Below are 121896 nucleotides of genomic sequence, written 5' to 3'. Positions count from 1 at the left end.
GAGGAAGTGTGGCAAAATATTAACAATCGAGGCATCTGGGCAAAAGGGGTGTGAGAGGTCTGTACACTGTTCTTGCAACTACCCTGTAGGTTTATAACTATTTAAAAAACAAAAAAACCATCAGCAAGGTATCTTCTTTTTGGCCATGCTGTGTGGCTTGTGGGATCTTAGTTCTTCGACCAGGGGTCGAACTCTGGGCTCATGACATGCAGCGATGAAAGTGCTGAGCCTAACCACTGAGCTGCCAGGTAATTCCTGCAGTTCAATTCAGTCGCTCAGTCGTGTACTGCCACCCAATGAACCGCAGCACGCCAGGTGTCTTCTTTATGAAGCAGAATGCTAAGTATGGCCTCTGGGATAAGATAAAATGGAAACTCAAGTCCCTATTTTAATACTAACTAGATGTGTGATTGCCAACATCCGTTGGATTATGGAAAAAGCAAGAGAGTTGCAGAAAAACATCTATTTCTGCTGTTTTGACTATGTCAAAGCCTTTCAAAGCCTTCACAATAAACTGTGGAAAATTCTGAAAGAGATAGGAATACCAGACCACCTGACCTGCCTCCTGAGAAATCTGTATGCAGGTCAGGAAGCAACAGTTAGAGCTGGACATGGAACAACAGACTGGTTCCAAATAGGAAAAAGAATACGTCAAGGCTGTATATTGTCACCCTGCTTATTTAACTTATATGCAGAGTACATCATGAGAAACGCTGGACTGGAAGAAGCACAAGCTGGAATCAAGATTGCCAGGAGAAATATCAATAACCTCAGATATGCAGATGACACCACCCTTACAGCAGAAAGTGAAGAACTAAAGAGCCTCTTGATGAAAGTGAAAGAGGAGAGTGCAAAAGTTGGTTTAAAGCTCAACATTCAGAAAACAAAGATCATGGCATCTGGTTCCATCACTTCATGGGAAATAGATAGGGAAACAGTAGAAACAGTGTCAGACTTTATTTTGGGGGGGGGCTCCAAAATCACTGCAGATGGTGATTGCAGCCAAGAAATTAAAGGACGCTTGTTCCTTGGAAGAAAAGTTATGATCAATCTAGATAGCATATTAAAAAGCAGAGACATTACTTTGCTGACAAAGGTCTATCTAGTCAAGGCTATGGTTTTTCCAGTAGTCATGTATGGATGTGAGTTGGAGTATAAAGAAAACTGATCGCTGAAGACTTGATGCTTTTGAACTGTGGTATTGGAAAAGACTCTTGAAAGTTCCTTGGACTGCAAGGAGATCCAACCAGTCCATCCTAAAGGAAATCAGTACTGAATATTCATTGGAAGGACTGATGTTGAAGCTGAAACTCCAAAAACTTTGGCCACCTGATGCAAAGAACTGACTCATTTGAAAAGACCCTGATGCTGGGAAGGATCGAAGGCAGGAGGAGAAGGGGATGACAGAGAATAAGATGGTTGGATGGCCTCACTGACTCCATGCACATGAGTTTGAATAAACTCCAGGAGTTGGTGATGGACAGGGAGGTCTGGTGTGCTGCAGTCCATGGGGTGGCAAAGAGTTGGACGCGACTGAACTGAACTGAAATCTCAGAAATGGAAGTCGGAAAACTGAAATCAACAAAGACAGATTTGCCTAGATCACAGTCTGAACCTGTAGGGTTCACTAAATTTTCCGAAGACTCTCAGGCCTGCCGATGAGGCTGTTCTGTCCGCTGGCCAAGGGAACAGGGAAAGCAAACTGAGCGACGTAGTTCCCCAGCAAGCCGTCTCCCAAGGTAACTGGGAGGAGGCGTGGCCAGGACATCGGCCCCACCCTCCTCCAACTCGAATAACGATTGGTCTGGAGGCGCGGCGGGGGTGGGGTGGGGGCGGAACCAGGACGCCCCGCCCCGGCGGGGGGTCAGGCCGCCATTTTGGGTTGTGTGGGTTTCCGGGACGTTCCGCGTGCCTCCTCGCTTCCGGGCAGTTCCGCACGTCAGAGGCCCCCGGGGCCCGCGTCCGAGCGTCAGGTTGGAGCCGGGAAGCGTCCCTGGGGGTAGCGGCGGCGGGGGCAGGATGAGCGCGGAGGCGGCGGACCGGGAGGCGGCCACCTCCAGCCGCCCCTGCACCCCGCCGCAGACCTCCTGGTTCGAGTTCCTGCTGCAGGAGTCGCTGTTGGAGAAACACCTGCGCAAGCCCTGCCCGGGTAAGCGCGGCGCCCGCGGCCCAAGGATTGCCCTCGGGGCTCCCGCCGCCCCGCGCCTTCTGTCGCTACCCCGCGGCCCGGGGAGGCGGGCCTCGGGGCTGAGCCCTGGCGCCGCCCCGTCTCTGACTGGGCATCAAACCTGCCGGCGCGGGGCGCCGCTCCAGGAGGCCTAAGAAAAGCGGGAAACAGAGCCCCTCCCGCTCCCGCCCCCTATTAGTGTTTGCCGTCTTGTCGCCTCTCAGGTGGCCTTGTGACCGTACTCGGGTTCGGGGGGGGGGGGGCCTCAGCCCTCCCCTGGGGCTGAACCCCGGACAGTTTGGGCGGGGGGTGCGGTCTGTGGAGACATCAGCTGTTCAGAGGCTGGTCCTGACGCTGAATATCTTAGGTCCGTATTTTAACTGTTTGATTCCTCAACAAACGGATTCTGCTGACTCAATTATTCCAAAGTTGGGTTGTAAATCAAAGCGAAAACTTCTGAAAGCAGAAAATGCTATCACAGTTGCACGATGGTTATTGTATAATGATGTTTATGATTGATACTGCGGTTCAGGAGTGCTGTTCAGGGAGGGTGGGAAATAACAGGTATTTCTGGAAAGAGGTGCTGGCATGAAAAGGTAAGTTCCTTGGATGATAAATTGCTGACGAGAGTTCGAATCCAGATGTGCTTGTTCAGTCTAATCCACTGGTAATTAGACTAATCCACCACTAATGAGCTGGTGGAGACTCCTGTGCGAGAAGTTGGTGTACTTCACGTGGGCGGTTTTACCACTATATTGTATTAATGTGCTTTTAATTCAGTTTGTTGAGTGTTTCTGGGTGCCAAGCTCTGTGCTTCATGCTTCACAGCTGCATTCTCGTTTAATTCCGTCTTCATGATAATCCTGTGAGGTAGGTGGTCCTCTATTTTGCATTGACAGAAACAGGTGCAGAGGTAACTTGATGCAAGTCCCACTAATTAAGCCTTAAAGCAATAATTTTAAACATGGCATTTCTTTCCCCTAATTTGACAGTTGTTTGCCGAACTGAAATCTGTAACCATTATGTTCTGTCGTCTAAAGTGCTTTTGTCTGCAAGGATCTGTTATCGTCCCTTCTTACATCCTTCCTGATCTTTCGTTTATAATAGCCAGGCTCACTTCTTGTGAATCATAATCCTTATTCATTGTAACTACACAACTGTTTGGATCCCCCTTTTTATCCCTTAACTTTCAAAAAAAATTGAATAGTTGATTTATAATGTTTTAGGTATACAATGAGGTGATTCAGTTATATGTATACACCTGTTCCTTTTCAGATTGTTTATGTGCTTTTTTGTGTGGATTTCCAAAAAAATTGAATAGTTGATTTATAATGTTTTAGGTATACAGTGAGGTGATTCAGTTATATGTATACACCTGTTCCTTTTCAGATTGTTTATGTGCTTTTTTATGTGCTTTTCCATTGTTTATGTGCTTATTTGCTCAGTCCATGAGATTCTCCAGGCAAGAATACTGGAGTGGGTTGTTATAGGTTATTAAAATAACCTATTGGAGTATAGTTCAATATCCAGTAGAGTTCCCTGTGCTATGTAGTCGTGATATATTGACATTGAATGTAGTTCAATATATTGATACTGGATATAGTTCCCTGTGCTATAGAGTAGGTCCTTGTTGTCTACCTTATGTATATTCGTGTGTATCTGTTAGTCCCAAGTTCCTGATTTATCCCTGCCCCCCAGCCCCTTTGGTAACCATAAATTTGTTTTCTTTCTGACTCTATTTTGTAAGTAAGTTCATTTGTATTTTTTTTGGTTCCACGTGAAAGTGATGTCATACGACATTTGTGTTTCTCTGACTTGACTTGACTTAGTCTGATAATCTCTAGATCCATCCACATTGCTGCAGATGGTATAATCTCATTCTTTTTTATGGCCAGGTAGTGTTTGACTGTGTATATGTACTGCACATTCTTTATCCATTCATCTGTCAGTGGACATTTAGGTTTCTTCAACGTATTGGCTATTGTAAGCAGTGCCACTGTGAACACTGGTGTGCATGGATCTTTTTGAGTTAGAGTTTCCATCTTTTCTTGACATATGCCCAGGAGTGAGATTGCTGGATAATATCAATTAAAATTATTTGCCATTATAGGTTATAATTTCCATTCCAATAATAAAATTAATTAATACAAATTAATTTTTAAACTAACCTCTGTATTTTTTTCATATTTGTAGACTTTTAGACGATGGCCATTCTCACCATTGTGAGATGATTGATTACTCTGTGTAGTTTGATTTGCATTTCTCAAATAGTGATACGGAGCATCTTTTCATGTGCCTGTTGGCCTATTTGGGTTCCTTTTGTGGCCAGAAACCAATACGGTGAATCTTTTTGCATCTTTGTAATTAGACCTTAAGTTCAGGAATTGCTTTCTTTTAAATCCTAGATCCTGCACCAGTTCAGCTTATAGTCCAGTTTTTGGAACAGGCTTCCAAACCTTCAGTTAATGAGCAAAACCAAGTTCAACCTCCACCTGATAACAAGAGAAATCGTGTTTTAAAGCTCCTTGCTCTTAAAGTTGCTGCACATTTGAAATGGGACTTAGACATATTAGAGAAAAGGTATACAAGATTTAAATGAATTAAAAAAAAAAGATTTAAGTGAATTTATTTTGAGAACTGTTAGATATTTTGGTTTATTTCAGTATGTGTTCTTATAATATGGGTCTTTAAAGTGAAAACTATTTTTCTGTGTATTCTTGGTAAAATATGCAAGTATTTTCCAACAAGTGTGAGAAAATATTTTACTGTTGAATGAATTTAAATCACCTTTTAAAGTATAAACTTGGTGTTATCAATAATGAACCAGTTTATTATTATTCTCATTTTTTTGACATGATAAGTAGAGAAAATCCATGACTGAACAGTTTTAAATCTTCATTTTACTTTTACATATCTGAAGAAAATAAAAATTAATGATGAATCGTACATAATATTATGGTACATATTATCTTTGTTGAATAATTCATTTAATTTTACTGGTCATAAATCAGTCACTGTCTCTTAAACTTTTAAACAATCTTATTAGAATCAGTGGTTATTTGTTTATAAATAAGTGTTTCAAATGCATCGTTATATAATGATTTGTTTTCACCCCCTTCTCACAATTTAAAGAGAAATACCTTATAGAATATTTGGAGAAATTCAGAAAATAAGAAATAATAGGGAGGGGAAAGAAGTGTTTTTAACATTTTTGCGTAATTTTTGTTGTTTTCCTCCCTATATTTTTAAACAAAGTTGTGAACATACCTTGTATACTCTTTTGATTTTTGTTTTGTTTCATATAGCAGGATATCATGAGCATTTCCCCAGTTTGGTTTTTGGAGATTATCCATTGTATAGATAATTTATTAATTGTTCCTCTATTGACAGGTTTTTAGTTTTTCTCTAGTTTTTCACTTTTATAGATCATAGAGCTTTAAAATGTCTTTGTCCATAAGCTTTATATGAATTGCGAGTTGTGTCCTTGGTATAGATTGTTAAATTGCCAGGTCAAGTGGTGTAAACGTTGTTAAAGCTCATTATGCATATACTGGATTGCGTTTCCAGAGAGTTACATTCGTTTATACTTACACTACTAGTACTTGAACACTTTTTTCACCATATATTTTCCAGCATTAAATATTAGGATTAAAAAAAAGGTTTGTTCTTTAAGGGGGAGCTTATCTGTTAATAGACTCAAGGCTTATCACCAGATAGCAATGTGTGCAAAACAGTATGATGTATATGATAGAGTTGGAAAATTGAACACTTGACTGGATATTTGATGATAAACAATAATTTTTAGATGTGAAATTTATACTCTCCTTATGTTAGGAGGTAATTTTTTGGAGATATGTTCTGAAATACTTGGGAAGAAATGATTTACTATTGGGAATTTGCTTTACAGTAATATGGAAAGGAGGGAAGTGGGTGAGAGTAGAGATGAAACAAGATTGGCTATCAGATGATAACTGTTGAAGCTGGATGATGGGCACATTGGTGTGTATTATATTATTCTGTCTACTTTTGTATAGATTTAAATTGTTTTTGTTAGAAAAGCTTAAAAGATCTTTTGATAAATTTTCATTTACGTTGTTGAGACAGGTTAATAGAATGGCTCTGTGGATTTACTACTAAAATAATTATTTTTAGCAAAGTACTGAATCGTGCATTGTGTACTTGCACAACTTATGTGTCGTTTGATTCTTCCTTTTTAAGTTTGTCTGTTCCAGTATTGAATATGTTGTTGAATGAACTGTTGTGCATCAGTAAAGTTCCTCCCGGGACAAAGCACATAGATATGGATCTGGCCACTTTACCTCCAACCACTGCCATGGCCATACTTCTCTACAATAGATGGTAAATTTTTCATAAACCTAAAATATGTTGGGCAGCCTTTCTTTAATTGCATTATGACTTCAGGGATGTGCTTTTAAGTCATCGGGGATCTCTCAGAGGATCTTGGGAATAGTGAATCTGATGGTGGAGAAAATTATGACTGCATGGACGAAAAGCATTCTGATAGAGAAGTGGATGACTTATACAGTTTTTATTATATGTCAGAATTTTGGATAGTTTATAAGTCTTCTAGGAAGTACTAAAAAAATACTTGAAGTGACATTTATAATGTATTAAATTTTGTTTTTATTTGTCTTTTTTTTTTAAGGGCAATTAGGACAATTGTTCAAAGTAGTTTTCCTGTTAAACAGGCAAAACCTGGACCTCCTCAGTTAAGTGTGTAAGTTGGCCAATAAAGACCTTTACTTGGCACTTTTTTGTCAGTTTGTGTTTTTTTTTTAAATTTTGCAAGTTTTTAAGAACTCTTGGTACAGAAGGAATAAAGCAGAAATCAGAGGGCAGAAGGCCTGCATGCAGGTAGGTTTGGAGGGGGTGGAAGGGTGAGAGACTCAGACAGGCTTTTGGATAACTAGAGTAGAGAGCTCCGAAAAAGGAGGAAGCACTTTGTAAAGTGTGCCTTTCGTCTTAATGTTAACTGCCCTGGTTCCAGGAATTAAGATTGTTTTCATTTAATTAAATTTACTTGAAATAGATGTTTGTTCTGTATGTGGGAAATTTTAATTTAGAGTGCAAAAGTTAAGTACAATAGTTTGATCAGGTCTGGAGTTTTAAACCTTGTTCTTAAATTCCAAGTAGTAGCAACTTACCCAACTTTGGAGCTAGAGTGTAGTTTCTAACTTGATGTAAATAAGTTTTTGCTGCCAGAAAGTTTTATTTTTAAATTGAGGGTTGTTTTTTTTTTAATGCAAAGCAAATGAAAAAATAATGGTAGATAAAGGAGCATCATCATAATTGAGTTTATTTTTTAAGCATGAACAGAAATAGCATTAAAAGCATTTTTATTTATTTAAATTCAGCCTCACTGTCAAGAATGATCTTTAAGTTTTGAATTTTCAGTCTTTCAAGTAATATTTGGTACTCTTCTGTCATTTCTCTTTTAGTATGAATCAGATGCAACAGGAGAAAGAGCTAACGGAAAATATTTTGAAAGTGGTGAGTATTGGTATCGATTACACTGTAACCTTTCTGGGATGTATTATATTTAGAGCATGTATAGGTGCTTCTTCTAATCTTATATATATTAAGAGTTAGTTGGCTTGGTTTAGATGTGATGACATTTAGACTTTGGAGAAGGCAATGGCACCCCACTCCAGTACTCTTGCCTGAAAAATCCCATGGACGGAGGAGCCTGGTGGGCTGAAGTCCATGGGGTCTCTAAGAGTCGGACACGACTGAGTGACTTCACTTTCACTTTTCACTTTCATGCATTGGAGAAGGAAATGGCAACCCACTCCAGTGTTCTTGCCTGGAGGATCCCAGGGACGGGGGAGCCTGGTGGGCTGCCGTCTCTGGGGTTGCACAGAGTTGGACACGACTGAAGCGACTTAGCAGCAGCAGCAGCAGAACATAATTTGATAATATTCTAAATTGACACTTTTTAATGTTAATGAGAGTACTTTGCCACTAGGTTTGTTGTCAGATATTTCATAGTGCTTTAGCAGATGTGAGAAGTCACTCTTATAGGTGTTTTCTTTATATTATTTTGTATCCTCCCTAAATTCTATAGTAAACATGTATTTTAAAATTATTTTTATTTTAAAAATGATTTTTACAAATTTCAGTTTATTTTTACTTTTTCTTTGGCCATGCTGTGCGGGGTTTGGGATCTCAGTTTCCCAATCAGATTGAATCCAGGCCGCTGCAGTGAAAGTGCCAAGTGCTAACTACTGGACTGCCAGAAATTCCCTAAAACTACTTTGTATTCAGTTATACATACATACATTTATATACAGTTACTTTAAAATTTAAATTAGATTTAAATTCTTTAGTCAACATAAAAGTAGAAACCATAATTTAAAATGATCTCTTTAGTTCTTTATTTAATATGCAATGTATCAGAGATACCACCCAAAGTGCAGAGGCTAGGAAAGGAGAAGGAAGGTAACCATCTGTATCTATATACAACAGATAGTGTATTTTGAATGTGGAAGCAAAAAATGTGTCATTTTATTATTATTATCTGAGCAACTGATCTGATCTGAATGCCTAGAAAAATGACTGGCACATCAAAGCATGCAAAAAGTTTCTTGAGTACATCAGTGGGACGGTGCAGATCTTAAACATTTTTCATCAGTAACTTTTATATAAAAGAAAGGTGTCAGTCTTTTCCAATTTGTGTTTTCAGTTTCACAATAGGAACCTTGTGAATTTTAAAATCTTAAAGTAACTTTGGCAAATATAATTTCACTCTTGCTGTGTTAGGCGCATTTCTAAAGTAGACTAGTACGTTAAGCTGCTGAGTACCCTGCAGATATTTTTTGGTTGATACAGTCCACTATTGCCATTTTTGTATTTTAAAAATTTGCTTATTGAACTTTTGTAGCTAAAAGAACAAGCTTCTGATTCTATCCTGGTACTAGAGGCAGCCCTTAAGTTAAACAAGGATCTTTATGTCCACACGATGAGAACACTGGACTTACTGGCCGTGGAGCCAGGCATGGTCAACGGAGAAACTGAGAGTTCCACTGCTGGATTGAAGATCAAAACCGAGGAGATGCAGTGCCAGGTATTTATTTCAGTGTTTAATCAATGCATGGCACATTTTTGGAAAATCTTACATAAAATCATCCTTGTATTTTTAATTAGAGCTTATTTCTAATGATTTTACTTCCTATGTTTACTTTGATTTTACTTCCTATGTTTATTAAAACTTTGCATTATAGTTAATTGTGAATTTTATAAGACCCCGTTGAAATTTTTCTGAAAGAAATGGAAGGAAAATTTCATATGCTCTTTTGTTTCCAAACTAGTTAACAGACTGACAATGCAGGGAGTAATAATATGAATGAACTGACTAGCAGTTCATTCACATTATAAGAAATCTAATCAGACCAAGAAAACAAAACAAAACTGATATTGTGCTAGATTTTGAAAAATGTAGGCTCCTAGAGAAATACCTAGTTTTTCAAGGATCTTAAGCTGCCTGCTCTCCGTAACTCTGTACCCTAGTTCCTTTGTTGCTTTCAGTTGTTTTTTGTTGTTAGGCACTTTATGTGTTGATAGCTTCTTTTTCCCTGCTTGATTGTAAACTCTTTGAGGTCTCTTTTTTAAAATATATTTGTATTTTGCATTTTCTGTACATATTAGCACAGAATCTTGAGTATAATAGAAATTTTAAAAGAATTAATGATTGCCTATGGAGGGCCACTACGATAGAGCCTTTTATGTTCTATATTTTCTCCATTGTGTGAATTGGCATAACATTTTAAAAAAATTAATCTTTTTGGCTGTGCTGGTTCATTGTAGCTGCTTGCGGGCCTTCTCTAGTTATGCTGAGTGGAGGCTACTCTCTACTTACGGTGGCTTCTCTTCTTTCGGAGCGTGGGTTCTTGGGCTTTGGTGGTTGTGGCTCATAGCCTCTAGAGCACAGGCTCAGTAGTTGTGGTGCATGGGCTTAGTTGCCCCAAGGCATGTGGAATCTTCCTGAACCGGGGATCCAACCCACATCCCCTGCATTGGCAGATGGGTTCTTAACCACTGGGCCACCAGGGATGTCTGGCATGACTTCTTTCATCACTGTTTCCCAATCTTGAAAGAGCAGAAATACCTCTGACTTTAAAAAGGGTTGAGAGGTACCTTTTCAGATTAGCTGGTTCTGGAGTTAAAGATAATCCCTTTTCAAGACTTGCTGAGATGGAGTCTCATAGACTAGGAGTAGGAGTCATGAGGCATTGGCAGTTGGTAACCACTTCAAGGGCTCCCCCAGTGGCTCAGCAGTAAAGAATCTATCTGCCAATGCAGAAGATGCAGATTCGGTCTCTGGGTCAGGAAGATCCGCTGGAGAAGGAAATGGCAACCCACTCCAGTATTCTTACCTGGAGAATCCCATGGACAAAGGAGCTTGGTGGGCTACAGTCCATGGGGTTGCGAAAGAGTTGGACACAACTTAGCGACTATACAACAACAACAACTCTGTCTTTGCCTGGAAAAGGGAATTATATGTATCTATAATATGTGTGCATATATAGGTGTGCTTGTGTGTATATAAATCTTTATTATATACATACACGTACTTTAAACTTTAGCACTCCTTTATCCTAGATGGAAGGAAGCACTTTAGAATGAAAATCTGCCCAACATTAAATATGGATTAAATAGTGTAAAGCAGTGTTCTAGAGGCTGAGGAAGAATTAATCTTTATTGTTGAACAGAACAGAATAGTATCTGTAGTCTGGTATCAGTGAAGAGTAGTTTGGTCAGGAATATCAGAGACTTAGGAATTTGGAAGAGGAATGAGTATCTGTTGGCTCAGGTTGGTTTGGTGCAAATGGAAATAAACAGTGTGAAATGAAATTTATTTCTACATCTGATGTGAATGGGGAGTTGAGAAGATTGGTGGGTTTGAAATAGAGAAGAATAGAGAGGTTTGGAGAGAGAAGGTAGTCCAGATTCTGAGATCTTGAAAATCAGCCCGTGGGGTTTGAACTTTCTCCTCCTTGGGGGAATAAGTTGAAGGCTTTTTTAAAAAGTCAGATCGAGAAGACAGAGCAGTCAGCCTTGTGAGGAGTAAATTTGAGATAGAATATTAGGAACCTAAGGGTCTGGCTTCAAGTCTGGTCTCTGCCAGTGCTTGGTTATATGCTTTCAAGTAGAAATGTCGCTTTCTGGGCCTTAGTATTCTTGTTCATAAAATGGCCAAGTTCAACTCAGTCTTTGAATTCTGCATTAGGTAAATCTAGGTGTCTGTTTAAGAATGCTCCTGGAAAAATATGCAGATTCTGTTAGAAAAAGACAAGTGGAAATGAGCTGTCATTTTATACTCATTCGTTCAGATTTCTCAATATTTTATTCTGGCCAGTTCTTTATTCATTAGCCCCTCATACCCTTTTGGAGACACCCCCGTGGCTGTCCCCTTTTTCGTTGTTAGAAGAATCCCCTACCTTCTAAGACTTGATGGGAGGGAGACCCTGTTTCCTATAATAAAACTGACAACTCAAAATATTTGTGTTCTCTAGCCTTATCCTGCTGGAGGACAGGCACGTCACATCGGTGTGACAGAGACATTTAGACTGAATTAGGAGCTGGCTGGGCTTGCCTGGTGGCTCAGCAGCAAAGAATCTGCCTGCAAATGCAGAAGCCACAGGAGATGTGAATTTGATCCCTGGGTTGGGAAGCTCCCCTGGAGAAGGGCATGGCTACCCACTCCAGTACTCTTGCCTGGAGAATCCCAGGGACAGAGGAGCCTGGCGGGCTACAGTCCATGGGGTCGCAAAGAGTCAGACACGACTGAAGCGACGTAGCACACACGCAGGAGCTTGCTAGTGAGTCAGCGAAGTGGGATGATGGAGCATCCATTGTGATGGTGAGTAACTCCAGCAATGACAGGAAAGTCTAGTTCCCCGGCAGCCCTGGCAGGAGCGGAGCTGCTGCTTTCAGCGTCTGGTTCTGTTGGCTGCAGTTGCCAGGATCTGTGGCGTTGGCTGTTGAGATGGCTGTGCGGTGTTTCACTGCATCAGTTGCGGCTCTTGTTCTGGCTGCTTGCCTCCTATCCCCCTTTGTTTTCCAGGCCTGATTCTTTGGCTTTCCCAATAATTCTGTAGGCCGCCTGACGTCTTACCAGTAAGTCCCCTTAAGTCAGTCAGAGTTGATTTCTGTTGCTTGTGACTAAGAAATTTGACTGTTTCACTGCTCATTAAAATGTTTTTCTTTTTGCTACATGTGTAACTATGTTGCTGAGATAAAGGTGATTTTGAGTTTTGTTAGCTCTTAAGTTCATGAAAAATCACTGAGCAAATTGGTATTCATTACCATTTTAGGTGTGTTACGATTTGGGTGCAGCATACTTCCAGCAAGGCTCTACAAATCCAGCTGTCTATGAAAATGCCAGAGAAAAATTTTTTAGAACCAAAGAACTAATTGCAGAGGTAAATACAGTCATAACAGTAACATGATTTTCAGTCCTTTAAAACATATATATATTTTTTGGCTTTCATTTTCCTGATGATTAAAAAACTATTAATCGTAGTAAATTTGATAGTTCAAAAAACTAATGGAAATATTTTTAAAAATCTGTAATACTACTGCCTAGAAATAATCCCTTTTGCAGTTTTAGCTTTTTTTTTTTTCAGTTTTTGTTCTTTATGTTTTTATACAGTTAAGCTCATGCTATTTTGTATCTTGCTAAAATGTTAGAATAGATATTTTAAATATATCTATCCTATTCTGTTATGTATAGATGTGCTATGATTTTATTTTTCTAGTGGTTGAGCATTTAGATAGTTTGCTGTTCTTATTTATTATAAAGTTGCAAAATGTATATCTCCAAGCATAAATTTTTGTTTAGACTTTAGATAGAGTTAAATTCCTGCAAGTAGAATTACAATGTCAGTGGTCATTAATTTTTTTAAAGGCTGTAATATACAAATTGATTTCTAGGTACATTTCTAGGTACAAATTGATTTCTGAGGGCTCTGCTATTAGTGAAGTTTTTTTAGTTGCTAATTTGATATTTATCTAGAATATCTTTTAAAAAGTTGTGTTCCCGCCCCCAAAAAAAGTTGTGTTCCCTTAATTCCTAGGAGGGTAAACATTTTCATGTGTTTATTGTTTGCATTTTTCTTTTTATGATTCACAAAACTGAATTTTAAAGTATATAACTAGGTTTTTATATGCCTGGTGGCCAGAAAAATTCCCACTTCAATCTTGCCTTTCTTCACCAGAAACACTGAATAAATACACTAGAGATATCTTTTATTGGGAATTCTCATTTTAATTTGCCTGGGGAACTCATCAGATTTCTAATTTTATGGCATTTTGGATATAGTAATTTAAAACTTTAATTTTTTTAAAAAGTATGTCTTAAAAATTTTTTTTTCTGTTTTGGTAGAAGCATTTCTATTTTTTCTGGTTGAGTGAAGATTGAGTTTTCTTTGTTGTCCCCCTTTAAATCTCTGCCAAGTATATGTATCAATATTTTAAAGTATTTTAATCTTTTTTTTTTTTAACAGTTTTCATTCTTTGTTAGTATCTTAATTGTTGTTATACCCACAGAGAGTGATAATAATGTCTACATTTTTATGTTGGCCTGAGAACTCTAAACCAGCGGTCAGCAAACTTTTTTGTAAAAAGCTATATCATAAATATTTTAGGCTTTGTGGCCATATACAGTTTCTGTGGCATAGTCTAATTTGTTGGTTTTTTGTTTGTTTTTTTTTTCTGCCCTTTACAACATTAAGGATTATTCTTTGGTCATGGAATCTATAAAAACAGGACATGGGCTGGTTTTGGCCTGTGAGCAATAGTTTGCTGACCCCTGCTCTAAACCTTTAACTTTTTCATTTTTTATGGTTCCTATTTTCCATTGGCATTTTCTTATGCTGTTAAAGTGCAATAAACGGGTGCTAGACTCTTGTTTCTATTACACTGATGGATAATGATATATACCTCTTACTTTACAGATAGGTTCATTATCTCTTCATTGTACCATAGATGAGAAGCGCTTAGCTGGCTATTGTCAAGCATGTGATGTTCTCGTACCGTCCTCTGATAGTACATCTCAGCAATTGACTCCATATAGTCAGGTCCATATTTGTCTGAGATCTGGCAACTATCAGGTAAGATGTATGACGGGGATACAGTAGTGTCATTGGAAAGCCCTGGAAGCCAGACAGCAGAGTTCAAATCCTGACATCACCATTTACAGTTGTGCCATTTGGGGCACGTCAGACAGATTGGCCTATAAATAGTTGTAATAATTAAGCTTTTTATGAGAATCAAATGAAAAGTTATAGTTTATAAACTCTTAAGGCAGAGCACTGGATAGATGTGGACTCATATGACTGATAATTATCCTTTCTTGAAGGTATAAAATTTGCCCATTTTAAGTACATTCTATAAGAAACTCTGTAGGCAGAACTTTTAACTTTTAAAATTACAGGTAGAGAACTCTTGGTTTTATGGAGGCTAAAGATCTGAAAGTACGGTCTTCAGCCTGACCTTATTAGCCTCTGCGAAAGTAAGACTGAAGGAGAGGGTGAGCAGAGCAGTTCTGGTCGGTTTGGATGGTTTGTTACATAGCCCACTTTTCCAGGGAGGCTGGGCGTCATCTCAGTTTTACTCATGAAAAGAGCTTAAATTAGTCTGTTGACATTTTTTTGTTGCCCCCTCTGAGTATATATCTGTAGCTTTGTAATGAAAATCACTGGGAGTTAGAATTTGTACTTTTTAAAAAAGCCTTCATTCTAGAAAGTGAACAGTGCCTTCATCTTATTAAATTCAAAACAAATTATGGAATGACAGTGCTATAACATACCTTTAGTTTTGTGTCTCCACAGTGGACTTTTAGCCTAGGTTTTTAGTTCACTTTTCTCAACTAGAGTTTTGGGGTTTTTTTTTTCTTCAGAGAAAATAGAAGAGAGGGGACAGTGCTCCCTCCCCTGCCCTCTGGCCCCTTTTTTGTCAATTCTGATTTGCCCTAGGGAAGAAAAGTAAACTTTCTTGAAGGTGGATTTCAGATATAGATGAAGTTATCAAACACAAGAGATCTTTCAGTTACATATCCCTAGTACAGGCTTATGGGGAGTGGTAATCAATTATGATAAGATGTAGAATCTTTAAGACGGTTCCTGGCATAGTAAGACCCATGCAGGCGAGAATGTTAGTCACAGATTGGCACCTGTTACCATGTGTGCCATGCTTAGTCACTCAGTCGTGTCTGACTCTTTGCGACCCCATGGACTGTAGCCCTCCAGGCTCTTCTGTCCATGGGGATTCTCCAGGCAAGGATACTGGAGTAGGTTGCCATGCCCTTATCCAGGGGATCTTCCTAACCCAGGGATTGAACCCAGGTCTCCTGCCTTGCAGGTGGATTCTTTACCACCTGAGCCACAGGGAAGCCTGCATGTTCCGTAGATATAATGAAGGGCCAGATGTATAACTCAGGAAGTAGTGTAATGGACAGCTAGGAGAGGGGAAAGAGCGATTTTGTTGCAACACTCCAATTTTATAATTTTAGCTATATATGCGGGAGTGTCTTAGAAATCATATTTAGCTTTTTTGGGGGTGGGGGGATAGGATTCTCTCTGTAGCTGATGAGTTATTGAATAGCTGTAACAAATCAGTGTTCTAACATTTGGGAAGTGACTTGCTTGCTCCCATGAGCTCATGTTTTGCTATGAAAGTGAAATAGTGGTCACTCTGTGGTTTTGAAACCATTTTTGTCAGTGCTCTTGTTGTAGAGCTGGTTCAGCTGTTTCCAGAAATCCCCTCACTGTCACCCCTACTTTCTTCCATTGCTTGATAAAGAGCTGATAAACAACTGAGAAAAAAGACTGTAAAAAGACTATGATAATATCGTGTATTAGAATGATAAATTTTGTACAGTTCACTAATACATTTTAAACCATTTAACTTGATTGGACTAGTTTCTTAGCACGCTTTTTTTAGCTGAAATATTTCTCTGTTTTAGCGTTTTAAAAGTTTGTTGTATGAAATCACGTTTAAAGTGGAGGAGAGGAATTTTAAAAGTCTCTAATAACATAGCTGAATTACTACTTAATGATTCTTTTCTCGCCTCTCACTTTTGGCCCATGATCTCCAATTTTAAAGAAGGGTAGTGGGGTGCTTTTGCCATTTCATACTGTTCATGGGGTTCTCAAGGCAAAAATACTGAAGTGGTTTGCCATTCCCTTCCCCAGTGGACCACGTTTTGTCAGAACTCTCCACCATGACCCATCTATCTTAGGTGGCCCTACACGGCGTGGTCCATAGTTTCACTGAGTTAGACGAGGCTGTGGTCCATGTGATCAGTTTGGTTAGTTTTCTGTGATTGTGATTTTCATTCTGTCTGCCCTCTGATGAATAAGGATAAGAGGCGTATGGAAGCTTCCTGATGGGAGAGACTGACTGAGGGGGAACCTGGGTCTTATTCTGATGGGCAGGGCCATGCTCAGTAAATCTTTAATCCGATTTTCTGTTGATGGGCGGGGCTGTGTTCCCTCCCTGTTGTTTGGCCTGAGGCCAGACTGTTGACCCACGCCTCCACCAGAGACTCCTGTACACTCACAGGCAAGTCTAGATCAGTCTCTTGTGGGGACACTGCTCCTCACATAGGCATGTATATGTGTGAGAGTTGGACCATAAAGAAAGCTGAGTGCCGAAGATTTGATGCTTTTGAACTATGGTGTTGGAGAAGACTCTTGAGAGTCCCTTGGACTGCAAGGAGATTAAACCTGTCAATCCTAAAGGAAATCAACCCTGAATATTCATTGGAAGGATTGATGATGAAGCTGAAACTCTTCCTTTGGCCACCTGATGCGAAGAACTGACTCATTGGAAGAGACCCTGATGCTGGGAAAGATTGAGGGCTGGAGGAGAAGGGGTCAGCAGATTGGTTGGATGGAATTACAGGTTGGATGGCATCACCAACTCAATGGACATGAATTTGAGCAAGCTCCGGGAGTTGGTGATGGACAGGGAGGCCTGGCATGCTGCAGTCCATGGGGTTGCAAAGAGTAGGACATGACTTGAGCCACTGAATTGAACTGGGGTGGTGCTATTTTTACCCTTAATGTAATTTTAAAATTTTAGGAAGCGATTTTCCTAGCAAGATATTTTAATGATTTTCTTCACTGTGTAATTTCTATTACAGAAAGACTTAAAATTTTATTTAAAAAACTTTTTTTTTTAAGAGACTTTCAAGATTTTTGAAATAGTTGCAATTTTTTGTCTGTGTTTCAGGAGGTAATAAAGATCTTTGTTGAAGACAACTTAACCTTCAGTTTACCTATCCAGTTCCGGCAGTCGGTCCTAAGGGAACTCTTTCAGAAAGCTCAACAGGGGTAAGTAAGTGAATTACTTTTTGATTTTTATGTAAGAGTAAGTGTGCATTTCCGACTTATCAAAAATGTCCCTCCAGATTACTTGTATGTCTGTCACGATGCTTTCACTTTATTTTTACTGTATGGAGAATTAACATGGTTAGAGGAGCCACTTTAATTTTCATCTAATTCTTTTTTTTAAAAGTGCTTGGGTAAAAAAATGTACACAGCAGAGTTTGATTCTGTTAGTTTGATTCAGATTAATCTGCGTACCTAAATTATCCCTTGGTAAATTTAAAACTTTCCTGTTTATTTTTTTTCCCCATTGACTTAAGTAATTATTAATGTGCCGGAATATTGTAAAAATCTTACCTCTCAAGAATAAATGGCCCATTCTTGTGATTTAGTTTTATAATATATGCTTTTCTGTTAAAAAATAAATGAGTGTATCTACTTTTGTATTTGACAGAAATGAAGCCCTGGATGAAATCTGTTTTAAAGTCTGTGCCTGTAACACAGTCCGTGATGTATTAGAAGGTAGAACGATTAGTGTTCAATTTAACCAGCTATTTCTTAGACCTAATAAAGAGAAAATAGACTTTCTTCTTGAGGTAAGACATTTTCCCCCCTTTGGTTTATAATTTCGCTTTGGGTTTTCCAGTGGCCTCCTAGCTGCCACGTCTGGAGCCCTCTTCACTGTCTTCGTCCCACTGCCTCTCCGGCTCAGGCAGTGCGGCCGACAGAGCATGCTTGCCCGCCGTGTCTGCTGCTGGAGCTCGCTTCTGCTTCTCCGCCATCACCGGGTTTTCCTTAGTCCTCCATTGACTTCTCCTTTGATCCCCCTTTAATATTTTTCTTTACTAAAGTTTTGTCCTTGGCTCACTCAGCTTCTTTTATTCTTCACCACTTTTATTCTCTTCCAAAACTTCAGTCACCTGCTCACTAAAAACGCTCAGATCATACCTCTTGCCTCTCATGTGAGCTCCATAATTTGTGTTTCTACCGGACCTCTCTCTCTCTGTAATAGTCTTAATGTAATAGACCTTGAGAGAAGTACATAGAATAGAGATAATACCATTTTGTTCCAAAAATACGATATTGCCAATGCTCTTAAAGTCCTTAAGGTGTCTTCCCACAGCCTCTCTGCTCCTCCTTGAGGACATCACTACCCTGCTTTTTTTGTGACAGTATTTCCGCATTTCTCATTACAGTTGTATCCCCTCTGTATGTACCCTTAAAGAATATTCTTAAATTTGCCTGTTTTCACCTCCATATAAATGAAATCATACAAAATAAGTTGTCTTTCAGGGAACATATTTGTGAGATGTTTTATCAAGTTGTATACAGATATAGTTGTTTTTTTTTCCCCGTTGCTGTAAGATGTTACAACATTATATAACCATGCCACAATTTATTTATTCTTATGGTTATGGACATTTGTGTTATTTACAGGTTGGGGTTATTCTGCTGCTTGAACATTCTTGTGCTTATATCCTGGTACACCCACATACCATTTATGTAACATTCCTGGAGAAAGTATATCTGCAATTTTACCATAAAGTTTCAAAGTGTTTCTGCCACTGCATGTATGAGAGTTTTTGTTGGTCGGGATCTTGCTGTCAGATTTCCTGTCTGGGTCATTGTATAACGGTATCTCGTTGAGGTGATTTTATTTACTTACTTGTTGGCTGCATCGGGTCTTTGTTGCTGCGTGGGCTTTCTCTGGTTGTGGCCAGTGGGGTCTACTCTTGATTGCAGTGTGTTCATTGCAGTTCAGCTGCAGTGCAGTTCTAGCCCTGCATTGCGGGGCTTCTCACGGTGGCTTCTCTTTTTGCAGAGCGCAGGCTCTAGATGCACAGGCTCAGTAGTTGTGGGGTGGGAACTTAGCTGCTCTGCAACATGTGGGATCTTCCTGAACCAGGGATTGAACCGCTGGATCACCAGGAAGGCCCCCATTGAGGTTTTAATGTCCTTTTCCTTTCCCTTTATTTTTTGTTTCTTTATTTTATTTTCCTTCCTTTTCCTTTTTTACTGATGAGTTTAACAGCTTTTCATTTATTTTTTTTTGCATATACAGATTTCATCTTTTGAGGTGCCTGTTCCAAGTGATATGCCTCAGTTTTCTGTAGAATTGTCTTTTATTTTTTTTTTTGGCAGGAGTTTTTAATATATCCTGTCCTTTACTAGTTTTAAGTATTGCAAGTATGTTTTCTGAGGTTCACTTTTAACTTTTATTATTTTAAAATTTCTTAATTTTAATATAATAAAATTTATCAGTCTTTCTCATAAAAGAACAGATTAGTGAATTTCTGTGTCTTGCTTAGGAAAGCTTTTCATATCCTGTAGTTGTGAAATTGTCCTGTATTTTATCTTCTAAAACCTCTAGAACTTAGCCTTTTCACATTTCGGTATTTAATCCACCTATGATTGAATTTTGTGTATCATGGGAAGCAGGGGATCTGGTGTCATTTTTTCCCTCACTTGTTTCAGTACCAGTTGTTGAAAGTTTCCTCTTTTTCCTACTGGTGTGTAGTGCTGCCTCCGTTGAGTTCCGAGTGTCATATATACATGCGTGTGTGGGCCTGTCTCTGGGCTATTCTGTAACAGCTTTTCTGTTTGTTTACCCATCCATCACACCCATACCCTGGCTTGGTATCATCTGAAGCACAAACCTTGTTTTCCAAAGTTGTATTGGTTCTGCTTATCTTTTTACATTTTCTTGTAGACAGTAGACTCAGATTGTCAAGTTTCAGAAGTAAGCCTGTTGTATTTTTGTTTGAAATTACATTACACTTAAAAGCCAGTTTGTGAAAAATTAGTAGCATTACCATATTGAGTATCCTAATCCATGAGCTTCTATAGCTCTTGATTTATTTTGGCGCCCTTTAATGTCCTTTTAAAGCTTTATAATTTTTCCATAGAAGTCTTTTTTTTTATGAACTATAATTGAATTTGTATAATTGACTTTGTTTCCAGCTAGTAATATACAATTCACTCATTTAAAGTGTACAATTCAGTGATTTTTAGTATGTTCGTAGAGTTGTGCAGCCATCACCTCAGCCAGTTTGCCAACATTTCATTCCTCTGCCCCTGTAAGAAAACTTCTTAACCATTAGCAATCATTTCTCATTTTCCTCTCAATCCCTGCAACCCCAGGCAACTATTGATCTATTTTTTGTCCCTGTAGATTTGCCTATTCTGGACATGTCATATAAATGAACTCATAACACACACGGTCTTCTGTAACTGACTTCTTTCACTTGGTATTGAAGACATTTCATCCATGTTGGAGTGTCCGTCAGCACTTCATTCCTTTTTATAGGTGAATAGTGTCCTACTGAATGGATACACTTACTCTTCAGTGTCTGTTTTGAGTGTCCATTCATCACTTGATGGACGTTAGTGTTGTTTCTACTTTTTGGCTCTTGTGAATAGTACTGCTGTACACATTATATAATTTAGCTTTTGTGTCAGCATATTAGAGAATATTGACAATTTGTTGAGGTTAGGATCTTTTATACTAATAATTTTTTGACTTCTTGTAAATAATATGTGGGTCGCCTAACCTAATAAATTCACAATGATATTTAAATAATAATATTTTTAGATGACTAATATTTTCATAGCTAAGTTGCTCTTTGTTTTCATTATTTTTTAAACTTTGGTTACCTCCTTAACCATTGGTTCTGTGTTCTTTAGCTATTATCGATCCTTCTTTTCAGCTATCCAAGATGAGTCTTCTCACTTTTCTGACAGGAACTACTGATTCTTAACTTTATCACTCCATTTAATTTGGGTCCATACTTTGTAAATTTCAGCAGGACTTGTTCATATGCTAAATAGATTATTCTTTACTGCATAATTCATAAGGTTATTCTTTACCTGCAGTTCTTGAAATGGTCACATTCCACTCCCTCTTCCCATAATGCATTCTTATTCTTTGGTCTCATTTCTTAAATTTCTTAACCAAATCTGTGACTGATCCATGTCTGAAAGGACAATTTGATTGTTTTTAAATCTAAACTTTAAAACTGTAGTATAATTATTTTGAAGTACCCATATTCAAATAAAAATTGTTCAAATTCCTAGGTTTGTTCAAGATCAATAAATTTAGAAAAAGCTTCAGATACTTTGAAAGGAAACATGGCTGCTTTTTTGAAGTAAGTACCTTTCTTTTCTTCTTTTTCTTAATTTTGAGCTTAGGTCTGTGAGAAGAATATCTTTTATTCCGTATCATTTTACATTTACCTTGCCTGTCTTTGTATAACCAGGTAGTAATTGGTAGTTGAGAACACTTACAGTTTAAATTTGTGTAGCCACGTAAAACTTAGGATTCTTGCTCTTACCCTCTTTGTATGTTGTAGCAGTGAAATTATAACTTAGATGAGGACCAAAGAGAAATTTTAAAAACTGTTCAAATTATTGTTGTGCAGTTACTGAATAGTGGCTTTTAAACAGCTTATTAATAAAAATTGGTTATATGATTTTTTTCCCCAAACTAAAATTATACACTTCTTTGTTTTATAATATTTCTTACTGATCTAGGAATGTGTGTCTGGGTTTGGAAGACCTGCAGTATGTTTTCATGATTTCTTCACACGAGCTTTTCATCACATTACTGAAAGATGAAGAACGAAAGCTACTTGTTGATCAGATGAGGAAGAGGTCCCCTAGAATCAATCTGTGCATTAAACCCGTAACTTCATTTTATGATATCCCAGGTTAGATTTCCGAGCTCAAATTTTGGCATATTTTGTTCCTCAGGATATTTGAGGCTATCTTCTTAATTTTTTTTCTATTTACACTAGAGCTGGTAACTAATAGCAAACCTGTCTTTTGAGGTCATATATTTCTGTAAGCAGTTAAGTTTTGGGAGTCTGCTGAGTATGGTTAATGGAGATGTAGGCCTGGATACATAAAAGAGTTTAGCTGTGGAAATAGATCTGCTGCTGTGTTCTTGAAGGTATAAACCAAGAGGGAAGAGGAGGGGTTACAAGCAAAAAACGGGGCAGGCTTGCATGCATTTCAGCCTTTATATCACTGTCTGCTGGCTAAACATTCAGCTTTGGCAACATGCCATTTTTGCCTTATTTATTTGATTATTTCTTCCATTGTTTTCTCTTATTTTATAAATGTAATAAAATATAGTGCTGCTTATTAATAAATACAAGCTTCAACACTTCAATATGCAGGGGAGACAGAATTCAGTTGACTGAACTTGTAGCTACTTTGGACCTCACTAGATTTAAGCTGCTTTGACTCAGTCGTAAAGGAAAAGAGTAATATTACCACAGATAAAATGCTGGCAATGCATTATTGAAGACTGTATCTGAAAGTTGAATTGTAATGAGGAATTTTAGTGATCAATTCTTGGCTCTCTGGGAAGGCAATGCCTCCAACCTTCTTATTCTCTCCCTTCGAAAAACATTCTTAATGTTTACTACTCAGAACATTTTAGAAGTGCTTTTAACACAGGATGTTCAAAAATAAATCAGATTTTTACATATATCCCACATAATTCTTTCCATGTAAAGTTACTGATTTTTATTGGTTTATATTTTCATTACCTTTATTTGATAAATGAAAACATAATACAAGTTGTGTTAGGCTTTTTATATGAGAGTAAAGTTAAAATATAGTTTGCATTAAGTTGGATAAATCAGTTTTCAAGATGAGAGAGACTTTTAACTTCTAATATTTATAAACAGGCACAGTTTCTGTCAGTAAATTACCATTCTCATGTTTTTATGATTATGAATGAGTAACGAATGAATAACGTATCAAATAGTTATTAAATGAAAATCTCTTCTTCCTTTCTTAGCCTCAGCAAGTGTCAACATTGGCCAGTTGGAACATCAGCTGATACTGTCAGTGGATCCATGGAGGATTCGACAGATTTTAATTGAATTACATGGTATGACTTCAGAGCGTGAATTCTGGACAGTGTCTAATAAGGTAAGAAACTTCTGTTGAGAACAGATAAGAAAATTACCCTTGTTTTCTGATGTAATGTAATAGAAGAGCTGTTCCTTGAGCTTTTTGGGAATAAGAAGCCCTTTTATTTGTTAATAATTCATCAGTAACGTGAAAGACCTTCACACGACATTGTATTTTGAACATCTGTTGACAGAGAAAATGTGAAATAGGTTAAAAAAGATATTAAATCAATAACAACTAAAAATGAGTTAAAAAAATAAAAATGAGTTTATATTTCATTTGTTATGGCATCTACATGCATTTTCAGTATAGCTGTAAATATGTGTATTAGGTATGATATTTGTGCAGTCTGTAGCTAACACTTGCCCTACAGAGTATTTTTGGTTTAGTTTTTTCATGTCCTCTCTAAGTCTGAAGCCTGCAGGTTAGAATCACCTCATTAAAACTTCTTTATAGAACATTTTTAGCTTTAGATATTTTTAAAAATTCCCCCCTCACCCCCCAAAAAATGCCAAGATAATGTTTCTGAAGTTGTCTAAGTTTTCCTGCATGGAAACTGCAAATGAAATAGCTTTTTAAACATTCAGTGGAATGTAACTAGAGATACAAGGGAACTAGTTCACAGATGCAGGTAAAGTATAATAATACGGGGAATTTGCCTTTAGCACGTGCATCTTATTTGTTAGGTGTGGTCGTAGTGCATCCATGCTGTTGTGTCCCAGCTCTTTGCAACCCCATGGACTACAGCCCGCCAGGCTCTTATGTCCATGGGATTTTCCGGGCAAGAATATTGGAGTGGGTTGCCATTTCCTTCTCCAGGGGATCTTCCTGACCCAGGGATTGAACCCAGGTCTCCACCATTGCAGGAGGATTCTTTACTTGCTGAGCCACTAGGGAAGCCCCTATAATAATATGAATGTGTTTCTAATATAGCTAGCTGCACACTCCCTCACTACTGAATGTGATAAAAAGCAGCTAGAAATTGATGTATATTCTGTGGGATTTGAACTTACAAGTGACGTGAAATGAAAAATTGGTCTCAATCTTAGTTGGGCTTCTGTAGCATTGAAATCATTATTTGTGTTCATTTGTATGGATAAGGAAGTGTACAGCATAAAAGTTATGAGCCAGAGTTCTGGTACTAAGTACCCGAGTGTGAATCCCAGTGCTATACTTAAGTAGCTGTATAGTCTTCAGCAAGTTATTAACTTCTGTGTGCCTCCATTTTCTCATCTGTGAAATGGAGATATAATACCTATTTAATAATAACTTGTGAGTTATTGTGAGGATTGTATGGATTAATAGATATTAAACTCCTAGATTTTTTTCTTTATTTCTGTAGGCTATCCTTCAGAAAGTTCCAATCCATTTAACTATTTATTACTAGGTTATTATAGTGAATATGTTCATCTTGATTAGCAGTTCGTTGCGGCTATCATTGTCCTTTCTCTTTAAAAATGACCTTTGAATACTTTTATTAAATGGGGTTGACTGTTACTGAAGGATTGTTATCTAGATTTGGCTTTGTGTGTGTGTGTTTATGTATTTTTATTTCTTCTAGTGGGAATTACCTCTTGTCTATAGTAGTGTCATCCTGGGAATTAAAGACAATTTAACAAGAGATTTGGTTTACATTCTAATGGCCAAAGGTCTACACTGCAGTACTGTTAAGGTGAGTAAATGTATACATTGACCTCTGGTTAAGAATATGCTTTATTAATTTAGGATGAAACCAGGAATCAGGATCAGTTTTATTTTTCTGATCTTAAAATCGTCATTGTAGGTGTGAAAGGATATCTGAAAAGGCATTTTGGTTTATTCTTTTCCCTTTATCCTCATAACTGTACAAAAATGGTCTTGGACATATGGCTTCTTCTCTATTTCTTTTAAAAAATTAGACAACATGAATAGTTCTTATTTGTATTTAGTATTACGTTAGTGGAGAAGGCAATGGCACCCCAATCCAGTACTCTTGCCTGGAAAATACCATAGACAGAGGAGCCTGGTAGGCTGCAGTCCATGGGGTCGCTAAGAGTCGGACACGACTGAGCGACTTCACTCTCACTTTTCAGTTTCATGCATTGGAGAAGGAAATGGCAACCCACTCCAGTGTTCTTGCCTGGAGAATCCCAGGGACAGGGGAGCCTGGTGGGCTGCCGTCTCTGGGGTTGCACAGAGTCGGACACAACTGAAGTGACTTAGCTGAAGCAGCAGTAGCATTACGTTAGTAAAAGATTGTATTTCAAGCTAAAAACAAAGATCCTTAATATCACTTCTGTAGATTTTACATAAGGAATTTGTAATCTATTGGGAAGTAGTCTGGGCTGGAAATACAGATTTGGGAATCATCATAGATCACGCTAGGAGGATACACTAGGATGTCTAGCATTGCGTCCAAGAAACAGTGGCATGGAAGAGTATAGTATGCGAACCAGACTCGTGGAGTCATGATAGCTAAAGGGGATAGAGGATGTCAGGTAGAGGGAATGGACAGTACTAGGCTGTAGCCCCGAAGTCCAGTTAGGTAACTGGAAGGTACTCAGTAGAGTGTGCCATTAGAAGTTCTTTATTTAGTAAGAGCCATTTCTTCTTCATGACATGAGGGATAGAAGCCAGATGATAAGAGCATGTGGAAAGAGAGAGAATAAGCGATGGCTGTGTTTTGGAAAAATTAGAAGGAGATGTGTAGGAAAGGGCTTAGATCATATCCTATTTGTTTTATTTATTAGTCAGTTATATAGGCTAATAGGGTTGTGTGCAGAATTTTAGAATGTGGAACCTTGTGGAAGGGGGTAAGATCTAATTCTGACTGTCTTAGGTGAAGGGTATTTAATCATGGAATTTTATACCTGTATAATACGTTTATTGTATGTAACATTTATATAAACCTTTTAGTTTTGTTATAGTTTATGTAAAACTTCTCTAGTAATACAGCATGCATATTATACTGATTGTTTATTGAATGTTTTTTAAAAATTACAGGGAATTCCCTGGAGGTCCAGTGGTTTGGACTTATGCTTCCATTGTAGGAGGCATGCGTTTGATGCCTGGTCAGGAAGATCCCCTGGAGAAGGAAATGGCAACCCACTCCAGAATTCTTGACTGGCAAATCCCATGGACAGAGGAGCCTGGTGGGCTATAGTCCACAGGGTCGAAAGAGTTGGATATGACTTAGTAACTAAACCACCGTATATATCCGTACCACCACCACGGAGAACTAAGATCCCACATGCCACGTGGTGAAGCCAAAAAATATATGTATATAAAAGTATTAAATATTTATTGGAATAAGTAATGCAGAGATGATAAGTAAAAAGGTGATAATCTAGCCTCACTCCTCGAGATAACCAGTGTTCACTGTTTAAATTAATTCTTCGCTTTGTTCTGTACTTATAAAGACATTTTTCTCACTTCAGAGGAAAGGTGATTCAGACCATTCTGCTATTCTTTTTATAGGACTTTTCCCATGCTAAACAGCTATTTGCTGCTTGTTTGGAGTTGGTGACAGAATTCTCACCAAAACTTCGTCAGGTCATGCTGAATGAGATGCTGCTTTTGGATATTTATACGCATGAAGCTGGAACAGGGCAGTCAGGAGAGAGACCTCCTTCTGATCTTATTAGTAGGGTGCGAGGATATCTGGAAATGAGGCTTCCTGGTAAGACACTTTCACAAAGCCAAATTTCAGGACTTTAGTACTCAAGTAACTATGGGGAAGATTCTAAAAGAACATTTACAGGACTTTTTAACCATCAATGAAAAAATTAATTTTCTTTTAGAACAATTCAGATGTGGAGTTCACTCGAGAACATTGGGGGAGGTATAGAAAACTGTTCTAGGAGTGCTATATATTAGTACCGAAAACATATTTGTTACAGTTCTGCCGATGAGATGTTTGAAATCAGGGGGTCTACAGGGCCATGCTTCCTTTGAAGGCTGTTGCTCCTCTGTAGTCTCAAGTGGCTCCCAGCAGCCTTTGGCATTCCTGGGCTTGCGGCTGCATCATTCGTCTTTGTCTCTTTCACGTGGCCTTCTCGTGTGTGTGTGTGTGTGTGTGTGTGTGTGTGGCATTTTGTGGCCTTCTCGTGTATATGTCCGTCCGTGTCCTCATCCCTGTCCCTACCTGTCTTCTCGTAATGGCACCAGTCACTGGATTTAGGGTCTGCCCCGATACAATGTGACTTGCACATTTTAACTAACACATCTTCAAAGACCTAGTTTCTGAGTACGATCACCATCTGAGGTTTCATATGGACATAAATTCTGAGGGGACACCTTTCAGCGCACTATAGAAATTATATTGCAGTTTTAAGATATTCTGTTAGAAGAATCAAAATGTCCTTGAAGCTGCATGTTGAAGGTTTATTTCCTCATTGCTGCCATAGACAGCCCTCAAAATGATTGCCAGTGGGTCAGAAACTCACTTGTGCTCACTTTGGGAACAGGTTTGGCCGGTCCAAAAATGTCTTAGGAAAAGGGGCTTAAATAAGAATTATCATCTGTGTTACATATAATCTTGCTTAGTTAAGTAAAATTAAGTTTCTTAATTTTGCATATTTTAATAATAATTAGAGCATTTCACAGAGAAGGCAGTGGCACCCTACTCCAGTACTCTTGCCTGGAAAATCCCATGGATGGAGGAGCCTGGAAGGCTGCAGTCCATGGGGTCGCTGAGGGCTGGACACAACTGAGCGACTTCACTTTCACTCTTTACTTTCATGCATTGGAGAAGGAAATGGCAACCCACTCCAGTGTTATTGCCTGGAGAATCCCAGGGACGGGGGAGCCTGGTGGGCTGCCGTCTATGGGGTCGCACCGAGTCGGACACAACTGAAGTGACTTAGCAGCTTAGCAGAGCATTTCAATCATACTGTACACATTTAATACTATACACAGTAAAATTTATGTTGTAGAAGTAAGTATCAGGGAAGGTGCTAATAATGTGTCCAAACCAATGGCTGCTGGTTTTCTGGAGCCTTTTGAATTAATTGTTAGTAACATTGTGTTTTCTTAAAGACATTACGACTTTTAGCACTCTAGAGGTAGAATTCCTTTGAGTTTTAATATGTCAGTGCCCTTCAGTATCTTAATAAGAATTGATTTAATTAATATGTACTGTCAACAGAGTGTTTTCTTTTTAAAGGTTGAAGATTGGTTTTGTCATATGTAATTTCTCTGAAATGAAAAGCAAAAACAGTTTTTAAAATCCTAACATCTATTGAGTGCTGCTAACTATATGTCTGACATTGTTCTAAGAACTTAGTAGATAACTGATTTAGTCCTCACGGCATCTCTATGATGTAGCTGCTTCTTTAATTATCCCTGTTTTGTAAATCAAGAAACGAAGGTTAAAGAGTTTGGCCATGAAGTAAGAGACAAAACTGTGTTTTGAACTCATCAGTCCAACTTCACCCTATGCTTTTACTCTTGGAATCATTGGCAATGCCTTCATATAATTACAGTCTCTTGGTACTACCTTGTTGTCATTTGAATAGTTTGGGGTCACATACTTTTCCTTCCCTTCATCCTTCCTTCCTTCCCTCCCTTGATTTATTGAATGTTCATCTGTTTTTCCCATACTTTGTGTTGTAAACAGTGTTGGAAATGAGAAGGGAAAGGGTGTACTGTTAGGAAGAATTGATCCCCACTCTAGATGCTAATTCTTCTCTAAGAACGATTGTGGACCCTCTAATGAGAAGTGCCCAGTGAAGACAGGAAGCCTTGGAGCCAGATGCTGTCTGGCTTTCCTTTGGCACAGTGTGTAGTGCGCAATGCACAGTGGGACGCTGTGCACGGGATATTAAATTTACTTGTGTCGTCATTCCTTCTTTAAGAAGATAATGCAAAGAGTGTATTCTTATTTAATTTTTCTGTGTTCCTATGCCTCTTTTTTGTCGTTTCCAGTTGCTTTTTTGGAATAAAGTGAGGTATTAAACTAATAGCCACAGGTACAGACTTTTTAGAAAGACTGAAAAATCTAGCTGTCCCCATTTTAAGTGTCAACGTTGTTATTTAGTATTCAGTGGGTTTCTTTTCCTCTTTCTTGAAATACATTAAAACCTGACTATTATATACTTTGAGCTATAAAAATTCAGTTGTATTTAATATTATATATTTCAAAGGAAATAATTGTCAAACAATCCTGACTGACTTTTTTCCTCATATATTTATTTAAAATTGTTGCTGGTATAATATTTTTTGAGTAAATGATTTGTGTCATGAATATTTATCATGCTTTACTCAGAAAAACTATTAAAAATGAAAAATATTAGTTTAGACTTACTGCAGGTTTTACACATAGTTTACCTGTTTCTGCACTCTAAATATGCTAGCAGGTTATACTGTACCATCATATATTTGTTTTGTTTGTATGGTTATTCTCCACACATTTAAATTATAAATTTGTAGAGGCTAGATACCAACACCTACACTTCTACAGTAGAGTATTAGGCATCTTAAGGTGTTAGTGGAGAATTTTGTTGATTAGTTGACAGTGGAAACTGTGGCAGTCTATTATTGGAAAATATTAGACTTTCTAGAAGAAAAGTATAAAATGTTAGTGTTTTTCTATTTTTTTTCATCTGTAACTGTTGTTTTTCATTTACTCAACTGGAATCTGAGCACCTATTTGCTTTTTTCTTTTAATGTTATGGTAGTAATTTTAACTACTTTCTTCTTTGCTTTTTAGATATTCCTTTTCGCCAAGTTATTTCTGAGGAGTGTGTGGCTTTTATGTTAAACTGGAGGGAAAATGAATACCTTACTCTGCAAGTTCCTGCATTTCTACTCCAGAGTAATCCGTTTGTGAAGGTAATTCATGTTTAATCTAAATAAAAGAATTATTAGGGTGGGATTATTGGACCAGTTTCTTTAGATTTGTACTCCTTAGGGAACTTACCTAGTTTCTAAGTTTGAATATAAGTGTGGACAAATATATTGGTTTGCAGGTAAGAGTATAGTTTTTGATAATTAAGGCACTTGAGTTTGCCCTCTCTTAATATTTTTTTTCTAGTAACATATAGTTATGAAAATGTAAGCAAAAATTATTTCGTTAACAGACAACATTTTGGTATAATCCTAAACTAGTGAGAAGTTAATTAGTTTTTCTTGATTGATGTAGTCAGACCCTGCCTTTAGCTCTGGAGTACCTGGGGTAGAACTGAGGGAGCCGCCAGGGATGAACTGTGCCCATTTCCACGTGAGCACCTTCAGTGCAGTTCAGTCGCTCAGTCGTGTCCGACTCTTTGCGACCCCATGAATCGCAGCACGCCAGGCCTCCCTGTCCATCACCAACTCCCGGAGTTCACTCAGACCTCATGTCCATCGAGTCGGTGATGCCATCCAGCCATCTCATCCTCTGTCATCCCCTTCTCCTCCTGCCCCCAATCCCTCCCAGCATCAGGGTCTTTTCCAATGAGTTAACTCTTCGCATGAGGTGGCCAAAGTACTGGAGTTTCAGCTTTAGCATCACTCCTTCCAATGAACACCCAGGACTGATCTCCTTTAGGATGGACTGGTTGGATCTCCTTGCAGTCCAAGGGACTCTCAAGAGTCTTCTCCAACACCACAGTTCATAAGCATCAATTCTTCGGCTCTCAGCTTTCTTCACAGTCCAACTCTCACATCCATACGTGACCACAGGAAAAACCATAGCCTTGACTAGATGGACCTTTGTTGGCAAAGTAACGTCTCTGTTTTTGGATATGCTATCTAGATTGGTCATAACTTTCCTTCCAAGGAGTAAGCGTCTTTTAATTTCATGGCTGCAGTCACCACCTGCAGTGATTTTGGAGCCCCCAAAATAGTCTGACACTGTTTCCACTGATTCCCCATCTATTTCCCATGATGTGATGGGACCATATGCCATGATCTTCGTTTTCTGAATGTTGAGCTTTAAGCCAACTTTTTCACTCTCCTCTTTCACTTTCATCAAGAGGCTTTTTAGTTCCTCTTCACTTTCTGCCATAAGGGTGGTGTCATCTGGATATCTGAGGTTATTGATATTTCTCCCTGCAGTCTTGATTCCAGCTTGTGCTTCTTCCAGCCCAGCGTTTCTCATGATGTACTCTGCATAGAAGTTAAATAAGCAGGGTGACAATATACAGCCTTAACGTACTCCTTACCCTTCCTCAAAGCCTGTTAAACTCTCTTAAGTTGATGCCTGATTCTTATTAGTGTGCTTGCAAGGTCACTTTAGTTGTATCTGACTCTTTGTGACCCCATGGACTGTAGCCTGCCAGGCTCCTCTGTCCATGGGGATCCTCCAGGCAAGAATACTGGAGTGGGTTGCCTTGCCCTCCTCCAAGGGATCTTCCCGATCCAGGGATAGAACCTGAGTCTCTTATGTCTCCTGCATTGGCAGGTGGATTCTTTACCACTGGAAGCCCCCTTATTAGTGCGCATGTTTGGTATTAGTAATTATTTCCATGTGAAAGAATTCATTCAGTGAATTGATGGTATGTTGTTTATTTATTTTTTTTCTTAATTGCATCTCTCCTGTACCACTGAAAATACTTCTCTGTGCAGAGAACTTGAAAAATACGAAAAAAAAAAAAAAAATACGGAGATGTTTTCCCTAAGAAAACAAATCTTTCATTTGTTAATACTGTGTTTGCCCTGAAGAAGCAGTGAGCTTTTCTCCCTTTCTGGTCTTAGAGTTTAAAAAGAAGAAGTTTCATGATTTAAGACTTTATGTATGCATTTCATCCCAAGTTTCTTTATTCTTTTGTAAAAATGCTTATTTATTTATCTTTGTTGCTGCCCTTGGGATTTCTCTGGTTATGATGATTGGGGGCTTCTCATCGTGGTGGCTTCTCTTGCTGCAGAGCACAGGTTCTAGGGCGCACAGCTTCCGTAATTGCAGCTTGTGGGCTTAGGTGCCCTGCGGCACGTGGGATCTTCCCTGACCGGGGATCGTACCTGTATCCCCTACATTGCAAGGCAGATTCTTAACTTCTGGACCACCAGGGACGCCCTTATTCTTTTCTTAATGCTTGTATTACCTTTTGTTGTTCTTATCTGCCCTCATCTCATCTTTGGTACATAGTCCCTTAAATTGATGGCTGTCTGGGAACCTTGCAAGATTTTTACATTTGTCTTCGGTTATTTGTTTCTTCCTTCTTATTTCATGTATGTCTTTTGAAAAACAGTTCATTTTATTTCAGCTCTTTGGAGGGTTACTGATTTTTTTGGTTTTCCCTCCTTTTTTGTTTTCTTTCTGATTGTTCATAAAAATATATTGTTGTCCGTGAATTATCCTTCTCTTTGTAATTTCAGACTTTGGATTATACCTGTGTTTTCAGTCAGTTTTGTGAGATGGGAGTTCCTCATATTTAGGGAATTTTTCTGATTATGCCCAGCAGTCCCTTAGGCTTTAGTAAGCCCTCATGTGAGACCATTTTGTTTCATGATGGTCATGTCCACTGAGAATGGTGGCTTGGTATTAAGATGGTGCTGTAGCTTCTCTTTTTATTCATCTTAGCAGTGAATTCGGTGGAGCCGTGCACCAGAGAGGTTGGCTGCGTGTTTGAGGGCCCGCAGTGCAGAAGGCTGTGCTGTCGGTTACCTAACCCTGGGCTCGGTTAGCCCCTGCTTCCTGCACTTCCCCCCATCTGTCTGCAGAGGAGGAAGGGTAAGGGGTGACCTTGCTGCAGGGCCACTCAGGCGTCCCATTGTCTCATCTGGGTTAGGGTTTTGCGTGCCTTCTTCCTTAGCTGTCCCCTTGTTCCCTTGTTAGCATAGAGGAGAAAGTAGAGAAAGAAGTCTAGAGTGTGGGATGTGTATTAAAAATTATACAGTGTAGAGCACCTTTCAGACTTTGAATTTCATGTGGAATATTAATACACATGCATAGGGAAGAGTCTGGAAGGCTATTAATAGTCATTATCCCTGGGTAATGAAACAGTAAGTGGTTTAAATCGATTTTATTTTCCATTCTGTTATGTATTTTATTTCTTTAAATACCTGCTTATCACAAAAAGGAAAGAAGCTCTTAAGCATGTGACTAAAGACCTTTCGAAATAGTAAAAACTGTCCAGCCTCCCTCGCAGATCAGGGTGGGGGTAGTGTAGTCTAGGAAAATGGACAGCGTTGATGGGCACTTGGATTATCGGAGGCTGGCTGGTGGGAGGAGGAGGAGAGGTTGGTGCTCACTTAGGTCGCAGTGGTGCAGGACAAAGGCCTGGCTTGGGCCGAGCCCGCCAGCCTCTTCAGGTGCGGGAGCCTCTCCTTCCTGGCCTGCCCTCCAGCCTGTCCGCGGTGCCAGCGCGCTCCCAGCCCGTCCTCACGGCGCTTTCTCACGCTCCTGCACTTCTGCCGGGGTGTGTGCTGTGTGTGTTCGTTCTGGATCCTTCTCCACCTCAGGTCCTGAAGGCTGCCTTTGTTCAGACCGGTCCCTTTCAGTAATCTGTGCTTCCTTAATTCTGCCTCCTCACATCAGCAGTAGTTACATCCCCAGTGGCTCCCATTTTCCTTAGAGAAAAGTTGCTCTAAATCTTGTTCCTCTGTTCTGCCAACTTCAGTGTCTATATTTTTTCCTCATTTTTTTCATTAAAAAAATGTGTGGGTGTGAGTGAAATTTAACCACCATTTTAATCTCATCTCTGGGCTTTTATAGTTAACACTGTCATGTATATATTCCATTACAGGCTTTTTTTTTTTTTTTCAAGTGGGATCATAGTAAGTGTATTTAGCAACTTTTTCCCCCCACTTAATAGCATGTCTCTTTGCCTTGTTTCACTTTTATCCTCATTAGACTATGCTGTTTTTGTTCTCCTTAGACTGGTTGTTTAGAAACAAGATTTGTAATGTGGTGGAACCAGAGGATCCTCTTCCCAGATCTGATTCAGATCTGTCAGTGGACAGCGAGCTCTGAATCCCCCAGTGGTCAGATAGAGGCCAGCATCAAATACTGTGCTTCCTCTGTGCGGCCAGCTTCGATCTTTGTTCAGATGTTCTCAGGAATAGAAATGGCATGTATGACATTACAGATTATCTTCTGTGTGTTTTCTGTTTTTCATGTTATAGCTTGGACAGCTTTTAGCAGCTACATGCAAAGAACTTCCAGGCCCTAAAGAAAGTAGACGGACTGCTAAAGACCTTTGGGAAGTTGTGGTTCAGATCTGTAGTGTGTCCAGTCAACACAAACGAGGAAATGATGGCAGAGTTAGTTTAATAAAGCAGAGGGAATCTACATTAGGTATAATGTATCGGTATGTTTCTATCAGTTTATTTTTTAAGTTATTTATACTATTTTGTACTGTTCTAAGAACGTCTGTCATTATCCTTGTGTATCATAAAAATGGACAATGTAAGAATTCTCTGGTGCTGATCTGGGATGGACTTGTCTAATAGCACCAACTTAGGAAATACCTGTGTATTTCCTATCAACAGTGTCTGGTTGGATAGTACTGAAGATGTCACATGTAATTAAAACAGGAAAGACATTTTATTAGGTTAGTATAACAATAGAATATTATACTCTTTTATACATATAGAACTGAAAAGTTAGGACTGGAACTTCACCTAGAATTTACTTTCTTGTTTTTATTTTGAATTTCTGGTATTAAATGTATATACAAAAATTTGTGTCTTTGTAGGAGTGAACTGCTTTCTTTCCTCAAAAGATTAAGGGTAAGTTTCGTAAAAGTGGGTCTAACTACTATTGCTGATTTCTGAGGATATGATAAAAAAAATTATTGAGTGTTAAAGTGCTGATTATTTAAGTAATCTGTTAATGTGCTTTTTATCTTTGGTGATCATTTTTTTTGAGGATGGGATAGTCTGAATGGAGAAGTTTATTTTGCACTTACCATACTCTGTTTTAGTGAGTACAGTAGGTGTTTTTAAATTATAAAGAAGTCTTCATAATAGGGCTAGGTATCTGAATCCTAACTTTAATTCTTTTGATAGGATTAATATCGTATTTGTTTATTGGACATAGATTCCACTCTTTAAATTCTATTCTGTAAACAGCTATGCCACACAGCTTGTGGGATCTTAGTTCTCCCACCAGGGATCAAACCCGTGTTCCCTGCAGTGGAAGCATGGAGTCTTAACCACTGAACACCAGGAAAGTCCCTGAATATTAGTTTGAGGAATAAAAAGGCAGTTGTTTTTAGAGGTAGCTGGAAGTACTAGTGGGAAGGAGTTCTTTTAATTCAATTTCAAAAGACGTGGGAGGACAGACACCTAAATTTGGTCATTTTTGTGTTAATTGTGTGTTGTGATTTCTTTCATGAGATTAAAAATAATGTTAATCTCTAGGGTACTCCTAACTAAAGCAGGTGATAACTTTCAAAGGGGTAAGAATCTTTTGAAGGAAAGTACTTGGTATCCTTGAGGCTGATAGAGAAATATTAAGATATATATAATATTTAAGGATTCTTTGTTTTCTTTCTCATAGGAACCATTGGTTTTGACTATTATTTTGTCACTCTTTGTGAAACTTCACAACGTCCGGGTCAGTATTTTCATAATTTCATCTAAAAAAATTTTTGAAAGAAAGTTCTTTTTAAATCACACTCTTTTTTTTCTTTTTTTTTAAATAAGGAGGACATTGTGAATGATATTACAGCTGAACATATTTCTATCTGGCCATCCTCTATCCCCAAGTAAGAAGTATTATAGCTTACATTTTATTAAATTGTTTTATATATATATATATATATAAACTATCCTGACTGATATAGATAAACCTGAATAATTTGATTAAAAGACTGCAATTTGTTGCGACTCTGTAGCCAACTTCATATTTCTCTATTACAGTAATGATCTTCCTAGAAATTATGCATCAGGCATAACTAAGAGCTGAAGTGTACTAGCCTTAGATTGAATCAGTGGCACCCACTCCAGTACTCTTGCCTGGAAAATCCCATGGACGGAGGAGCCTGGTAGGCTGCAGTCCATGGGGTCACTTAAGAGTCGGACACAACTGAGCGACTTCACTTTCACTCTTCACTTTCATGCATTGGAGAAGGAAATGGCAACCCACTCCAGTGTTCTTGCCTGGAGAATCCCATGGACGGGGGAGCCTGGTGGGCTGCCGTCTATGTGGTCCCACAGAGTTAGGCGCTGAAGCGACGCAGCAGACAGTCTCAGTAATCCTGATTTCTTGTCAGTGGTGGAATTAGAAAATGGAGGCTAATAAAAGGATGACGTTCTACCTGGCTTTTCTAATACTGATTGTCAGAGGTCCCCAATTCTTTTTCGTTACCTTAAGAAATTCTTTAATTACTTTAAGAACTCTTCTCTCTTCCTTTTATCACCTGGGAACCACAGTAAGAGGCGGACAACTAAGGGGAGAAGACAGTGTTCTTCCTTTTGTGGAAGAAGAAACCGTTTACATTTTTCTCTTCCCACAGATGCCAGCTTCTTACTTAGGAGAGTCCATTTGTTTCCTCACATAAATGACTCTTCTTTTCTCCCCTAGCCCCTAGTCATCTTTGTGCCTGAAGGGCAGGCACAGAAATCTAGGCATATTTTATTGCTCTTAATAAAGGCATCTCTGAAGAAGAAAAGATTGTAGTAAGTGGGTAAACAGTCTCAGAGATGGGAAGCTCTCTCGGACAGGGATTTTGGAGGACCCCAAGTGGTGAGTGACCCTTGCCTCCACTTACAAGGCTTGGTTCCCAAAGCAGCACCGTGCTTCCTGAAGCGAATAACTGCAGATATTTTTATGTAAAATTTGTAAAATAGCAGTCCATTAATCAGGTAGAGATCATTCTGCTTTTTTTTTTTGACTATGCTGAGTCTTCATTGCGGTGCACAGGCTTTCTCCAGTGGTGAGGGGGCTCTGGTTGCAGAGTGTGTGCTCCAGAGCCCCGGGCTCACCAATTGTGGCGTGGAGGCTTAGTTATGCTGTGGTATGTGGGATCTTAGTTCCCCAACCAGGGATCGAACCCGTGTCCCCTGCTTTGGGGCGCTGGGGAAATCCCCGTTTGCCTTTGGTTATAATAAGTCTTAGGTGTTACTTCTTCAGCCTAAGTTTAGATTATAAAGTACTGATTGATTTTTTTCAGTGTGTGTTTATAAATGAGGCAGTGGTTTGTCATAGAGGTTCCAAGCCAGACTCAGAGAGCTTGAGGCCCAGCCTGTCCACTTACCAGGTCTCCTGCAACCCAGATCTCCTGCATTGCAGGCAGATTCTTTACCATCTGAGCCACCAAGGAAGCCCTTAACTTATTTAAATAATCATAAATAAATTAGTTGTAGGCTTCCCTGGTGGCTCAGCAGTAAGGAATGTACCTGCAATGCAGGAGCTACAGGAGACACAGGTTCGACTCCTGGGTTGGGAAGATCCTCTGGAGGAGGGCATGGCAATCCACTCCAGTAATCTTGCCTGGAGAATCCCATGGACTGAGGAGCTTGGCAGGCTCAGTCCGTATGGTCACAAAGAGTCGGACATGACTGAAGTGACTTAGCACAGGGAGTTCCCTGGTGATCCAGTGGTTAAGAATCTGCCAGCCAGTGCACGGGGACAAGGTTCAGGAAGGTTCCTTGGTCCCGGAAGATCCCGCATGCCAAGGGCAACTAAGCCGGTGTGCCAAAACTACTGAGCCTGCGAGCTGCAACTGCTGAAAGCCTGTGTGCTCTGGGGCCTGCAAGAGCAGCAAGAGAAGCCAGCACAAGGAGAAGCCCATGCACCTTGACTCCAGAGCAGTTCCTGCTCACTGCAGCTAAATAAAGCCACTTGCAAAAATGAAGACCTAGAGCAGCCAGAAACAGATCAGTTGTAAGCAGACAGTTGGGTGTTTGCTAGTAGCACCACAGTACTTTCCCACTGCACTGGGAACAGTGGTGAAGTGTGGTAAAATTTAGCTCCTCAGGGCAACAGAGATTGTCCTTGTCCAAGTTCATCTCGTAAACGATAGAGCCGGGACTTGAACTGTGGTATGCTTCTGAATCAAAAGCCTGTTTTCCCTACCGTTGGGTCTCACTGCTTCCGGGAGGTAGGAGCTGTGGTTGTGTTTCCTGGGTGCTGGCCTGGCTTTTCTCCTCACACTTCTGTCGTCTTATTCTGTGTCTCAGAATTTCCAGGTTTAACCAGGCTCAGAGCAGCTGGCCCCATTCCCCTCTCGTTTTTTGGATTCTTCATTGCTTCCAAATGCATTGCCGAGATGACACTTGCCATATCTTGCCCCTAACCCAGTGAAACATCTAATCCAGAGGCGTAAGAAGCCACAGGATGGATTTAAGGCCACATATAGCAGTATTGTTGTTTGAACCCTTGGTTTTTGTAGCTTTCTCTAGATAATAGAACTTAAAAATCATTTGGAAAATTTTTCTCAGTGTATCTCTTTAAAATTTTGTTGCCTGTAAGTTATGCATAAACAGTGGAGATAGGGTCATATCCTACCACCTTTTTGTGCTTTACGTTGTAAAATGTTTAAAGATACTCTTCGAGTGGCCTGGTTTACCTTCTTTGGCATTTTGGGGAAAGGAAACAAAAATCAGATTGTTTTCAGCCCCATATAAAAAGTTAGCTGATCACACGTCCTCCGATTTAGTTGTTTTGATAGTTTTAAAATATTTACTGCTAGTAATATTTAGCATTGTATTTATGTTCACTTAAATTTTGACTCTCTTGTTTGTTTGTTTTAATAAATGTGTGTATAGATTTGTGAAGTTGACTCCTAAATTATGTGTATTGTTTTTCCTGTAGCCTCCAGTCAGTGGATTTTGAAGCTGTAGCGATCACAGTGAAAGAGCTAGTTCGGTATGCCCTCAGTATAAACCCAAACAACCACTCCTGGTTAATTATTCAGGCGGACATTTATTTTGGTAAGTGACATGTATCACTGCTTTGTGTTTGTAGCTCTTCTAGAAGTGAAAATAAATATGTTACTATTACAGTACTTTATTAAACTTGAGTCTTGTTTTTGACATTCTCTAAATCTTCTTCCAAGATGAAATTGAGAGTAACTGTTATATGTATGCATTTTTCTGAATCTTTGATTCAGATGTTTTTAATTTTATGTTGACCACCTTTTTTCTGTTTTTTTTTTTTCCCCCCATAGTAAGTGATCATCTGAAAAGTTGGTAAAACATTCTTAGGAGGTTAAAATTTAGTTTGCACAATTGCTATTTTAAAGGTTCTAAAATGTGTCCAGGCACTCGATAATTATTTGTGTTCATGGGAAGAGATTTGTTGCCACCCAGTTTTAGCAGTAATTAACTCAGGGCCAGTCTTATTTCATCTGTACCCTCACCTGCATCATCCTTGCTTTCTTCTGGATTATTTTTGAAACAAACAATGGCCAGTTAACAAATATGTCTTTGTTTTTGGCTGTGCTGGGCCTCGTTGCTGTTTGAGGGCTTTTCTGTTTGCAAAGAGCAGAGGCTGCTCTCCAGTTGCAGTGCTCGGGCTTCTTTTGTAACAGCACAGGCTCCAGAGCCTGGGGGCTTCAGTGGTTGCTGCACGTGGGCTCAGTCGCTGTGACCCACAGGTTCCAGAGCTCAGGCTCAGTGGGTGTGTGGTGCCTGGGCGTAGTCGCTCGCAGGCATGTGGGATCTTCGTGGATCCAGGATGGAGCTGGTGTCCCCTGCATTATTGCAAGGCGCAATCTTAACTACTGGACCACCAGGGAAGCCCAATAATTGCCAACTTTAATGCTTATGGTTACCATAGCCCTGCAAAGAATTTATTTTCAGGATCTTAATATCTTTATTCAGAGTAAATTTTCTGATTCTAAACTGTCTCAGAAAAATAAGATCTGTTTCTAGTATAGGCATTTGGGAAATATATGCCTCCAAGTACTAAGTTCTGCACTAGTAAGTTTGACAAGAAATCTGAGGTAAAATTTTGGCTAATCGAAAACAATCTATATATAGGGCTTCTTTAAAGTGGTTGAAATAATAAAGCCAATTTTTCTCATTCTTGCCCTGGCTAAGCGTCACCCCTAGGTCTGTGGTTTGAATCTGCTTTGTCGCACATGAAGTAATAATACCTGACCCTTCACAAAAGAGGCCCTGTCTTTTTAGCTGCATATTTAATGACAGATAATCTTTATCTCTGTTTTCTGCTTCAAGCAACAAATCAGTATTCAGCGGCTCTTCACTATTACCTTCAGGCGGGAGCTGTGTGCTCTGATTTCTTTAACAAGGCTGTGCCTCCAGATGTTTATACAGACCAGGTAAAAGTTGTTGTGCGCTTGCTTTCTTCTGAAGTGTCTGAAAACATTATTTTTCCTGGGCCTCATTTTGCCTGAGTTTCTTCTTTTCCATAAATGTGGTGGTAACTCCCAAATGGATTGATTGCTCCAGGTCAGACCACCTTCATGGTTCCCGTGCCCAAAGCCATTGCTGATTTGATTTCCCAAACACCTCAAACTCAACCTCTCCAGGGCTGGTTCAGCATCTTACTCTACCAGTCTGTCCTGATGACCTTCCCACACCAGAACAAAAACATAAACCCCCACTGAAATTTTAGTCAGCTTTGTTTTGCCCTTTGAGTTGACCAAGCATAAACCCTGACTGTCATCCTTTTTTCTTTTCTAATCCTTCCACCAATATCCACTCAACCTTTAATGTTGATTCTGTCTCTTCAATCTCAAATTTTACTCATTTTCTCCCAATATGCTCTACTGCTTAGGCTGCCAATATCATAATATAATAAATGGTATTTTTTTAATACTTACAATAATGACTTAAATAGGATATAAAATCTTTTAATAATTAGGTTTTTAAAATTAGAAGTTCTGTTTTTTAGAGCAGTTTTAGATTCACAACAAAATTGAGTGAAAAATAATAGAGTTCTTCTATTCTTCCTATCCCTGCACATGTACAACCTACCTGGTGATTGACATCCCACGTCAGAGTGGAACATTTGTTACAATTCTTATCAATTAGTTTTTTAAAATAATGAGAATTTTGTTTTTATAGGTAATAAAACGAATGATAAAGTGCTGTTCTTTGCTGAATTGCCACACACAGGTTAGTTTATAAAATTATGATGTTGGTCTCTTGTCTTGTAAGTTAGAGTTTATAGTAAATACAAGGCATTGCACTAGGAAGTATTTTCCATGTCATAATTCCTTAAATTTACGGCATTTAAGAATTTGGCATGATCTTTAAATTTTTTTTAAGAGTTTACAGAATTTTAACCGAAATGAAAGTGTGGGTTATAAAACATTGGCCTTTGAACCTTATAAATAGAAAAGCCATTCTCAAGTATATCTAATATTTAAGAGTAGATATGTGCGTTAATCACTGTGTGTGTGTTAGTCTCTCAGTCATGTCTGACTCTTTGTGACCCCATGGACTATAGCTTGCCAGGCTCCTCTCTCCATGGGATTCTCTGGGCAAGAGTATTGGAGTGGATAACCATTGCTTTCTCCAGTGGTCTTCCTGACCCAAGGATTGAACCTGGGTCTCTTGCATTGCAGGCAGATTCTTTACCATCTGAGCCACCAGGGAAGTTCCATATTAATCATTAGGGAAACGTAAATCAATACCACAATGAGATATCACTTCACACATATGAGGAGGCAGTAATTGAAAGACAGAAACAAGTATTGGTGAAGCTGTGGAGAAATTAGAACCCTCATGTGGCTGGTAGGAATATACAGTGGGGCAGCCTTTTTGGAAAACAGTTTGCTGCCTGCTCAAGAAAGTAAACATCAAATTCCCTACTGTATGACCCAACAGTTTCACTCATAAGTATATAACCAACAAAGCTGAAAACATTTATCCACAAAAGGATTTATATGTGAAATGTTTGTAGCACAGCACATTCATTATTCATAATAGACAAAAGTGGAAACAACCCAAATGCTCATCTGCTGATGAATGGATAAACAAAATCTGGTAGATTTATATCGTGGAATATTATTCAGCCACGAACAGGGATGAAGTACTGATATTTGCTGCAACAGAGATGAATCCTATATGTTTTATGTTGAGTGAAAAAACAGCCAGATTACGAAAAGCTTTGTTTTGTATGATCCCCTTTATATGAAATGTCCAAAATAAGCAAATGGGTAGAGTCAGTGTAGGTTATTGGTTGTCAGAGACCGGGAGAGGAGGTGGGAGGGAACTGGAGAGGGACTGCTAATGGATATGGAGTTTTTCCCCTGGGGTAGGGGAATGAAATGTTTTGGAATTAGATAGTGGTGATGGTTGTACAATTTTGTGAATATAGTAAAAAGCACTGAATTTTATACTCTGAAAGGGTTCATATTTTGGTATGTGAATAATAATTTTAAAATTTCTATAAATATTTAAGAAAGAGATCAGCATTATGACCTACATACCTGGTTGAAATGGATCTGTCTTTAATCTTAAGCAGACTGGCAGCTTACATGTTGCCCAAATGAGCTTCTGTACTTGCCAGCTGTGAAAGGCCTAATTGGAGGAACATCCATTGGATGTATGTCCTTGAACATTTAACACTTTGGTCAGTTTTCTATTCCCTTTGATTTTCTAAACCGGCTTTTTGCCAGCCTCTCATTCAGGTAAAGCTCTAAAAATGTTATGATTTAAGTTACTGGTGAAGAAAATATTGGGCAGACAGACACATGTAAGGATTTTTACCATTAAAATTGGATGGATTCCATACATACGAGCTGATTTATTCAGCCTGATCTGCAAGGCCTCTTAAGTTAGAGAATATATTCTTAACATAGGGCTTCCCTGGTGGCTCAGATGGTAAAGAATTCGCCTGCTGCCAGAGAGTAGGATTCAATCCCTGCGTTGGGAATATCCCCTGGAGGAGGGCATGGCAACCCACTCCAGTATTCTTGCCTAGAGAATCCCATGGAAGGAGCCTGGCAGGCTACAGACTGTGGGGTCACCAAGAGCTGGACACGACTGAGCGACAAAGCATACATTCTGGACATGAGAATCATTAAAAACTACCCCTGCAAAACCAGGAGTCATTATTTTTCCCCCAAACTTTAACCTTTTTAGTTTGTATTGGGGTATAGCTGATTAACAGTGGTGTGGTGCTTCAGGTGAACAGTGAAGGGACTCAGCTGTACATATATTCTCCCCTAAGGCCCCCACCCGTCCAGACTGGCACGTAACATCGAGCAGAGTTCTACGTGCTGTATACTAGGTCCTTGGTAGTTCGTTATCCATTTTAAATACAGCAGTGTGTACATGACCTTCCCTAAATCCCTAACTATCCCTTCCCCACAGCAACCATACGTTCAGTATGTGAAACCATTTTTAATTCTTTGTTTATGTAGGTGGCAATTTTATGTCAGTTCCTCAGAGAGATTGACTACAAAACAGCCTTTAAATCACTGCAGGAACAAAACAGGTATGAACGGTTTTTAAAATAGAGTTGAAATTTTCTGCTTAAGGAAGATTAAATAACTGAATTCTGTTTTTCAGTCATGATGCAATGGACTCCTACTATGACTACATATGGGATGTTACCATTTTGGAATATTTGACTTGTATCCTTTCATTAACATATGTGTGTGTTACTAGAACAGTTCATTTTCTGTAAATTAAAGACGTATTTAATATTGTGTATTTTCTAAATAAAAAATGAAGAACAGAACAGAGACTCTATATCATGATATGTAATAGTATTAAATTTATTATTCTTAACTGATTCATTTAGATCTTCATCATAAAAGAGGAGAAACAGATAAAAGACAAATTGCAGTAAGTTATTTTGTGCTTTGGTTCTTCAATGATATACTTAATTTCCCTAATACTAAACTATTTCTTGTCTTATACAGTGTTGGTGTCCTTACCGTGGTCTGCAAGGTTGAGAGGGACCTGACCTCTAGCTAGTCACTCGACTCCCCTTTGCTAAGTTCTGCTACCCCAGTACCCCTACCATTCTTTGAGCATGCCAAGAACATTCACCACCGAAGTGTCTGTAAAATTTTCTCTTTCAGGAACATTCTTTTTTAACTTCGCTCAGGTTTCTCCTCAGTTGTCACCTTCCTAGAAATCATTATTTTCCTGTTGTTGTTCAGTCGCTGAGTTGTGTCCCACTCTTTGCGACCCCATGGACTGCAGCGTGCCAGGCTCCTCTCTCCTTCACTGTCTCCTGGAATTTGCTCAAGTTCATGTCCATTGAGTCGGTGATGCCATCCAATCATCTTATCCTCTGCCCCCTTCTCCTTTTGTCTTCAGTCTTTCCCAGCATCAGGGTCTTTTCTAATGAGTTAGCTCTTCCCATCAGGTGGCCAAAGTACTAGAGCTTCAGCATCATTCCAATGAATATTCAGGGTTGATTTCCTTTAGGATGGACTGGTTGGATCTCTTTGCAGTCCAAGGGACTCTCAAGAGTCTTCTCCAACATCACAATTTGAAAGCATCAGTTCTTCAGCACTCAGCCTTCTTTATGGTCCAACTCTCACATCCATATGTGACTATTGGAAAAACCACAGCTTTGGCTATGAGGACCTTTGTTGGCAAAGTGATGTCTCCGCTTTTTAATACATTGCCCAGGTTTGTCATAGCTTTCTTTACAAGAAGGAAGGGTCTTTTAATTTCGTGGCTGCAGTCACCATCCACAGTAATTTTGGAGCCCAAGAAAATGAAATTTCACTGCTTCCGTGTTTTCCCCTTCTGTTTGCCCTGAAGTGTTGGGATCAGATATGATGTTAGTTTTTTGAATGTTGAGTTTTAAGCTGGCTTTTTCACTCTCCTCTTTCACCCTCAAGAGGCCATCTAGTTCCTCTTCACTTTCTGCCATTAGAACGGTATCATCTGTGTATCTGAGGTTGTTGATATTTTAAAGCTTTCTATTTGGACTAAACTGTATGGCCATTATTTAGAGGCCACAGAGTGACAACAGCATCTTTAAAAAAAAAAGAGAAAGGCAAGGAATGTAGTGCCAGTTCCACTTTATTGGAAGCTACTCATTGTTTCGTTTACAACTTAACCAGCATTGGAAGGTAATGCTGAAAATTTCTCAGTACCCTGATGAGATTTCCAGATTACCTCTACTTGTATCATTTTTTAAGCCCCTTCTTGGAAGCTTAAACCTACCTCATTAGCTCACCTAAACGCTAACCTAGTTGTTCCTCTGCATGCATCAAAAGATGTATAATCGACTTATCCAGCTCCCCAACATTCCAAGTTTCATTGTCCCCTTATTCTTCATCAACCTCCAGTATCCATAGTCAGGCCTTTTGACAGAGTTACTCTATTAAGATCTGCCAGTAATCCGTCCCTTTCTTACCTGTTGACTTTCATATTTCTCATGATCATGAGATGTTCAAGTTTCATGACCAAGTCCCCAGTCTGTCAACCCTTTCCCAACCTGCCTTCTTTCCTACTGGCCTGGAGTACCGCAGACACTGGCTTGTGTACTCCATGGCCTGCAGCCTTAGTTGGCCCCTGATTTCTTTTGTCCACCTGCCAGTAGTCAGCGGTCTGCCTTCTTTTTAGGGAATATTTTAGATTTTTGCCCTATTAAGCTCTGTCCTCTCTCTGCTTTTCCCATCTTCAGTAACTTCCTTGTGTTTGAAGTAGACAAGAAAAAAAGACTGATCAGTTCCTGTCCTTGTGAAAGTTATAGTCTTGGGAGTTATGGCCCTGTGAGTGCCAGCTTCAAATTCCTATTTCAGATCCCTACTTTCCACCTTTGAAATAATCGCCAACTGTACTCAGTATGTTTATGCTACTCCTTTATGAAGATACATTTTTATGCATTTGATTCTATCCCTTCAGTCATTCTATCCCTTTCAGTTGGTTATCTCCCCTCTTATATTGTCAAGCACTCCTATTAAACCTATAAACTATTTCATCCTTAATAAAAACGTCTCCTGACTGTGCCTCTCTTTCTGTCCCCTCTGCCTAGTTTTTCGAAGCTCTTTTACCCAGTACAGTTTGATTTCTCCTATCCCCCACTGTTTTCAAGGGACACCAAATGCCAAAGGTAGTGAATACTTTTCAGTCTTTATTCTATTGTTTACACCTCCTTCCTTCCTTGAAATTCTTTATTCCTTTGGCTTCCTTGACACCATTTTTAACTCAGTTCTTTTCCCTGACTCTTCAGCCTTTTCTTTGTGGATATTTTCCCATCTACCCCGAAACTTGGGTTTTTGTCAAGAAGTTAGTCCTTGGGTATTTCATGATTGCCCTAGGTAACCTCATCCACTTATGGTTTTGACCACTACCCACTTAAGATGTGTTATTTCTCTCAGATATCTGCCTCCTATTCCAATTTCTGTCTTTTTAAAATTTTTATTGGGATATAATTGCTTTACAGTGTTCTGTTAGTTTCTGCTGTACAGCAGAGTCAGTCGGTTATATGTGTATTCCCTCTTTTTTAGATTTCTTTTCCATTTAGGTCATCACAGAGCACTGAGTAGTTTCCTTGCTATTCAGTAGGTTCTTATTTTTTTTTATACGCAGTAGTGTATATATGTGAGTCCCAATCTCCAAATTCATCCCCCCCACACTGTTATCCGTAAGTTTGTTCTCTGTCCGATTTCTGTCTTATACTTTGGACTTATTTAGCCAGTTGTCTTCAGGATATTTTGTTCGAAATAACTCTAGTTATTCCCCACTACTAGGTTTTTTCACATGCATTCTTTCATATTGAAATAGCATTATTAGCAAGTCCTCCTACCCACTAACCTGATGATCATTTCTGAATAGTCTTGGCTTCCTTCAGGCTACCTTTCAAATAGTCTGTTGGTTTTTTTTAAAAAAAAACTTAGAACTTCTTTAAAAGTAATTTTAAGATCTTAAAACATGCTCTCACAAAACATTCCATGGCAGAATGCTACTATAGATTTTTATCAGGCTGAAGTATTTCTTTCTAATCATGAAAGAGATGGGTCACTATATTTAGTGCTGAGCAACTAGCTATTTTTACATATATATAGAAAGTGAAGCCCCCAAACATGAATTTTTATTTTTTTGAATTATTTTTTAGAATCTTTTAAAAATATGTCAGATTACATGCAGACTTTATTTAGTGATATTTTTAGTCAGATAAACTTAAATGAATTTACTTAATATTCTGAATATAATTCCACAAACTATAGTAATTGGTCTTTTCCTTGAGTGCTTCCAGTCTTAATTTCTTCTACACCTCTTAGCATCTACAATTAGAGGTTCAGTTATTGTTGTTAGCAAATAGGTAGTTTTATATTATGTATACTAGCAAAGCTTTGTTTTTGACCAGACCTCTAACAACATCACTTTTCTGTTTTGGAAGATCAAAGCCATCGGCCAGACAGAACTGAATGCGAGCAACCCAGAAGAAGTGTTACAGCTGGCAGCGCAGAGAAGGAAAAAAAAGTTTCTCCAAGCAATGGCGAAACTTTACTTTTAAGCAGTTAGTTACAATTTTTAACTTTTATTTTTTAAATGATGGGCTAAAAATAAACAGTATTAAAAGATTAAGTTTATATAATACATATGTACATATTTAGTGGCGTTTTCTTTTCAGACAGAATACTGAAACATATTAGTTTAAAAATGAAAACTATACAGAAGACTTCATACCATAACAATAGCTTAAATTTATAATTTCTTCCAAGGAAAAAGAGTCACATGTTCAATAACAATAAACTAGTAAATCTAGGATAATTTTCTAATCTACTTTTGAGGCTGACATTTCATTTTTAAAAAAACTAGAATATTTAAGAGTAGCTATATACAGTAAGTTCTATGTCAAGGTTTTGTTGCTTTTTTAAATAAATAGATTTCTAGGAGTCAGTATACATTTACTGCTTTTCTGCCTTAAGAAAATAGAAGTTTAGGTCAAGTGTTAAGCTTTATCACTTTGACACTGTCCTTAACTCATAATGTAAGAATTTGAAAAGGACCTTAGCAGTTTTGCAAATATAAATAAAGCCTTAGTCACACTAAATTAAGATAACCCTAAAGATTTTTTTTAGAGTAATAAAGTGACTTTTCATATAAATAGTTTGAAAGGGTACTTAAGTTTTTCGCCCCAATTGTGATGTACAAAGAGTTATTATAAAGCAAACTTTATGTCAAAGCCCCAAGTAGGAGCCACAGCATTTATCTTGTTTATAACTTCTTTGGTATTCCCACTGTTCAGAGTACAGTTTAAACACCATGTTCATCTAAGCTTTACTGGTTAAAAATGTTACATATAGCAAGGCAAATAAAAATAGTCAAACAGATTAAAGTTCACCATTTTTTAAAAATTCAAGTTTTATAATAGCTTGCTTGCTAAAGCAGCTATAGATAAATTAGTCACCTTATTACAAAACTAAACCTTTGTAAACAAGTTTAAATTTTATTTTCAAGAACCAAATTGCACTAGTTAAGAGTTTATAAATTTTGAGAATCTAAAAACTAGATTCAAAGTACTGTATCATTTAATACACCCTTTAAGGTAACAGTTATCTAGTTGAAAATTCCAATGATGAAATTCCTAGTTTATCAAGATAAACATAGCAACACTGGGTCAAAAGACTTGTTATGGCATAAATCGTGGCTGGCTTTTATCCAGCCAGTATTGGGAATGAAGTCATCTTTGTAAACAAGTACTGCTGTTTCTTTAAACAGCTAACATGGGAATTAAATATATTTCCTCCATAGTGCCAATTTTAAGTGGTTTTTAAATCAAAGAATGGCAGTGAAACTTGGGAATTGGCAGGACAGTCACAGCACTATTTTCCTGTAAAACGTAAGTAGTTAAGTTCCATGAGGTGCTGTGCAGCACTTCATCAGTTCCAAGTTGTTTGCTCAGTTAACTTCCTTAGTGTTTTCCTGGTGGTTTTTCAGTGCTCTTCGGTGGTGTCATAATGCCTCCATTGCACACTGGTGACAACTGTCCCTCCTTTCTGAAGGTGTTTACATAATTTACTTCATCCTATACATGTGAAGAAATCATGTAGAGATTAACAGCTAAGATAAAGCATTGATATGATAAAACAAAGTCAAACCAGACTCTTAGGCTTAATGTAATGGTCTCTTTATGTCTTTACAACTGTGACTAGTTATATTCTAGAGGTTCAACAATATTAACTGCCTGCGACCAGGTATTTTTAAAATAGCTGGAGTACTGGTATTATCTTGAGACACTTAACAAATCTTGATTGGACTTCAAAGCTAATTTTTATTAGGTTTTCTACATTTGAAATCAATGTCCTCACTGGAACTTTCTATCCCCTTACTATCTTATATAACTGCCTGAAATATTCCATTAGTATCCTTACTGTCAGTTTCAATGCCTTATCAAATAGACCAAAAAATACAAGAAACATACCAGCATAGCCAGATAATTTGTATGTGTCTGTATGTTGTGTCTGTCTTCCATAGAAATCTTCTTAAAAATCTTAAGCTTCGCTGGGCTAGTACTTTTTACTACACTGACAAAAGGTACCATCCAGTCTACACATTCAGAAATGTTGTCCCATTCCAAACCTAGATAAAGAAAAGTTAGAAAAATACATGTATCATTAGAAAAATACATACATATGTTTCTGTTATATCAGAAACATGATTACTGTATTTGCTTGTGCTTCAAAATTTCAAGTTAATTAAAAACTCATGTAAAAAGGAAACCAAAACAAGCACATAAAATAAACCAAAATCAACAAGTTTAGCAAGTCAAAACAGATTATTCCTCTTAAACTGTTTATAATGTGACTATTTTGAGGGAGAAAAAGACTTTGAGCTTTTTCCAGTACATGCTACATAGGGAATTGAAACTGTCAAAACCCAAAAACTTAAGGCAGAGCTGTAATCACACTGACTAACTTCAAATGGATTTAAATTCCATTTGACTTCATTTTTAAATAAAATATTTACTTATTTGGCTGCCCCGGGTCTTAGTTGCAGCATGTGGGATCTAGATCCCTGACCAGGGAGGCATCTGGGCCCCTGCATCAGGAACGTGGAATCTTAGCCATTGAACCACGAGGGACGTCCCAACCTTAATTTTTACTTGTGGATATACACTGGATTAGAAACTACTTATAATAGAAGGGAAGATAATTGCTAAACTGCTTTTTTCCATTAAAATTTTAAAGTCTTGTTTAGCAGGATGCTAAGTTCATAAATAGTCCCTTCAAGAGTTGTAAATTGGTAAGAAAAGAACAAAAAGCACGGTCTTACCTGAGGCTTTCTTAACCACTTCAATAGAGGTAAAGTGGCATAAGGCAGCAGCAGCCAGTATTCTGTACTGGAACTCTAATGAATCGATGGCTAAAATACACAGATCTAAAAGCTAACAGAGGAAAAAGTGTAAGAAGGAGTACCACATGTCATCAGACAGCTAGCATGTTAGAGTGCTTATGATGTGGAGCATAAGCCAAGAATTGCTAAAACTGCAGGCATCCAAAGAGAAATAAACCGCCATCCAAAGGAAGTTCCAGTCTTGTTAACAGACAAGTAAAGGACTGTTACAATGTAGCATGCATATTCTATAGTGCCCTGATCCAGAGCAGGGAAGACTCTGCTTAAATCAGTCTTAACAGAGGAGGTAGCCAGAGAGAGAATGTTCTAGATATAGGAAACAGAATTTACAAAGATAAGTGAGAAAGTATTTTCTGTGGAACTCCAGTATTTCAGAACACAAAAAATATGAAATGAGGACTGTCTTTCCCTCATGTTTTTAAAAAGGGAGCTGCTAGAGAGTTAAGGCCTAGAAAAGGTCTTTAAGAAGTCAGACCTTTATAGTTCTGATTATTCTACTTATGAGAAGCAGGCAGGAAAGAATAGTACCCTCCTCCTGTACTTTCTTAGAATATTTATTACACACTGGCCTAGGAAAGTTTAAACTTAAATTTTTAAACAATGGTATAACTAAATTAGGTGATTTTAATTCCAATATGTAAAGTAGATTCCATGTATATTCAAATACAAGATGGTACGATAATTATATTGCAATAATTTTATACCATTTAAAACCTGAAACAACTGGCCAAAAAATATTTCTCTGTTAAATCAAAAAGGTATTTAACTGTCTTACCTCATTCATACTCCTGGTGAAAAGTGCTCATGATGTATTTAAACTCAAGTTTAAAAACTTTTCTACAATTTTCAGTTAGCAATGTAAATACTGGGACAGAATTTTATGCATCAGGAGCTTTGTTCTAGTCAGTTAAGGAGTGAATTTAATTCAGTATGCTGTCATTTTGTTGTATAGCCTATTTAACACTAAAGAAATACACTAAACAAAACCTGTAATTAATAACATTAGCATATAAACAATAAAAATATCAATACCTGAGCAATTTGAATGAACTTTTCCTGAGAATACTGAGGTAGAAGAACTTTAGGAGCATCTTTAAGAGCATCAACTTGGAGGAAAAGATTTAGCCAGGAGATGACCGTTACAGGACAAAGTTCCCATTTTAAAGCCTGTTAATGAAATTAAAATGCCTGTTAATAAGTGTAGTTATATATACACCACATTATATGGATAGTTCCTTAAATAGCTGTTTTAAGAAACTTTCTTTGGGCTTATTTCTTCTTATTTTAATGGAAATATTTATAGGTATCTTACCATCTAAAGTGGCTTGTGTTTTAGTCTATTACTGATATAGACTCCTTTATTATACTCCAGTTATCTTTATTTACAAAGTTCATTGGGCCTATTTTTCATTCCTATTTTTCTCATTTCCTGCAGCCCCTTGTCTTCCAAAAGTGTTCTCTATTTTATTGAAACTGCCCTTTTAATTGCATTCAATGACTCCACAGCTAATTCCATTCAAATCTTCAAAGAATTGATTCTATACTTTTTCTTTCTTTCTGTGATCTCCAGTGGCTTCTATTCAAAGTGTAAAAGTTAAAAAAAAAAAAAGACAAATCCTAATTTATGATATCTTTCCCTCCACGAAGCCCTGGGACTTTACCTATAAGTCTACAATAGTTAGGATAGAACAGAGAGTCTTAATGCCTGTAGGACCACCCAGAGAATTCCATCGTCTCTTTATATATCCTTCTTACAGTGTGCTTCGGGCTTCCTAGGTGGTGCTAGTGGTAAAAAACCCACCTGCCAATGCAGGAGATGCAAGAGACCTGGGTTGGGAAGATCCCCTGGAGGAGGGCGTGGCGACCCACTCTAGTATTCTTGCCTGGAGAATCTCATGGACAGAGGAGCCTGGCAGGCTACAGTCCATAGGGTTGCAAAGAGTTGGACATTACTAAAGTGACTTAGCATACATGTATGCATACACTATACTTGAAGTCTGAATCTAGATAACTTTATTATTAGAACATATCAGAACTATACTAATACAATAACCTACAATGGGAGAAAATCTGAAAAATAATATGAACGTGTGTGTCTGTATATATATAAAGCTGAATCACCTTTGCTATACAGCTAAAACTAGCAACATTTGAAAATCAACTACACTTCAATAATATTTTTTTAAAAAGAACAGTATCAGCATGCCAACAAGATCACATTCTAACATAGAGCTATCAATCTGAATGTTTATAAATATTTTACAACAAATTTGTAATTTATATTTTAATGCATATAGTTTATAGATAACTTACAAATGAAAGTTATACTGTGTTCTCCTCTGTGTCCTATTTATAAAGCCATGATGCTCAAATTTCATAACATACTTTCTAGTAGCTAACATTCACCCTTTAATTTCTAATTCAAGGCCCAATTAAACACCTTTATGCTTCTCTCCCCTACCCTTCTAGTAATAGCCCTTGCCATACATATAGAGAAGAAATAAAGGCAGTAACCTGGAAGTGGAAAAACAACTAAGATTTGAGAATCATTGTTGAGATTCATTTAGTACACATATTGTGCTACCTATAAGTTTTAAAAATGTTGTTAAACACTTTTAAATTAACAAATAATATTCTCAATATAGGGAAATTTAAAAGATGCAGAAAAATAGTTTACAGGTTAAGCAAATTCCTCTCCCATCTTAGAACTGGATCCTAATACTAAAACCTCAGTTTTCACTACTTACATTGTAGTCTTTGAGATTTAGTAAACTACAGTTACTAAATTGCAAGTAGAAATTATAAAGATATTATTACCTTTAATATAGCAAGTTCCATCCTTAAGATATCCTCTTCACTGCAAGCACCATCAGTGACATAAGCAAACTCTTGGAGCTTAGGAGCGTAGATTTCCTTTAAAATGGATTTAATTAATATCAAGCACAGTTGAGACAGACTAAAACAAACCACATATATACACATATACAAACCACATCTAGGCTTCGTTTTTAAAAGCTTCACAAAGTGATTATAAATCTTTATAAAATAATTCTATGATGGCCAAAGCAACCTTACATTTAATGATATTTTTCATATCTAGGTATCTAAATTAGCCAACTTGTATTGATTGAAAGATTTTTATAGAACTGATTTAAAATCTTAGTTAATAAACAATTAGAGTATTTTAACCAGTGATTTCAGTGACTGGTTAAAACAGAAAGCCAAACTTGTTTTAGGACTGCCTAGCATACTAGACTAAAACAGGATACTCAACAAAGTCTAGAAACTTAAAATGTTAACCTTACTCTAGTACAAAAGTATGGTTAGTCAAACAATAATTTGTGCAGTTTGTTGATGACAGATCTGTCTTAACAGTTCAGAGAACAAGAACCAGAATGATCAGAGGAGTAGAAGAGATGCCTGCCACAGGTGAGAACAGGCTAAAGATCAAGATTAAGTCTAGAAAAATATTTGAAACATAGAGTATTATTCCAGGTAAGGAGATACTGAAAATATAAAATTGTAAAATTTGGGGATAGCCCGTAAACCTCAAAAGACAAAATGTGGAAGAAAAATACACTTAAGGAAATTAATGCATGATTCAGTCCCTCCCGTATTCTCAAAACTGTACAGGCTTTGAAAACATAAGATGAAGTTACTAATGATCTGTGTTGAACTTAAGAAAAGTAGATTGAAACTATGTGAAAAAAGATTTCAGGCAGAAAAGTTATTTCCTTCTACCCTGGCACTATTATCAGATACAGAAATATTAGGCTGAATTTAGATCATTATTCTAACTGAACATAGCATTTATTGCATTTGATTGGTTAAGTAGGTTTCAGAGACCATTCTGTTGAATCCAAGCACCATAACTAGGTATATAGAGACAGCATTGGTGGTTTTGTTTGGCACAGTGAGTCATGGAACATTTCACCTAGATTCTAGTTCCAGAATCAAACCAGAGACTTATAATTTAAGAGTTTGGGGTAAATATATCTAGGGATAAACTCTGAGAGCTTACCTCAAGTTTGGAAGCAATGAATAATGAGGTAATTCCAATCAGTTGAAGCATATTTTTATTTATATCCTTTTGTGTCAACATAAATCTATCAAAAAAGTCTTGTGCAAGATAAAATGTTTCCCTATGAAGTGTGTATACTTCACATACCTAGACAAGAATCCAAACATTTAAATATTATTCCATTAATTTCTCCAAATTACAAAGTTCCTCTTAGCATACTAAAGAGTTTTCTGAAACCCAACTTTTTTAGGATACCAAATCACAAATGCAGGAAAAAATTAACATGTGCTAACAGGATAAATAAATCTATTACCATCCTCACTGACTCTTAATTAGTTTCATAGGCTTTTTTCCCACATGGATTTAATGTGTTTATTCCAGGTACATTTTGCTAACTATTGATAAGAACTTTTTTCCTATTTAATTTTTATTGATGATAAATGAGTGGGTGTTTTCATGATGCTTAGTTTGTCTTCTGATAGTTCCAAGTGATTCCTTTCATCATTCTAGATATACATTTAACTACAAAATGACAGCGGTGTTTCTTCAATGTTCTTACCTCATTTAAGAAGTAAAGAAGAAAACTGAAATGGATAACATTGGTGATAGTCAAAATTTTTATTGTATTCCTTGTTTCTGACTGTAATGGGAGTTCCCCTAGTGTTACACTATTACTATCACTAATAAGTAGTATCTGTCATTTCCACAATATAGGGAAAGCTTTTAATTCTCAAAATAATTTCATGAAGTAGGGAGGAAACAGGGATAGACATCAACGTGTTTCTAATAAACATTTAACGTGGTAAGGAAATGTATTCCTAGTTAATTACACATTTTAAAATCAGGAATGTATATTGAATTTCAAAAAATACCTTTTACATCCATGATATATAACCTTATGATTTTTCTTCCTTAAACTATAAATAGAGTTTCAAATGTTGAACCATGTTTGCATTCCTAGACTGAAAGAATATACTAAGACAGAGTAGAGATTAGTGCTCTGCTGGATTTGACTTACTATCTTCTATTTGGTTTTGTATATGTAATCATATATTTAAGGGAAAATAGGGATAAATTATAAGACAACCACTGAATAAAAATCAATTTAATATAAAAAGGAAAAATAAAATCAACAAATTATGCTGAAAAGTTGCATTCATGATCAATAGATATTCAGAAAAAGTCAGAAATCAACTACAGTCTTGTACACATATGATTGAAATATAATCTTCCCTTCTAGTCAGAATAAGGAATAAGATGACCAGATTCAGAAGGACAACATTTTGTACTCGTAAGAACTTTTCTGATAGCTTCTGAGATCTATTCTGCCATGTGGTACTTCCCCCTTAAAGATCACCGTCTCTATACAAAACGGGGAAATTACAGAGCAAATATCCAAGGATTGTGGGAAAATCAGTTTGTTATCAATACAGGTAATCATTTCCTCAATAATAATTTGAGATTCTTTCAGAATTATTATCCAGAAAGGATATGGGGCCTAAGAGAGCATAAACATTCTGGCACAGATTTTTAGGGACTTCTGGATCACTAATTATTTCTTTAATGGTACAGTTTATTTCTGAAATGAACAGAGGAATATAATAAAAGGAAGTTACACGGAGTCTTGAGGGCTTAGGGCTACTGGATATTAAAAGCCTCCTTATCATTTAGGATATAGAAATTAGGATTCCAAATCATAATTTGATTTTGGTGATGAAGGACTTCTGAGGTCTGAAGCCTAGTCCTGGCTTTTCACTTTGCACGAAAGAATTCAAAACCTTGTCAAATTCTGTTCATCTCGAGTATCCTTGGCACCTAGAACAGTGCCTAGTACACAGCAATACTCAGATACCAGGATTTCTAAATTGTGTTTGGGTTGTATGGGATATAGTGGCTGTGTCAAGATTTTACTCTTATCATTTGGTATCATCTGCTGGTGAACAGCACCCAAAAAATGCTTCCTGGGGTCTTTCCTGGTGGTCCAATGGTTAAGACTCTGTGCTCCCAATGCAGGGATTTGAGGGAACTAGGTCCCACATGCTGCAACTAAGAGTTCATGTACTGCAACTGAAGATCTACATGCCACAACTAAGACCATGTACAGCCAAATAAGCACTAAACAACAACAACAAAAGGGCTCCTGACAATAGGTAATATACCATTAGGGCACATGGAAAGCATATTATGTTTAAATACTTTCCCATCATACAGAGAAAAAGGAAATTTGTACTGCTAGAACATACCTCTAAAAGCCAGTCTAGAAGTATTGACCTCATCTGTGGTTCCAACTCAGAATGCAGAACTTCAAAATGTTTGTCGTGAACATATCTGGTCTCTTTTTTTAACATGTTTAGCCAAACATCTTGTGAACATCCCCAGCTATGGAAAGGCGAAAAATATTGTGTGATCTACATAATATACAGCTACCTGTTTCACATTGAGTAAACTGAACTTCCAAACACTGAATTAGAATTTGGAAGGAACAGCTCTTAAATTAGGAAAAATTGCTACTTTAAGAAACCATTTATTTAACATGAAATTATACAAAGAACTTGGACTATGGTAATCTAAATTGACAGATTTCAAGAATGACTTAGCAGCAGCAGCAAGAAGGCCTTCTAGTCCCCATTTACTTATATTTTACCAAGGCACCGATTTAAGATAACTGTGTCTTATCGAGAATAATACTAAAAAAGTAAATATTTAGAACATATGATCCCAGTAGAGATAGTCTCAATCACCTCCAAACAGATTGTCAGTACCCTGCAGTGGGAATTAGGTGGGACAGGACAAAACGAAGATGGGTGAGTTTAAACATCTGAGTCCATTAATTTGCTTATTAAAGCCAAGTATAAATTACTACATATTTTATATAAGCTGTACCTCTTACTCATTAACTATAAAAAAGTACAGACCTTAATAACTAATCTTGGTAAGAAATAAGAGGAGCTAATCTATCAAAAATGCTGTACATGTTAAAATACTTCAACTTAACAATGTACATAAATTACTTAAACTCTATTAAAAAGGTGATTCAGTTCTGATAAGGCTTACAGTCTTCAGCAAGCAATGAAAATAATGTTACACAATCAATGTTTTAAATACCTATGTCATCTGCAATAGGACTACTGCCAGAAAACATATGCTTAAAGACTAGTTTTAAAATAAGCAGTTTTTACAAGTTTTTATATCTTATAATGAAGGCAAAAAAACCCTCAAAATAGCACCATATATCACATCAGTAAATCTTAATCTTTGACATTAAATTATTGAAATTTTTCTTACCTTAAATCAGGTAAAGGTGAAGGATTAATAAAAAGATTTTTAAATCTGTAATTTGTAAATCTGGAGAAGTCACTTGTTCCTATTTCTTTGTGGGGTGTTTCAATGATAATGCAAGGACTGATCCCCCCTGATAATACAGGCGGCCAACAATTCTGTTATTTAAAAAAAAAACAAGAATATATTTGTACAGTAAGAAACCAGCATTTGTCTGAGATCTTTTCTAAATGAAAGCTAATACTTCTAAACAGTCTATAGTTTCCCCCAAACACCATCATTAGCTAACAGTGCTGACAGTCTAGTTAATTTAAGCTGACATTCATATTTAATAGCCCTATAACTCATATCAGTGTTCATAAATAGTAACAGGATGTTTTAGACAACAAATTACAATTCTGGAAATACAAGACATTAAGTATTGAGGGAGAGGAGAACAACAAAACGCATCTGTAGTCAAATACCACTTTCAATATTATAAAATTCTCCCTCTATATTTAACAATAGTGTCCAGGGCACTTCCCCACTCTCTCCACTCCTTTAAGGCCTGTTCCAGGCCTTAAACTTTAGAATACAGGAAGGCAGAACCTTGAAAGTAGAAACAATTACTAAATATCTAAAGGGCCCTTTCTCCTGTCACTGCTGGCTTCAAAGAGAACCACTATTTCTACAGTGTTTTCTGTACAACACATAGGCAGAGTAGATAGCAAAGGGCTGGGTGCCAGTCTGCCACCGACTTTACATCCTATTTATGCCCTAGGAGCACTATTAGGACCCTCCACTATAGTCAGAGAGGGAACAAAGAGCACTACATTGGACAGATTAGGCGGGCCCTGGTGCACCAGGCAGCTCCTAGAGGGAGGGATTTACAAAGAGGAACCAGCTGCGTCAAGGCAAACTTAACTCTGCAGCTGTAGTAGGATTCAGGGACATAAAAACCACCCAAAGACAAGCGCCTTCCTGCTGACCCCTAGGGGCATTAAAAGTGTCAGAGGAATCTTCCTACGTCAAAGCAATAACACAATTTTACTTTTGTCCCGCATTTGTGTCCCCCAAACCCTGCCCAGTTCTGCATTACCCTTATTTCATACTGATGTTTCTTGGTGACCTCCTCTTTTCTTTTTTTGACATCCTGGAAAATAAAAAAGTCATGGTTACACTAAGGTCCCAGCAAGGAATTTTCTCTCTCCTCTCTTCCCCTCCTTAACTCACCTGGGCCGTTTTCCTCTTCTTGGCCTGAATTATCTGGGCTTCTTGCGGGGAATCCGTCTGACTGGCCTGGGGCTGCTGTTTAGCTTGTAAACGGCTACTATAGAGTTTTTAAGAAGGAAGTTTAATTAGAAAGTGATTCGTCTCAAAGGCAGCAACTAACTTTGAAACATATTTTCAAGATAAGTAATGTTACCTGCGTCTTGACATTCTCTTCTTTCAGGTGAAGGAAACCTCTGGGGGGGGCGGGGGTGGGGAGGAAAAACCAGAGTCAAATACGTGGTCATACATACTCCAAGTGCCAGTGAGAGGCGTACACCTAGGTTCCTCAGGAGATGACCCGAGCCATTTTACCCCGATGACTTCTGCACTGTATTAGCGCATGATTTATTAGACACATGCCTGTATTCCCTCAACTCAAGGTACAGCCCGGACGGGAGTGTCTTCAAAACACATTTTGCAAAGCTCCCTCAGAGCCACTCAGAACGCGCAGGGAAGCAGATGGGATCTTTTCTGCGTCCTGCACCCCTCTCCCTCGGACCCCCACCCCCCACTCCGAGCGGGGCCTGGGCAGCGTCCCCACTTTCCCCCACCTCCCACCCTGCACAAGCCGCGGGGAGAGGGGGGTTGTTGGAGGCGAGACTCTGAGGAGAAGCCGGTTCCGCGCCAATTTGGAGAGCGGCGGTGGCGGGGGAGCAGGGGGCGGAGGGAACTTGTGTCACGTCCTTCAGTCTCCTTTCCCTCCTTCCCGGCCCCGCCGGCCCCTGCCCACCGCCTGGAGGGGCACTGCGACCCCGACTCCAGATGGGAGATGAGGACGAAGAAAAGGCAGTTCCATTTAAAAAGTGGGGGTGGGGGTGGGGTAGAAAGCGGGGTGGTGTGGGGAAACCGGTCGGCTCTGGGAACTTTTCTCCCCGTGAAGGAGATCCTGACCCTCTCTTCTGAGGGGATAGGTCCCCCAATGGGGGCGGCACAGAGAAGCCCCGAGATGGAGGGGCTGCTCCGCGGGCCTCCCGCTTAGGGGCAGCCCTCCATCCCCTGCCACCTCCCAGGTCCCCTGCCAAGGGTCCTGACAGGGACGCGGAACGCGGGAACCCGGCGTCCCCAGACGCCTGCTTCTCAGCCCTGCCCGCTTTCCCTGCCCCCCAGGCTCCCGCCCGCGAGATGGATCGACCCGGGGGTGAGGAGTTGGGTAGGGGTGGGGGGGTTTCTTTCCTCCCGCATCCCGCCCTGCGCCCGGCACCTCCTCACCGCCAGACCCGCTACCGCTCGGCTCTCAGCTGGCGCCGGCGCCAACCCAATATATAGGCCAGGCCGGGCCCGCCCCGCGCGCATGCGTCGCAGACTGACACCTCCGTACAGCGCGCTCCCCTCCCCCGCGCGCCCGCCACCCGCCGGCGCGCGCCGCGCCGCACCCTGGCCTCCGTCCGCGCCCGCCCGGCTCGAGGGCCCACAGGGCTGGCTCACCGCGGCCCCCTGCCCTTCCCCTGCCCGCGCGGCGCGGCGGCAGGAGAGACCCTCTCAAGAGGGCTCCGCTCCTCCGCCGCCGCCTCAGCCCTGCTCCCCGCCGCTCGATTTCGTCATCTCCCGCCAGTACGTTTCTGTTCCCTCCCTCCTCTCTCAACTCTCGAAGACCGCGGGTGTCAGGCCGCAGCCCCCGGCCCCGGCGTACGGCACTGTGGAGGTGGCTCGGGGGTGGGGATGGGGGGGGCGGGAGGCACAGAGCGGCTAGGAAGTGGCCATCCTGTGGCGCAGGCTGGCTGTCCCGCCTAGGCCTCCAGGAACCCGGGTTTTCTAAGGAGACGCGAGGACACGAAGGGCCCGCCCCCTGCGGGCGGAGCGCGGCACCAGGGGGACTGGCGAGCTGGCCAATGGGAGGCGGGGACGGCGGCACAGCGTGGAACCGCCTGGCGAGCTGGCCAATGGGAGGCGGGGATGGCGGCACAACGTGGAGCTGCTGCAGAATGTAAACACAGCGCGGCGCGCCGCGGACCGCGTGTGTCGCCGCGCGCCCCACCCAGGCCTGCTGGGACCCCTGGAGCCCCACGACGCCACGCTCAGGGATGCCTGTCTTGCGGTTTGCTCCAGCGCCCCCGCCGAGGTATGCATCAACCCTCATTTTCCCCGCCCTCTGCTCTGCGGACTCGGTCACGGCTCTTCGAGGGGGTGGGTCCCTCCATCCCGTGTCACCCAGCCCCTGCCGGCAGCTTCCCATTCAGTGGTCCCAGCGCAGGAAACAAAACGCTCGCGCCGAGCCGCGCGGTCCCTCTCTCCTCCCAACCTCCAATTCTAGAGGTCTTCAAGAGGAAGCGTAGACATCTCTCGGGAACGGGGCCGGGTGTGGGTGGGCGGGTGGCATTGCCCCTTTCCCCAAGAGAACGGTGGCTTTCCGGGGGCCATGCCCGACGGGGACAGCGGTTCCACCACGTGCAGGCCCAGGGCCTGCCCGCCGCGCCCCGCCCCGCCGCTGCAGCCGCCAGCGCGCCCTTCAGAGCCCGCGCCAGCCGCCAGCGCGGGAGCTCGCCGCCCGCCTCCGAGCGGTCAGGCGAGGAGGCGGTCCGGCGCGTGTTTCCCTCCTTTTCCCCTAGCATCCAAGTTTGGGGTTCTCTTCGCTGCCTCTGCTAACGTCCGCCTCGGCGCGCCCCCAAGATCGGGGTATCTCCAAGTAGGACCAGCCGTGGACCCTCCCGCAGCCCTGATTTGCGGGGCGAGAAAGTGGGGTGGGGGACGCCCGGCGGGAACAAAGACCCCCGGGGCGGGAGGAGCCTTGCGGAAGCTTCCTGGGCCCCGCGGTGGCTCGCGCCGGACGCCGGCAGGCCGTGCTCGCCTCTCTGCCTGGGCCCGGGTGGAGCCGCCGGGGGAGGCCGGGAGCCCCGGCGCGGCGGCGCGGCCCGGGGCCTTCCCGAGATGCACCGGGAGGCGGCGGCCCCAGGCTCTCGGCTCCGCGCCTTTTGTGCCGCGCGGCCCGCGGAGCCTCGAAATCACGCGTGCGCTTCAGGCAAAGCCCTCCACTGTTTTCTCACCACAGTCTCCGGACGCCGGCAGATAATTTGTTTCCCTCCCAGGTTTACCCGTGAGGAAATAAGGGTCTTGTCTAAGGTGACACAGGCTTCCCAGGTGGCGCTAACTGGTAAAGAACCCGCCTGTCAGTGCGAGAGACATGAGAGATGCAAGTTCGATCCCTGGGTCGGGAAGATGCCCTGGAGTAGGAAATGGCAACCCGTGCTCCAGGTTTCTTGCCTGGAGAGTCCTCGTGGACAGAGGAGCCTCTTGGGCTACAATCCATGGGGTCGCACACGACTGAAGTGACTTAGCGCACAAAAAGGTGTCATGGAATCAGAAGAGGCCCAGGAAACTTTATACCTCTTAGGATGGTTTATGATGGCTTTCTCGAGGAGGGGGGAGTTGGCTCCTTTTTGTAGTCACCTCACAGCGCTGTGCTGTTCCAGCGTAAAGCTTAGGGAGCTAATTGCGTGATGATAAGAAATGGGAGGTTCCAACAAGCTTATGACTGGAACGTAAGCAAAACTGGTGGTCTCCGTGAGTGAATTTGGTAGTGACACTGAAAACCACTCTCGGAAGTTTGGAAGCCCAGCGCCGGGCCAACTAGTAAATGAGACACCATAACTAGAAGTGTTCTGTGGACCATGCGGTTGACTATGAAGTGAACAGGGTGGAATCCTGGTAGAGGAGACGTTAAAATCCTAAGACTGCTTTGTGTGGAAAGGGACAGGGTGGATTCTGCCATATTACCAGGACCTGGTCTCTGCTCAGGTGGGACCAAAATGAACAGGCCTTACCTTTCAGGTGGACAGAGCGTGGAATCTTGCCACGCTGTAAGTCGTCTTAATCCCTGTAAACCTGAGTTTTATGGAGAAAAGATAACAGACCCTTGTTTCAAGGCCTTTTCAGATTAAATTTTATCATGTGTATCAACACCCTCTGTATACACAATGGACATTAATTTGAGTAAACTCCTGGAGTTAGTGGAGAACAGAAGAACCTGGTGTGGTTCGGTCCATGGGACTGCAGAGTCGGACACGACTTAGCCACCGAGCACACTTGGATGTGTGCCTGTCAGAGAGCAGATGCTAAGTGCTATCTTCACTCTCCTATCCACCCCCCTTACTAGTTTATACTCATAGACATGCAGGTTATAAAACTGCTGTTTCCCCAAGTTTTGTCCCTGTAGTCGTCCTTTTGGGTACCTATTTTAGGTATCATCTTTCAGTGTTATCTTTGTTTTGTATTTGTATATGTTCATTTTTAGCTCCCTCTTTTTTCTACTCATCCCAGTTTTAATATTCACTTACTTTGAAATGTATGAAATTCCTTTATACTTGTAACAGTTTTAGAAACTTTGGCATTTTCTAAAGTATATTTTGTCCCTTGTACATGCAACGTTAAAACACCATGGTAAATAAACTGTTGCCTCTACAGTGCTTTCATTTTCAGCAAAAAGGAAAAAAAAAAAAAGGGAAGATTCTTAGAAGGACGGATTTTAAAAAAGAAAAAAATTAGGCCCAGTCCCAATTATTTCTTGCTTCTGCCCCTTTTCTCTGCCATTCCTCTGTGCTCTTCAGTTATGCTCACCTCTCAGGACATTAATTACCAATTAAAATGTCTTTTGTCTTCAACTAGGCGGTGGGCCTTGTTTTGTTCTTTTTTTTTTTTTTTACAGCCGGTACCCACCTGTTCAGAGGCATGCTTGATAGGAGCTTGATAAATACTGAATTGAATTATGGATAGGATATCTCATTATAAAACTTAAATTCTGTAAGGTTAGAGTGATGGATGGTAGAATTATTCCCAATTAATATTAGGATTTTTAAAATTAATAAACTATCTTTTAGAAAAGTTCTACAGAAAAATCAAGCAGGTAGAACAGAGCTTCCATAAACTCCTCTCATCTCTTTCACCGTCCCCCATCATGGCTGCTGCTGCTGCTAAGTCGCTTCAGTCGTGTCCAACTCTGTGCGACCCCATAGATGGCAGCCCACCAGGCTCCCCTGTCCCTGGGATTCTCCAGGCAAGAACACTGGAGTGGGTTGCCATTTCCTTCTCCAATGCATGCAAGTGAAAAGTGAAAGGGAAGTCACTCAGTCATGCCTGACTGTTAGTGACCCCATGGACTGCAGCCTTCCAGGCTCCTCCGTCCATGGGATTTTCCAGGCAAGAGTACTGGAGTGGGTTGCCATTTCCTTCTCCAATGCATGAAAGTGAAAAGTGAAAGTGAAGTTGCTCAGTCATGTCCGACTCTGTGCGACCCCATGGACTGCAGCCCACCAGGCTCCTCCATCCATGGGATTTTCCAGGCAAGAGTACTGGAGTGGGGTACCATTGCCTTCTCCAGGCCCCACCATGGCAGTTTCCCCTATTATTGACATCTCACTTTACTGTGGTGCGTTTGTTACCATATGAACCAATATCATTGCATTATATTATTATTATAATGCAAAGTTGAGAACAATTAAAGTCTATATTTCATTCAGATTTCCTTAGTTTACCCTAACATCTTCTCACTGTGGCAGGATACACACATCACATTTAGAAGTCACGTCTTCTTATGGTTCCTCTTGGCTGTGACTGTTTCTCAGGCTCTTGTTCTTGATGACCTCGACAGTTTTTAGGAATGCTGATCAAGTATTTTGGAGGATGTCTCTATGGGGATTTATCTGATGTTTTTCTCATGGTTAGATGTTTATGGGTTTGGAGGAAGAAGATCACAGAGGTAAAGTGTCATTTTCATCACATCATATCAAAGCTCCATCATGGTTTATGAACTGCTGATGTTGACCTTGATCACCTGGTCATGTTTGTCAGGCTTTTCCATTGTAAAGTTGCCCCCCACATCCCACTATATACCTACTCTTGGGAAGGAAGTCGCCGTATGCAGCCCACACCTAAGGAGTGGGTCCTTATGCCCCCCTCCTTCAGGGTAAAGTATCTACATGGTTCATTTGGAATTCTTCCATGTGGGAAATTTGTCTCCTCTTCATTTATTAAGTCATCCAATGATTTCTGTATATCTTGTTGCTCAAGTTCTAACTTTGGTCAGGGTAATACCTTTTTATTGTTATAGGGCTGATTTGAAGTTAAACAACAATGAATGTGGCTAAATGATAATCAGCATTTCTAACATATAGGAGAGGAATAAAACTCCCCCCCCCCCACCATTTCATTAGACTTCCTTATTATCTGTATTAGCCAAAACGAAACTATATAAAAAACAATCCTTCCAGATTGCAATACTGGATTACCCATCCTACTGTTCTTTATATTGCTTCATTATGGATATTTTTCAGTATCCCGGCTTTATTTTTGACCTGGGGAGTGGTGGTACAAGGACTGCTAGTATAGTTTGCTGCCTTGATTTGTTCTAGGGCACCAGTGGTTTTAACTGACATTGCATTTGCATCATCAGAGCCAACAGTAACGTGTTGAAAAAGACAAACATCTTAATTTTTTTGTGAAAATAGTTGTGGTGACCTTTTGGTCCTTCTGAAAGGGCCTTTGGGATCCCCGCCCCCCAAGACATCTCTGGAACACACTTTGAGAACAGCAGACCTAGTTTCCAAATCAGAATGCTGGGAGTCATCTTAGTCCCCTAGTGGAATCTGATTCCAGCCCCCTGTGCTGTATTGTCTTCCAATTATCATTGCATCTCTAAAGGAAATCAGTCCTGGGTGTTACTGGAAGGACTGATGTTGAAGCTGAAACTCCAGTACTTTCGCCACCTGATGGGAAGAACTGACATTTGAAAAGACCCTGATGCTGGGAAAGATTGAAGGCGGGGAGGAGCAGGGGACGACAGAGGATGAGGTGGTTGGATGGCATCACCGACTCAATGGACATGAGTTTGAGCAAGCTCCAGGAGTTGGTGATGGACAGGGAGGTCTGGCATGCTGCAGTCCATGGAGTCGCAAAGAGTCGGACACGACTGAGCAACTAAACTGACCTGACCATCGCATCATTTCCAAATTCTCTCCCCCTACCCCCTTAGTTCAGGACTCCATTCTTTCCTTAAATACTGCAGTAATCTCCTAACTGGTTTTCCTGACATGTGTTGCCCCTTCTATTTTGTGTTCCAGTGTATCTCCCAAGCTCTCTAAAGCACAGATCTAACCACCCAGCCAAGGGCCTGTTGTGGATCACTTTCGGTTAAAGGCCAAGGCCCCTACTTAACACACACAGCCTCTCGAACCCAGGAAATTCAACGGGGTGCCGTCCTGCTCAACCCTGCCTTTTTCACTTCCGACCTTTGCGCCTGCACCTCTCCCCCCACTTCTACTGCCTTACCCAGCTACCTCCTGGGAATCCGTCCAGACGCAGAGACGCCTCCTCTAGAAGGTGTCCCAGCGGCCGGAGGCTGGGCGCCCCTTCACCCCTGGCCTCCGGCCTCTCCCACGGCCCTTCCCAGGCTGCAGGAGGCTGGGGGGACGGAGGCTGCCTCTGGGGGCCCCCTCACGCTGGGCCTGGGGGCTGGCCGACGGCGGCCTCCGTGCTCGCCGGGGGCGGCTCTCCTGCCGGGGACGGATGCCCCGGGGGAAGCGCTTCGTTGCGGGCAGCTCGGAGGGCCGGCCGGGTCGCGGCCGAGCGCCGCCTTCTAGAGGCGGAGCTGCTCCCGGGCTCGGGGGCCCTGCAGCCCCGCGGGGTCAGGGCCCAGGGCGCCCGCTCAGCCGCACTGTCCGCGGCTGTCATCTGGGAGGCGGGCCCGTGAGGAGGACGGCCTCTAGTGGGGTGGGAGCGCGAGCTGGCCCTGAAGCCCGTGCGGCCGGCCCCGCTCCCAGTGCAGGGAAAGAACAGGGGTAAACAGCAGCCTTGGAAATCCAGAAGCTCTGCGTGGAGATTGAAGCAGACAGGAGGGTGAGGGTTGGATCAGCCCCCTCTGGGCCAGGCGCTGTTAACTGCAGGATGTGAACTGTCCACAAGAGCTTACATTTTTGGGGGGTCGGGGACAGAGAGCTTGAACTGTGGTGCTGGAGAAGACTTTTGAGAGTCCCTTGCACTGCACGGAGATCCAACCAGTCCATCCTAAAGGAAATCAGTCCTGAGTATTCATCGGAAGGACTGATGCTAAGCTGAAACTCCAGTACTTTGGCCACTTGATGCGAAGAATGGACTCATTTGAAAAGACCCTGATGCTGGGAAAGTTTGAAGGCAGGAGAAGGGGACGACAGAGAATGAGATGGTTGGATGGCATCCCCGACTCAAGGGATATGAGTTTGAGCAAGCTCTGGGAGTCGGTGATGGACAGGGAGGCCTGGCATGCTGCAGTCCATGGGGTTGGACATGACTGAGCAACTGAACTGACTGACTGACAGAGAATAGATGTGTAACAGATAACTGTTAATAAGCACTATGGGGACTTCCCTGTAGTCCCCATGTACTTTTGTGGGAACTAAATACTGGATGTAGCCAAATAAATAAAAATAATTATTTTTAGGTTGAGGTACATGAACCTAGAGCCTATTATACAGAGTGAAATAAGTCAGAGAAAAATGAATATCACGTATAAATGCATATATTTGAAATCTAGAAAGATGGTTCAGATGAACCTATTTGCAGGGCAGCAGCGGGGATGCAGACATAGAAAAAGACTTGTGGACACAGTGGGGGAAGGAGAGGGTGGGACAAATTGAGAGAGTAGCATGGAAATACATATATTACCATGTGTAAAACATAGCCAGTGGAAACTTGCTATATGATGCAGGGAGCTCAAACCCCGTGCTCTCTGACAACTTAGAGGGGTGCCATGGGGGAGGGAGACTCAGGAGGGAGAGGACAGATGTATGCCTATGGCTGATTCCTGTTGATGTATGACAGAAATCAGCACAATATTGTGATCAATTGTCCTCCAATTAAAAATAAAATTTTTTAAAATAAAAATTTTAAAAAATATTGTGAAAAGAATTAGCACTGTGGAAAAGGTAAAATATTCTAATATGAGAGAGGGGACTACTTTAGCAGTAGAAGATGGGGAGGGACATGGGATAGACTCAGAGAAGGTGCTATTTTATCTATTTAATATATTCAACAAACACTAGGCCACCTGATTCAAAGAACTGACTCGTTAGCAAAGACCCTGATGCTGGGAAAGATTGAAGGAGGGAGGAGATGGGGAGGACAGAGAATGAGATGGTTGGATGGCATCACGACTCCATGGACATGAGTTTGAGCAAGCTCTGGGAGTTGGTGATGGACAGGGAGGCCTGGCGTGCTGCAGTTCATGGGGTTGCAATGAGTGAATGAACTGCAGACATTATATATAATAACATAAACAAAAATTCCCGTCCTTTGAACATTAATTCTAGTGGGGGTGCATAGGAAACAAACATGTCAGATAGTAGTAAAATCTCAGAGGAAAAATACAGGCAGCATGGGGGATGTGGTGGGAAATACTATATTAGATAGATGTTCGGGAACCTTTCTGGTGTGACATGACCGGAGAACCATGAAGTGAGAGAACAAGCCCTGTGGATGAGGAGGGAGAAAACTCCAAGCAGAGGAACCTTGGCATAGTTAATAGACATTGAGGAGGAGATCAGGATGGCTGGAATAGAGTGAGTGGGAGAAGAGGAAGCAGGAGGATGCATTTTAAAGTGATCAGCGTGACTGCTGTGTGGAGCATAGATTCTAAGGGGGCGAGTGGAAGCAGGGAGACCAGTTGGTGGACTAGTAGGTCCAGGTAAAAGATGATGGTGTGGACTGGAACAGGGATGTTGTGGCAGGCTCATGGCCAGGTGGTTGCATTCAGGACACATGCTGAAGGTAGAGCTGAAAGGATGTGCTGATGGATTAGACGTGTGGGACGGGGACAACCCAAAGAGGAGCACCTAGGTGAACGTTTGTCACTTACCAGAATGGGGAAGGTGAAGGGAAAAGTGGCTTCAGGGAAGGATGAACTCAAGAGTTGGCTTTAGATTAGCTAAATGTTAAAATGTGGGAGGAAATTTTCATAGGACAATTTAAAATGTTCAGCAAAGTTGAAAGGATTTTATAATAAACACCCATATACTCACTGTCTAAATTTCATCAACATTGTGCTATGCTTGATCTTTCCAGGCCTCTTCTATCTGTCATTCCATCTTGTTTTTTGATGCATTTCCAAAAAAAAAAAAAAAATGGGGGATATCAATTTGGGATAGTTTTAGAATTTAGGATATATTTTCCCTGGTGGCTCAGATGGTAAAGAATCTGCCTGCAATGCAGGAGACCTGGGTTCCATCCCTGAGTAAGGACAGTCCCCTGGAGAAGGAAATGGCAACCCACTCCAGTATTCTTGACTGGATACTTGCCTGGGTACAACCCACAGGAGCCTAGCGGGCTATAGTCCATGGGGTGACGAAGAGTCTGACACAACTGAGTGACTCACGCTTACTTACTTCCCTCTAAATACTTCAGCATGCATAGCATTAACAGATGTCAGTATTTGTTTTTTGTTTTAATTGAAACATAGTTGATTTCTAGTATTAGTTTCTGGTGTACAACATAGCGACTCAATATTTTTATAACCTGTTGTTTTTGTTCAGTCCCTCAGTCATGTCCAACTCTTTATAATTTATACTGCATTTAAATTTATTATGCAACCTTTGTTAAATCCCCTGTGCTGTATAGTACGGCACAGGGAATATAACATTGTATTTTTATTTATTTTATAATGGTAGTTTGTATCTACTAATTCCCTACCCCTATCTTGCCCCTCTTTCCTTCCCCCTCCCCACTGGTATCCACTAGTTCTCTGTATCTGAGAGAATATAACAGACTGTTATATTCTCTTTTAGTAGAGAATATACTCATATTCAGTTTTGTTTTTTAAGATTCCTCCACATTAAGTGATAAGATATAGTACCTGTCTTTCTCTGGCTTATTTCACTAAGCATAATACCCTCTAGTCCATCCACATTGTTGCAAATGGCAGCATTTCATTCTTTTTTTATGTCTGGGTAGCATTATATATATATATCGGAGAAGGCAATGGCACCCCACTCCAGTACTCTTCCCTGGAAAATCCCATGGACGGAGGAGCCTGGTAGGCTGCAGTCCATGGGGTCTCGAAGAGTCGGGCATGACTGAGCGACTTTACTTTCACTTTTCACTTTCATGCATTGGAGAAGGAAATGGCGACCCACTCCAGTGTTCTTGCCTGGAGAATCCCAGGGACAGAGGAGCCTAATGGGCTGCTGTCTGCGGGGTCACACAGAGTCGGACACGACTGAATCGACTTAGCAGCAGCAGCAGCAGCAGCATTATATATAGATATCCATCTTCATCTGTTGATGGGCACTTAGGATGCTTCCATATGTTGGCTATTGTAAATAACGCCGCTATGAACCGGGGGTTCCCTGTACCTTTTTTGAATGAATTTGTTTTCTTTGGATCTGGACCCAGCAGTGGGATTGCTGGATCGTGCGGTAGTTCTGTTTTCAGTTTACGAAGGAAACTGCATGCTGTTCTCTGTAGTGACTGCACCCGTTCGCATCCCCGCCAACCGTGCTCTAGGTTTCCCTTTTCTCTACTTCCTCACCAGCGTTTGTTACTTGCAGACATTTTAATGACAGGCATTCTGACAGGTGTGAATTGCCATCTCACTGTGATTTTTGATTTGCATTTCTCTGACGATTAGCAACTGGAACATCTTTTCACGGGCCTGTGGCCGTCTGTCTGTCTGCTTTGGAAAAGTCTTTTCAGCCTTCTGCTCATTTTTTTTTTAATTGAGTTGTATGAGCTGTTTATATATTTTGGTTATTAACCCATTATTGGTCATATCTTTTGCAAATATTTTCTCCCATTCAGTAGGTTGTCTTTTCATTTTGTTGATTATTTTCTTTTTCTGTGCAAAACCTAGTAAACTTAATTAGGTCCCTCTTATTTATTTTTGCTTTTGTTTCTTTTGCCTCAGGTGAGAGATCCAAAAAAATATCACTGTGATTTATGTCAAAGAGCATTCTGCCTGTGTTCTGTTCTAGGAGTTGTAGGTATTTAGATCTTATATTTAGGTTTTAATACATTTTAAAAAATTTATTCTTTTACATACAGTTGTCCAGTTTTCCCAGTAATACTTATTGAAGAGATTATCTTTTCTCCATTGTTCAATATTTGTTTAGTTTTTTCTTTGATAAAATTTCAATGAAAAATACAAATATCAAGTATACATTCTTAACAGATACACTTGTGTAACCCAAACTCCTGACAAATTATAGACTATTACTGTCACTTCCGCAGTTTCCTTTTCTTGTTAATTCCCATTTTCGCCTTCGTAGAGGCAGCCACCATTCTTTTTCCCACCATAGATTGGTCATACTATGAATATATATGAATGTATATGTGTTTGTATATATTGTATGCAGAAATGGAATCTTGCATACACACTATTTTGTGTCTGGTTTCTTTCTTTTTTGTGGACAAGCATATTCATTTCTTTTGAGTGGTACCTAAGAGGTGAATTGGTGGGTATATGCTTTAGTTTTATAAAATAACCATCAGACCTTTTTTCAGAGGTTCATCGACAAAAGACCGCATGGATACATTGTGATATATTGTGCTATGGTTAAAATGAAGTAAAGCCACATGTGTCAACAAAGATAAATTTCAAAAACATAATGTTTGGTGGAGGGGAAGCAAATTTTAGATCAAAACATTCAGTATGATACCTTTATATCAAATTTGAAAGCTTGTGAAAGAAATATTACATATCGTTATGGATACTTACTTATACAGTAATAGCATAAAAGCCAGCAAGCAGAGATCAATTTCAGGCTACTGGTATCTCACGGGGGTTGTGGAGATGAATGGGATCCAAGGGGTTCACAATTGGCTTCAGCTATATCAGTAAACTTGTTTTTCTCCTTAAAAACATCTGAAGCAAATATGGTAAAATGTTAAGATTTTATAAAGTTGGGTGCTGGATACATGTTTATTACATTAATCTCTGTAGTTTTGGTTCTCTAATTGCTAACTTGTATCTAAGGCGCTACCCGCCCCCCCGCCCCCCTGCCCCTGCTCCAAGGGGCTGAGCCAGGACCAGGGAGCAGAGATGCTCGGTCCATTCCCTCTGTGTCCCTCCTGCGATACTGCAGTTCAGGGGAAGTGCCCTAGAGCCCCCAGGGAAGATGCCTCTGACCTGCCCCCAGATACGCAGCCTTGCAGAAGACTGCCAGGCCTGCCCTCTCCGCCTTGCTACTAAATTCAGGTCTGTGACCTGGGCCTAGCTCTCCCTCCAATCCCTACTTAAAATTGGGCTCATTTTAAAGTATCCGTTCTGTTGGCTTGTTTTGGGTTTTTCCCTCAGTTACCCTGACCTGATGTTTGTGCAGTTTCCCTTAGCCTGTCTTCTTCCCCATCACTCTGTCTCTAATGATTTTTATTAATTTCCACTTTATCTTCACTTTTATTTCTCTGTATCTTCCACGGTATCCCTCAGAGTGGTGTCTGGTCTCTCTTGTGTTCCTTGTAATTGGTTTTTGTTCTGAAACGTCTGGCATTTATTTTTCTTACGCTCACTCCCTAAATCTACCCGTTTCTGTCCCCTGCCCTCCCGCTCTCTGTCCCCTTCTGGTCCTTGACCTCACCATCCCCTCCTTGAACCATTTCTGCTTTGTCAGCTCCCTGCTTAGCTGCCGCTGCCTCGTTACATTTGTAAAAATTCATCATGGGACTTTGGAATAAAACTTGCTTCTGCTTTGTGGCCACAGTTTTCTGTTGAGTTTTCTTAGCCTGCAGGGAAGTTTCGTTGCTCCTCTTCAGAGTTTTCTTCTGACGGTACTTTTGTAGAGATGTGTTCCTGACAGTGCCTTTGACTGAATGTTGACCTCTAACTTTTTATCATTTTGGAATGAGTCGGAGTTTTCTAAAACGACTGTTAGCAAGAGAATCCCATGATGGGAACGAGGGAGCTGTCCGCAATTCTCAGCTCCAGGCTTCCTGCCTCTGTCGTGCAGCGTATACCTGACTTCATGGCACCTTCGTGCATCAGGGTGTCCTCTCCGTTTAGAGCTGTAACCTGGCTCAGCTGAGCTCCTATCATTCATCCTGGTTCCTCCCCCAGCCCCTGCTTCCCAGGCATCCTGCCCCTTCCTGCCCGCCTGCTCTCCTCGCTTTCCTGAGCTGCAACTGTGGCTGCCGCAGTCACTCACAGATTTATTTCTTCCTCCCCAGTGTCCCTGCCCTCTTCCTCCTTAGTCCCGCTCACCCAGCTGTTCCCACCCAGGCTGAGTCGTCTCCTGGGCTGAATTTTCACTGGGCATTGCTGAGACCTGCCCCCTCAGGACCCTTGTGCCATTTCTGCCCTTCCCTGGGGCACCTGCTGAATCTCCCATTATAGTTTCCCGTGTTTGTTGGCGGTGGGGGTGACACTGCGCACCATGCGAAGTCTGTGAAACTTCTCCTTTCCTTGTTTTATTTACTAAAGATGTAAGCTTGTTGGTGTTTCACACCTCTATTCTTGTTGCTCTGAATGATTTTCAGGAAAATGGGAAAGATTCTGCACAGAACCGTCACCACGTACCCATCAGGCTGACCTAGTGTCCTTGGCCAGGCATTCAAAGCCCTGCACAGTCTGGCCTCAGTTTCCCTCCCTGCTCTTGGGTGTGACCCCAGCTCTGGCCAGACTAATCTCCCAGCAGCCCAGGAACTCACCGTGCACACGCCTTGCTCTCTGTTCCAGCCCGTGTTCCCTTTAGGGCCTCTTCATGGTAGCCGTTGTTTTCGGTGACCCAGCATGTATTTCTTCCACCACCCCCCGCCGCCCCCCCAACACCCCGCCGCCTCCCTCCCCGTCTCTACCCGTCCACCAACAGGGATAGACGCATAAACCCAGTGTGTTAATCATAGTTCCCTTTCCCTGGGCAACAGTTTAAGGGAAAGCTGAATGGCCCAAGCAGGGCCAAAGTCCCTCCCTAACTTCCTTCCACTGGAGCTAGCTGGAAGCCTGCCTCTTGCGTCTGGGGTCACTGTGTCAAAGAACGTTCATCTGGAAGAACACACCATCTGCAAAATTGCAGGACGTGGTGACACACAGAGAGAGCTTCCTTAAGTCCTGGATCCACCGAGGTTCCTGGTGACATAAGCCAGTCCGTCACAGTTTAGCTTAAGTGCAACTGAACAAATCCTGACAAATACGCCTTATTGTGTTCTCCCATTACCCCGGTGTTTTTATCTATTGTAGCACACCTTACACCATATCGTAGTTGTAATTGCCTGTTTATTTGTGTGTGTCTCCTGCTGAAAGTCCTTTGCTCCAAGGTCCACACTGCTCACCTGGGTGCCTGACCAGCACTGGGCCGTGGATAAATTCTCAGTTGAAACTTCATTTCTGCGTTTCCTAATTCTTCCCATTACTCAAGGTCTCCACCTCCAAGGTCTTTGTGCAGCATTCCACATCAAATCCAAGAATCTACGTAAAATGTCCCGGATGAAGCAGGTTCTCATCAGAGCTGCAGCCTCTGCTTCCCTAGTTAACTCTAGCCAGAAGTGATGTCTCCTTCGTGCGAGCTCCTGTATCTCCTTTAATCAAATGGTATCCACTCATACTGTCTTCAAAGAGAGATGCAAATGGCCTGAGGCTGATATAAGTTTTCAAATGTGATTGTAGATGCCAGAAGCAAGGGCCTAGTACCATGTTGCATGTAAAAGAATCCACAGTTGCTGAATGAACAGCTGAGTATGCAGCACAGTGATCCATACTTCAGAGGTCAGAGGGCAGCTGGTGGTCTGTTACTGGCTGTGGAGTCGTTACGTTAAGTGAGTCACCGGGTAAATTCAGAGGAACCTGAAAGAAGGATGAAGCTGAGTCACACTTCAGCAGAATGGGTGAATGCTGTTTGAAAATCTAATTAAGCCGTAACAACTGACCACAGCTGAAAAATACTTGTGGTTACTTTCTCCACCCAGACATCTCATTCCTTGGTAAAGGCGGTTAACTTGTCCAGGCTCAATAGTTGGAAGGAGAAATGAGACATGAGGGGGACAAGTCAGAGTTTATGATGTCTCCCATCCTGAGTGTAGCCCGAGAAGAGGCCTGCAGCCCTGGGTCCAGAGCCATGTTCACACTTCTCATAGCAGCTTCATACTTCTCTTTGGCTGTGCCTTACATATGTAATAAAAAAAATATATATGTATATATATGTTAGTCGCTCAGTTGTGTCCAACTCTGCAACCCCATGGACTGTAGCCCGCCAGGCTCCTCTGTCCATGGAATTCTCCAGGCAAGAATGCTGGAGTGGGTTGCCATTTCCTTCTCCAGGGGATCGTCCCAACCCAGGGATCGAACCTGGGTCTCCTGAATTGCAGGCAGATTCTTTACCATCTGAACCACCAGGGAAGTCATATGTACTCATATAATCAGTGATAGTCTGGTTGAGTCAACTCTTGGTGGATTGTAAGCTTCAGAAGGCCAGAGACCTGGTATGTCTTGTGCAGAGCTCAGCCTCCCCACACCTAGAACAGTGCCTGGTCCTTAGGTCTGGGGCTATAGTAGGAGCTCTGCACATATGTATTGAATTCATATCTGCAATACTGGACACAACTTGTTTACCTTTTATGTAGCTTGCTAAAATGTTTACGTGTCCGGATTTCCTTGTCTGATGCAGATGTTAAAAGAACATCTTCAGGTCCAAGTCCTGTGAAGTCAGTGACCTCCAGCGTCTTATTCACTAAAGTATCTCCAGTGCCTAGAACAGAAGACATTCTTTCAATATTTTCAGAATGAATGATCTAAGTATCTGATTAGTGAAGTTTAAACTAAGGGAAGAAATGGGAACGAGCATCTCAGACTTAGTAAGAACATTCTGCTGAGTTTGTTTTAACCTTTGCAGTTTATAAGTACCCTCTCAAATGCTTAAATCTTATAGCAACACTATGAGGTTTATTTTGTCCATTTTATAGATGAGGAAAGTCTCAGAGGAATCACAGCGCTTGTCTAAGATCACGTAGCTGGCAGGTTGGGACCTGAACCCTAGACTGCAAATTGTACGACCTTTCAACTTTTTCATGGATACCACTTAGAGATGAGCTGAAATTATCAGAAAACTATCAACATGTTATCTTTGGAATTATAGAATCTTAGAATCGGAAGTGGCCTTCCACATCAGAAATTCCAAACCCCTCTCTCATTTTTCAAAATGGAAAAAGAAGTTTTGGAGAACTACGGCCTGTCCAGAGGCAGGCCTCTGGTTTGAGCCGTGGTGCGGCTGATGGCGGCCCCTCCACGCTGGCCTCCAGCTGGTCCTCAGATTTCATTCGCAGTTGGAGGCAGTGGGCTGAGCTGTGGGAGGCCGCTCTGTCTGCTTTCCTGTATCAGAGGCTCCAGACACCCCGCCCTCTTACAGGAGCCTGGGCCTCGCTCAAGGAAACTGGGTTTTTTTTTTTCCTTTCTTTCTCTTTTTGTCATTTCTTTTTCTTCTTTCTTATTTACCCTGCAGGTGAGGGGCGAAGGCTGTAAAAGAAGCATCTGGTCTTCAGTGTTCCTTACCCCCTCACCTGTAAGACCTGGTTTTGATACAGCCTTTGAGAGTTAATAAGAATGACCCCACTTACCTCTCCATTTATTTACTGTTGTTATTGAACCATTCACACCTCCGAGCCCAGTTGTGTCTTCCTTTCTTTCTCTGATGCCCCGGGTATAGACCCTACTGTCTGACTGAGGGTGGGCTTTGCCCAGAATCCAACAGACCTTGCCCCTGTCTTGTAGGGATAACTACCAGCCTCGGAGGCAGATTGCATTGTTTGGCCTTGCACATGGCTCTTTTTTATGAGTCTAACCCTGATAACAGAAGAGTGCAGATCCAAATTTTACTGGTAATCAAACAAATGCAATGAAATACCAGTTTTGACTATCAAATAGGCAAAATATTATCTCAGAGACCTTGGTAGTGTATCTGGCAAGAGGGTGAGACAATGAGCACTTATCCATTGCTGCTGTAAATATGAATTGCTATTCCTTTTGGGCATACAGCCAGCTACCTATTAAAAAATACAGAGATTAAATTCAGTAATGCCGTTTTTGTTCATTTATCCTGTGAAATCAAGGGTCCAGTTTGTAAGGTTCTATGTCCGAGGAAGTTTACTAAAGCTCAGTCTGTGACTGCAAAAAAACTAAAGACAATTTGAATTTCTGTCAGGAAATGTTGAATAAATTATGGTTTATCTGTAATTCAGAATATAGCATGCAGTTACTTTTTAATAAGTGAGGGTTATATGTATACACTTGGAAAACTGTCTATATGATATAAATGTAGACATAGAGTAACAGAGTAACATTAGTAGGGTGATCTTACCTTTGGAAAAACCCAAATCTCTGTGTGTATTGTTGTTGTCGTCAGTCACTGAGTCGTGTCCGGCTCTGTGACCCTGTGCACTGCAGCACATCAGGCTCCTCTGTCCTCCACTGTTTTTCTGACTTTGCTCGAACTTTGCTCAAATTCACGTCCATTGAGTTAGTGATCCTATCTAACCATCTCATCATCTGCAGCCCCCTTCTTTTGCTTTCAATCTTTCCCAGCATCAGAGTCTTTTCTAGTAAGTTGGCTTTTTGAATCAGGTGGCCAAAGTATTGGAGCTTTAGCTTCAACATCAGTCCTTCCAATGAACATTCATGGTTGATTTCCTTTAGGATTAATTGGTTTGATCTTCTTGCAGAGTAAGGGACTCTCAAGAGTCTTCTCCAGCACCACAATGTGAAAACTTCAGTTCTTCAGCACTCAGCCTCTTTATGTTCCAACGCTCACATCTGTAGATGACTACTGGAAAAACCATAGCTTTGTTTATACGGACTTCTGTCAGCCAAGTCATCATGTCTGCTTTTTAATGTGCTATCTAGGTTTGGTTTGTCATAGCTTTCCTTCCAAGGAGCAAGTACCTTTTAACTTGACGGTTGCAGTCATCATCTGCAGTGATTTTGGAGCCGGAGAAAATAAAGTCTGTCACTGTTTCTACTTTTTCTCCTCCTATTTGCCAAGAAGTGATGGGACCAGATGCCGTGATCTTAGTTTTTTTAATGTTGGGTTTCAAGCCAGCTTTTTCACTCTTCTCTTTCACCTTCATCAAGAGGCTCTTTAGTTCCTCTTCATTTTACTCCATTAGTGTTATCATCTGCATATCTGAGGTTGTTGATATTTCTCCCGGCAATCTTGAATCCAGCTTGTGCTTCCTCCAGCCCAGCATTTCACATGATGTACTCTGCAAATAAGTTATATAAGCAGGGTGACAGTATACAGCCTTGATTCATTCCTTTCCCGATTTTAAACCAGCCCATTGTTCCACATCTGGTTCCAACTCCTGCTTATTGACCTGCACACAGGTTTCTCAGGAGACAGGTAAGTTGATTTGATATTCCCATCTCTTTAAGAATTTTCCGTAGTTTTTGTGATCCACACAGACAAAGGCTTTAGTATAGTCAGTGAAGCAGAAGTAGATATTTTTCTGGAACCCCCTTTCTTTCTCCATAATCCAATGAATGTTGGCAATTTGATCTCTAGTTCATCTGCCTCTTAGACACCCAGCTTGTACACTTGGAAGTTCTCGGTCCATGTATTGTTGAATCTCAGCTTGAAGGATTTTGAGCATCACCTTGCTAGCATGGGAAATGAGCACAGTTGTATGGTAGTTGGTAAAGATTCTGCCGGCACTGCAGGAGACTTGGTTTCTATCTCTGGGTCAGGAAGGCCCCCTGGAAAAGGAAATGGCAACCCAATCCAGTATTCTTGCCTGGAGAATCCCATGCACAGGAGTCTGGCAGGCGACAGTACATGGGGTCACAAAGAGTCGGACACGACTGAACGACTACCACTTTTACCCTTTGGACATTCTTTGGCATTGTCCTTCTTTGGAATTGGAATGAGAGCTGACCTTTTCCAGTTTTGTGGTCACTGCTGAGTTTTCCAAATTTGCTGACATGTTGAGTGTAACACTTTAATAGCACCATCTTTCAAGATTTTAAATAGCTCAGCTGGAATTCTATCACCTCCACTAGCTTTGTTCTTAGTAATGCTTCCTAAAGCCCACTTGACTTCACACTCCAGGATGTCTGGCTCTAGGTGAGTGACTACACCATTGTGATTATTCAAGTTATTAAGACCTTTCTTTTTTAGTTTTTCTGTGTATTCTTGCCACCTCTTTCTAATCTCTTCTGCTTCTGTTAGGTCCTTCTGTCCTTTATCATGCCCATCCTTGCATGAAATGTTCCCTTGATATCTCCAGTTTTCTTGAAGAGACCTCTTGTCTTTCCCATTCTATTGTTTTCCTCTATTTCTTTTCATTGTTTATTTAAGAAGGCCTTCTTTTCTCTCCTTGCTATTCAGTTGGGTATATCTTTCCCTTTCTCTCTTGCCTTCTGTTTCTCTTCCTTTCTCAGTTATTTGTAAAGCCTCTTCAAACAACCACGTTGCCTTCTTGCATTTCTTTTTCTTTGGGATGGTTTTGGTCACTGCCTCCTGTACAGTGTTACAAACTCCCATCCATAGTTCTTCAGGCACTCTGTCTACCAGAATCTAACCCCTTACATCTATTCATCACCTCCACTGTATAATCATAAGGAATTTGATTTACATCATACCTGAGTGACCTAGTGATTTTCCCTACTTTCTTCAATTTAACCCTGACTTTTGCAATAAGGAGCTGATAATCTGAGCCACAGTCAGCTCCAGTTCTTGTCTTTACTCACTATACAGAGCTTCTCCATCTTTAGCTGCAAAAGACATAATCAATCTGATTTCGGTATTGACTATCTGGTGATGTTCATGTGTGGAGTCTGTTGTGTTGTTGGAAAAGGTTTGCTATGACCATTGTGTTCTCTTGACAAAACTCTGTTAGCCTTTCTCCTGGTTCATTTTGTGTTCTAAGGCCAAACTTACCTGTTATTCCAGGTATCTCTTGACTTCCTAGTTTTGCATTCTAATCACCTATGATGAAATGGACAGATTAATGATGCATCCCAATAAACCCATGGTAAAAAATTAAAAATACATTTAAGACACCTAATCTTCTGTACTTCATAGCTTCAGGACAGAAATAAAGGACAGAAATGGTATAGATCTAACAGAAGCAGAAGATATTACGAAGAGGTGGCGAGAATACACAGAAGAACTATACAAAAAAGATCTTCATGACCCAGATAACCACAATGGTGTGATCATTCACCTAGACCCAGACGTCCTGGAATGTGAAGTCAAGTGGGCCTTAGGGAGCATCACTATGAACAAAGCTAGCAGAGGTGATGGAATTCCAGTTGAGCTATTTCAAATCCTAAAAGATGATGCTGTGAAAGTGCTGCACTCAGTATGCCAACAAATTTGGAAAAGTCAGCAGTGGCCACAGGGCTGGAAAAGGTCAGTTTTCTTCCAATCCCAAAGAAAGGCAATGCCAAAGAATGCTCAAACTACCACACAATTGCACTCATGTCACACACTAGTAAAGTAATGCTCAAAATTCTCCAAGCCAGGCTTCAACAGTACGTGAACTGTGAACTTTCAGATGTTCAAGCTGGATTTAGAAAAGACAGAGAGGAACCAGAGGTCAAATTGCCAACATCTGTTGGATCACTGAAAAAAGCAAGAGAGTTCCAGAAAGACATCTACTTATGCTTTATTGACTACGCCAAAGCCTTTGACTGTGTGGATCACAACAAACTGGAAAATTCTTCAAGAGATGGGAATACCAGACCACCTGACCTGCCTCCTGAGAAATCTGTAAGCAGGTCAAGAAGCAACAGTTAGAATCGGACATGGAACAACAGACTGTTTGAAAATTGGGAAAGGAGTACATCAAGGCTGTATATTGTCACCCTGCTTATTTAACTTACATGCAGAGTCAGTTCAGTTCAGTCGCTCAGTTGTGTCCAACTCTTTGCGACCCCATGAACCGTAGCATGCCAGTCATCCCTCTCCATCACTAACTCCCAGAGAGTACATCATGCGAAATGCCAGGCTGGATGAAGCACAAGCTGGAATCAAGATTGCTGGGAGAAATATCAATAACCTTAGATATGCAGATGACACCACCCTTATGGCAAAGCGAAGAAGAACTAAAGAGCCTCTTGATGAAGGTGAAAAAGGAGAGTGAAAAAGTTGGCTTAAAGCGTAACATTCAGAAAACTAAGATCATGGCATCTGGTTCCATCACTTCATGGCAAATACATGGGGAAACAAGGACATAGTTACTTTATTTTTGGGGATTCCAAAATCACTGCACATGGTGACTGCAGCCATGAAATTAAAAGACGCTTGCTCCTTGAAAGAAAAGCAATGACATACTTAGATAGCATATTAAAAAGCAGAAACATTACTTTGCCAACAAAGTTCTGTCTAGTCAAAGCCATGGCTTTTTCCAGTAGTCATGTATGGATGTGAGAGATGGACTATATAGAAAGCTGAGCACCAAAGAATGGATGCTTTTGAAATGTGTTGGAAAAGACTCTTGATAGTCCCTTGCACTGCAAGGAGATCAAACCAGTCAGTCCTAAAGGAAATTAGTCCTGAATATTCACTGGAAGGACTGATGATGATGCTGAAACTCCAATAGTTTGGCCACCTGATGCAAAGAACTGACTCATTGGAAAAGACCCTGATGCTGGGAAAGATTGAAGGCAGGAGGAGAAGGGGCCGAAAGAGGATGAGATGGTTGGATGGCAACACCGACTCAATGGACATGACTTTGAGCAAGCTCCGGGAGTTGATGATGGACAGGGAAGCCTGGCGTGCTGCAGTCCATGGGGTCACAGAGTCAGACACGACTGAGCCACTGAACTAAGTCTTAACTTCATAGCTTTGAGTCATCTACCTTAAACATGCTCAGAACACTGCCATTAGCCTACAGTTGGGCAAAGTTGATACAAACCCTATTTTATAATAAAGTGTTGAATGTCTCATGTAATTTACTAAATACTGAAAGTGACCATTGGGATAGTTTTCTGGGTACAGGATGATTGTAAGGGCATTGGCTGTTTACCCTCCTGATGGTGTGACTAACTGGTAGCTGTGGTCTGTGGTTTGAGAGTATCGGATGGCATGTTGCGAACCTGAGAAAAGATCAACATTCAGAATGTGAGTACAGACTCTACTGAATGCCTATCACTTTTGAGCTGTACTGTAAAGTCTAAAGTTGTCAATGGAACCATAGTAAGTCAGGCATCATCAGTATGTCAGTATTCAGAGGGGTTGGCAGGATACCAACTCAGCTGATGAAATTTATGCTTCGAGGGCAGACAGAATGTGGAAGGAGACAGCAGCATATCTGTGTTGTTTGCCTTGCTATAACAAGCACGCAATGAGTTTATGATTTTTTTTTAATAAAGTGAAAAAAATTTTGAGAGAATAGGTTAGACAGATGGGTTATAATCTAGTTTCTGTCACTTAATAGTTGTGAGAGATTTGGTAAAGTATTTAACCTCAGTCCTCATCTGTAAAGGACTTCCCTGGTGGCTCAGACAATAAAGAATCCGCCTGCAATGTGAGAGACCTGGGTTCAATCCCTGGGTCGGGAAGATCCTCTGGAGAAGGGAAAGGATACCCACTCCTGTGTTCTGGCCTGGAGAATTCCATGGACAGAGAAGCTTGGTGAGCTACACAGTCCATGGCATTCTCAAAGAGTTGGACACGACTGAGTGACTTTTCCTTTCACTCATCTGAAAAGGGGAGTAATACCTACATCCCCATGTGTGATGCAAGGCAGTAGCATATGCAAAGCACACTGTAGTCCCTCTGTAAACATTAGTTTCTTTTCCCCTCTATACAAGCAATTTGTAGTAGAATATTAAAACACAAGCAAAATATGTTGGCTGTGGTACCAGAGTGTGTTATCCTGATGTGCTCAGTGTGGCATTGGCCTACAAAAGGGGTGATACGTGTCTCTGCTCCCCTTAATCCTTATGGAGATGAAGAATAATGTGCAATGGCACCAGGGCTCTCTGGTGTTATTTACCTGGTGCCTCAGTTACAAGTAACCCAGCTGCAAAGTAGAGAGGAAGGAAGAGGGCCGCTGAATAGCCAAAACAGATGTCTGATGTTCTGGCTTCTGTGGGATCATTTATTCTTACTTTAGATAACCTGAACAAGCTTTTCCAGTAACGATGCTATGGCAGTTACGCTGAGAGCAGACAGGAGGGTCTTAGCCCAGGCGTGCATGGAGGACTAAAGTGCGAGCACACGTACTCAGGAAGCCAGATGGTCTGGGGGCTAGGCCCTGTTTTCACAATGAATAACGTCTTCATAATGACGATGCTGAATTATTAGGGAGAAATTAATTCATGCTTCATATAATCTTGTAAAGGCCCCTAATTAGAGGGTGATACAATCTGGAAGTATTAGCTCCAAAGATGATTAAACTTTTCAGTTCCATTGTGTAAAAAAGTAAGTTTTGTTTTGGTATTAGTGCCAGAATATAACAGAGGTCTTTATCCTATGAGGGAAGATAGTATAGCTGCCTATAGTTAGAAGTCTGGACAGCCAAGTGTGGCAGGTGTTAGAAATTGTTCAAACAGGATTTTTAACTTGGAACAACAGAATGATCTCTCGCAAGTACATTATTTGCTTTTTGACTAAAAGAATATCCACAGTCTATAATCAAAAATCCTTGGGGCCTGGTCAGTTTTGGAATTCAGAATTTTTCAGGTTTCTTAAGCAGTAGTATGTAATTTAGTAACCGCAGCAGAGTCTGACGTAGCATACAATGGTCAAATATGTTAATGTTTCTGTAGTGAAGGATTTATTAGGACAAAGAGTGGGTAGCTTATTTAAATAACAAAATCACCAAAATGAAATAGTGGGATAAATACAGAGTGTAAATACTCTAGTAGTCTTATTTCTAAGAAAACATTTTGTAAATCTTTCAAGATACACAGGTTTGAATTCAGCTAAATATGCCTGTGCAAAGACAAAGGTGAACATCCGTGGCCCCTGGTTGCTTGAGCGTCTTAGGGGAGGAACCTCAGTGCGTGTCGCCAGCAGCAGCCGGAGCGCCCCCTGCTGGCAGGAGCAGGACTAAGGGCCATTTTAAGTACTTCTCAGGTCAAATGGGAGAAGGCAATGGCACCCCACTCCAGTACTCTTGCCTGGAAAATCCCATGGACGGAGGAGCCTGGCAGGCTGCAGTCCAGGGGGTCGCTAAGAGTTGGACACGACTGAGCGACTTCACTTTCACTTTTCCCTTTCATGCATTGGAGAAGGAAATGGCAACCCACTCCAGTGTTCTTGCCTGGAGAATCCCAGGGACGGGGGAGCCTGGTGGGCTGCTGTCTATGGGGTCGCACAGAGTCGGACACGACTGAAGTGACTTAGCAGTAGCAGCAGCAGGTCAAATGCTTCGCTAATTTAGGTTTCCATCTAAGCAGTCCCTCTTAAATTATGAAAATCACCATAAGCTCACGCTCACTGATAAATGCGGCATGGTTCAAGGCTAGCCCCTGGCTAATAACACAATTTCACCATCCCATGTAGGGCTGTTTTTTTCCACCCGTGTTTACAAAGTCATATCCATCATCACTGTTATCCTCTTGATGATCTGTATTTAAAACCGTTTCACACAGTCATTAGGATAGCTACTATCAGAAAACCAAATGACAGGTATTGGAAAGGATGTGGAGAGACTGGAGCACCTGTGCGCTGCTGGTAGGAATGCAAAATGGTGTAGTCACTGTGCAAAAGCAGTGTGACAGTTGCTCAAAAAATTAAAAATAGAATTACTATATAATCCAGCAATCCCATTTCTGGCTGTATACTCAGAATAATTTAAAACTGGGTCTCAGAGATATTTGTACCCCCATTTTCATGGCAGCACTATTTTCATTAGCTAAGACATGGAAGCAACTCAAATATCCATCACTGATGAATGGATAAGCAAATTGTAGTATATACATACAAGTCAGCCTTAGAAAAAGAAGGAAATTCTGCAATATGCTACAGCATGCATGAACTTGGAGGACATTAGGCTAAGTGAAATAAGCCAGCCACAAAAAAGACAAATACTATATGATTCCACTTACTTGAGGTACTTGTTGTTCAGTCACTCAGTTGTGTCCCACTCTTGCAACCCCATAGACTGCAGCACGTCAGGCTTCCCTGTCCTTCACTATCTCCCAGAGCTCACTCAAACTCATGTCCATCAAGTCAGTGATGCCATCCAACCATCTCATCCTCTGTAACCCTCTTCTCCTGCCTTCAATCTTTCCCAGCATCAGGGTCTTTTCTAATGAGTCAGATCTTCACATCAGGTGGCTAAAGTATTGGAGCTTCAGCTTCAGGATCAGTCCTTCTAATGAATATTCAGGATTGACTTCCTTTAGGATTGACTGGTTTCACCTCCTTGCAGTTCGTGGGATTCTCAATGTCTTCTCCAACCCCATAGTTTGAAGGCATCGATTTCTTCAGCGCTCAGCCTTTTTTATTGTCCAGCTCTCACATCCATACATGACTACTGGAAAAACCACAGCTTTGACTATACACACCTTTGTTGGCAAAGTGATGTCTCTGCTTTTTAATACGCTGTCTAGGTTTGTCATTGCTTTTCTTCCATGGAGCAAGCGTCTTTTAATTTCATGGCTGCAGTCACCGTCCACAGTGATTTTGGAGCCCAAGAAAACAAAGTCTGTCACTGTTTCCATTGTTTCCCCATCTATCTGCCATGAAGTTATGGGACTGGATACCATGATCTTCGTTTTTTGAATGTTGAGTTTTAGGCCAGCTTTTTCACTCTCCTCTTCCAACTTCATCAAGAGGCTCTTTAATTCCTTGAGATACTTAGAGTAGTCCAAATCATAAACACAGAAATTATAATGGTGGTTGTCAGGGGCTGAGAGGAGGGAAGTCTGGGGAGTTAGTGATTATAGGTAAAAAGTTTAAGTTTCACAAGATGAAAAGAGTTTTGGGGATGGATGATATGGTGATGGTTGTGCAACAGCGTAACTGTATTTTAATACCACTGAATTGCACACTTAAAAATGGTTGAGATGGAAATTCCCTGGCGGTCCAGTGGTTAGGACTCTGTGCTTCCACCACAGGGGACACAGGTTCAGTCCCTGGTCAGGGAATTAAGATCCTGCATACTCTGTGGTGCAGCCAAATAAACAAACACCAGTCCTTAAAAAAAAAAAAAAAAGATTTAGCAAATATTCACTTACAAAAAAAGGGTTAAGATGATTAATTTTATGATGTGTATTTTACCACAATAAAAAAAAAATTCATTCACTCACACACACAAAGCCATTTCAGCATTTTCTCACTCAAGACACGCCCAATGGAAGTATCATCATCAATGCGGAATGCTTCTTTGATGTCAGTTTATACTTTTAGCTCATAAACTTTTAGCAATAAGTCTTCTCATTAGTGATAGGAAATCGTTTAAAGTATTCATCTGTGGATTTAGCCTCAAACATCACTGTAAACAAAAAAATTCAAGCATTATTAAAAATAGACTTTTAATTTTGAAATAATCTTAGATTTTCAGAAAAATTGAAAAGATAGTACAGAGTTCCCATATACCCTGAGCCCATCTTCCACTAATGTTAAATAACCATGGCATATTTGCCAAAACTAAGAAATTAACAATGGTATTGTACTATTCCTTAAAGCCCACACTTTAGCAGATTTCACCAGTTTTCTCATTAATGGCCTTTTTTCCCCCTGGTCTAGGATCCAATTCAGTTTACCCTGCTGCATTTCATCATCATGTCTCCCTGGTTTCTCCTTGAACCTATGGCAGTTTCCATCTTTCCTTTTTTTTCACAACCTTAAAACTCTAGAGAAGTGTTGGTGAAGTATTTTGAAAAATGTCCCTTGAATTGAGTTTGTCTGAATTTTCTCATGATTAGTGACTGTTTATGCATCATATCAGTGAAAAGCACTTTTAATATTGATGTATCACTGTAATTCCAAGCCTGAGCACCTAATGGCATCCTGAAGATTGAACTTTTCCAGAAAGTCTTTGATTCTGAGACCCTTGTTAATTTCAGCAAGCAAGCACCTAGGACAATATTTGTCTTACTTGTTAAATGATTTTACTTGTTCTTCACTGAGGATAATTCCACATTGGCATCACAGGAAATTCAGGGTGCTCTTGTGGAGCACTTCTCTAGGAAAAGTAACATCTTGCAGTCCTTCCGAGGCAGCCTGCCTGCAGGGAGTACCCGCTGTAAATCCTCACTGACCCATCACCGTACTTCTCTGGTTACCTGTGTCCCGTGTGCAGCCCTGGTAAATCACAGTGTTTTTCTGATTACCTGTGTCCCGTGTGCAGTCCCGGTAAATCACAGTGTTTCTCTGGTTACCTGTGTCCCGTGTGCAGTCCCGGTAAATCACAGTGTTTCTCTGGTTACCTGTGTCCTGTGTGCAGCCCCGGTAAATCACCGTGTTTCTCTGGTTACCTGTGTCTGTGTGCAGTCCCGGTAAATCAGTGTTTCTCTGGTTACCTGTGTCCTGTGTGCAGTCCTGGTAAATCACAGTGTTTCTCTGGTTACCTGTGTCCCGTGTGCAGTCCCGGTAAATCACCATGTCTCTCTGGTTACCTGTGTCCGTGTGCAGCCCCGGTAAATCACAGTGTTTCTCTGGTTACCTGTGTCCTGTGTGCAGCCCCGGTAAATCACAGTGTTTCTCTGGTTACCTGTATCCTGTGTGCAGTCCTGGTAAATCACCGTGTCTCTCTGGTTACCTGTGTCCGTGTGCAGCCCCGGTAAATCACAGTGTCTCTCTGGTTACCCGTGTCCCGTATGCAGTCCCGGTAAATCACAGTGTCTCTCTGGTTACCTGTGTCCCGTGTGTAGTCCCGGTAAATCACCGTGTCTGTCTGGTTACCTGTTCCTGTGTCCAGCCCCGGTACATCACCGTGTCTCTCTGGTTACCTGTGTCCCGTGTGCAGCCCCGGTACATCACCGTGTCTCTCTGGTTACCCGTGTCCCGTGTGTAGTCCCGGTAAATCACAGTGTTTCTCTGGCTACCCGTGTTCTGTGTGCAGTCCTGGTAAATCACAGTGTTTCTCTGGTTACCTGTGTCCCGTGTGCAGTCCCGGTAAATCACAGTGTTTCTCTGGTTACCTGTGTCCTGTGTGCAGCCCCGGTAAATCACCGTGTCTCTCTGGTTACCTGTGTCCGTGTGCAGCCCCAGTAAATCACAGTGTTTCTCTGGTTACCTGTGTCCTGTGTGCAGCCCCGGTAAATCACCGTGTCTCTCTGGTTACCTGTGTCCGTGTGCAGTCCCAGTAAATCACAGTGTTTCTCTGGTTACCTGTGTCCCATGTGCAGTCCCGGTAAATCACAGTGTTTCTCTGGTTACCTGTGTCCATGTGCAGTCCTGGTAAATCACAGTGTTTCTCTGTGTGCAGTCCCGGTAAATCACCGTGTTTCTCTGGTTACCTGTGTCCCGTGTGAAGTCCCGGTAAATCACCGTGTTTCTCTGGTTACCTGTGTCCCATGTGAAGTCCCGGTAAATCACAGTGTTTCTCTGGTTACCTGTGTCCCGTGTGCAGCCCCGGTAAATCACAGTGTCTCTCTGGTTACCTGTGTCCCGTGTGCAGCCCCGGTAAATCACAGTGTTTCTCTGGTTACCTGTGTCCCGTGTGCAGCCCCGGTAAATCACAGTGTTTCTCTGGTTACCTGTGTCCCGTGTGAAGTCCTGGTAAATCACAGTGTCTCTCTGGTTACCTGTGTTCTGTGTGCAGCCCCGGTAAATCACAGTGTTTCTCTGGTTACCTGTGTCCCGTGTGCAGCCCCGGTAAATCACAGTGTTTCTCTGGCTACCTGTGTTCTGTGTGCAGCCGAGGTAAATCACCGTATTTCTCTGCTTACCTATGTCCTGTTTGCGTCGTGCAGCGCAGGTGAATCACGTGCGCCTTTCTGACATCTGAGGGGCTGCCCCCTCCAGACGCTGCTAGTTTGGCTACGGGGCAGCGGTCACAGCACCCCCACGACCTGTGGTCACTCTTCAGTGCTCTGCACGTCTTTCTGAGAGTGTATCTCCAGGAAAGAGTTGTTTCGTCTACACTGTCAGTTTGTTTAAGGATAAGGTTTTCATCAGGCATGAGTTTATCAAATTTACCCATATAATTTTCTGATCATTAGAAGCTTTTCCCACTTGATTTCCAGATCATTTCACACAGTGATGCTTCTTCAACATGCCCTCTAAGGCACTTCAGTCGGGTCCAACTCTTTGCAACCCCATGGACTGTGGCCTGCCAAGCCCCACTGTCCACGGGATTCTCCAGGTAAGACTCCTGGAGCGGGTTGCCTTGCCTTCCTCCAGGGGCTCTACCCCGCTTCTTCAGTATCTGTAGCCAATTCTAATAAATGTTCACACAGACCTTCAGGTTCCGTTCTTCGTGGCATATATTCCAGATACACATTCCCTTCTTGTGGAATCCACTGAGCCAAAACTTGGTCAAGGTCTTAACTTTTTTTGTTCTATGCAACATTTTCTGGTTTTTTATTTTTACTAATTTTTGTCCATCATCACTGTATACCTTAAACAACATCTGTTTCTTTAAGTCATATTTCATAATTATTCTACTTCATAATCTCCAGTAAGATGCCTCACAGACCGCAGGATCAAGCTTCTGTAATAACGTCACTGTGCTGTGCTGTTGTTAATGAAAGACACTTCTTTTCTTCTTTTTATCTTCTCACTATTACCACAGGGTATCTTTGACTCTGTTTGACGTTTTTACGGTTATAAAAGAACCAAAAAAAAAAAGCAACAAAACACCAGTATTCAGCAGATATTTTGGGAGGAATGTTATGACACAACTGAGTCTTACATCAGTTCAAGCAGTTTTGCTGCAAAATAAGTTTTGTGCCAAAGCTATGAAATAACTTGGTTTCAAGAGCTCTCAGACTTCAGAATTGCCAATAAGCAACTATGGGCCCATTTAAAAAATCTTTTGGCCACGACTCATATCATGTGCGGTCTTAGTTCCTGACTAGGGATTGAACCTGTGTCCCTGCATTGGCGGTGCAGAGTCTTAACCACTGCATTAAGGGACATCCTCAATGTCCATCGTTATGTCCCTGTCCATATCAGGGACATCCCATGGGCCTACTCTTTTTGGAAGATATGTTTCATGTAATGAAAGAAATAATAGTTCCCTTCATGCGAAAATGTTTCTTGAGCACCTAGGACAGTGAGAATACATTTTTGTTTGTTTTTAACCAGAGACCCCTTTAGCCTTGGAGCTCTAGCTGCCAAACAAAGGTTCTGGTTGGCACTGAAATTTCATTTATAGAAACAACAAATATTTTGACTTGTACAAAATAATACAAAGTAATACTCAAAATTCTCCAAGCTAGGCTTCAACACTTTGTGAACCAAGAACTTCCAGATGTTCAAGCTGGATATAGAAAAAGGAGAGGAACCAGAGGTCAAATTGCCAGCATCCGCTGGCTCGTCGAAAAAGCAAGGGATTTCCAGAAAAACATCTACTTCTGCTTCATTGACTGTGCTAAAGCCTTTGACTGTGTGGATCACAACAAACTGGAAAATTCTTAAAAAGATGGGAATAGCAGACCACCTGACCTGCCTCTTGAGAAATCTGTATGCAGGTCAAGAAGCAACAGGTAGAACCAGACTTGAAACAACAGACTGGTTCAAAATTGAGAAAGGAGTACATCAAGGCTGTATATTGTCACCCTGTTTATTTAACCTATATGCAGAGTATATCATGCCTGTCCTAGGCCTTGTAGGATGAGCGGCTTCCAGTGGGCAGGTGGGGAGGCACCCCACCCTGGCGTCCGTGCCCTCGCTCTTCGTCAGTAGCAGATCCCCTTATTTGGCTGAAAGAAGGGCCAAATACGCTTCCCCTTCTCCCTTGCGACTAGTAGAGACCACTGACTGAAATTCCCGCCAACAGCAGGTAAGCAGAAACGGTGTATACGGCTCAGGCAGTGGGGCAGGAATGTGCAGTGAGTTTGTAAGTCTTTAAGGAGCTGAGGGAAGTAGCAAGATGGCATAAGGTTGTTTCTCAGTAGCAACTCAACACCGAATCAACACGACGAATCACACAGAGGCCAGCCAGGTGCTTGTCCATGGGATCAATACCACCCAACAGCAAGAAACTTCCTTAGGAGAGCTGCTGTCCCCGGCCCTTCCGTCTGAGGGAGAGAGGCCAGCGCCCTGGCTTTCACACCCCATTCATGACCCGGCTCCTACAGCCCAGCTGTCATCCTGTCAGACACTTCTGTGTATTTAGCATTTACATTTAAAGAAATTACTACAGAGTAGGCCCAATTTTAGCTTACCTTACCTATTAAAAAACAAACAAATAGAAAAACAGCCAGAAGAATGAATTTAGAAGACAAGCCACTGAAAAGGGTAGTGTCAATATTTAAGCTCCTATAATAAAAATACTACAATAACACTCCAAGGAGCGCAGTCCCCTGGTTTCTGCCTGTTCCCCAGGGCCCTGTGTGAGAGGCACAGAGGCACTTAGTCACATCTTCAAGTCAGCTGTACTTCCTCGGGATCGTTTCACACACTTACTGAAATTTCAGTCACAGCACAGGTGTAGCTATGGGATATGACTAGAACTCAACATTTCCCAGTCTCTGACGAGGGTATTTCAACTGGAAAATAGATGTAAAAGTCAGTTCTGCCAAAACTGACAGTAAACATAATAAGTCTTTGGGTCTGAAGTGGATTTTTTTTGTATAATAACCAGGTATTTGAATTACCAAGAAGTGTCTTAGCAATGGCACCCCCACTTTATGGTTTTAAAATAGAAAATATAGCCAGAAAGAATCTCCACCTAGACGAAATTTAGTGTGTCAGCGCTACAGAGATTTTAGAAAATGTCAAATGTACAGATTCTATTAAAAGGGAGGCGCAACCTTTTAGTTGGAACCTGAAACTGATGTCCTTTTAATTTGTCAAGTCCTCCCCTGAATGTTGTGACCTCATGCAAGTTCTACCAATCCAATTATATGACAAAGTATACAAGAAGGAATTCTTTAGTTTATTTACATTGCTATACGTCAGTTTCTTCATCATTTTGCTTAAGAGCAAGAATATTAACAGAAGTTTCTTGTGTTAATAATCCCTCAGGTACTTCTGCAGAACTCTGGGGCTGCAAATGCATTCTGCAGCACATGTTTGCTAAACACAACATGTTTTTGGATCAGCAAAACTTTTTGTAAGATGTTCCCTAGTTCCAAGACTTTCTAACTTGTTCTGGATTTCTGGGTAGATGTTTGTCATTTTTCTTCCCCCAAAAACTACTGCCTGACCTGTGAAACTCAGAAACTTCTAAGTGCAACATACTGATCCGTTTGACTCCCTTACTGATGGGTGCCATCGACACAGCCTAGGCTCATCAGGGAGACAAAGCCAGGTGCCGTTCATGTCCCCTGGGGTCCAGGCTTGATGTGAAGCAGGAAACCTTGGCCAGGGCCTCCCGGGGTTTCAGAGATAATATGGACAAGCAGGTCCTGGGAAGGCTGGTTGAGAAAGAAGCTGTCCAGGGAGGCCACCACATCAGACTGTTACTGTTATTTTAGAGGCTTCATTTATCATCAACAAAGCCTGGTCAGCTCTGTAACTGCTAGTCCACTTTTCAGCTTCACAAACTTTTCTAGGGTGAGCCCGTTAAGAAATGCAGAGTCTCTGGCCCCACCCTGGACCTAGTGGATCAGAACCTGCATTCTTCATAAGATCTCCCAAATGATTCGTCTGCACATTAAAGCTTGATGGCCCTGGGATAGGAGTCTTGAGGTGAGCAGAGAAGGGGAATTGTGTCAAGTTGACCAGGGGTGCACAATAGGATGGGCCAACAGTCAAGCTCGAGCTTGTACCCCCGAGCGGCTCATGGCCCCAGTCCCCACTGTTGTGTGATTTCCTCCAGTAGCTCGTAGGCAGCTTGAGTGTAGAAACAAAGGCCTGCATTTGGATTAACATGAGGTTGGAGATCAGCAGAGGAGGCATGTCTGAAAGAGAGAAGGCACAGAGTTAAGCGTGCGATCATGAGGATGGTGCAGAATGGCGCTGAGGCTGGGGGGGAAGGAGAGTGGCCGTGAAGAAAGAGGATGACAGCCTGCATAGTTCTGATGACTTAAAGCAGATTATCTGATAAAGTGGGGGAAAGCTGCCTGGCAGAGCAGTGGTCCGAGACTGCTACACAGGAGCTGTCGAACTGTTGCGAGGCATAGAGATTGTTATGGGTGAAGGAAATGTTCTGTATCTGAAGCTGTCTATTATGGTATCCCCTGGCCACATGTGGCTATTGAACACTTGAATATGACTGCTGTGACTGAGGGGCTGAACTCTTAATTTTATTTGATTCCAATTAAAATAACCACTTGTGGCTAGGGGCTACCATCTGGAAAGGCCAGGTCTAGAGTCTGCAGTCTTATGGGATCCAAAATTGTACATTCCGGCAGAAGTTTTTATTCAAAATATAAATTTGCATGCTAAAGTATTTTAGACCTAAAATTAACCCAAAGACACAGAACTCAAGTCTTAATATAATTCTCAACTGCGTATCATCCATGGTCGATATGAAACAGAGGCAGAGCCACTAAAGGAAGGAAGGAGATCAAGATAGAAGGATGCGACAGGGAGCAGGGAGCAGTCACACTCTTCTCTGGCTGGTCACCTGAGACCAAGAAGGCACTTTGTGGCGGGTGGGCCAGTGCCTCTTATTTCCAGGGCAGCAACGGGAACCAGCCTTCAAGAGCTGTGCCTGGGATGTCTGCTCCCAAGGAAAGGGCCAGGGCTCCCAGCTTCTGGGGAGAGACAAGGAGGACTGGGATGTGGTCCCTGGAATTCCTGACAGCACAGTCTGCTCTGACTCCTTCTTCTGCCACCAGGGATTCTCAACTTCAGTTGCCTAAACATCACAGGGAGCTGGAAGAATCCAGATTCCTAGGCATCCTCTGGAGATTCCGATTTAGTAGGTCTGGAATAGAACCAAGAAGCTGAAAAACAGTTACTTAGTTTCATTGAAGTTGTGTTAAATACAAAAGGATGTACACAGTGAACAGTGTATCTTTCTCCAACCCTGGCTCCTAGAGCCCAGTTCTCCCCCACTCTTGCGTGATTTCCTTTTCTCACATTTCAAAAATGGCTCCTATCTGACGGGTGTGGCTACAGGTGGTCCACTGTCGAGGTTACATAGCAGTGCATCACACGCGTGCACCGGTTTATCCAGCCTACCGTCGGCGAGCCTTTGGGCTGTTTCTAGTTTCTGGCTGTTGGGAAAAAATGCTGAAAGGAAAATTCTGGGACGCGAGTTCTAATGCACAGAAGCACATGTTTCCGTATGGTCTGTGCCTGGAACGGAGCTACCAGGACACGGGGTGGTTGTGTCAAGAGTAGACCCACCTCCACTTGTCATTGTCAGCATTGAATTTTTGCCAATCAAGTGAATATATAATTGTATTTCATTATGGTTTTAATTTGCATTCCCATCATAATTAATGAAGTTTAGCATCTAGACTCTCTCAGAGGGCTTGCCTGATTGTTCAGTCCATCCAGGAGACTCTTTTGACCTTAAAATCAGCCTATTAGGGACTTTATTACAACTACAAAGTCCCTTCACCTTTGCCATATTCTGTTGGTTAGAAGCAACCAGTGGTTCAGCCTTCACTGAAGGGGGAGGGATTACAGAAGCTCTGACCTTGCTCAGGGTCACCTTAGTATGTGTCTGTGTCGGGGGGTGTGAAACTGGCTCTCATTATCCACCATATATTCCGTTCACATGTCCAGTCCTAAATACACACAGAATGATAGAATTGCTAACTCATACCTTTGTGAGCCCAGATGACCACTTGGCTTATTTGTCTACGGTTCTTTTCATCTTAGCCTTATATTAATAGTACCCATTCAAAATGCTAATTTCCAGTTACTTAACCACACCTTCAGTGTGGTTATATTGTCATTTGTAATAGGTGCAATTGTAACTGGTTCCAAATTTGAGGTTCCTCCTTCACACACCCCGGTTGATTTTCGTCTTTTATTTTGTGGGGCTGCTGGGAGCACTACTGTGGTTTCTGAAAGCCAAAACTGTACAAAAGGGACACTCAAGAGAAACACTGCTCTTTCCTCATCCCAAGGAACCTGTCCCAGTTCCTCTCTCCGGCTTTTTTCTCTGCCCTCTGAAGGTTTAATAACTTCCCTGATGGTTCAGACAGTAAGGAGTCTGCCTGCAATGCAGGAGACCCAGGCTGATCCCTGGGTTGGGAAGAGCCCCTGGAGAAGGAAATGGCAACCTACTCCCGTATTCTTGCCTGGAGAATCCCATGGGCAGAGGAGCCTGGCAGCTGCAGTCCATGGGGTCACAAAGGGTCAGACATGACTGAGCAACTTCACCTTCTTTCTGAAGGTTTAGCTGCTGGTTTATTCTTCCTATATTTTGTACAAATGACCAGATACAGGTGTGTTTTCTTACATTCCCTTCTTTCTTGCATACAGGGTATCTTAAATACTCTTTTGCACTTTGCTTTTTTTCCACTTCAGAGCCTCAGAAATCATTCCAAATCAGTTCATAGATTTGATCTCATTTTTTAAAACCAATGAGCATTGACTTCCATTATGCAATGTACCACAAGATTTTCAACTATTCTCCTATGTGTAAACATTTAGGTTGTTCCTAGCATTTTGGATTTTACAGACAATGCCACAGTGACTAGTCTTTGGTCAGTATAAATTCAAATGGAGCTCGATAATCTTAGCAGATGTCAAACTGTGGAACCCTGACATCCCCATCCCTCACAAGCCCGTGTTGCTTCTGAGTTGCCTACGTTAGACTCCGTGCAGTCACTGCCCTTGAGATGTGATGGAGCTGCTGGATTCCCCTGACGTTCCAGTCCCCCTGAAGTGGGCCTACTGAAGACTCAACAATGACCCTCCACCTGCCCCTCTTGGGTAGGCGCTTTCATTTCATGCTGCTCCATCCCAAATCGACTTTCATGACCTTATTTTCATCTTTGGGGTCGCCCCTTTTCTTCACCCCTGCCCCCAATCTTTTCATCTCAGCTGAGTTTCAAAAGATAACAAAAATGTATCCTGCAGTAAGCTACCGTTCTACAATGCCGATCTTCCTCAAAGACCCTTCACACAGGAGTTATTCTTTGTGCTTCCTATTCAAGTATTCTGAATGTTACTGGCCTTTTTAAACTAGAGTTCCAGAGGAATTCCCTTGTGGTCCAGTGGTTAGGGGACTTCCCTGGTGGCTCAGATGGTAAAGAATCAGCATGCAATGCAGGAGACCTGGGTTTGATGCCTGGGTTGGGAAGATCCCCTGGAGAAGGGAAATAGCTACTCACTCCAGTATTCTTTGCCTGGAGAATTCCATGGACAGAGGAGCCTGATGGGCTGCAGTCCATGAGGTGGCTGAGTCGCACATGACTGACGCTCCAGTGGTTAGGACTCGGTGCTGTCACTGCTGTGGCCCAAGTTCAATCCCTGGTTGAGAAACTAAGGTCCTGTAAGCTGTGCAGCATGGGAGAGCAACAGAAACCAAAGCAAAACAACTGGAGTGCCACAGTGGGACATCGGTGGACCTCAGGGACACTGTCCTGCAACGTTTATATAAGACTGTGTCTGCATTTATCTGGGAGAGGAGCTATTAAGAATTCAACCAACCTTGCTTAAAAAAGGCTAAGAACCAGTATGTTAAATTCTGTATTTGTTTTTTTAACACAGATTGGCTGGAGGGAAAACGTTCTGGCTGGGATCATTCTTAAATTCATGTTCAGGTAAATGAGTATTCATTTTAGCTGAAAATTTTTAATTTATACAAGTTTTTTAAAAAAGTAAAGTATACGAATGGATAAGAAAGCTGTGGTACATATACACAATGGAGTATTACTCAGCCATTAAAAAGAATACATTTGAATCAGTTCTAATGAGGTGGATGAAACTGGAGCCTATTATACAGAGTGAAGTAAGCCAGAAGGAAAAACATAAATACAGTATACTAACGCATATATATGGAATTTAGAAAGATGGTAACAATAACCCGGTGTACGAGACAGCAAAAGAGACACTGATGTATAGAACAGTCTTATGGACTCTGTGGGAGAGGGAGAGGGTGGGAAGATTTGGGAGAATGGCATTGAAACATGTAAAATATGTAAGAAACGAGTTGCCAGTCCAGGTTCGATGCACGATACTGGATGCTTGGGGCTAGTGCACTGGGACGACCCAGAGGCATGGTATGGGGAGGGAGGAGGGAGGAGGGTTCAGGATGGGGAACACATGTATACCTGTGGCGGATTCATTTTGATATTTGGCAAAACTAATACAATTATGTAAAGTTTAAAAATAAAATAAAATTTAAAAAAAAAAGTAAAGTATATATTAAATATATCTTTTCGACAAGTAAAACTAAAAAGCATTCATTTTAAGACAGCATATTAAAAAGCAGAGACATTACTTTGTCAACAAAGGTCCGTCTAGTCAAGGCTGTGGTTTTTCTAGTAGTCATGTATGGATGTGAGACTTGGACTGTAAAGAAAGCTGAGCCCCGAAGAATTGATGGTTTTGAAGTGTGGTGTTGGAGAAGACTCTTGAGAGTCCCTTGGACTGCAAGGAGATCCAAGCAGTCCATCCTAAAGGAGATCAGTCCTGGGTGTTCACTGGAAGGACTGATGTTGAAGCTGAAACTCCAATACTTTGGCCACTTGATTCGAAGAGCTGACTCATTGGAAAAGACCCTGATGCTGAGAAAGACTGAAGGCAGGAGGAGAAGGGGACGACAGAGGATGAGATGGTTGGACGGCATCACTGACTCAATGGACATGGGTTTAGGTGGACTCCGGGAGTTGGTGATGGACAGGGAGGCCTGGTGTCCTGCAGTCCATGGGGTCACAAAGAGTCAGACATGACTGAGTGACCGAATTGATTGATTAAGTAAGTTGTACCTAGTTTTTAAGACTAATGACCATAAAGATAAAAGAATCTGACAAATGTGAAGGTAAAGGACATTTTATTTATTGACAGATTAAAAACCGTAACTCCAGGTAGTGCAAAATACACCACTGAACCCAATTCCAAAGAGCTGGTGTTGGTGCGCAATGTTTAAGCAACGCTACAATTATTTTTTGGCAAAGTGCTGTATTGTTTAGTCTGTGTATAAAACTGACCATCTATGAACCAATCAGTACAAAAATTTTCTATAAAAACAGAAAAAAAATTTAGACAGTGGCTCAAGAAAACAAGCTGCCATTTATGCATAGATTGATGTACAGTATATAACCTAACCAAATGTCCCTTTTAAGTTTTCAAGTTGTTGGAAAAAAAAAAAAAACTGTCCAGAAACACATCAAGAAGGCAGAGTACAACCTACAATACTCTTCAGTCTCTAGAACAGATGCCCTGCCCTTGAAAAGCAAATGTGTTCACAATTTTACTTGATGGAGAAAAAAAAACACCAAAGCCACTTAAAATATTATAATACACACATTACTGATTAAGATTTCCAAACCTCTGGAGGAAAACACAAGCAAAACCACTCATACACACCAAGCTTGGAAACAGACACATCTAACCTCCCCAAGCACTGGTTTGGTTTTTAGAAGTCAACCTAGAAAACAAATACTAAAACTTCAGGCAAATACAAAGAAAAATTGGGCATTTAGCAATTACACAATTTAAAAAAATATTTTAAGAAAAACTGTCAGTGACGCACAAAACATTATCCACTTAAGCTGCCTTTCTTGGAATAGTAACTTCTCCTCCCACATAAAGGATACTGTTGCAGACAGAAAAAGATATCCTTATCTGTGTGCTTTCCAGGACTGCCTCCTCCACCCCAGACCACTGCAATTGGTGTCAAATTTCAAGTGAAATTGGTACATGGCAAGGCAGACACCACTATATTATGTAAGTTTTCTAAATAAAGCGTTTTATATAAAACTTTAAGCATTAAAATAAGTAGATAATGCCATTTATAATACATCAACAGGGCCGATGGCAGTGAAACCATCCATGATAGTGGCCCAACTCTTTAAAGAATTTAACCAGTATGTATGGGACTTATAGAATAAAGATAATTTTAAGGTAACATTACGAACATATGCTAGTATCTCCAGTACAAGGAGCAGTCTCTTAACTGATTCTAAAAACAAAGATTAATAATTGGAAACTCTTAAACTTTTTCCACTAAGCTATTTAAATTTAAATGTCTATCTTCTAGAGTCCTTTTTTTGTTTTGTTTCCAACTCAAAGAAGATGAGAAAAAGAAAGATACCCTTCTTTACTCTTTTTTCTTAAAAGAGTATATAAGACAATATATTTCTTTGAGGAAGAAGAGAAATAGCAAAGACACTCAGGTTCAATGAAGACACAAAGATTACAAACCAGTGTACTACACAGATTTGAGAAGCAAAAACATTAGGCAATGCTGAACGGCCCTCTGAAGTCTTAAGTAACTGTCACCTCACTAGAATCAGAGTGCTGACACAACAGAGAAGGTATGTAAACAGAACAGTTTGCATCAGAACTGGGGAATGCACAGGACAGCAATGTAAAAAGGCTCCCTGGAACCATAAGTAGTAAATCCAATCACTCTGCACCTTCTGCAAAAAATTCCCTCCCCTCCCCCCAACCCAACCATATAAATTCCCACAGAAGATAAATAATGGGTGGTTAATTTTCAACTTATGGTGCAGTACATAATCAAATTATTTGAGGAAGAAAAGTAATAAACATAAGATATACATCATAAAATGTTTTAAAAATGAAAAACACAAACTTTGAGAAACATGGTGCATTATAAAAACTAAGAAACTCATTCATGAAGCTGCTGTGTGCACCACATATTCCAGACTTTTCAGTTTAGAACCAGAGTGCTAAATTCAAAGGGGTTTTATTTCTCACTGCTGGAATTTTTAAGAAATATGCACTAAAGCACACTGTAAACCATTTATATTTACAACAGCAGAAATAATAATTAACTTATAATAAGCTGCATTTCAGCCCTGTTTCAAAGAATACTTAACAGGTCAATAGCACTCTCTGTTATTATTGGTCTTGTGAACTTGCACACAGTCGATCCCTCACACACGTGATGGCCAAGAACTGCATTAGGTGACCACTTTCTTCAGTTCTTACATGGGCCAGTTTAGACAGAAGCCTTGGACACTGATGCAGAAACCACCGTATGGTATCACAGATACGTGGTAGGCCTTACCCTGAAAAAACACTGAAAAGACGAAGTCAATTGTTTTCCAGGTACAAAGCATAAAAAACCTGGCTCGAATAAGGCAAACGAAAAGTCAGTAACTGATAGAGATGTAAATGTATTTAAGGTATCAGGAAATCTGAAAAAATAGTAGTTAAAGACCATTGCAGTTTTATATACAAATCTGTTCATGCTGCCAAACAAATTCTCATGGCTGAACTTCTGAAGCTCATGAGGTACTAACAGCTTACATTTAGTATGTGAAAAAAAGAGACCCCCATGTATTCAGAGGCTTACACCTATGCTCAGGTTAGCAACATGCGGCCCTTTAACAGTCATGGTATAAAACACACACACCTTCATGAACACGCTATCTCCCAAGGCTGGTAAACACAAATAGTAACAAAACAACTTCTAGCTCAGTCTGACAAAACTTAACAGACTTGGCCCCTAATGAGGAAAACAAATAAATAAAGGGGTAGTCGAAATGGAAGGGGACTAAGGTGAGAAGGGGGATCTAGACCCTTGTTCTGGAGAGACATTCCTGGCCCTTCAGCACAGCCAGTAGTGGAGGAACAACCTACCACCCCCGTCTAACTAAGCTATGTGACCTCTTCCGACTCCACACATCCCAATCTGGTCAGAAAAGAGGCAGCTCTTCACTGCAAAGTCTCCCATGGTTCCCTGCACCCAACTGCTACAGGGTTACTGAATAAAACAGTACTTCACACTATATGCTGCTTTTTCCTTGACAACACTGTCTAGTCATGTACTCAATTAGGATTGCAGAGGAGAATGGAAAAATAAGCTATTTGATTATGAAGGTGATAGTATTATTGCTCTGTCAGTAGAATGTGCTTTGGATTGTAAATGTGTTTAACTTAATTTCAGAGGAAACTGGTGAGAGTGCAGATGGCTCAGCAAAACCCATCACAACTGCGAAAAAATAAAGTGACTGGCTAGAGCTAAAGAAATAGGTTTTCTCTGCGTTCGTTGAGCTAACTGGCCTCGGTGTGACTTGAACCCTGCACCCTGGCCTCATGAGCACCAACACTCTGAAGAGGAGTTGTGGCCGAAGAGCTACCCTGGCCCTGCCCCTTCACTAGACTCGGCAGAGAGGCCCTTGGAATTTCACACGAGGATCAGTTCAGGACAGCCCCACTTCAAATCAGTACCCGGTCCTCACGACTGGGAGGGAGGTATGTGTTACTACTCCCTCCTGGGTGGAGGTACCAAAGGCCAAAGTGGTTAAGGAATTTGCCTGAAGCCCAAATTAAAAATATATATATAAACTCAAGGAAAAACTCAACCTGTCACTCTTCATTTAGATGCTACGAATAGACGTCACCAGGAATCCCCTTTACCGCTGCTTGCCAGCTGGCGGAACAGACTCCATAGCAGAAGATCTATCACTGTATCAGAAATACAAAGCCTCTCTCTTTTCCCCTGGGCAGATATGAATAGGAAGCCACTAGAGTACAGGACACGTACTTTTGAATTTACAGCTGATGTGAGGTGGCAAGTAGGCAGAGCTGGCAGGAAAGAATCCAAACAGTGGACCAATGGATTACTTACAGATACACATTTCCCCAAATACAATTTCACAGGTCGAATTGAATCCCTCTGCACATGAGACGGGCACTGTTGTCCCACGACGCCGTAATGTCTGTACCACGTTACACGGTCACATCGGAATTATTGAATGCACTGTTCACTAACACTTAATGTACCTGAATTCCAAAATGAACTGCATGGCTAATCTGGGAATTAAAAACCCCATACACACAGAAATATATCAAGTTTTCTTCCAAAAGAAAGTTCAGCCATAATTCCATTTTATCTGTGGCAACCACATCACCTGTTAATGCTCATGTTAGTGTGTAAAAATGTATTCATTATATACAGAAAAGATTATCAAGTACTGGTCAATAAAGTGTATGGCTGACCCTGAGAATAAATTTCTGCTTACTCAAAAGACTGATTAATACCAAATAAAATGAAATAGAAAGATGCCTATTCTCGTACTTGGGAAGAAACATCTTTAAATTGCTAATTCATGTACATCTTAATAGCTTTAAAGACCTTCCCAAACACTAACTGTATTGATATGTTTCCAAAAATATTCTGAAAAAATTTTTACAAAAAAAGCAAATGTTAAGAGCAAGGCATTACGTGATACCCAGCATATAACTCTGGTTTTCAAGATAGTGTCTAAACACACCAATAAAACTATGTGATTGGTCATCTGTTGGCTGTAAAGAGACAGCATCTTCACCGTCCATACATGCACATGCCCACACATATGCACAAACTATGAGAAACCAACCGAACACACTTCAGATTCTTAGTAATTGTACTGACGTGGGCAGGGCTGATGGACAGCCCAGCCGCTGTGCTTGACTTGCCGAGAGTGGCAATCTCTGGTAAGATTTTGGCGACGAAGGCTATTTCTGTTCAGAGACTGTCTTTCACTGTGTTCTTTAATCCACTGGGAAGGGCGAAAGCTCTTGGGTTGTTCCAGAAAAGCTGTATGAGCAGCGAGAGCTGCAACATAGCAATGAATGTGCTGCCCCATTTCATTCTCGGCTTCCACTCTGAAACAGAAAAAATTGGGCATGTATTACATAACATAGTATGTTATCGATGAAACTGAAAAAGCTACTTGGCAATTCAGTTTGCCACACTCATTTGTTTATGGTTGAATGAGAGCTCAGTATCTCATGGCTGTCAGACAAGTTTTTATTTTGTGACCACACTGACTGATAATGGTAGAAAGAAGCAGCCAACTTTCAATTGAAATATGTGATAGAATCCACCCAGAGGTGGTAAATTAAGTGAACTGTAGGTTTTAAAAAAATGCTTTACACTTTGAGTGAATTTCAGTTACACACCAAACACATTTATACATGTAGTTTGATTCTCACTATAACCTTAAAAGAAAACTATTTTAATTCCTAAATTTTACTGATCAGAAAACTCAGGCTCAGAGAGGTTAAGGTTAAGGTCACAAATATTAACTGACTCAACCAAGAATGTAACAAAAGTCCCACTCCAAGGTTTGGTTATGAGGCACTGTGCCAACAGCAGCTTCACAGACTCTGTGTGTCTATAAGCAAAATGTTCTAGGAAAACAAGCTTTAAGTCTGAATTTAATAGAAATATGCATAAGGAAATTCTACTCATCTAAAAATAAATTTGTCTTGGTAAGATATCTGCTTATTACAAAACATAACTCTTAAGTTTTAAATTTATATCACAACAGGTACACTTTGGAATGGCATTTGCAGAGCAATATTATAAAGACCCTTGGAGAACACATAATCTTAATATATGGCTACAAACCATGTAATTACTGTTTTCTATATTAAAAGCTAATCAGATAGTTCTAAACTACATTAACACGTAATGAAGAACTTTAAGATTTTTAAGGGTTATTTTACACAGGAAGGCAGTTATATATTCTGCCTACAACTGCTAGAGGAAAACACAGTTACATTTTTAATATGTTATTTTTATTAAATAGTAGAGTTAAAGCTGGTCACATTAAGAAACTAACAGAAAGCAGTTAAAATAAAACAAAGACAGTGGTTTTTAAAAGCTGGATGCCTTGAGTCCTTTGCCTTCCTGCTCAGACTGATAACACATATCACACAGTCTCAAATGAAATATACTTACTCTGTGCCAATGAGTCTTATAAGCAGCTTTTCCTGGCCCTACAAATGTTAAATGGTGAACTATTAAATCACTAGTAAAGTTGAAAATGCTATTTAATTTTACTATTAGGATGTGGTCAACTTTTCTTTATTAAAACTGGGTTACTATGGGTCATTAAAGGAACATGTATTACTTAAGATTATGATAGCATATAAACCTTCACATACAATATTTTATAAAGGCTAAAATGCAATGAAGTACATACTCTGAAGCCTTCTTTAATTGTTAAGCACCTTACTTTTATGTGCTTTATGGTAATCTCTTCAAGGATATACAGGATGGGAACAATCTTAACTTTCAAAAAGCATACAATATATTTCTTGCTCAGAAAATACAGATATTTACTACATAGCCATCTTCCCAATTTTGGTGACATCTGATTTCTATCTTGATTTACTGGGCCTTTCTTATAAAAATTTAAAATCCAAATATAAAGATATTAAAATTTTTTAGTTATTATAAAACTGTAATAATTTACAGTACTTTCTTATGTTCAGAAAGAATTCATATAAATTTAGGTATGTCCATTTGATCCTTTATTTATAATTAGCTACCTAAGTGTTATATCAAAACATATAACAATATACAGTGACACACAAGATATAAAAAATGAACATTCTCACTGCATCAAAACTACAAACACTTAACCAGGTTCAGTGCAAGGTCCTGAACTGGATCCTGGTTTGGACAAACTAGATGAAGTGTTCTGGGCTTTCCTGGGCAAATCTCAGTGTGGTCTGTATAGTTCACAAAGTAAAATTTTACTGGGGAGAAAAAAAAAGGTAGCGCACACTGCCGAAGGAAGCAGATTATAAACAGTACCTATAGCTTGATCCCATTTGGGTTTAAAATGGTGTTATAGATCCATGCATGGGCACATCCAGAAAGTACCACCTGGAAGGATATGCCCTGGAGTCTTGACGGTATTCATCTCTCAGTAGTGAGAAAAACGTCATTTAAAATTTTAAACTTTTTGCCCTTTCTAATTTTCTGCAGTGCATACGGACTGCTTCTGTTGTCTATGAAGCTGCTAAATATACATATGTAAATACACATACTTTAAATATTGAAAACATAAATATACAAATGCTAGTAATTTAAAGTGGCTATTAATCACACTAAATTCTCGAGTGGAACTCCTCAGAGATGAGATCAAAATAAAGTTAGAAGAATTTCTAAGAACTGAAGAAATTAACTTGAATCAACTGTTAAACAATTAAAGAAATTAATTAAACCATCTCAAAAAATTGTATTTTAAATTTATGTTGGAAAAAAAAAAAATTTCTGTTGGAATGCCTGAAACATTAACCTCTTGATAAATTTATAATATGGAATAAAGTGCCAAAGTAACATTTCCCATCAAAGACCCAACTTAATACAAAGCGTGGGTAACTATATAAGCAAATGTTTTTCAGTCTGGTACAAGTGTATGTTTATCTTCATTCAAGAACATCTACAATATTGAGAGTTTAAAGTGCAGCAAACTCTGGTAAAGTTATCAGATTAATGAGCTGCCTGGGCTTTGTTTATATTTGGCAAACAGGAAATGGAAGGACATACGCATACAGTGGCCTGGTTAGTAAAGTCAGAGCCTGGACACTGAAAAAGCGGCCCTCTGGGTGGCCTCACTGAACCATAGGAACACTGTGGGCGGCTCCAAAATCCAGGTCACCTGTCCCCTTGACAGGTATAAAGGGAATTAAGTCAGTGCCAGTATCCTACAAATACCTTAATACACGAAGGGACCTCCCACCAACGTGCATCACAGACCAGCTGGACTTTGAGCCACTGAACGCAGCCACGGGCTTTGTTTTAGTGGGTGGGAACAATTTTGAATATAGTCCCTGGATAAAGGCCACAGACTTGTGAGTTTGTTCTGGAACGGATTACTGACTAGACACCCTCCCTGAACTGTTTCAGAAGCTCAACCCATCTGCCATCCAAGCAGAGCCTTTCAGACCACTTGGGACACCCATATAACCACAAAACAGTATTTGGATATGAAAGCTTCCCTCTGCAAGGCAGAAAAGAACTCTCTGAGAAAAATGCTTTGCTAAATCTGCCGTTTTATTTACCTCATGCTTCAGATTCCTCGGGTTTTCAAGGCTAAGCACCATCTGATGTGACTTAGTTAGGACTACTTCGAAGATCGTGAGACTTTAAGATATACCATTCCTGTCAAATTTGATACCCCAAATAATCCAGCCTATAAAGTGCCAGAGTTATATTCTAAGATACTTAGCAGAAATGCCAGTCTTTTCTTTCCATTCAGTAGCAGAATATCACAAATGAGACAGCTCTCCATTACATAACTGGGGCCATGCTAGAACTAATTTTTTTGAAAATCTCAAATGAGTTCATCTTTTCATACCATCACCCGCCTTATACACTAGGCACATACTTTCACGAATGTCTGTGGAGACAGTGACGTACCTGGGACTGCCTGGGTTATGAAACTCCTCAGTCCCACAGTGGGCCTCGCTGAGGCGGGGGCAGGGCTCGTGCACAGCATAGACGGACATGCTGGGGTGTTCAATGAGAAGGTTTTCCATAGGACTGGTCTCCACCTTGATAGTGGTTAATCCACCTGCAGTAAAACATGGGGGAGGGGTGATAAACCAGCTCTCCTCCATTGGACAGGACTCAAACTGGAGGAAGCAGGAGTCACTCGTGTCAGCCAAGCACTCGAGAGATGCAGGGAGACAGGAAAAGACTGAAGGGCGCTCGGGAGGTGACTCTTCACTGATGTCTTCTTCCTCTTCATCCTCTGCTGCTGAGAAACCCGTGCAAGTGTCTAGATGGCAGTCCACACACGTTGTTGAAGTCCCGCGGGGTATGAGTAACACATTGAGATCACATCAGAGCACAGAAAAAGAAGAGATGATGCTGTTAGCTGATGCTCACAGTCCTCCCTTTATTTAGATCAGACACAAAACCATTCATATTCACTCACAATGATCATAAAATAATTTCTGAGCACCTAGTGTGCGCGTGTGTGCATGTGTGTGTGTGTTAGGGGGCGGTGTGTATCATTGTATGTGATGGATTATGTTGGTTTGGCAGAACAGTTTTTAAGGTTGGTCTCTATTTTGCTGAGTAAACACATAATGCACCAAATGGGTTACTGCTGGTAGAGGATGGGGGTTTCCTATAAAAGTGCCTCTGGCTGGATCAGGGTGTAAGAGCTGCCATACTGGAGAGGCTGACCTCAGTGTCACTGACCTGATCATCTGGCACAGAATGCTTCCTGCAATTTTTTTAGACAAATTCTTGTTTATTAACTTTTAAGGCTTAAAAACCTTCAGAGTTATTGGTTTACTTATGCAAAAACTCAATAAAAGAGTTTCCACTTTTGCTGTGATGATTAACGGCTAAGAATATCCTTACCTATGAAGTCAACAAGAATCCACTCATCATCTTCTTTCTCACTAAATTCTGGTTCTTGGTTTGAAGAAGTATTGACTTCACCCACAAACATTTTATTCAATCTCTGGAACATTGTTAAGGCAAGATTGAGACTTTGGCTGGATGTCTTTGTAGCTGAGATTTCCAAAACCTGTCTTCGGTCAGCCTGATGCCGCTGACAGGGGATTAAAGTGCACAAGGTGCTTATTCAACTTAGGTGAGAAGCAGGAAGAGCCATCATCCCTAAAATAAAACAGAAAAAAAGGTTATTTCAAATCAGCACGTGTTTATGCAACATGTACATCTCCTCACACCTACAGAAAGGCACAGGCCTTGCCTGCAGCCTGGCTCTCCCCTTCTTTCAAACACAAGAATGCAGAACCTCTTTTTTTACAAATATTAATAGAGTACTCAAACGCAACCTGTAAATCTCTCAAAATGCGCAATGGAAGGGGTTGGTTCTTTTTTCACTTCTGTGCTTTTATAATAAGGGATATAAAAGTATATCCCTGGGTAACATATTTCAACTGAAACACCACTTTTCCATAAGTAGAGTGAAAGCTAGGTTTTCATGGTCAGCTGGTCAGAAGCTGCCAACTGATCCTAGCACTCCTCCTGGGTGCGTGTCCACTACCACGCCAAGCCCTCCCCTTTCCCTGGCCCCCTTTCTCTCCTGCTCTATTCTTGTGTATGATTGTAAGCACACCTAATTCCATTAAAATCTCTAACTACAGCACACTTTGACCTTCAAAACCATTCCTACAGCTGGCATGGAAAAAGTCACACTGCAGAGAACTCAGGTGGCCCAGCAACCAGAATCGAAAAGCACCACTGTGGCTGGGTTCAAAGGTGGCTTGTCTCCTACCAGCGTGAGGAAGTCACACTACTCCAGGGGTTCTACCCCATGGAGTTCGGGTGAGTTCTAATGAGGAACTCCAGCCTCGCCTGGTCTTATTCCAGAGGTCCAGATTTATATACGCATTTCTGCCTGGTTACCTGATGGGCAGACCAAACCTAACAAATTGCAAGATCTTTCATTTTCCCCACAAACATACTCAGGCTCGCTGCCCGTCACCCCCCTTCTCAGGAAGGAGAGGCAGCAGTTACTCAGGCCAAACGCTTAGCCCTCATCCTAAACTCCCTTTCATCCACACCCCCGCACCCCTCACCCAAACTGGCAGCACATCCTGTGGACTCTAGCCGCACACATGGCTGGAATCCACCTACTTCTCTCCACCACTCTCACTCTACTTGAAGCCAACTGGTCTGACTTTGCCAATCACCACCTCCTAGATGGCTTCCCTGATCCTACTCTTGTCCAATGAGATAGTGCAGGCAACCTACTTAGCAAGGCACTTGGGACAGAGTTCTCAGTCAGTGTCAACTATTCTGCAAGTATTTGCTGAGCACCTATTATGCATCAGGCCTAGTGCTCAGGGCAGGAGAGACAGCAGCAGACAAGGCCCTCCCACAGCAAGCCCACCAACCCAGTGTGATGAGTATCACGTGAGGAGAAGTACAGGGGTCACAGAAGGACACATGCAATCATGACCTTCATCGTGAATGGTTGAGAAGCTCAAGAATGGACGAAGTAGAAACAATGCTGTGGAAACGTGCAGATGAGTGAGAATGTGGCTTCCATATGGCTCAAGATCTAGGTGGACAGTCTTGACAGCATGCTTAGGGGGTATGTGGGGACTGGATCCTGCAGGGCATCGTGCGCCAAAAGTGAAGGGAAGGGAAAAAGTCAAGGATGCCCTAGGTTTTCGGCCTGGCCAACGGCGGGATGGGGCGGGGTGGGGGGGGGGTGGGGAGGATTGGTAGGTTCAGTGGAAGAGGAACACAGCAGAGGTGTAGGCCATGTGCTCTGGACACGAGGAACTGGGGAAGCTGGTGAGTCCTGGGATGTCTGCAGGAGCTGAATCTAGGGCTCTGCAGTCCAAGAGCATGGTGTCTGCTGAGGGCACAGATCTGGGAGTTACCAACACAAAGGGGGTGACAGGAACCATAAGAACCGTAAGAGTGGAGGAGATCACCCAGAGAGCGTCAGCCCTGAATCCCTAACTTCACACTCTGGATATTTCATTTTCAAAACACTCATCCTTAGCTATAAATGATGTGGTTCACATCTGTTGGTGATGAGACTCCTGGACTGCTACAACTGTTCGGCAGGCTACTACTCGTGTAGTACTACAAATATGTGTTTAAATAAATGACATGTGAATAGTTCTGTGGTCACAATCTGTCATCCTCAGCCATTAATTATGAAAAACGGGTAAACAGGAAGTGTCATTTGCATAACCAGTCTTCCTAAAACCCTCTGGAAAGCAGTATGGCCAATCACGTAGTCTGGAGCTCGAGGATGAGAATGCAAAGTGAGCTTTATGTTGCGTGTAAGAGAATTTACAAGAGCAGTGGACTGTGTAGTTGGCTAGACTTGATTATCCCAAAAGATGAGCTATCCCAGGGCTGCTGTGCACGTAAAAGTTTTGAGCATATGAACTAGGCGGGAGAAAGGATACTTTTAATCTTTCCCCCATCTCTCTTAAATTATTGGCCCCAAGTACAGTTCTGGGTCTGCTGACCTAGTTGGATGGATTCTCCAGAGTGCCCGGCTGGACTCAGGCCCTGCACCAGCGAGAGCTGCTAGGTGGGGAGGGAACACCCCACGGGAACCCTAGCTCATCATGAATATGCCCCTATCCCCCAACTGTGGTGCCACATGTGGTCAGTCACTGAGGACCAGGCCAGTGAAGTGGCAGCTGCAAGGCAGCAGTCATGCCAGGGCCACTGTGCTTGGGCAGCTGCAAGTTCCAAACTGCCCCCTCTTCCGTAACGTGGAAGCCAGCCTAGGCTTGGAGCACACTCGGCTCTGCCACGGGAAGGGCGTCTCTGGAGGAGCGTCCCCCAGGACCACACGAGTCAAGCCTCTTTGGGTTTCCTAAAGTGAGGCTGGTCTGACTTTGCCAAGTTCCTTCGGCCCTGCTTTCTGTAGCTGTCGCAGAGGAAAGCTGCTGGAGAGACCCCAGTACGCTGACACTGTTCAGGGAGGTGGCCTCTGGGAACATCAGGTGAACGATTATTTGAAATGCAATTAGACTGAAAAACTAAACAAAAAATTATTTGGCTGCATCACACAGCATGTGGGATCTGAGGGATCTTAGATCCCCAACCAGGAATCAAACCCACGCTCTCTGCAGTGGAAGCTCAGAGTCTTAACCACTGGACTGTCAGGGAATTCCCTGGGAAAATTTTAAATCTTATTTAATTTGGGATATAGTAGGTTAAATAAGATATATTAACAAAATTAATTTCACCTGTTTCTTTTTCCTTCTTTAAGGTGGCTACTTAAAAATCCAAACCTCCATACAGAGCCCACACTGCATATTGGACACTGCTGCTCTAATGTCTTGATGGCCTATCTTCCCACTGACCAGACTGTCCCTACAAGGTCACTGCTGCTCTTCATCTTGGCTTCGGCCCAAGGATGGAGGCTCTCCTTGGGGCTGATCCTGTGCAGCTAAAGGCAAAGCAGAACTTCAGACTGTACTCCTCAGCAGGTAACAGACTTTTTGATATTCACAACTCTAGGACAAAGATAAAAAACTAAGGTGAAAATTCCAGAGAAAACAAGTGTCCTAAGAGGACAAATTTACAAATACAGCTCTGGAATTTAGCCAAGAGGCAGAGGGATGACGGCAAGGCGGGAGGCGCTGCTGTTGTCCCCGCACCTGCCAGCCTGGCTGTCTCACCTGCTGGAGAAAAGAAACGAAGTGTCTGCGCCCCAGCACTTCACAGAGGCAGCTGCAGCCTCTTCCACTTGGCTCTAAATACCTCCATTCCCTCCCTTCATTATAAAATGAATTAAACCACATTACAGAAAGTTTAGAAAATAAATAAGGAAACTGTTATTCCGCACTTTACTGCAATCATTGTTAGTACATTGTGCATTTTCTTCTACCGACAGTTTCTTTATCAAAATTGTAGGCCAATGCACGCACAATTTTGTATCCTGCTTTGTTACTTAACATTTTATTATCAATATTTTTCATATGACATGAGTAGAAATGCTCTGTGAGCAGAGAAAGGTGGCTGAGTTTAATACTCAAGGGGTAAAGCATTCTAGTTTGAGAACTTAGAAAAGGAGTTACTGGGCTGGGAAGAGTTTGTCGGTATGATTTATTTTCTCATTTTTGAGACAGGCAACCAACCTTGAGGCCATGCGGCTCTGGAGTTAGCCTGCTCGGTTTGAAATCTTGACTTTGCTCCTCAGAACTTGTGTGTATTTAGGATATACAGTAACTTCTCAGTGCCTCGGTTTTCTCATCCCTAAAATGGGATGAGGAATAAGTGTGTATCACTTGGAAGCAGGCACACAGCAGGCACCCAGTAAATATAAACCCCAAATGCACTTCAAACCAGGTGTATGACTGTGAGCAAGTCACTTAGCATCTTTGGGTCTGAGTGTCTTTATTGGCAAAATGTTCCTATAGTCATCAGAGCTGTGATTTACTCAATGTTTATTGTATGTGACAGATTTGAGGCACTTATTTGTCCCATTTGATTAATAGGAAAACTGAGGCTCAGAAATTAAGTAACTTGCTCAAAAGTGACGGAGCTGTTCAGGGGTGGGGCCCACGTTGGAACGAAGTCTCTCTGGTTCCAGGACCTTGCGCCCTTGCCCCCCACCCCCAGTGCGGAATGTCTCAGGCTCCTTCCAGCCTCAACTCTGGCTCTATGAATTTTGGAGAACTGCACTTTTCAGTTGGTTTTGGCTGCCAGTAGGCGGCTCCAAAAACATTTTAAATTAAAAAAAAAAAAAAAAAAACACCACAACTTTGATGATTTAACTCCTAACTATGTGTACAGTTGTGGCTTCTTGATAGTTTCGAAATATCAGGTGGCCAAACTAACACATCATCATCAAAAAGCAGCTCAAAATGATCTCTTTATCCCACCCTCTCTCACTAGTTCAGAAGAATAAACGTGCTGATTCAAGTAATTTTACATCAATTTTAAACTGTAGAAAAACCAAGCCAAGAAAGTTGTCTTCGCTTGTTCCACTCTATCCAGCCTACTCAACCAGCTACAAGGAGGTTATTCTCCCCAGGATCCACCAGGTTGGCTCTGAAGCCTTGAATGACAGTGAACAAAGACAGCAATAAATGGTAATTCACAGCCTGTTAACTCTGAAGTTTGAAAGTGGGACCATTCCCAAGAGAACTATGAGCAATCGATGAAGCATTCACAGAAAAGAACAAAAGATAAAGATACAAAAACAAACCAGACCTTAGTCATAGAAATTAGCAAGGTCCTGGTTCCAGGCTGGAACCTTCGAAAATTATGCTGCCAGTTAAAAGCAAAAGCTTCCTAGTGCTTTTTGCATCTGCAGTGAAAAAGATATTTCAGTTACCAAGCAAGTGATTTCCAGATCTTGGGGCTCCTCATTATTACCTCTGTTCAACAACCCCAGGGGACACTTTCCACCCTTTCTCAAAACTACCTTGTCCTCAGAAAGGGTTCTTGTCTCAATGACAGAAAGGGGGAGAGGCCCTCCTCCTTTATCTCCTTGAAATTGGAATTAACCAGGAGACAACGATTAGATGTAATTAGGAAATGCAATTTAACACACACACACACACACACACACACACACACACACTCCCTATCCCTACAGAAAACTCATCTTCAACTTAAAACACCATTTCCTTCTACCTGGCTGTGTGGTCTTAAGTCCATATCTCTGGGCCCTCAGGTTTCCTATCTGTAATACAGCCTAACTTCACAGGATTATTGTGGGAATCGAGTTAATGCACGTAAAATCCTCACCGAGTCTGTGGCCCACGCTAAGCACCCAATGAGCGTGCGTGATCAAAATGATGAGGATTTTAACTACGATGGGAGATAAAGTGCCTACCACAGGTGCAACCTCCACCATTGATAGGTAAGATCAAAGCAAGAGTCAAGGAACCTGCCACCGACGGGCGGGCGAGCGCCGGTCGCGGGGTAGCGGAGCCGCCGCGCGCGGGGAGGGCTGGCCGAGCAGCCGCGAGCCCTGGAAGCTGCGCCCCGGAGCGGCGGCGGCCGCCGCGCTCGCCCCTCCGGGGCCCGGGGACCCCGACGCCCAGTCCCGGGCGGGCAGCCCCAGCCCAACGGCGGAGGGCAGGAGGCGGAGTGAGGAGGAGAGAGAAAAGAAGGTCGGTCCCGCGGCGGCCCCGGGAAAACAGGCCGCGCTCGGGGTGGGGGGAGGCAGAAAACAAACACCCAACCGCCGCCCCGCGCCCGCGCGCACCCCCGGGGCCGCCGAGGCGGTGGGCAGCCGGCCCGCGGGTGCGAGTGGAGACCGGGGTGGGCGGCGCACCGACCGCGGCCAGAGGGGCGACCCGGAGCGAACGGCCCTGGACGCCGGCCCCGCCCGCACTTACGTGGGCCCGACCCGCGGCCGGACGGGCGGCGAAGGCAGCCGGCGGGGACCCGCTCGCGGGCGGCTGAGGTAGCTGCGGCTCCCGGACGGCGGGGCGCGGGGCCGCTCCAGCCCTCCTGAGGCCGCGCCGCTGGCCGCTGCCGGCGCGTCCCGCTCCTTTTGTTGTTGTGCAGCCTCGGAACAGCTGATCCGCCGCTGCGCCCGCCCGTCGGGCCCGCCCGCCCGCACGCCCCGCCCTGGGGCGGGGCCAGGCTCAGCCCCACCAATCAGCGGCGCGCGGGCCCCGGGGCCACCCTGCGAGAGGCTGTCACTAACGCACGTGACCTGGCGCCGGGCCGGGCGACGCTCCGGAGCTAGAAACAAGCCCGGGCAACAACGCCCGGGCGCCCAGGGGGGAGAGAGGGGCCCGCGGAAGGCGGGGGTGCTGGGGGCTGGGCCGGGGGCCAACCAACGCGAAAACCCGCCCCGGAGGGTGAGGACCAAGCGGACCTGGACCCCGAAAGGAAGAACCTTGACCCCAGCTGTCCCTTTGGCCGAGCGTCTGGGGGCACACAGGGACACAGAGTTGATGTGAGAGGAAAGCTAAGGACCTCGCGAGTGATGGAAGCCCAAGACGGTGAGGCAGGCCCACTTCACGTCTTGGCCGGCGTGGGAAGGAAGGGCTGGTCCCCGTGAGTACAGGCGTGCCGCCCACCCAACCTGCTTAAGACCAGGAGCCAGGCGCCCACCTTGCTGTGGTCACTGACCCTGGGAGCTGACTGACCTGGTCTACTGGCTCGGGATGCAAGCCGGCGAGGCAGAAGAGGCCGTGAGACCAGACGTTGAAGGCAGAGACGCCAGGAGCCTTTAGGCTCTCTGCTCCAGAAGACAGGAGAACCCGCAGGAAGAAGACAGGGCCCCGTCCAGGCTCTGCTCTGACCCAGGGAGCCGATGGCCTCTGTTCTGCTGTTTACACAGCACAAAACCGTGGGCGTTTACCAGAGGCCTACCTGCTCACCCAGTTATTTATAGTGAGAGGAATGTAAAACAGGGGGCTTGAAAATATTTTCCAAACCAAAGCTCTGTACGGGTATAGACGGATTCACACTGTCTGGCAAAGGCAAAGTAGTCATTTTGACGTATCTCCACCCTCACGTGCATTTTGTTTGGACTGAGATGCAGTTCTCTGATCCAGGGTGAAATTTGTATAGAGACCCTGAGCAGGTGTGTCATACATTAAGGATCTGAAAGGCTCTGGCCTCCTGACCCTCAGGGGTATCCTGTGGCCAGTCTGTTTCCATCAGTACTAGTTTTAAAGGGTGTAAAAGACGGGGGATGGTCTGACACCCAGAGTAATAACCAAAATTCAGGGGCCACTTGACTTTTTTCTCAGAAGATAGAGCAAGGCATTAACTTGGATTTTGGCAAATCAAGTTCATCCTCATATTTTCTCTTGATTATCATTGCTAATATTACATGCCCCCAAATCTTGTTTCTTCTTAGGAATTTACCAAGAGACTGTCTTGTCATTCAGAACCCAGGCGTGATGATAATTCTAAGAGTCTGATTTCTTAAAAGGTCATAGCGAGACCTACCTTTTTCCAGTGTGATAAGATTTATCATCATTAAAGGCAAAATGTGGAAGCATACAATACCTTGTTACGACAGAGAAAATGACCTGAGGTAGATGCTGATTCCAAAGATGGTCACAACGGTGTCTCCACCATGAAGTCTATTTTTTCTTCTGTTTGAATTGGGGCTGGCCCTGTGACTGCTTTGACCTATAGAATGTGGCAAAAATAGTGTTGGAGGTCTTCCAAGACCAGACGTTAAGCAAGCCTGATGGCTTCTGCTTTGCATTCTGGGGAACACCAGCCACCACTTAAGGAGAACCCACCATGCTGTGAGGAAGTCTAAGCTATGTGGAGGGGCCACCTGGAAAGACAGAGATGACTGACTGGCCCCTAGTTGTTCAACCTGTCTCGGCTGAGGTACCAGACTTGTGAGTGAAAAACTGCTGTAGGAAGGTCCAAGGCCAGCAGACACCACATGGAATGAAGATGAGCCATCCTCACTGAGCCCTGCCGAAACTATAGAATCATGAGCAAATAAATGATTGTTGTTCTAAGGCACTAAATGTTGGGGTAGTTTTAAAAGCAGCAATAGATAACCAAGACAAAGCTAAACAAGAGAAAGTCCCCTAGCATACAGATCAACCTTCTGTAGACTCCACAAGGCAGAGTTTGGGGGATAATTCTTTTTTTTTTTTTTTTAATCTTATCTCAGGAGTCATTTGCTTTCTGTTTACTCTCTTGCTGATTTATAATTGTCCCACCTGGTGCTTGTTTATCCCAGTGTTATACCAAGGGTGGGAGAAGGAAACATAGGAGAAGTCTGCCCCAATGAGGGAGCAGTATTTTATCACTGTACCTTGTTTGGAACTGTTAGAGCATGAAAATAATAAAAAGCAAACAGAATTTTCATCAGTTTTATTATTGTTTTTAAGTTCTCTCCATTCACACACACACACAGATCCACTGCTTGTTGCCTGAACGGATGGCTCCCATTGCCTCCCTCCTTGGTGAGCCACTGGTTTACATACACACTCGCAGTGAGACTCAGAGTAATGTCGTCTCCACAGCACAGAGCTGTCTGAACACAACCAAACTGTCAAATCACACAGCTGCAAACCAGCCTGTTGTCTGTTGGCTGACAAAGACTCAGCCAGGTTCCCTGCCTGGGCAGACCCAGTGAATCCAACCTTCCTTTAATTCACAGGATGATTCTCAGTGGGTTGCCATAGTACCCACTTCCAAGCTGACCCCCTGCTGTGGGGGTGACCCTTTCCCCATCTGTCAGAGCCCTCCTGTCTGTTTTCCATGGAGCTCAATGCACTGCCTTATCTACCCCAACAAAAGAGATTCAACCTCAAGTTTTGTTTTGAAGGACCACAGGGCAGGGCCACATTTCTGCCAACTTCAGAAACAATACAGCTAATGCCCCTGCCTCCTGTTAACAAAGGCAGGCTATGGCCATTACCCTGCCAGTTGCGTCAAGGCTGCTAAAGAATGTTGTTTCCTACCAAGCTGCAGATGGGGAACCCCGTAGGGTGGCTCCTCAGGGCAACCTCGAACAACAAAGCAACAAGTCATTTGGTCTTTACTGAGAAGACTCCCAAAGTAAAATCTGCCCAGGTAATTTTCAATCTGTCCATCAACACAGCGTCTGCTAGGCTTCTACTATCCATCCAGCTTGATGTCAAGTATCTCGGAAAGACAGAAGATTTGTTTGTTGTTTGTGCATTTTGGGAAAACAATCATGGTGAAATCTGTTGTCATAAGAGAAAGAAAGGGTCTGTCTTGCTCTCCAGAAAGCCTGGAACAGAAGGAAGCAAGAGGTTTGGTGAACTCCACTTTCTGGAAAAGAAAAAAAAGTCAGGCAACTGCACTGCCAGTTATCTCAGGAAGAAGTCAGGAATGATACTAGAGCCATTGTGTCCTAGCTTTTCGGGAGTCTGGAACCTCTGTTACTCCAGCAGATTCGTTTTTTTAAATGAATGATGATTAGAAATAAAATCCTTAAAAGGGTCTGTGTTCTGGCTGAGGCTCTAGGAGGGAGAAGGAAGGTAGGGCCATCTTGTTCGACAGCCAGTGTTTGAGGAACAGAGCCCCCAAGAGCCGTGGTGGCATGGGGTGGATTGTGAGTGACAGATGATGGTCCCCCAACCTAGTGTGCTTTATCCAGTTTCTGTAAAGTCCCGACTTTAAAGACTTTTTGGTTTCTAGGTGAATGCACGAAAAGTGTCCAGTTATTTAAAATTATGTTAAAATGTATCCTTACAGCAGAGCAGAGAGTCGTCCCTCCTAGGATGTGACCGAGATCCATGATCTAGAGTAGCCCTCTATCCACAGCACACGCACCATGAAGCTGAAGACAACACCCACCCCCACCCTGGAGGGGCAGACATGACCTGTCCCAGTACTACGGCAGCTGTTATCTGAGGAGTGTGAGCAAAGGTCTTTTGTTGCTCTTGCTGCGGAAGCTGCCTCTTCACTCTCACGGCTTCTTCTGGGTCATTGCCCAACAGCCTGCATGTGCCAGAGGCAGCTCCAGGTGGGATGTGTAACCATGAATCACTCGGTTATGGGGACAGCTTGAGCAGAACGTGTCTTGCCGCCTTTCTCCAAGGGGGTGACGTAGACAGTGTGATTTCTTCTTATGTAAGCTGCATGCTGCCTGGCAGTCTGCCTATTTAAGGAAAACTTGTTTACTGGGTTATTCTTTTTGCTGGAATCAACTACCTTAAATATCCATTACATTCTGCAAGGTTAATTTGTGTTCAGGTTTTTCAAGGCTTTGGTCATGAAATTGGAGGCAGGAGGGTTTTGATTTCTATTCTTTGGGGACCTCTTTCCCTGTTTACTCCTCTGGTAGGAGTCGTCCTGTCTCTCCCTTTGAAGCTCAGACAGAAGGAGGATATGAATAGAATAGCCTGTAAAGACTGAACGTCACCCACTCATTCCTTCAGGCCTGCTGTGTTTACAGCATCCATTCATTCATTAAGTAATTATTTAATGAGCACCTACTCTATGCTGAGCACTGGAGATAACCGCAGTGAACAAAACAGTCTCAGCCCTCAGGAAGCTACCCTCTAGTGGAGGAGATAAGTGTGGAATGTAATGGGTGCTGTGAAGAAAGACAAACATGGATACAGGATTAGACAGAGGTTGGTGGGGAGGTGTTTGTAAGGCCTTACAAACAGCCATGAAAAGAAGAGAAGCAAAAGGCAAAGGAGAAAAGGAAAGATATATCCATTTGAATGCAGAGTTCCAAAGAAGAGCAAGGAGAGAGAAGAAAGCCTTCCTCAGTGATCAATGCAAAGAAATAGAGGAAAACAACAGAATGGGAAAGACTAGAGATCTCTTCAAGAAGATTAGAGATACCAAGGGAACTTCTCATGCAAAGATGGGCACAGTAAAGGGCAGAAATGGTATGGACCTAACAGAAGCAGAAGATATTAAGAAGAGGCGGCAAGAATACACAGAAGAACTATACAAAAAAGATCTTCATGACCCAGTTAATCACGATGGTGTGATCACTCACCTAGAGCCAGACATCCTGGAATGTGAAGTCAGGTGGGCCTTAGGAAGCATCACTATGAACAAAGCTAGTAGAGGTGATGGAATTCCAGTGGAGCTTTTTCAAATCCTAAAAGATGATGCTGTGAAAGTGCTGTACTCAATATGCCAGCAAATTTGGAAAACTCAGCAGTGGCCGCAGGGCTGGAAAAGGTCAGTTTTCATTCCAATCCCAAAGAAAGGCAATGCCAAAGAATGCTCAGACTACTGCACAATTGCACTCATCTCACACACTAGCAAAGTAATGCTCAAAATTCCCAAGCCAGGCTTCAACAGTACGTGAACCATGAACTTCCAGATGTTCAAGTTGGTTTTAGAAAAGGCAGAGGAACCAGAGATCAAATTGCTAATATCCAATGGATCATTGAAAAAGCAAGAGAGTTCCAGGAAAACATCCTCTTTTGCTTTATTGACTATGCCAAAGCCTTTGACTCTGTGGATCACAAAAAACTGTGGAAAATTCTTCAAGAGATGGGACTAGCAGACCACCTTACCTGTCTCCTGAGAAATCTGTATGCAGGTCAAGAAGCCACAGTTAGAACTGGACATGGAACAAATGTCTGGTTGACTGATTCCAACTCGAGAAAGGAGTAAGTCAAGGCTGTATATTGTCACCCTGCTTATTTCACTTATATGCAGAGTACATCATGTGAAATGCTGGGCTGGATGAAGCACAAGCTGGAATCAATATTGCTAGGAGAAATATCAATAACCTCAGATATGCAGATGACACCACCCTTTTGGCAGAAACCAAAGAAGAACTAAAGACCCTCTTGATGAAGGTGAAAGAGGAGAGTGAAAAAGTTGGCTTAAAGAATAACATTCAGAAAACTAAGATCATGGCATCTGGTCCAATCACTTCATGGGAAATAGATGGGGAAACAGTGGAAACAGTGGCAGACTTTATTTTTGGGGGCAGATGGTGGCTGCAGCCATGAAATTAAAACATGCTTACTCCTTGGAAGAAAAGTTATGACCAATCTAGACAGCTTATTAAAAAGCGGAGACATTACTTTCCAACAAAGGTTGGTATAATCAAAGCTATGGTTTTTCCAGTAGTCATGTATGGTTGTAAAAGTTGGACCATAAAGAAAGCTGAGCACCAAAGACTTGATGCTTTTGAACTGTGGTGTTGGAGAAGACTCTTCAGAGTCCTTTGGACTGCAAGGAGATCCAACCAGTCAATCCTAAAGGAAATCAGTCCTGAATATTCATTGGAGGGACTGATGCTGAAGCTGAAACTCCAATCCTTTGGCCACCTGATGCGAAGAACTAACTCATTGGAAAAGACACTGATGCTGGGAAAGATTGAAGGTGGGAGGAGAAGGGAACGACAGAGGATGAGATGGTTGGATGACATCATTGACTCAATGTACATGAGTCTGAGTAAACTCCAGGAGTTGGTGATGGACTGGGAGGCTTGGGGTGCTGCAGTCCATGGGGTCGCAGAGTCAGACACGACTGAGAGACTGAACTGAACTGGTGGGGAGGTAGGATGATCAGATGGAATTCTCTGAGGACAGAAGGACACGAGATGAAGAGGCAGCCCAGGCAGCCAGGAGAGCCAATGCAAAGGTCAGAAGCGCAAGAGTCCTCATGCTCATGGAATAGCGCTGCTCTCGTACCGAACAGTGTCCCTGAGAATTTGGCAGGACCTGGTATCTGACAGTTACCTGAGCAGACCCCTAAGTCCACGAGTTCAAGAGGACTGGCCCAGATCTTGAAATTCCTCTGTTAGTCTTTGGGTTTTGGCCACAAGGGCATATAGGTCCCTGAGAAGTGGCTTTTGTGATTATCATTATGTCCTGGGACTAAATTTCAGAGCCCTAAGAACAATGGCTTCAGGGAGTCAATTCAGTATCATGTTGGGAAGGCAAAACCACTTTGCAGCATGTAGTATCTGGTAAAGAAGGAAGGGACAGGAAATTGCAGAGTTCCTGTGCTATAGTGGATTATTTATCTTCTGCTGCCTCAGTTTCCTTAATTGTAAAAGATGTGAAATAATACCTACTTAGATAGACAGTGAAAGCAAAAAAGTGCTTGGGACATGTAGATATTTGACAAATGTTTGTTCTCACCAGCACACTGACCATTATCTAAGAATTTTATTTTAAAGGTTTTATTTCTAATCACATTGTGGAAATAGGATGTTTTTAAGAGAAAAAAACCTCAAGTTTAAAAGTGTTAATAGCTTCTGAGAACTTGAGCCTACCTCCAAACAACAAAGATGAGGAAAATACCCTTATCTTCTTTAATAAGTCTTGCTTATAGCAAGAACCACAGACGTGGTCTGGACCCATGTTTGAATTTGTCCCCATGAAACCTGCATTTTGTATTATCTGATTGTTTAAAACCAGAGTTTGGAAAATAAGTGCCTCCCTAGCAAACACTGATACAGCAGAGTTACTTTACCGGCTCAAACACAAGTGCAGTGGAAACTAATTAATCCTGGAAAGTAAACTCCTGGAAGCCATATTGTCCATAATCAGGAATAGTGTTTAAAGTGAGAAGCAGCTGAGCTTCACGGTTAAGAGCGCCAGTTCTGGAATCAGACCTTAGTGCAAACTATATGACCTTGGGTTTCACTTCTCTTAGCCTCGGTTTCCTCACCTGCAAAGTAAGGATGATAAGAATGTCTCATTAGGTGGTTCTGAAAAGTAAATGAGATCATGAATATAAAGCATTTAATGTAATGCTCAGCACTATAGTAGGAGCTTATTAAAATGTTATAGTGTAACCTAAGTGTACTGAGTCCTGCAACCTTCAGGAGAGTGATACTGAGACAACAGGTCGAAAAAAGCCTCTCGAGAAGGTGAATTTTGAGTCAAGCCCTGAGTGATGCAAAGGACCAAATAGGCCTTGTGAGGCTCTGAGCAGTACTCGGAGTAGAGGCGAAAGAAACACTAAGCGTAAAGGCCACCCCAGTGTGCATAGAGGGCCAGCAGAGTGCTGGGAGTTTGGTGAGGGAAGGGGCTTTGGAAGAAGATGCTGTCCGAAGGGTAACGAGGAAACTTGCAAGCAGGAATAAGAAATCTGGATTTCATTCTAAATATGATGAGAAGTTAAAGTCTGGAGTTTCAGACATCTTGAGTCCAAAATGCTCTTTG

The 121896-nt window shown here is 41.7% G+C and overlaps 3 protein-coding genes and 1 long non-coding RNA gene across 8 annotated transcripts; 2 read left to right on the top strand and 2 right to left on the bottom strand.

Moving 5' to 3' along the window:
- The first annotated feature begins 1845 nt into the window (after window positions 1–1845).
- Window positions 1846–47775, top strand: INTS8 (integrator complex subunit 8). The gene is made up of 27 exons (XM_061439333.1): window positions 1846–2149; window positions 4573–4747; window positions 6386–6526; window positions 6834–6905; window positions 7627–7678; window positions 9069–9251; window positions 12502–12609; window positions 14143–14298; window positions 17423–17523; window positions 17972–18113; window positions 21592–21662; window positions 22048–22223; window positions 23324–23457; window positions 25001–25111; window positions 26896–27097; window positions 30128–30249; window positions 34465–34649; window positions 35037–35070; window positions 35843–35899; window positions 35989–36050; window positions 39101–39219; window positions 40468–40571; window positions 41320–41370; window positions 43626–43699; window positions 43774–43838; window positions 44009–44052; window positions 47576–47775. The coding sequence occupies exons 1-27, from the start codon at window positions 2020–2022 to the stop codon at window positions 47690–47692; spliced, it is 2988 nt and encodes a 995-aa protein (XP_061295317.1). The 5' UTR covers window positions 1846–2019; the 3' UTR covers window positions 47693–47775.
- On the bottom strand, window positions 47701–60400 carry CCNE2 (cyclin E2). Of its 2 annotated transcripts, none has more exons than XM_061439334.1 (12): window positions 60296–60400; window positions 59241–59280; window positions 59048–59144; window positions 58914–58967; window positions 57842–57993; window positions 56800–56935; window positions 54557–54703; window positions 53353–53448; window positions 51568–51702; window positions 50455–50566; window positions 49604–49761; window positions 47701–49207 (listed from the first exon to the last, which is right to left on the bottom strand). In XM_061439334.1, the coding sequence occupies exons 2-12, from the start codon at window positions 59252–59254 to the stop codon at window positions 49094–49096; spliced, it is 1215 nt and encodes a 404-aa protein (XP_061295318.1). In that variant the 5' UTR covers window positions 59255–59280; window positions 60296–60400; the 3' UTR covers window positions 47701–49093. The 2 variants fall into 2 exon arrangements, with proteins under 2 accessions (XP_061295318.1, XP_061295320.1); XM_061439336.1 differs by having other exon boundaries at window positions 60288–60316.
- On the top strand, window positions 53444–58994 carry LOC133260708 (uncharacterized). Its single transcript, XR_009740936.1, has 2 exons — window positions 53444–53964; window positions 55067–58994. It is a non-coding gene; the product is annotated as an uncharacterized LOC133260708 (long non-coding RNA).
- Window positions 60401–97916: 37516 nt separating the features above from the next.
- Window positions 97917–113865, bottom strand: TP53INP1 (tumor protein p53 inducible nuclear protein 1). 4 transcript variants are annotated; one of them, XM_061439339.1, is made up of 5 exons: window positions 113674–113864; window positions 111460–111577; window positions 107231–107491; window positions 106277–106637; window positions 97917–102723 (listed from the first exon to the last, which is right to left on the bottom strand). In XM_061439339.1, exons 3-5 carry the CDS (start codon window positions 107340–107342, stop codon window positions 102474–102476), a joined length of 723 nt encoding a protein of 240 aa, XP_061295323.1. In that variant the 5' UTR covers window positions 107343–107491; window positions 111460–111577; window positions 113674–113864; the 3' UTR covers window positions 97917–102473. The 4 variants fall into 4 exon arrangements, with proteins under 4 accessions (XP_061295323.1, XP_061295321.1, XP_061295322.1 ...); XM_061439340.1 differs by lacking the exon at window positions 111460–111577 and adding an exon at window positions 103805–103842 and having other exon boundaries at window positions 102633–102723; window positions 113674–113865; XM_061439337.1 differs by lacking the exon at window positions 111460–111577.
- Window positions 113866–121896: the final 8031 nt, after the last annotated feature.

This window comes from Bos javanicus, chromosome 14, assembly GCF_032452875.1.
Source record: "Bos javanicus breed banteng chromosome 14, ARS-OSU_banteng_1.0, whole genome shotgun sequence".
Lineage (NCBI taxonomy): Eukaryota > Metazoa > Chordata > Mammalia > Artiodactyla > Bovidae > Bos > Bos javanicus.
The sequence above is the reverse complement of the archived record's forward strand: the minus strand, read 5'-3'. Positions and strand labels throughout refer to the sequence as shown.

Coding starts and splice junctions, on each gene's coding strand:
- INTS8 (XM_061439333.1), top strand. CDS start 2,020: ATGAGCGCGGAGGCGGCGGACCGGGAGGCGGCCACCTCCAGCCGCCCC. Junction 25,112..26,895: donor TACACTGCAGTACTGTTAAG/GTGAGTAAATGT, acceptor TTCTTTTTATAG/GACTTTTCCCATGCTAAACA. Junction 43,839..44,008: donor CATTTTGGAATATTTGACTT/GTATCCTTTCAT, acceptor TGATTCATTTAG/ATCTTCATCATAAAAGAGGA.
- CCNE2 (XM_061439334.1), bottom strand. Junction 57,994..58,913: donor AACATCAGTATGAAATAAGG/GTAATGCAGAAC, acceptor TTTAAATAACAG/AATTGTTGGCCGCCTGTATT. Junction 53,449..54,556: donor TCATTGCTTCCAAACTTGAG/GTAAGCTCTCAG, acceptor TCCATTTTAAAG/GAAATCTACGCTCCTAAGCT.
- TP53INP1 (XM_061439339.1), bottom strand. CDS start 107,342: ATGTTCCAGAGATTGAATAAAATGTTTGTGGGTGAAGTCAATACTTCT. Junction 106,638..107,230: donor GATTCTTGTTGACTTCATAG/GTAAGGATATTC, acceptor ACTGCCATCTAG/ACACTTGCACGGGTTTCTCA. Junction 102,724..106,276: donor CATAACCCAGGCAGTCCCAG/GTACGTCACTGT, acceptor TTTCTGTTTCAG/AGTGGAAGCCGAGAATGAAA.